Here is a 126,699-nt window from a genome sequence, read left to right as displayed (position 1 = left end):
TTGCTGTTCATGGGTGACATGCTGAATCCTTCAAGCTGGATCTTCACCTCCAGAGGCTTGTGAACCTGATTGTAAAGCGATATATGATAACTTAAACTATACAAGTCGGAACATTGGTTACACAGCAGTCTCGTTTCTTACTGACTGGATTCCGTCTTATTGCGCAACTTAGTACAATACCCAGTCGAGACATTTTGAGACCATTTCATTCAACTGGATAGATAAATACTAATCAGTATTATTTGTTACATCTAAACGCGGCGATCATTCTAATCCTTGCAAATACGTCGTATATCGTGCTCTGTCGTACAGCGACCTCTGACAAACAGAAATCGTGGAACTCTCAAGTTCTGGTACGGACTTAATGTTATATCAATCATTATCAGTTTACGACAAGCTGCATAACCTCGACATAAAAGGTTTTTATTAAACTTTAATTTGTAAACATCATTTTCTTATGAAACAAGGAATTGAAATTTAGTGTAACCATGGTTGTTTGTAGTTTCTCTTTTCACTTTCACAAGAGAAAGTTCGGGTCAGCTATAGGTCGTTGTCTAAACTGGTTAATGCGCCTCATGCTCCGGTTTGTCTTTAATGACATGGCACCCGTCACAGGAAGGGACTAACGGGTCCTCGGAGAGAGTGGTTGAGTCAGTGAGCATGAATTTAAGTCACTTTTAGCAATAATTCAACAACATGACGGCGGGGACGCCAGAAATGGGCTTCATACATTGTACCCATGTGGTTAATCGAACCTGGGTCTCCGGCGTGACGAGCGAACGCTTTAACCACAAGGCTACCCCACCGGTACTCCGGGTTGTGGTTGTGGACGAACAGATTTGTCCTAAATGGTTCACAGATCACCAAAGACAATGTATTGTAGGAATTCTGCTTCTCTCCTGGTTTCAAGCAAAATATTCCAGAGTATTCTTTGTGAAACTAAAAGATCAAACGGGCGACAGTATGTTTCCAAATCAATAGATTCACACCATTCACTGGACATTAACTGGGTTGGCACATGTATTTTTATAGACCCGTTCATGCAACTGATCACTGGATTGTCTCGATTGATTCGATTATTTCAAGATTGCCGCCAAATATATGGAGTGTTGCTGCGTGTGACGTTAAACAACACAACGACTTGGTAGTATTACTGCCTTGGCTATGCTTAATCTGGTTTGGATTTCAGAAAGAGCGTCAGTGATGCTTTGAAACCTCTTTGGAATATTACCGCCTGGTTTAGTGGTTAGAGCGTCCGACTGGAGAGTGGGAGGTTGATGATTCGACCCCCTACCGCATCGTACCAAAAATGCTAAAATATGGTACAGGTCCCTGCCTGTCGCTCGGCATTAATGGGTACAAGGACTGGTCGGCTCTAAGTCTCTATAGTGTGTCTCTGTGGGGTATTCATGCCGCGGCATGGTATCTCAGCGGGTTAGCATTTGAAAACAACGGCTTAGGTCAAGTACACTGGCATGCACGTTGTTATATTCGCTGGTTTCACATTAATTTTCAACTCGCTGTATTCATGCACAGAGTGTGTAAAATATCTGCTGGCGAGCTACCTCTTTGGTCGAATGCTTTACCGATAGTGTAAACACAATCTGAAGAAAACAAAACTCAAAACAAATATACAATTTTATGTTTAATTTATCTTAATTCTTTTATGCATCAAAGACCGGGAGAAGTGAAATGAATAGCTTAATTTATGTCAATACGTTCTTGCATATACACAGCTCGCCACCACCCTCCTTTCCGCACATCCCATTTTCACAACTAACAAAAAACATATTTCTGATGCAGCTGCAACCAAAGTAATACACGAATAATTGAAAAGCATATGCGAATCGATGTATTGAGTCAGCAATTTTAACTCACTGACCCACTCACTCACTCATTCACTCACTCACCACTCACCCACTCACCTACTCAAATAGTCTTCAAGGGAGAGTCGTCAGTCGCAAGACCACGTAATGAAGCGCCCGTAAAATAGTATTTTCGGACGTTTTAGGTCATTGATGTCAGAAGCTCTTGATATTAGGACAAGCAGCACAACTGCCGCTTACTGAGAGGGCTAACGGGTTTCTAAGAGCATTGTGAAAATATATAACTGTGCATATATTGCCTTTCAAAGAGTATGATGATTCTTTAACAGATAACCCTTGATCTTCAGTAGCCCATGCAAGTAGTAAGAGACGACTAACGGGATTGGGCTGTTAGGCTCGCTGACTTGTTTCATACACGCCATCGTATCATCTTAAACTCACTCACTCAACTTAACAGATTAGCAAACCGTTACATGATAGATACTCTTCAAAAAAGAAAGTTAAGCAAAATAGAAAAAAAAATGAAATATCTTACGGAGCTCATATAGGCAATAAACGCATTTAATACCAAAGGAAATATCAAGTGAAATCCAATGTACAAATATATTTCCTAGCGGTATATATAATCAACGTTCATGGAGTCGTGTTATGCACAAGAACGTCTCTTGCACTCATCCATTTCATTCCCCGTCATTTACCCTTCACATGGTTTAAACAATGCTCAAATGAGCGGAACGCCTCTGATATATTCAAATCATCCTTCAAATTACCTCTTGTCTGAAGAAGATTACCCCGGTGATGTTGTGGGGTGAGTCAGTTAGTGTTGGGTTCATGGCCATATCACAGCGAGCGTAGACGTAGACTGAAACACACTGCGTACTTTTTGAAAAGTCAATGCAATATACAACATAGCCTATCCTCGAGCAGCAATACCACTGGCATTACTCATGGGCTGGACACAGAGCACAATATTGTATAGTTTTCCTGAAAGTATCGAACACCAAGGTAATAATGGCTGATTCGTGAGAAAAGCTGGCAACTTTTTTAAAATGAATTTACTTTTATTTGGCCAGATTCTTTCCAGTCACATGGAACACAACCATCATGGTATACGATGCACACCTTCTAATTAATGCAGACCATTTATGGAGAAAAACTTTCTTTTTCATGCCGAGCTAATTCTTCCTCAATTCCTCCAAAAAAAAGCTCTGAAACGTCATGTATAGAATAAAAAAAGGTTATCCATAAAATGTGTTATGATTCATCCAACTTCTCAATGCCTTTCAAGAACTACCTTCTTGTTAGTAGTGAAAGAATATACTGCTGTGTGATTTACCAGGAAATCTGGATCAAGATAAGACCTACGAAGCCATCCCAAAGGTTTTCTGGTTACTTACGTTTAATCTTTACTTACTGTCGGGATCTAGATAATGTCCACGAAGAGGTTCATGATGATTTTCATGAAGTGCGGTACTATCATTGTGTCCATTTCGTCCTTGATGTTCCTCACTTTCGCTACTATCATGGCGTCTCCCATAACGACCTCGACGCTCTTCACTTTCGCTGCTATCATGGCGTCTCCCATAACGACCACGACGCTCTTCACTTTCGCTACTGTCATATTTTCTGCCATAACGACCACGTCGCTCTTCACTTTCGCTGCTATCATGGTGTCTGCCATAACGTCCACGACGCTCTTCACTTTCGCTACTGTCATATTTTCTGCCATAACGACCACGACGCTCTTCACTTTCGCTGCTATCATGACGTCTCCAATAACGACCACGACGCTCTTCACTTTCGCTACTGTCATATTTTCTGCCATAACGACCACGACGCTCTTCACTTTCGCTGCTATCATGACGTCTCCAATAACGACCACGACGCTCTTCACTTTCGCTACTGTCATATTTTCTGCCATAACGACCACGACGCTCTTCACTTTCGCTGCTATCGGTACGTCTCCAATAACGACCACGACGCTCTTCACTTTCGCTACTGTCATATTTTCTGCCATAACGACCACGACGCTCTTCACTTTCGCTGCTATCATGACGTCTCCAATAACGACCACGACGCTCTTCACTTTCGCTACTGTCATATTTTCTGCCATAACGACCACGACGCTCTTCACTTTCGCTGCTATCATGACGTCTCCAATAACGACCACGACGCTCTTCACTTTCGCTACTGTCATATTTTCTGCCATAACGACCACGACGCTCTTCACTTTCGCTACTGTCATATTTTCTGCCATAACGACCACGACGCTCTTCACTTTCGCTGCTATCATGACGTCTGTCATTACGACCACGACGCTCTTCACTTTCGCTACTGTCATATTTTCTGCCATAACGACCACGACGCTCTTCACTTTCGCTACTGTCATATTTTCTGCCATAACGACCACGACGCTCTTCACTTTCGCTACTATCATGATGTCTCCCATAACGACCACGACGCTCTTCACTTTCGCTACTGTCATATTTTCTGCCATAACGACCACGACGCTCTTCACTTTCGCTGCTATCATGACGTCTGTCATAACGACCACGTCGCTCTTCACTTTCACTACTGTCATATTTTCTGCCATAACGACCACGACGCTCTTCACTTTCGCCACTGTCATATTTTCTGCCATAACGACAATGGTGTCCTTCACGATCTCTGCTATCGTGGTGTCTACCCTGTCGACCATGATGTTCTTCACTTCCTCTGTTTCTGTAAATTTTGCTGTTGCTGTGGTGAGTGTCGGGACTCTCGTTACTACTGTTACTTTGATGTGCGTGGTCGTCGTGTCGATCTGAGAAAAAGGAACACAAAGTTATATGCTCAGTGTAAACTAAATCACATTTTGAGTAAGATTACTCTAACACGTTTTGCTTGGACCGTTGTCTCGCTGAGAAACTGAAATACACCCTAATGCGTTCTTATAGTGACAGCATCTGCTGACTGATGGCACGAAGACAGTCGAATCTCCACGAATGCATTATGACTCTGGCACATCTCCTCTCTCCCTCTCTCTCTCTCTCTCTCTCTCTCTCTCTGATTTTAGGGAACCCGTGCATGTCGTGATACATGTCATCGTATCCCATTTGCGTAAATCTATGTTCATACTGTTGATCACTGGATTGTCTGACCCAGCCTGGACTACTAGTAGTTAGAGACCGCCGACATATTGCTGAGTGCGGCGTAAAACTAATTTTACTCACTCAGAGAGAGATTGTAGGTGATTGGTAGTATTTGTAGACTCATTACATAAGATAATACGTTTTTCATTTGCATAGAATATTCTTTATTTTTTGTCCATTCTTGGTTTACGTCGAATTCCGTTACGTAAAGAACGCTTGGTCAACTTATTGTTTCAATCTGAGCACCGAATGCTCATGAAGATATGTTGATGTGTGTTTGTGTCTGATTCTATCACAATGTATTCTTAGTTATAGATAGGTTTGCTTTCTTCTGCAAATGTGATCATTTATACAGCAAACACAGCACTTGCTGGTGTCAGTTGTTATATAGTTTGCTTACACATTCATATTTTAATTCATTATAACAGCAGTTAAGTGTATGGCATCAAGAATATTAAACGACTAGTCTCATGTTTTAAACTCTTTCTGTAGTTTTTCACTCTGTGGTTGTAGATATCCTCTCTCCAGTGTTAAATCACAGAGAGCAAAAACAATCATTTATTCCCGTCAGTATATCTCTTATAAAATGAATCTTAAATATTCTGCTATCTGTTGTGTTAGGCCCCTAGGTATTGTCATAACTTATTATATCTAGCATAAATGTGTTATTGCTGTGGATGTACATATCATTCTTCATGTATTTATGTCATGTTTGTATCGGTATTTCTGTCATGTATCCCTGATGTACACAAAAATCCTTCGCAAGTAATATCTTACGTTATCTTATTACACATGTGTTCTGAATATCTAAATGAGATTATCTTATCTTATCTTATCTTATCTTATCTTATCTTATCTTATCTTATCTTATCTTATCTTATCTTATCTTATCTCGGAGCCCGTTGTATACCATCTGGTACCCATTTTCTGCTAGGTTTATTGATATATTATTGAAGCTTACTGACTTGTCTGCGTTCTATTCTACTGATTTACAGGGTACTCATAAGCCTCTCAGTAAACAAACACACTTGCTTAATGTGAGACCGTATGTATACCGTGTGCCTCGTTTTTTGGGACGTGGGGGAAGGACCGAAGTCATTTTAGAAGCTCTTACTAGACAAGCTGCCAAACACCGCCAACATCCAAGTACATTCCGTGGCCAACGTTGCTTAACTTCCACCGACTTCTGATTTGAGCTTTATGCACAGGACCACATACCACCTGATAGATCCTTAAGGTTCGTAACACACAGATTCGAGTAATTTTAGAAACAGTCGTATAAAACCAAGGGGCAGTTAGGCATTCTGCTCTCACTGTACCCAGGTTCTTGGGATTCGTCATAGAAACCCATCTTTCGTCATAGAAACCCATCTTTCGTCATAGAAACCCATCTTTCGTCACAGAAACCCATCCTAACGATTATTACCACCATGCACTGAATGCATGCTCCACATGTATCCAACAAAGAGGGAGGAGATATTTCCATGTATGAACAGTGCGAACAAGGGCGGACTTCCAATATGGAGGCGGATTAATTGAGGAAATAGCAGGAGATAAACATCGTATAATCTTGAAAACGAAGAAACAAAAAAGAACAAGAATATGCACATATATCAGTGTATTTTAGGTGCAGTCTTACATACAGGTGAATACAGCACGGTGGACACTTATACGTTTTTTGTGCGATATCTAATCATATGGCCATACAAATGACTTTTCCATTGAAATGCATGTGTAGTCTCCAAGCGACATATGTATGCATATATGCATATTGAAGGCCACAATTTTCTATATTATAATGGTATTAGTATAGCATAAGGGTACAGCATTGCAATGTAATTTCTAATATCGAGTTTAATACACAGTTAAAACGTTGTTCCGCAAAGCATTGACTACACGCCTATAAAAGCAAATAATACTTGTGATAACCATAATGTCGTCGACCAAGGTGTTCTTCACTTCCGCGGCTATCACGATTTCCGCGATGTCTGTCATATCGACCATGATTTTCCTCACTTTCCCTACGTCCGTGGTGTCTGTCATATCGACCATGATTTTCCTCACTTTCCCTACGTCCGTGGTGTCTGTCATATCGACCATGATTTTCCTCACTTTCCCTACGTCCGTGGTGTCTGTCATACCGACCGTGATTTTCCTCACTTTCCCTACGTCCGTGGTGTCTGTCATATCGACGATGACTACTATCACGGTGCCTGGAATATCGACCATGGTGTTCTTCACTACCGCTACCATAACGGTGCCTGCCCTGTCGACCATGACGCTCTTCACTTTCACTACGATCAGGGTGTCTGCCATAACGACTATAATGTTCTTCACTTTCGCTGCTATCTTGATGCCTGCCCTCTCGTCCACGATGCTCTTCACTTTCACTACTATCGGATTGTCTACCATATCGACCATGATGTTCTTCACTTTCACTGCTATCATGCTGCCTGCCCTGTCGACCATGATGTTCTTCACTTTCACTACTATCAGGGTGTCTGCCACGTCGACCATGATCCTCTTCACTTTCGCTGCTGTCCTGGTGTCTGCCACGTCGACCACGATACTCTTCACTTTCACTACTATCATGGTGCCTGCCCTGTCGACCATGATGTTCTTCACTTTCACTACTATCAGATTGACTACCCTGTCGTCCATGATATTCTTCACTTTCGCTGCTATCATCTCGTCTGTCCTGTCGACCACGATCCTCTTCACTTTCACTACTATCATGGTGTCTGCCACGTCGACCCTGATGCTCTTCACTTTCACTACTATCAGGGTGTCTGCCCTGTCGACCATGATGTTCTTCACTTTCACTACTATCAGATTCACTACCCTGTCGACCACGATCCTCTTCACTTTCACTACTATCATGGTGTCTGCCACGTCGACCATGATGTTCTTCACTTTCACTACTATCATGGTGCCTGCCCTGTCGACCATGATGTTCTTCACTTTCACTACTATCAGATTCACTACCCTGTCGTCCATGATATTCTTCACTTTCGCTGCTATCCTGGTGCCTGCCACGTCGACCCTGATGCTCTTCACTTTCACTACTATCAGATTGACTACCCTGTCGTCCATGATATTCTTCACTTTCGCTGCTATCATCTTGTCTGTCCTGTCGACCACGATCCTCTTCACTTTCACTACTATCATGGTGCCTGCCACGTCGACCCTGATGCTCTTCACTTTCACTACTATCATGGTGCCTACCCTGTCGACCATGGTTCTCTTCACTTTCACTACTATTGTGAATTTTGCTGGTGATGTTGTGACCATGATGGTCTTCACTTTCAGTACTTTGGTGGCTGCTATTTTGACCATGACCTCTGTGACCTTCACCGCTGCTGTGACGACCATGATCCTCTTCACTTTCGCTGCTATCCTGGTGTCTGCCACGTCGACCATGATCTTCTTCACTTTCACTACTATCAGGGTGCTTGTCCTTTCGACCGTGATACTCTTCACTTTCGCTGCTATCATGGTGTCTGCCACGTCGACCACGATCCTCTTCACTTTCGCTGCTATCCTGGTGTCTGCCACGTCGACCGCGATCCTCTTCACTTTCACTACTATCATGGTGCCTACCCTGTCGACCACGATCCTCTTCACTTTCACTACTATCATGGTGTCTGCCACGTCGACCCTGATCCTCCTCACTTTCACTACTATCATGGTGCCTGCCACGTCGACCATGATGTTCTTCACTTTCGCTGCTATCATGGTGCCTACCACGTCGACCCTGATGCTCTTCACTTTCACTACTAACAGGGTGTCTGCCATATCGACCACGATCCTCTTCACTTTCGCTGCTATCCTGGTGTCTGCCACGTCGACCACGATTCTCTTCACTTTCACTACTATCATGGTGCCTACCCTGTCGACCACGATCCTCTTCACTTTCACTACTATCATGGTGTCTGCCACGTCGACCCTGATCCTCCTCACTTTCACTACTATCATGGTGCCTGCCACGTCGACCATGATGTTCTTCACTTTCGCTGCTATCATGGTGTCTACCACGTCGACCCTGATGCTCTTCACTTTCACTACTAACAGGGTGTCTGCCATATCGACCATGATGTTCTTCACTTTCGCTGCTATCCTGGTGCCTGCCACGTCGACCCTGATGCTCTTCACTTTCACTACTAACAGGGTGTCTGCCATATCGACCATGATGTTCTTCACTTTCGCTGCTATCCTGGTGTCTGCCACGTCGACCATGATGCTCTTCACTTTCACTACTATCAGACTGCCTGCCCTGTCGACCACGATCCTCTTCACTTTCACTACTATCATGGTGTCTGCCACGTCGACCATGATGTTCTTCACTTTCACTACTATCATGGTGCCTGCCCTGTCGACCATGATGTTCTTCACTTTCACTACTATCATGGTGCCTACCCTGTCGACCACGATCCTCTTCACTTTCACTACTATCATGGTGTCTGCCACGTCGACCATGATGTTCTTCACTTTCGCTGCTATCCTGGTGTCTGCCACGTCGACCATGATGTTCTTCACTTTCACTACTATCATGGTGCCTACCCTGTCGACCACGATCCTCTTCACTTTCACTGCTATCATGGTGTCTGCCACGTTGACCATGATGTTCTTCACTTTCGCTGCTATCCTGGTGCCTGCCACGTCGACCCTGATGCTCTTCACTTTCACTACTAACAGAGTGTCTGCCATATCGATCATGATGTTCTTCACTTTCGCTGCTATCCTGGTGTCTGCCACGTCGACCCTGATGCTCTTCACTTTCACTACTAACAGGGTGTCTGCCATATCGACCATGATGTTCTTCACTTTCGCTGCTATCCTGGTGCCTGCCACGTCGACCCTGATGCTCTTCACTTTCACTACTAACAGGGTGTCTGCCATATCGACCATGATGTTCTTCACTTTCGCTGCTATCCTGGTGTCTGCCACGTCGACCCTGATGCTCTTCACTTTCACTACTATCATGGTGCTTGTCCTTTCGACCATGATCTTCTTCACTTTCACTACTATCATGGTGCTTGTCCTTTCGACCATGATGTTCTTCACTTTCACTACTGTCATTTTGTCTGCCCTGTCGACCATAATGTTTTTCACTTTCTTTGCTATTTCTACCATATCCATTATGATAATCTTCACTTTCGCTGCTATCGTCGTGCCTGTAATCTAGACCGTTATGTTCTTCACTTTCATTGCCTGAATGACCACCTCTGTTGCTGTGGTGATCAAAACTTTCAGTGTTGCTATGATTGCCATGGCTTTCGCTGCTTCCGTGATGACTTTTGTTATCATGAACATGGACGCCATGTCCATCCTTCAGTGATGCGTCAGTATCTGGGGAGAGCAAAGTTACATTTGCAAGATACATGTATCAAGTTCTTTATGAATCCTAAATGAAACAGTATTTACTCGATACGATTACTGTAAAATCAGTACTAGTTCCAACATTACAAATGCACCCATCATAACTTTCTTTCGGACCCAAGTCCGAATGGCATTAAGTTTCTAAAATTGTTAGAGGTAGTCGTTTTTAACATTTGCTTGTTTAACAACGATATTCAACTGTTAGTTTTTGGTATTTCCAAAAAGGAGGATGCCCTAAGTGCACAATCTGGTTAAGTGTTAGTACAACTTGAAGATGAAGGTTTTTAGTGAGGATCTGAAAGATGGCAAGGTGTGCGAATCTCTGGGGTTTGACAACCGGCGATCTTTTAGGATGATATATGTATGTCAAGGTAAGTTGACGTTTTTGGATCGTTATCGGTAATACACGATAACCGTGTACCGTTGCCAGTTGCGATTTGAGATTGGTCCCACTCCACTTATTGCCACTGGTGATTTGGCTCTACCCCATTATGACTACATCCAAACTAGACAACGGTAGAAATACACATCCTTATGATCTAATGGACTCGACCAACTGGTGACTATTGGCTTAATCAGTTACATTGTATAACCATATGTTTATACTAGAATTACGATAAACTGCTCACGGCAGAAAAGGTGTATGGGTGGCGATGACTTCGAAATAATAATTAACATTTTGTCTAAACGTAATTTCATTTACAGAGGAAGCTGCTCAAACCTGCATCTGTCCAATCGTGCAAGTTAGCAATAGTGGCATAAAATCTCAGCCCTGTCCTTGACTTGTACCGTTATTGCCAGCTCTACAATCCGGCACATTGTCCAAACCGGGTTATTTCTTCTGTCCCAAAGAGTGTCGGTTTAGACAGTTTCCATCGTATATAACTGTCTTCAAACAGTAGGTGGGTAGTAGTGCGGAGTATTTGGAAGATAGGTGCTTAGCTTCTTAGTTTTATTCAAAATTAAAACGAAACTAAAAAAGACAGAAATGAAAGTTTCCTAGTACAACCATGTCCAATGTTTGTGAGGTATCTGAGAGAGGAACCCAGCAGAAATTTGAATGCTGCGGTGGAGATGTGTGGCGACTGGGTATAGGTGAACATCACATCTCTATAATCAAGTCCATGGAATAATCAAAGAAAACAAACAACATTGTACCTAGAAAGAGGTAGTACACTGAGCGAGACACCAGCCTTAGAACCAGAAGACTCAGCTGCAGAACAGCCAGAAGACAGTCCAGTTCCTAGCAGTCCAGTCATCCTGGTATGATTCTGACTTAACCCACCACAAATTGGAACAGACATTATTTCAACTGTATTAAGACCCTGAGCCAAATACAAACTGTTAAGAGCTTACATTTGATATATAACATGACCCAACTGAGTAGAATCCCATAGAGTTTGGATTACCATCTACGATTTGAGGGTCGAATTTGACCTTATTGCACCACTAGATTTCCCGAGACTTTTAATGTGTTATAAGGAATAGTTCAGGGCTTCAAACAGTTGAATCATTTCTGTTGCAATTTTGGTGGGTATTCTCACATACTGACTGGACTAGAGAAGACGTTGAATGAGTTACCCATCAAAGTAATGCAAATCATGCTATCTTTAGTGTACTTTCACATTGCAATTATACAAGTCAGTAATTAAAGTAATGTACAAATAATTTGTTTCAGATACGTTAATATACAGATATTTGTATAAATGTATAATTAAGCTGCATATTAAAAGCAGGGATGTGCAAATGGAGAGTATATGTTTGCCATATTCAGTCTTGTTTGATGCCCTACTAAGTCCAAGGCTGTGGTACTACTGTAACTACACAGAGCATGGTATATTCTTCTTTTTAGTTTACTTGTATCTGAGAGAAGATAATGAATAAGCAGAAGAAAACATACGTTCAGTTCTCTTTAATGTTCAACACGTAATGCAAAAGTCATGATGGCAAGGGTTCCAAACTTCTAGGGCCGTTACAAGCGTCACATTGAAGGGGTGACAGCTTGAAATTGAAAATAATTCACCTATTCAATTTGTGTATTGTAGGAGTAGTCATACTGGGTCGTAGTCACAATAGGTAAACGCGGGGAAGTTCTGCGGCCTATGACTTTGACATGTTTCAGAGTCAACTTATAGATGCCATGAGTCATAATGTAACCTGGACAATGCGATCACAAAGAACATCCGACTTGAAATTCTACGAAACAGTTCATTGCAGTTCAACACACCTTGCAAACATGAGAACAAAAGGTGTCAGCATGCTGTCGCGATAGAGGAAAGGAGTGTCAAATGGCGCTCGTGTATTGCCCGGATGGTACCATCCAGCGGTAATCCCTGTCGTTCCTCTCAGTAAGTCGCGTCCGGAAATATGAACTTTGAGCTCTAAAATATTTTCAATAATCATAAGAAGTTTCTTCGAAAAACAGAAAAAAATCATCGCAAGGCTATTACTTTTAAATAGCAACACATCAGTGACACCCGAAGCAATTGAAAATGTATTTCTAAACTGTGATCAACTTACACATATTCAGGCAGAAAGTGCATTTACGGTGTCCAAATACCAAGACACGGCGTTTGGGGATTCGGGGGTTTTATGTGCTGTTTTGTTTTTTTTATTTGTTATGTTTTGTTTGTTTCGGCCCTTGTTGTTGTTGTTAGTGGTGGTGGTGTTTTGGGTTTTTGTTGTTGTTTTCCGACTGTATATTTTTCAGTTCTTTTTAAGATTGGGACTGTTTTTGTTTTGTTTTTGTTTTTTTAGCAGTTATTCTAATTGACTACCAAAACGCAATTCAATACACAAATACGTTCTAGAAGTTCTTTGTCCTTTTAATGTGATATGATGCAGCATTGTCTTAATCTCTTGGTCCCGTAACACAAGAACCAAGTGTTCCAGGCACAGGCGTTATATTACAAGCCCGTACGTGTCCATTCCGTGCGGTGTGTACATGTGTACTTACATGATGACATTGCCAGGACCGCGTTTCACGATCTCAGCATAGTGACAAGGGTCTCTACTTTGACCTGAATAAAGTCGTCAGCTTTTGACATGACTGACTTTTCCAGTGAGGTTTCTGGGCGGGATCGACTGATTGTTACCGTACTGTAGCATTATTCTAGCTATATGACGACGGTGTCTCGCGTCCTGTAGGGAACATCGTTAGTATCGTCCTAGTCAACTGGGAGACGATGACAGGCGTGAGCCAGGTCAAGGGGCACGTCCACTCTCTCATATTAGTCGCCTCCAACGACAAGCATAGGTAGCTGAAAGGCCAGTTCTAACCCGAGTCTTCATGAATGTCTGTACGAGAACTGCTAGAAGCAATTGACGGTAACGTGGACACCTTGTGCAAGATTCTGGCCACTTTCTTACACTCCATGGGATTTTTGTACGTAAGATTATCCTTCACTACAGTAGAATGTCAGTTAACTTTACTGAAAGTTTAGAAATCTCCGAACCAACACACTTCCCTAGACAATCAAGACACCCTAGACATATAATGACTCTCTTCTAACTCTAGCCGCGTTGTTTCTTCTCGTTGTGAGTGTCATAAGTTTCAATCGGGTGGCTTTTGTTTGATATGCCACCGTACCCGAACGACTATTTACTCATGTTATCATTCACTTGATTATCTGGTTCATTAATTCAGCAAAGGGGGCCACCCATATTACTTTGGAGCTGCTACATATACTATCCCAAAAAGAACGCATAGGCGACTGGTATTTTTAAAATCTATTAATTCACTGTTGTGTTCAAACAATCGTCAAAACAAGTAACAAAAGTGTTGATAACATGATTTTTCACAACTGCACAAGTAAAAAATCGATTTTACTTCTAAATGCTGCTTTTGATGAGATTTCTTACAAGGATTAGAAAAGCATCGGCACATCGCTACAGAAATCACCTTCCAGTTGAAATTGTGCAGCAAAGAGCATTCACTGTCTGACAATACAAATCCAGACTGCTTTCAGAAAGTGGCAGTCGTTTTGAAGGAGTTTCAAGGTCAAATCACTACGTCACGCCTTGACTCTGCGACATAGCCATTGAAAGAATGCACGCTGGATATTACCAGTCTTCTGTTGCCAGGCGTCTGAACTTTAGTCCGAGCAAGATATCATGGCTTGCAGCACGTTGTACCCAAACAGGTGTAACAACTGACCGTCCTCGGACAGGCAGACCTCGAGTTACCATTGCAGCCCACGATCGGAACATCTGAGTACTACACTTGCGTGATCGTACTGCCACGGGATTAGGGTGCCACAGAATTAGGGTGCCTGGATTTCAGAAGATATCCTGCACGGAACAGTTTGAAAGAGATTGGTCTGAGAGCCAGGGGGCGTGCTACGTCATCATCATTGCGCTCAACATCTCTGTTATCTAAAAGTATCCACTTGGTTGTATAGACATTACCTCTTCTAAACTGGTGTAAAAGTTCATTTACTAAAGTCTATTTGTGAACGAGTTATCCATGTTTGAAAACACAACATTATTGCAACAGATTTGTTGTCTGTGCGTTTTTCGGGGATAGTATATATCCTCTGGCGTCCAGTAAGAACAAATTAAACAGTGATAACTGAGTTCATCATTTGTCAAGATTTGCATTGTTTGCAATAAACATATATGTTATGTTACACGCACATAAGCCGTAAGCCTATCCGTTCTCACTATTTGGCTGAATAAAAGTTAGATTAAGGCCATCTGAACAAACAGTCTGTCTGAACAACGACATGAGGCTGAATGACCAGTGTCCAGTGATGGTTTACAATACTATTTACATCAACATTCTTGTGTCAAAGGAAACTAAAGGAAACCTCAGCCATGGATCATGAAAGATGTAACAGATTCGACATGTCTCATAATGAATATGAGTAATATGACAGCCATAGTTTTATTGGTTATTTATGCAGTCGTTTCTCTCGCATTCTACACGTCCCATTAGCATACCTGTACTTCAATAACTGAGGGTGCTTTCACATTACACGACATGAGAGAGGTGTATTTTGAGAATCGGGATTTCCTTGACATGCTCTGAGTAGAAACTGTTTGATGTGTTAAGTGTCCTGTGATTGTCTGTCCTGTAATTTGATGTGTTAAGTGTCCGTGTTATAACACACTGTAACCATTTTGCGGTTTTTTTGGTTTGTTTGCTTGTTCGTTTGTTTAGGGTATTTTTTACTTTTTGTTGTGTTTCTTGGGTTTTTTTTGTTTGTTTGTTTTTTGTAGGTTTTTTTATATTTTTGTTGTTGCTGCTTGTTTGTTTGTTGTGGCTTTTTTGGGTTTTTTGTTTTGTTATGGTTTGGTTTGGTTTGGTCTGTTTTTGTTTTTATTTTTTGTTTTTGTTTTTTGTATTTTTTTTGGGGGGAGGGAGGGTGCTGGTGTTGGTTTTCGGTTTCGGGTTGTTTTTTGGTTTTTTGTTCTTTTGCAATAATTCAGTGACCAATTGTGTTTGTGTTCAGTGTGGTCTGGTCAAAGAATTACAGAGTACAGTCAACAGCCCATTTCAATTAATCCATGAAACGCAGGTTGTATACTTCTATAACTTCGGCGTCTGTAACTGCCTCACCTGTTCGCTGTGTGCATGTATTAAGTTGTAGTGGGAGTGGATCAGGAACGTAGATTGGGTAGGTAAGATGTACATACATGCATACATACATACGTACAGACAGACACACACCTACCCCCCCCACACACACACACACATACACACACACACACACACACACACACACACACACACACACACATACATACATACATACATACATACATACATGTCAATTCATTTAAGAATTTCGTGTTATCTTGTGTTATAACAGGAAATATGATCGATTACAACATAATATTCTGTGTAGTGTGATGCAGTGACAATTTTGTTACGTGGTGAGTGAATCTGGTTTTCCGCATCTAGCAACAGTAATGAAGTCCTATAACAGCATGTCAGCTACATGTCGGAGAAAACACAATGTTACACCTGTCTAGTGAGTTCATCCTTGTGCTCATACCGAAGCGGGAGGCGGGGTAGCCTAGTGGATAAAGAAGACTCCGCACGTGGTACAGAAGACTCCGTTCGAGTCCCTCATGGACATAATATGTGAAGCTTATTTCAGATGTTCCCCGCCGTGATATTGCGGGAATATTGCTCAAGTGGCATAAAACCGTATTCACACACTGAGTTTACGGACGCGACGAAGGGACGGAACTCTTTCCCCTTAAAGATTTAAATTTTGCTGTCCATAAGAACCATGTATTAGATTTTCAATACCTTTTCATCAATAGTATTTCTTTTGGAAGATACGAAGAAACGCGATTACGAGTATCTCGGGCACAGTCCTAAGCGCTATCCTTTGTTTCATAGCTAGGGTCAATGAATCATTGCAACTATATACATGCTGAACTCTGTGTTTGTGTGCCTGTTTGCTTGTTACTTAACGCCACACGCAACAATATTCCAGTCATATAGCCATATAAATTTCTATCAGTGACCAACAGCATGAGTATCGATCTATTCAGTTTGGGGATCTATATGTTTGTACGTTTGTACACAAGTGCATTTATCTACACACATTGTAGAATTCTGCACTGACAAAATACCCAGTTACAGTTTTGAGTAGCAGATGGTGTTGTCTTTTCAAATGTACCAGCTATTGTGATATTTCCATATTTCCGTTGAATGATCAAGACATTTAGACATTTAATGGTGCGTTATTTGAGATAATGTGACACTGATTTTAGTACCGAAAATAACATACATATCTGCTTTACGAATAAAAAGTATTTCTATTCTAAAGATCGAGGTTTTGCCCGAAATACTCCTGAAACATGCATACGATTTACCGGAGATACATAACCTTACGTATACCTCAATTGTAAATACAGTGGAAGCTGTCTAAACCGGTACTCATTAGGACTGTAGAAATAGTCTGGTTTAGACAAAGTGCCGAAGTAAATCTGATGTTAAATGTACAAGCCACGGGCAGGACTGAGATTTTATGCCAGTGTTGACAACTTGCCGGATAGGACAGATTCCGGTCTTGACAGCTTTTACTATACGTAAATTCTGGTTTAGTGGAGTTTCGATTCATTTGAATGTACTCTGTTACAGCGGAGTGAAAATATGGGATATATATCCGCTATCATGGCACCATGCATGTTGAAATAAACTGAGCTCCTTACAACGAAACGACGTGGGTTTTTTACAGTAACACTGATTTTCTTGTACGCCATATCCAGAGCTCTCAAAGCAATATGGCGAGAAACGATAAATTCGTTGCAGCGTGTCAGTTAGGAAAGATTATTTGAGTTCCATTTTCCCGCGGTTATAGTAACGGTGCCCTCTTCCCTAACAGTGGCGATTGGGTAGCCTAGTGGTTAAAGCTTTCGCTCGCGTCACGCGGAAGACCCACGTTTGATTCCCGACATGGTAGCTATGTGTTAAGCCCATTTCTGCTGTGCCCGGCTGTGATATTGCTGGAATATTGAAAAACGCGGCGTAAAGCTACTGCTTCTCTCTCACTGTCACTCCCACATTAAGAACTGTTGCTAAGTGCGGCGCAAAACCAAACTCACTCAGATGAATGTTATAACAACATACCTGTATCATTATGATGTTTGTCTTCGTTTGCAGCTTCCCTCTTCATCCTTCTCTTCATCCTGTTGTAGAGGAAGAAGGAATCGGTCTCCAGCACCATCCCCAGGATCAAAATCAGACCGAGAACAGAGCATGTTCTCCACATCTTGTCACGGATCCAAGAACAAAGACCAAGAGAAAACTTTGGAACCTGATAACTCACCAGTGCAACGCCAGTGAGCAGTACCTTGTCCAAGATCCACAGACACCTTCGTGGGAAAGGTCTGACGACCACGTCCTGGAACTGAAGGTCAGTGGAACTCTATATACAACTGCTGTTATCTGGGACGGTGTCGGATGTCACTGCTGGAGATTAGTCTACTAAGACCGTAAAGACAATTACTCTGTATATCAATTGTGTGTTACACTTTCATTTTGACGACACAAAACCGTATGATAAAGCATATTCCTTAAGTACAATGACTTTCCACATTTGCAATTGTCGTTGTTACCAAGCATGCATTCGTCGATGATGTTCCTTCTGTCGATGCACAACACACGTGAAGATCCGGTTAAGGTCTTCAGTTTGTCGTAAAAGACGACTAACGGGATTGGGCTTGCTGACCATGTCATTGTATCCCAATTGGGGCGATGCTTAGGTATGCCTTTCACTGGATTATTTGACCCATATTGGATTATTTACGGACCACCGTCATTCAATTGAAATATTGCTGATTCCTGCGTTAAACAAAAAACCAAACATGAAATTATTGATGTCGTTGCACAACCAAAGAAATGATTAAATTAAACAGATCGTTTTTCTTTATTAACTGAACATATGGATTTGAGTTCTATAGTTGCTCTATAGATATATTCCGTCTATGGTCCATGCTTGGACAATGTAAAAGCCATGACGTGGAATCATGTGAATCTTTTGGTCACGGAAACAGTAGGGAATGGGCGATTCTACCTCCAGATTCAACAGATTCAACAAATTTCGTAAATGTAATAAAAGCGTCTATAGTCTAACCTCTAACACTGTCTATAGTCATAAGAAATCTCTATAGAGACGATTGTACGATTTCCACGATCCCAGCACTTACTAGAAATCACTATCATATATAGCGATGATTTTTGCCTAATGGTGAGTGTACTGTACCGGGGACACTCATCACAAACAGTTGAAAAACCAACTTAATTAGTCACACGAAAACATCACTGGACCATGTGCTACTAAACGGATATTAAAGAAATTCCAGTTTTATCACTCGTGCGGCTAAGTAAGTGTTCTCCAGCGTAAAATATGCTGTTTAAGTTTCAGTGCCACGTGTGTTGTAACCTTGATCAGTTACACAAAATGTAGAATTTGCAGACTCCCATTCAACTGTAACAACAATAGCGTGACGTCATAATCTGAAACACATTCCCCTGTAGCAAGAGGAGAATTGGCAAATAGTTTGTATTAGTATCAACTAGCCGACTCGGCTATCTGGTTGCACCTTGCCTAAATACAGACCAGGTGTCACCTATAACAATGTCAATAATATCACATCTCTATGGTCTATATACATTACATGGCATTTTCTGTTTGCTTTTGACAAGATGCTGTAGAGTTTGTCTTTGGGGGATCAAGTAGAAATATATTTTATGCATTATGTTCTGGTATTCAAATACAATGGATAAATATGCAAGAAACGGTATTCACAACCTATGTTTGTAATCGAACGGTCTCGCTGATTCGGTTTATGGATGTTACCATATACTAACTGCGCAGATCAATCAATCAATGGTTCTCTTGTCCAGTTACGTTTGTTTAAGGATAATAATGGCATAGCTAGAATAGTTTAGTAAACAACAAACAAACCAATATTTACCAAACTTCTTGTTGAGTGCTTTATGATTGTAAGCTATTCCCAAATTGGAACAAATAACAACGAATCTCCTTCTGTATAAAGCGTTGTTACATAACCATGAAACTATCTCTTATGAAATTTTCTAATATCAACATCCTCATTTAACATGGTGTTATATATACAGCAAAGTTGTAATTGTTTCACTACAGTTATAGGACAAAGAGAGTTAGGTCAATGTCCTATTAAAACATGTGCTAAAAGCGCTCTATGTCGCCTTCGTAAACACCGAGGACAGAGCCCTATGTAGACGCATGTTTGGAACTGTGTTAATACTACCATCGTAACATTAGTTCAAGGTAGGCCAAGGTGTTCGTTGTAAATATAATGTTGCTTTACTTAGGCGGAGTAACGACAAAAACCATCACATAAAGTGAGAAATATTTAAACAGGGTTCCGAACTCAACTGATGTGTTAAGAAAGAAAGTCACTTTAAGCATTCATGAGATTTGGTGAGTTTGTAATGTCAGTAGAAAAAGAGTACACATTTATTTCAGACATATTTACTTTGAAGTTTTAAAGAGCAAGCTTCGAGCCAATATTTGAAAGTGAACACGTGTATTCCTCTCTTCAAAGTAACTGTTCATTGGACAAACAGAGAAAAGAAGTTTAAAGGATGTTAGAAAGTGTCTTGGCTTCACTTTTTATATGAACAATAAGTTTCAAATACTGTAAGAAAGTGACATGATACATTAATGGCGAATAGGTAAACTTTTCAACTTGTTTTATTCGTTCTATCCGCGTTGAGTACATTTTGGAAAATTGAGGAAAATCTCTGATTATTAATTACAAAAACCAATGTCGATTATACGAATCCAACTCTGTTACAAGTATCTGTATGTTATGATCTGTTATATAATCATACTTCTAATGATGTCTTGCACCGGGTGTTTTAGAAACCTGGCTAGCTATTCTCGAAACGTTCGTAGCGCTACGAACTTCTTAAGCCCATTCTTAACACATTAGCTACGATCAAAGTTAAGAATTCTTAGGGCTACGAACGCTTCGAGAATAAGGGCCCTGAGTTTATCCTCCCCAACCGAATGCGTAAAATTTGTTATTATTATGCTAAGATTTGTATAGTGCCGATGTCCAATTCAACTGGCTCAAAGGTACTTTAAGTTATTCTTGATCAATGGATGTCCATCACAACGGCACATGGTATTTTCAATCTCAGCTCCCTGGGAATTATACAACTCTTGCCGTCTACTTGGCGCACCAAATTGATGTGGCTTTCCCATCCTTACGATTTTCCCATTCACATCTGGGTGAACTAGGACACAGTACATTGTCCAAGTTTACTGCACGGTGCTGTACCAGAAACTAGGACACAGTACATTGTCCAAGTTTACTGCACGCTGCTGTACCAGAAACTAGGACACAGTACATTGTCCAAGTTTACTGCACGCTGCTGTACCAGAAACTAGGACACAGTACATTGTCCAAGTTTACTGCACGCTGCTGTACCTGCAACTAGGTGACTGCGCGTATTCATGTGGCCACCATCTGGTCATCTACAAACAGATTCGTAGGTTCTTTGAAGTGCATAGGGTTGTGTGCTGTACACAATGGGTTGTGACAACACTGAAAGTTGATCCTGTCCCGACACCTCCAAGCTTGCTGGATCACTAGTCTGGCGCTTTAACCAGCTCGCCCACCACGCCCCCAAAGTGAGTAGATGAGCTGGTAAACGACTTAGCAATTAGGTGAGAAAGTGTGATTGAGCGAGAAGTTGAGTTACTACGAAACTATACGAATATGTGAGATAGCTGATGCCTAAGTGTGAAGATGAGTTATTAAGTGAGTTATTAGGCAGTTAATTAAATAGGTGAATAGGTGAGTTAATGGACGACTAAGTGACGAGGTGGTTTTCAGGTGACTAGGTATGTAAGTGAGACACTAACTGCCTTTTTTAAATATTCCTATTCATTTCAGTCAGGTATACTAAGATTAGGAGAGCACATTTCCGTGTTACATAAACAGAGTCTGGGTGTGCACAGTTCAAGCAGGTAACTACATGGGTTACTGGCACAATTTAAAGTTGGTTGTACAATTACAACAAAAAGTTACTGATGATTTCAAAAAGTAAGACATTGGTATACAAAGTCAGTGGGTGCAAAACTCCATCGACAAACTCTGAGAATTATCAAGGTGTCCGGTATAGTTATACCTCACAGCATAGAGTTATTTACAAAAGGTAAAAACATAAACATACAAGATCAACGAGTGCACTCCTGTAGCAACATACATTATGGGACAAAGGCGAGATTGGAGCTGGTCGTACCACTGCAGCAAAAAGTTGCTAATAACCTGAAAGATAAAAAGGTTGCCACGCCTAGTGATTTAGCAAAGACTTTGGCTAGTAGTAATAGTAATAGATAAGTGAGTAGGTGAGAGAATTATTTCTGAGTGGGTAGGTGAGTCTGCAAGTGAATATGATGAGTTGGTAAGTAGCAGGTATGTATGTGGAATGGTGAATGAGTTAACTAGCACCTTACATTTTCATTTTAATATTAGGGAATTTATATATACCCATACACATAAGAAACACAAGTTGTTTTACCCAAATAGGAAACAAACTCGGACCTAAATGGATACGGGTTTTTGGCATTGTAAAGCCTGATTGTGTAATCAATATATTTTGTTTTTGTTTTAATTTCTCGTGAAATCCAACAACGTGCACCAATTGTCACCATCATTAGTGTACATGAGACTGCACATACATTAGGTCTATTACACTTTGTTCAACAATGCCACGCTTAACTCAGATTTGAAAGAAACCAGGCTATCAGACGTTCGGAAGCTGGACTATATGCCCAAAAATGGTACCCGTCATTTCGACGTAAACAGAACCACGATTAACTGTCACCGGTATCGATACAACGCTTCCAAAGCCACAGATGACCTTCACTGGAGCGATCGTCCAGGGTCACAACCTCTCAAGCAGATCGGCACATTACCGGTCAACGCCAGCGAGATGTGTCCTTGTCAACCCTTTTACCATTCTTGGTAGACAATGAAATCTCTCACTCACCCTGACATTTCTTGACTTTAATATTAAAAATTACAAACATAACTGTTTTATACTTGACGTGCGTTACTTTGGTGTGTGAGTATATTTTTTTTCATTATAACCTGAGCATTTTCATGAGTTATTTTGATTATCCCGAAAAAAATATATATACATCAACTGCGTGTGTCATCACAGCGTATTCTGCTGTGGCCTGAGAATTTGATGTAATTCCAGTGAGTATCATATGTACTCCCGGTGCATTCTGGGCGTGATCTGTTGTCACCTCAATGTCTCTCAGTTTAATCTCATTGTGTATCAGGAATAAGCCAGTTTCTCATTCCCAAAATAACCCCACATACACACAATAGTTTGACAGTTTGTTTTATTACAAAAGTTTAACATACAATCTATTTACATCAATGCAGATTACATACAAGCTTCTGCGATTTAGCCGATGTAAGCTTACATAGTACAAAATTTACAAACAAGAGTGGCGTCTACAGACTGGAATGTGTTACATGAAAGTAATGGATTCCGGATTATCACAAATAATTTCTGATATGGCATATCCATGGTGATGGTAGACATTATATAAACGGATCACTGAAATACCCTTTGTGTATACGTGTAAACATGTCCAGTCTGAACCGGCAGGGAGGTCAAGTGTCCGGATAGACGAGGGTCTGCATGAATCAAGTTGAACTGATCATTTGAAATGTTTGTCTGCTTTCCCGACTCATCGAGTGGACTAATGAGAAAGGAATCGCAGGTCAATATGTTGAGAAAACATCAACTCCAGATTAACCTATCCAATGCAACACAGACGTGAACAAAGATTAACCGAACAACTGAAACAGGAAGTGTCTACATTCATAATGAAACTGGATAATGTGGTCAGTGGAGGTTACAACAATTGTTCCCAGCGTGACGGCTTTGGCATGATCATTCATGAACAGCGTCACCTTTAGGGGAGCCAGACCCTTAAAATAAGTATCAGTGCGTCCTTATATGTAAACAAAAGCGAAATTAATTACATCATCATGTCATGGACAGTTGTAATTCGTCACCGGCATGTGAGTCATAGTGTTGAGTCTCAAGCATTATAACAGTGGTTTCTGTGTGAATACACTATGTACTTGTGATCTGTTCTTATATTTTCATTTGTTCAATATAAAGTGTCAATTCCGTGATTGCAAGTTCAATTCCCTTACTGAAACTGGCACTGTTTGATTAAAAGTGCCATTGTGTGATTGTTGTGTCATTGTTTGATAAGAGTTGTGTCATTGCCTCATTTAAGCTATTGATGCTTGATCTGAGGTGTGATTGGTTAATTAATAGTGTAACTGCTTGACTGGATTCGACATAACGTGATTAGAAGTGTCACTGCTTAATTGTAATTATCATTGATCAGAGTTGTCTTTGCTTCATTACAGATTTTATTGCTCGATCAGCAGTAAAGATGTCACCAAGGATATGACAAGTCCTAAGCATACTGCAACAGACTCTCCAGCGTTAGTTATCTTCTCGTCATCTGCATCATCATCCGAATGACGTCTTGATTTCATTCCCACCTTCAGCCCCAGCTTCTCATCATCCTTCAAGAATGGTGGCAGAGTTTTGAGGATCTGTTCAGGGACTTTGTCCCCAGAGAGTTCAGGAACCTTGTCTTTTGGTTCGCGTGTGGTGTCCACAGATGATTTGGCCGTAGCTGTGTAAGATGGGGAGTGTTTTTGGTATGGTGACACGCCCAGCAAGGTGGCCGTTTCCTCTGATGTTCGAAGAGGTCTGTTTGTGGTGACATCTCCTGTAGATGTTATTGAGGAGTTGCTGTCTGAGCATGTGTTGGGCACAAATGACAGGATGAAATCGGCGTGGAGGTTGGCTTGTTGCTCGCCACAGTTCTCCTTCACGGACGTCCGTTGACACTCAGCAAGGATGTTGAAGAACCTGTCAGACACACAAAAAAGCTTAGCATATAGGTGAGGATGTTGAAATGTAAGAAATCAATACACTTAATGTTTGACAAGGTTTCATTTAAGGTATGTTGTATCCATTCCATTCAAACCAAAGACCACATGTCATTTCGAAAAGGCATTAAATAATCAACAACAACATTCTGCACGAACTGCCGGTTGGAAACTTCATTTTCTCATCACAACGGGTACAATGTGGGAATCCCACTTCCGGTGTCCCCTGCCGTGATAAAAAGGGAGAAAAAACAGATTCCTTCATGCTTTAGTAAGACAGATCTTTAATCCATAATTGCACTATTTAACTATTTTGCTTCACATGTGAATTTTAGAGCAAACTGTAGTATGTTCCTGTTATCGGTTGACTATTCAGCACCCTTTTCTTGGTGACATTGTTGTATACTGATGCCTTTGTGATGTATAGGCTACACGCACCTGCACTGCACAATGAACAAGGCGGAGACATTACGGGGAGTCTCGGCCATCCCTTTCTTTATCATCTCCTTGGCTGAGTTCTTGCAGTTGGAGTCCCTCGTCATCTCTCTGTTCAGGCAATCTGCAGACCCTTCAATTACTAAAACAAAGACGATTGAAGATTAATGCGTCTTTCTTTAATCCTTTTGTTTATTCCTAAAAAAATCCTGGTTAGAAGTGGTCTAATATAACCACACCAGAAAGCCTGGGTACCGATCCCGTAATCGCCTTTAATTCATATACAATGGGCATTTAAGAAAACCAGGGCACTCATCTTCCACCTCGCCCTTACAATGTAAGCAAACTCTCTCACTTAAAACAGTACCATCATACCGGCCAGTCTTAACTCGAATCGGAGCGACACCAGATATATAATTACCTATAGCGGATCCTGTATCTAATTATAAGGTAGGTAACTTGTTGCCGCGCGTTTGGACAACCGAACCACCCAAGAGGTGCTCGTATGGTTATCTGTTGACTGACTGGGCCCTAGTAATATACCTACATAATGTAATGATATTGCATAACCGCCCCGTATGACAATCATCGCTTCTTGAAGGCCTCTTCTGACCGCGTTTTCGCGGAGTATGTCTTACATGCACTAATGAAATAAGGATATGTATATCTTGTGTCAGTTTGTTATTGAAAATATATTTCATTAAAATATCATCTAGTAATAAAATGGTTGATAATCCGTTGACCAAATGACAGATATACGTACAATCAATATTTCCACATAGATTTGGGACACTTGTGCGCACGCGTTCAGGATTGATGATCTGAAGTAACACTTCCGCTTCCTGTGCGTTTTCACATTGTCGCTGCAGATTGTCAATGCATGAAAGGAAACGGGTCATGTGACCTCCCCTGAAATACAGAAGAGCGATGGGGTTACAAAGACGGACAGACAGACAGACAGATTGTCTATTTAAGTTTCATCTCAAAATAAAAATGGATTCAGTAAAAAAAGTGATAAAAGTTAAGCGAGTCCTATATGGGGTAACATGGACACATGGATAAATATATTGTATAGAACGATGTTGGATATGTTACATGAACATGCACAGCTAATCGTTCAGACCAGTCTCAAATAAAGCTGAATTAGGTACCACATGCCTACGCCTTTGCTTACATATAAGATGTACGCTTAGAGAGGATAAAATGGCAGATGTGGGTAGTAACATAGCATAACGTAGGGATGGATATGATATGTCTTTTAATTCCACCTGTATCTTTACGATAGAAACAAACTCTCTCATTAAAAAACAAAACCATCGTACCGGCCAGTCTCAACCCGAATCGGAGCGACACCAGATCTAAAATTAGCTATAGGGGATCCTGCATCTAATTATAAGGTAGGTAACTGTGCGTTTTGCAGTAGGGAAACAAATAGGGAAAATTGATTTTTAGTTTACGATTGAAACAAGTGGGAGATATATGGATATGTGGATATGAGAATGAATCTTTTGATAATGCATCATTACTTGTACCTCCTTATGACACAGTTGTTTGTACAGTAATCCCGCCTGAAACATTATTAGTGTATGACGTAAATTTTATATGTGTTCGAGATTCATGTTCAAACAAAACAAACGACTAGAAACAAACACTAACAACTGTGTAATGCAAATAATAGTCAAAATTAACGGTATGTAGTGATTACCGACGTTCTTTACAACTTTCAAACTCAAGAATGACACCCCATGCACGTGTTGGGGGATGTCTGCCTTTGAAGAGTTTATTCACGCACATAATTCCTAACTAAATTAAAAGTTAAGGTTCCCCTCCGTTGCCAAAGAGTATATATAAAATGTGTTTGGAGAGTCAACGCCAGACAAACAATAATATTGCGAAATTACATGTCACTCCGTATCATTGACAGGTTCATTAAAATGATAGATTACTATAGTCCACAGGTTCACATTGAAGATATATTGATTGCAAATAGGTCGTCAAGAGACACAGATAAGTTTAAAAACTCAAAATATCAACAAAACACCCTTAAATATAAAAAGCAGCATTAATCAATCACTTTAGGCTATTTGCGAACACTGTGCATCATGACATACTGTCATATATGATGGATCGGATTCTTATATTGTACTCTAATGATTTACAAAAGTTTGTTACTGCCGCTATTATTAATATAAAAAATGTCCTGTTGCAGTGAGAGAGAATGAATTCGGATGGTATGGAAAAGACATTTAGACCGGCAACATTCTCTGGTCATGTAAACTATTCAGACTGGCTTACTCTAGGCAATATTCTCTGATCATGTAAACATATTTTGACCGGCTTACTCTTGGCAATATTCTCTGATCATATGATAGTCCAAAGGCATGGATCTTGCAAACTGAGCGGGCTGACCCTTAGTGACCCCTGATGCCAAGTCCGAGAAACATCCCATAGCCTTTTTAATGATATCCTTTGGGCATTCGCTTGTAGAATCACTCGCCGGTTGAGACAGTGCACCTGGAAGACACAATATTCAATAACCTTTAGTCTCTTCTTAAAAAAATACATCTCCAACAATTAGATTCATTTCGACATGTGACATGTATAATTAGGTGTATAAGTACATACAGAAAATCGATTGTACTGTGATCATGATCTATTAGGCGAATGCCATGGGGGAACATCACTTTTTTGTACTTTCTCACTTGATATTAAACAGGTGCCTTGAGACTAACCGCATGATGTTCAATATCTGAATTCTCTTCTAGGTCCAGTTCGACTCATAATTAGTACATTTTAGTTTACACAGATCGACACTAGACTCCTGACGGGGAAATGTAACACTGAAATACATCAGACCATGAGGTACCCGTAAGCTCTGTTCGGTTTCAATCACATTACACATACCAATATCAAATATAATACCAATACACCGGCCCTCTTTATTAGCGTATATCGATGTTCGTGCAGTTGATCACGGGATTGGCAGGTCCAGTCTCGATTATTTACAGACCGACGCCATATAGATAGAATAATGTTGAGTGCTGGCATAAAACTAAATTCACTCACACACTATATTAATATCAAATTGGTTTTCATGTGTGTAGCCACTGTAATGTGTTGAGTGCCAATACGGTTGTCTCCTGTCTTAATGGAGGCAGAAGTGTTTCAAGTCCGGGAAGACATTGGTATGTCATGCAGACAACGATGGCAAACACGGATACGTATGACCAGTATGCCCAATCATGGTCATGTCAAATCTGTCAACCAGACAGGAAGTGAAGAGTCCCTCTTTTCTCTCATGAGACGGAAATGACAGTTTCCAGCGACAGTTGTTTTTGAAAATACAGTATTTCTCAAAAACGTGTGATTTTTCCCTCTCTTTCTTGCCCAGATGTGAACGAAGCTCCTCAGCGGTTTGGTAACTGTTTGCCCAGGAATCAATATGCCACCTCTTCAAATAATCATGAAAAAATCAAATATTGTTACCTTAAACATAGAATATGAAGAGAGCGTGAGAGTCTCGCCTGTTTCTAAGAGTGACGTCATACCTGAATACAGCTACAGCAATGACCAAACAGGTACCCCATGTAATGTATTACGAAACAAAATAAATGTACATGATGAAGGCCGAGAGACCGAAAGCCCGAGACCATGTATATTTATATGATCATTTGAAATCCCCTGTGAAAATACTCATGCATAATATCAGGGTTACTCAAAAGAAGTATTTTTATTCAGTAGAACCGATATTGTTAGTGTCAAGATACTTGCATTTCCAATGCATTAAATGAATGTATAATCAAAACACTGAAATGCAAGATAAAGATCAATCATCTCCTGGATTATACTCTTATGTCTCCAAGAATATACAATGTCATGAAACTTGCGTGTATATTACGTGGTATGTAAGATTTCGACATTGTATTTATATGTTTTCGTACATGGATCTCACATGGTATCTGTGAAACAGTGGCTTTAATGACATTTAGTTCACACATATGTTTGACAACACGCGAAGCTCTGTGAACATAATATTAAAAAATAGAAAGAATTAAATATGTTGGCTTAAACTAAGAGAGCAATACCTTCAGCCGGATATTAGGCGAGCTTCGAATGTTATCTGTGGGATATGTGTGTGATTTGTTACAGGAGTGTTTGCTGTCAATACTAAGATATTACATTGTGAATACCATAGGAAATAGGGTGAGAATATTGATGTTTGTTCTCCTTTGTTCTGCATATTCATCATAGTTGAATCTTCTGAAGCAAACAGGTACTCACAATACGCGGCACAACATTTGGTGCATGCCATTTCCCTTGAGAATAACTAACAGGTTTAAACGCGATGTATTTGTTACCAATCGTAGTCATCTCTCATACACACAATCACAAAGGAAGCGTCATCCACTATTTTTGTGATCTGCTACTTTGGTAGCTATCATAACGAGATCTATGCCTGTCATTGACATCATTGGTTTGATTATGTTTGGCAACTAAACGGGTGATGACGTTGTAAGGACGACCCATTGGCCTTGCAATGGCCCTGCATGACATGCCCGCATTTTTCATGCCTATCACCTGCCATCTCTCAGCGGTAGTTATCTTTCTCCTCACCATGACTGATTTTCTAACTCTAGAGTGAAAGGAGAATGTCACAACAGACCGGTGAAACCAAGTGTGTGAAACTTGATTTTCAAGATTCATGTGGTAGGGAAATGGAGTTGCACATGCAGAACGTTTTCCTTGTCATATCTTGACAATCTTAGATTCAAGAATCTATGTCAGGCTAATTCAGTCATAAACATTTATAGTTTGGATTTCTGATCTTCAGTGGTGAAATCAAGACACTATGAAAATAGTGGCGCTTAACTTTTGTGCATATGTATATTTATCTCAACTCATCACCAATATTTTCAGGTCTTGAAATATACCTGAATATTACCTTACAAGTACATTGTACAGATGTTTGACATCATTAACTGACATAGTAATTTTGTATTGTCAGTTATCAAAAGCAACTCATGAGTGCTTACATGACACCCGCACAACTCTATACAGTATGTGAAATGTATCTCTGGAGGAATGTTTTTACAAATGTCTTATACATATCTGGCGTCTAGAATAGCCTTATTTTGCTCTTGTTGTTGTTATTGTTGAACGATGCTTAATTAATCTGATAAAAATATTTATACGTTTGGGACCCTGACACCTATTCAAAGTGTAAAGATTGAATAAAAGGTTTAAATAAACCTTGACCGCACCCAACCATCCCCACTTTGAAAGGAACAGTGAAACTAATGTGTCCACTTCCACCGAAATGTGTAGTCAAAGATTTACATAGGGCTTAAAGTAATGGCTGGAACTGACATAAATATCGAGACATCCATATCGAGATAAAAACATATTTCCACATAATGTACAATATATCTATCAAGGTCGTCGCTGCTTCAATTTGAACATATTGTGTTCATATGTATATATGTACATGTATGTATACCAATATTCAACTGTTTTGACATTTTAGCCATGAATACTGTCATACACATTGTCATCAAGACATGTGGATCAAGTTCTACATGACGGATATTTCGGTATGGTCATACAGTGTCAAAACATCGGGTGTTCAGAATATTTGCATTGTTCCAAGTGTAACGTCATTTTCGTACATGACGTCAAGTGTGTTAGGCCATCTTGACGTTATCTCTGACTAACTTCAACAACGACGTTGAACCCTTGCGTTTGCATCATCATGAACTCAAATTGGCACTACCTTCCAACAAACAACAGAACGATTCACACGTTGTTTACGTCTTAGCGGTGCTAACGTGATAAGTAAACACACATCATTCCATGAATAAACATCATTGGTAGTTTTCTCATAGCATGTTAATTGTCAGTGGCCGACGGAAATATACACGTATATTCATTTTTATCGTAGTCATGGTACCTTGTGCATTTGAATCTCGAGAGAAATATTTTCAAAAACGACTATTCTCAAATTACTTTCGAAGAGCCAGAGCCGTCTTGTAAACAAAATTTCTGTGAAGGGAATCCACTTATGTCTACAGCTAAATCCTTTGTACTGTAAGACAATGCAAGAGTTATTTGTATAAGCTACATACATTGATTTGCTATACGATCTACTACGCAGAGCGTCCCTTTAATCCAAGACCTTCTTCAGACTCTTTGCTGAACCCAAGAAATTATGACAGTCACGTCGGAGCCGATTTGTGGTGTTTGAAGACCGTGTTGACTGTTTGGTCAGCTCAGTTAATATTGACATTGTTTGTCAACAAGCGGCGTGTCTAACTGCCCTCTAGCAACTACAATGGGGTCTTGAGGACGTGAGGGACGAACAATTAACGCAAGGTCATTGTCAACGTAATGATGAGAAACACAGCGGTGACCTTGGACGAAATTGGTCAAGTTCCGAGGACTCGTATCACGATAGCAAACACGGGTCTTTACTAGTTTTGTGTAATCGTTAATAGCACTGAGTTGTCCAGAACATCAGCAGCGTATATGAAGTATGATCAAGAGATAGCGGAGAAGTGTTTATAGTTGAGGGCGATATTTGGAGTTTGTACAGCTATTTTCGTCTGATGGTCTGCGTACACCGTATGTTAGCAGACTTTATATTTGATCAGCATGCGTAGGTATCATTTGTCATAACATTCATAATTAGGACAGACGCAATCAAGATGCTAAACGAAACTTTTCTGGCATACATAGGACGTTATTATTGGTATGTAATTCAAAATAGAATCGTTTATGTGACAAGCATATTTAGATGAATGCAATACATGTTCACAGGACGTACTTTACCTTTGTATGCGCTGTGATGTGCCATTAAGGCAGGATATGCTATAGACGGAATCTAACCATTTTCTCTGATTTTTGTAGTGATTTCTTATGATTGAGTAAACAGTATTTTATTTTAAATCAGATGGCTCTATTGGTGCAGTGGACGGAATCTGTCAGTCGTGAGGAATGTGGGTAGTTCGAATCTCGGGGAAAATATGTTTTTTCAAGTCATGACTTTTGGGAAACAAGGAAAGGATCGTTTGCTGTGTCTGTATTCTGTGCCTTCGGCAGGTGTTGAGCATGTAATAGGCAAAAGTAAAACGCAACTGCAGACACATACACGTGCATTCACATGCAATGTAAGTGTTATAATTTTATTAAGCTCACTTCACTTCGCCTCGCCTCACCTCACCTCACCTCACCTCACCTCACCTCACCTCACATCACCTCACATCACCTCACCTCACATCACCTCACATCACATCACATCAACTCAACTCAACTCACATCAACTCACATCAACTCACATCAACTCACCTCACCTCACCTCACCTCACCTCACCTCACCTCAACTCAACTCAACTCAACTCAACTCAACTCAACTCAACTCAACTCAACTCAACTCAACTCAACTCAACTCACCTCAACTCAACTCAACTCAACTCAACTTAACTCAACTCAACTTAGCTCAATACAACTAACATGTCATCACCTCACCTTACCTCAAACGTCATCATATCACGTCGAATTGTTACCAGAACAGAATCTAGCTTTCCAAGATGCATGTATGATCAGAATCAACGTTTTGGTGTCAATGATGCAATGTTACGATATTTCTATCGGCTCCCTACTATATGATAAGTTCAAATTTAGCAGTGTTTAGACTGTGGTTCTAGTTTCATTTATGCATTGGTGTAGCTTCAAAAATCAAAGAAACACACATTACACATTTTAATGGGTAGCAAGGTCAATGACGTTCAATTTTGTGTTTGTTTTCTTTTGTTTTTGTTAGAGTTTCACCCTTTGCAAATTTAATTCTAACTCTATCTTCATGGAACAACATATTTTCGTACCAAATTAGCTAACCACAATTGCAAACTGTTGCTGGAATGAGTGAGCAATAAGTAAAATCCAATTTAACAATAGTTTTTTTTTTCAAATTGAAATTACATAAAATATACATTTTTATATACTTTCTGCTGCATTTCTCTGATGGGGTTAACAAGCCTTGTTGTGTAATTTTAGTGAATACTTCATTTTGGCGTTCCATTCCTGAATCTGAGTCAATCCAAGCCATATGTTTCATGACAATTGTTTCACTTGACACCATCAGTCAAATTATATACTACTCAATAAATGTTTTGACTCATGTACGATATATAAATGTTGCAAAATATATCGTACTGTTTAATAGTACTGTTTACTTGGGGGAACCAACTGCAAACATTTTTGCAGATGAATTTCTGGTGGATCATGCATCAAATTGCTGGAAAACATGTGCAAATATCATGCTTGTGAACAGTTGCGTTTTGGTGTAAAGTTTTCTTAGGAATTCGCCAATGTTCACTAATTGTTATCATTTATAAAACTCATAACAAATAATACTCTTCTCAACGTCGTGACTTTGTTTTATACATCAGTTCATGTGTAAACACTACCATTAATCAGTATGAAATATATTGCAGCATTTAGTTGAGAACACTTGCCACAAGTAGTATATGTTAAATCTGTGTATGTACAATGTTGCGGACTATCGCCCTTAACATACAGCAACACAACAGAGGGGACATATCGCTTACCGTGTGTGCCCAATAAATACTGCAGACACAGTGATAGATAACCCATGTTATCAGTGCAGCATTAACTCTTGAACAACTCTGACCTATGTGCACGTTATTAATATGAACCAAATTGCAAAGTGTATATTAAGTTTGGGGCATATCTGAATTATATCAGATTTCACGATCCTTAAAGGGATTTGCTGATGAGGCTCTCTGAAGTCCATGATTGAAGCATGTCATCACATCCTAACCTCAAAGACTGGTCACGATGTCAGGTTGTCTGGTTCAAACTTGATTATTTACATACCGACGTCATAAAACTGTAATGCTGAGTGCGGTGTTAAGCAGCCAACAAACAAACAAACAATATTTTTATACAAAAATGCACTCTCGGTTGCTCGTTGAAGTGTCGTAGACTGCGCTAAGTGTAAACAAATAAATCTTTCTCTTGCAGCTAAGTACAACCCTTAATCCAACCAAACACAAATACACATTGTATCTAAACAGTGACATATAAAGGCATGGCATGAACTTTGATGACGAGTGACTTGGCCTTGCAAATATACCCAACCACGCAAAGGTTCGTCATTTTGAATTTCAAAAACTCGATCAGCTGGAATCCCTAACGGTCGCACATACGACAAATAATCGCAGTGCCCTGGGGTATCGACGTTACATTTTGAAATCAACAGGCAAGCGTCCCAAAGGCAGTAGTGAATTCAAATTTGAATCTCATGACTAGGATAACATTCGAAGCAACAAAAACTGAAATATTCAGCGTTGTGTGGAAATATTAAACCGATTACGCACGTATGAAATATTTCGTGGGCATGTACAGGACACGTGGCTTTAAAGATTGAGAAACACAGTCCGAACCCATTCACCTTGCTTGCTTTAGGTTGTTTCGTTATTTCTCACAGTGATTTCCATAGTTTAACAGAGTTGGTATCGAACTATACAAGGCAAGCCATTTATATAAGCATATATTTTCTACATTCATAAACGCATGGTTATGGTATAGCGAGAATTGTACGACGGACTACTTAGAGTTGACATTTCTGCTAACAGGACATGGTTTCATTGTTTATTATTTGAACAAACGTAATGTCCAGCATTCAGAAGTGAACATAAAAATAGTAACTGGTTCGTTCTTATCAATGAAGTAAAATGCTTGAGATTTTTTTTCACTTCAGGTGAAGAAACACTTAAAAAGGGTATAGATTTTTCTGCCTTATGAAATGAAATAAGTTTGAGTATCCACATAGAATTTCCCCCATATTATGTTTGTCCTAAATTCCTTTACTCAGTTTAAGGTGCGTGAAAGATGTGGGTTTCATGGCGTTTTTAGCAATATTGAAGCAATATCACTGCAAGAGGGGACATCAGAAATGGACTCTAACATTGTACCCATGTGTGGAATCAAAATTGGATCTTCGGCTTGACGAGCGAACGCTTTAACAATTAGGCTGTCCGACTTCCCGTAGCATTTAATAATAAACATATGACATTAGATCGCATTGATAAGTCAAATTTAAAAAACAACCAACAAAATGGCAGAAAAATACATATATGAGACCATATCAAGAAATGGTTTCCGTTGATAAATTTTTTCATGTATTGTAAGAATGGTCTTTAGTTGTTATCACCATGTTGGAATCAAACCCACGTTTTCACAGCTTTTTGTCCTTTACACCAAACTGCATTCTTTAGTGAGGATAGTAAAGATATTATTTTGCAGTGGTGTTCTTAATCTAAATTCAACATACCTTACCACTGTTCACTTACATTCCCTTTTTTAAGCCAAATCTAAACTGTTTGCTTCCGTGATGGCATCAGTGATCTTGTTTATCCATTCGTTACATCCGGGCAGACAGGCTTGTCTGATCCCAGCAAAGGCTAGGCATGCATATAGTGACATGTTAGACAATACGAGACTTGTTGTCTAACAAAGAAGACAACCAATAGATGCCAATTGTTTGACTGCTTCTTTTTTATTTTTGTGGCATAATTCTAAACAACATAAGCTTTATGTGTTTTACAGTTCACGTTTTAGGTTGAACAAATTTCTCTGTCGAAGTTGGAAACGTTCTACTTTAATGTAGCAAATCATGAGATCAACTGTTTTGCAAATCCTTGTTGTTTGTATGGTATCAGACTATTCTCGGCATGGGTACATCCTTGTGACGTGGGCATATTTATATGTTAAATATTCTGTTTTTATGTTTTATATTTATTTTATATTTTCTTCGGTTTTGTTAATGCCGTGCTTGTTCAAGTCCGTAAATACTTGTGTCAGGAACAAACAACACGGTGACTGACATGTTGAAGATCTGTCTACACAGAAGGGATGACAAACTGAAACGTTAGTTCGTAGTGATCACGAAACCGGTTGGCTGTCGGGTTCCAGGGAGCAGTAGACTGACGTGTACAAGGCACTTATAGATTACCGTGTTCTGGAAATGGTATATTGCCAAGTTCAAGGCAAGACAAAGCAGAAGCCGTTTGGTTATGTTATCTGCAGATGTTCGTCACTGGATTGTCTGATCCAAACACCATAGTTTACGGTACGTCGTCCTGTGAGACTATTGCTCTGGGGCGTTAGGCAACAGAAACTTACCTTTTCATAAATATTTACCCAAGCTGGCGATGATACCTTCAGAACATGTCACGTTTACGTGAACAATGGGTGTCATCAATATTCGAGTTCCATCACACTTTTACCGTTTACTCCCTACAGGATCTGTTTTCACAGAGGTTTACGTTTTGATATCATGGTGGGCATGGTCGGCGAGCTGGCTAAGGCGCCAGACTAGTGATTCAGCAAGGTTGAGGTTTCGGGATGGAGCCCACCTGTGACCGGGTGTAAAAACCTTGGAGTCAACTTTGTGTGCAGACTCTTTCAATTTTGTCACAACCCCTAGTGTACAGTACACAACCCTGTGCACTTTAAAGAACCCACGAATCCGTTGGTACATCACCAGATTGTGATCACCAGATTCACATGAACACGTGCATACACCTAGTTGCGGGTACAGCAACCTGTGCCGTGACTATGTGTCTCAGTCCACCCAGCTGTCATCTGAGTGCCTCGTTAGGTTGAGAGAGCCACAATAAACTCGGAGCGTCTAGTGGCAGCAAGAGTTTTATACTCCCCAAGGAGTTGAGATTGACATATGATGTGCTGTTGAGATTGACATCCAGTGATCGAGGGGAAAATACCAGCGCCTTGAGCATGCAGTAGTGCGTGGATATGTGCGCTACATAAATATCCTATCTATCTATCTATCTATCTATCTATCTATCTATCTATCTATCTATCTATATCAGTCCACAAGTTTTATACTTACATATTTCCTCTTTAGTCAAACATATATCATATACCAGTTGATGAAAGAGTCCAAAGTGATATAGACCGAGCAGGGTAGTTATCAAGAATCACCATTATAGCTTTTACTACATTCGAGCCTTTATTCCTGGAATACTCATCTGTACAGTAAAACCTTTCCAAATTCAAAATACGTACAAATTTAATTATGTAGCCATAACACTCTTCTTGGTTGTCATATTCTGTCAAATCACCCTTCTTTCGATCAAACACTAAATGGTTTGAAGAAATCCACAGTATCTTGGAAAGTGGACGTTAAATCTCCAAATCAGCATCGTTATCACCATCGTCGTCGTCATCATCACGTCATTAAAACTTTGCTTCAGTACTGATCACTGATGCATATTCAACAATCTGTTTGATTGACATTTTTTAGGTTGGTAATAACACTGATAGGGAACTTGGTTACAGTGAGAACGGAGTCTGTGTGATTTTTGCGACGGAAACTTTGCGATATGTCAGAGTCTTTGATAAATAATCGTGTTATTGTGACAGCTGATTCCATCAAAAATGTAAAAGCAATACAAAGTGTTCAAATGAGGGTTTATCCCCTTTCTTCATAAAGCATGTGCTGTTTTATCTGCGAAAAGAACCGTACGTATCAGTTTCCATGAATTGGTCAAATGTCACAGAAACTATTACGAAATTGATGTAACGGTAAATTCATTCATTGTCACAGATAATTCCAACTCCTCAAATATAGCTGAAGGGGTATGATTCGTCCAGTCTGGTCAATGTGTCGGATTTGGACCTAATGTTAGTAAATGTTAATTCAACTCTCGTAATGTTGATTTTCTAGGAGCACATGCCAATTATTACCTTGCCCTTCCCTTGCTGATACTAAAATTATATGGCAAAGTTCCTGTTGCAAACATCACGACGACTCTGTGACATATCGCAAAGTTCGTGTTGCAAAAGTCACAAAGACTCTGTGACATATCGCAAAGTTCGTGTTGCAAAAGTCACAAAGACTCTGTGACATATCGCAAAGTTCCTGTTGCAAAAGTCACAAAGACTCTGTGACATATCGCAAAGTTCCTGTTGCAAAAATCACAATACTCTGTGACATATCGAAAGTTCCTGTTACAAAATACACGACGACTCCACTCCCACCGTAACCAAGTTCCCCACCAGTGAATAAGAATGACTCTCTCTAGACAACGGTATAAATATCTATACCGTACCGCCGCATCATAATATGATAAAGAAGTTATCATCCAGAAGGTATCTTACTTTCTTATTATGTTTGGAGTTCATTCCAGCTATCTTAACTTTCGAGTCCCCGTTTTATACATGAATATGTGGGACATTTATATGAAGTGCTGATCAGATTTTTAAAAAACTGTTATACACGGCGACACTAGAAAGGTAATGTCAGTTTCTTCTTAAAACTGAATACATCCTGACTGCTGGGGTCAATAAAGCTTGTCACACCGATGACACACTTTTCAACGATAGGTTTTCATAATAATTGGTGGTCATTGGCGTGCACCTGTCGCCTTACTGCAAATGACGTGAAACCAATATTTCCCAAACCAGCGTGCAAAATGTCATATGGCAGATATGGAGTCAGACATTTGCGAATACATCTAAATCAGTGAGATTAGAAGTAATTTCCGATTTTCACCATAGAACACTCGCCCTGCCTTTTCACTTGTTTAGGAGAATTGTTATACCTCATGGCATGTGAAAACTTGCGGGCATAATACAGCACGGAGTAGGTTGAGTTATACATTGAAATAAAACTCCTTATCTTACAAAGATGCATGTTTGATATTCAACATATTATTTTCAAAACTATAGTCACAAACATGAATAATGTGTTCATCAAGATGTCCAATAAAGTGACGTCAACATAGACTATAAATATATAGAAATAATTATAGCATATATATTTCAAGGAAATACGTAATCCTCTTTTCACCATACACAAAACATCACCCCTCCATATAAATGAATAAAAGCGAGAAACCCATTTCTACAATCATGAAATCTCAGCTGAAAGCAGATCCCATTTGTACGATTCCAGTTATAGCCTAAATATGTGTTAAGAATCCATCATCAAAAAGTGCAGATAGCTGGTGGTTGAGAGAGGTATGTATCCTTCCCAACCGACTGCACCTGTTGAAAAAAAACATCATATCAATTTTACCTGTAATCAGCGCAATAGAGAAGGTAAGCCATGCTGTAGGGTCCATGTCTGAGAGATGTGGGTGGGGATGACTGAGTCCTGTCTTGGTTTGATGCCGTCTGTTGGGTCACCAGCTCTTTGTCTCCACGCAGTTCTTGTGTTTGCCTGGCGCGACCAGGAAGGTGTTTACAATGGAACGATGGGATCAACATTGAGCGCATGCCTTCGGGAGGGGATGGAGGGGGACAGAGAGATGCCATTTGGACACGCAAACTGAGGCTGCTTACATCATTTTTTTTCAATTCTGAGACACCTCATCTTTCAGGGATGATGGTTTTCCTTTTGACGTCTTTCTAATTGTTTAAGAGTAGGTCGCCATGCGTTGGGACATATGAAAGTGATAATGTATATGGATGTCATTAATGATGCTGCTACTATTAGAGTAATACATTAACGTTTTACTGTCACGTTATCTTCACAATTATGTATAATACCAATACCTTGTTAATGAATAATTTGTTTGATTCTTCACAACCATGTATATTAGATCAATAATACATCATTTATCTGCCAATCATGTAATATGCCATGACAATCAGGTACATTAACAATACATCGTTTGACTAACTTCACAGTGATCTGTAGTATCGATTCATGGATAAGGCGTCATTTATCAGGCCTTTTGCAAGCATCCGTAATACCAATACATTAGTAATATATAATCTATTTGACCTTTCACAATCATCTATAATACCAATACATTAGTAATATATAATCTATTTGACCTTTCACAATCATCTATAATACCAATACATTAGTAATATATAATTTATTTGACCTTTCACAATCATCTATAATACCAATACATTAGTAATATATAATTTATTTGACCTTTCGCTATCATCTATAATACAAATGCATCATTTATCTGACCTTTCACAATCAATCAACACACATGCAATATGTCAGATTCTCCCAACTTCAGATTGATACGCGTATATAAATTCCAATACAGGCATTCAGTTTGAGACCTGCAAGCCTTGGGGTTTTAATCTCACAGTAATCCGTGAACATCCGGGTTAGAACTGATCTTCAGCAATCCGTGGTTGTCGTAGGAGGCGAGTGAGGGGATCGGGTGGTCAGATGACCACATGGTTGACACATGTCATCGTGTCCCAGTAGCGATGTTCGTGCTGTTGATCACTGGATTGTCTGGTCTTGACTCGATTATTTACAGACCGCCGTTAATAGATTTATCATACATATAAGCTGGAATATTGCTGAGTGCGACGTAAAACAAACAACCAACCACACACAGTTATGTAACTCAAATGTTGTTTATAGCGTCATGAAAGCAAACTCACTCACTCAGACCAATGCTTTACTCTTCAGATACTGTTATAATGTGAGATGTAAATTATACACAGTCCCAAAACGACTAAAACGTTAGTAAACTCCAGCAATACCCCAGCAACATCACGACAGGGGACATTAGAATTGGGCTTGTAGCCATGGCAGGGATCTGACCTAGGTCTTTGTTATGAGGAGTTTACGCTGTCCTACCCCAACTATAGAATCCATTGTACCTTCTCAGCATCAAAAGTTAGATCCATTAAAGTCATCTACAATTACCACTGAACTGACAACACATCATTAGTTAGATCCATCAACCCATATGGAAAAAGAACTGAATTTAACATGGCAATTCAAAGCCATGTACATTTATCATTGAATTAATATTACTTCAATAGTTAGATCATGCAAACGGATGCGCAATTATCACCGGATTTACTGTGCATGAATAGTGAGATCCATCTAAGTCATGTGCAATTACAAATGAACACATCAATAGATAGACCATCAAAACGCAAGCATGATGATCAATGGATTCATCACACATTAATGGTTAAATCCATCAAAACCCATATTTAATTATCGTCAATCTACATTTTATTGTCCTCAGTAGTTAAACTGTTTTAGATTTAATTACTAGTTTTAAAGATGGTTTTTCTGTCCTTCGCTGACAGGTGTTTCTAACTGAATTTTTATTTTTTATAAATCTATAGCTTGTTTTAGTCACAATATGGCTGAAATGTTACCGAGGTAACTTAAAATCTTAACCCATTCAAGCATCCATGAATAATTTCAATGCTGATACGATACATGCAGATCCTTGTCGCAGCACATAACAGTTCACTTATCAGTATACATAATTATGTCAACTTCTTCTAAATTCCTCATATTCACCCACCTTGTGCTAAGGCTTGCATATCTTGTGTTTTACGTCTTCATTCCAAATACACAAACATTAAATCCAACCAGGGCTTAAACGACATACATCGCTATTGTCTAGGTCTTCAATACTTTTTTAGATGTATTTACCTTTCCGTTGGAAGAGTTTGCAGTATCTGTTTACCAAACAATACAAATTTGAATTCGACAGATATAAGCCCCATTCTTCCTGTTATTCGACAGATATAAGCCCCATTCTTCCTGTTTCTTATGATGGTATTTTTCCAAATGTTCAGTTGCTGGTATGAGAATACATTCTGGTTGGCACTGTGTCGTAGTCGTGTTTGGGCGTCTTCATCCGAGATAGTCGTTGTTTACATCCTTCATCCCATGCTGTATTGGTTATAGTTTGTGTCAACTATCATTCAGCATATTATTACTGTATAAAACATTCAGGTATGATGACATGGTTGGATGTATGCGAATAAAGGGGTTAACTGCTGATGGTGGTTCGAGGACACCGGTGTATATTTGTCTGTACTGATGCTGTCGTAAACACACTGTGTGAAATTGTTTGTTTGGGAGGAAACACTCGGTTTTCCACGAACACCTGGCACAATCACCAACGGTAGTGATTTGTAAACTACCATGATGACGACATGATCTTAGGGATTTTATTAATTGATTATGAGCCAAGAACTCACTTGGCCTAACGTGCATTTTAACACGTAAAACCCACACAACTATTGCTCAAAGGTCATTGTATAACGTATCTAACAATGCACTTGAATTATTTTCAGAAGGTACAGATACAGGTGAATAAGTATGACGGGACACCCGAAGTGATGCTTGGTACTAGCATACCAATTATCTTGTTGCAATGTTGAGTTTATCTTTAATTAGTTGCCACGACGGCAATATAATGGTAAATCTAAGGGACGTAATTCCGTATATTGTACGGTTTAGATCATTGCTTTCACCGTGTTCCACTGCGCATGCGCAAATGAAATTATTTTGAGTGCCTCCATATCCTAAAATGCACTCTACGTGTCAGTCTTTAAATGTTCAAACCACCTTATACTGCATCAGGGGATTCGTGCGTGTGTGTGTGTGTGTGTGTGTGTGTGTGTGTGTGTGTGTGTGTGTGTGTCTGCGTGTGTGTCTGTGTGTGTGTCTGTGTGTGTGTCTGTGTGTGTCTGTGTCTGTGTGTGTACTGCAAGATGAGGTTCTCCCCACGTTTCGCTTAGCAAGGGAGTGTGTGTTGGAGGACGAATGTACAGAGGTATCTCAAGGTGAGTCTTTCTGATCATCCTAGACTGCACTATATCTAGCTAATATTCTGTCCTTTGATCTGTTCTCTCAAGCTGTGTTCGCCTCCTTTGTTTGCAAACATAATCCACGTTATGAGATCCCATTGTGCTCCAAGGCAGTACAACATACAAAGTCATTCTACAATTAGAGTGCTGTGGCCCATGATAATCTCAACTGGAGTTCTAAAATATTCATCACACCATCACACCACACAGACAGACTTGTATAAAGGATAAGGTCAGAGTGTCTAGCTACACAAATAGTAATAGACACCAGTATATGTGCTTACACATCAGTGTTAATAACGCCTTATGGCGTACCTATTGTCATGCCAGAAACATATTGAATAACACGTTTATCCAAGATCGTATGTCCAGAATGAACTTTTGAACGCAATAATTATTCATTTATGAAAAAACATAAATATGCAGTTTACTTCAATTGAAAAACGTTCAGGACCAATTAATATTTTCACGTTTCATACAAAGGTACAAGGACAAGAGAGCCATTAGTATTCTGTGAATGTGTTTGGTACAGTGTAGGTTTCAGATATGCATGGCCCGTCTACATTTACTTTCATCATGTTGCCCTCCTTCACGTCTAGATTACGAGAAACCTCGCCAGACAGCCTTCTTCTTTGTCCACAACACAACCATGATTGTTCTCGAAGAGGAACATTTTACCTATCCGTTACATCAGGATCCCGTTATGTGGACAACGCCAGACACCTTTCCACACAAATGGTTCTGTGAATTGTTTTCCCGGAGGTGACTTATCAGAATGAATAAACATTCGAACCTCTGAATATTTAGCTGGGTTCTTCACAAACAGAGTTCATTGGTTAGAGGTGGTGGTGTGGGTTTCTTTCACTGTTTTCTCGACTGGTTGTTTATCAGACTGAATAAACAAGGTCCAAATCGTTGAATATTGCTTCTCTTAAACATAGATTATTAGTTAAAAGGGATGATCTTCATTTCCTTTTATTTCGGTTGCTGTATATTTTATGTTTGGTTTGTTGTTAGGTGGAAAGGAATGTGTCGGGATGATGACTGTTATCTATACTCTAGACAATTTTTGTTTCACTGAGAACACTAACTGCAAATTACGTGGACATGACTTATGCTTTCTTTGTGCAACTCCAGTTCGGTTTTAGAACGTTTGAAGCATTAAAAAAAAGATTTATAAAACTTTGCAAGTGCCTTTCTTTCAATATGAAAAATAGGACGACATGCAGGTTAGCGGACACGTGGCATTATTTCTGTTGATAGTGATTTTGTTACATATTTTGATTCAGTATTATACAATCGACTCTGCATTTGGCAGAGTTGTCGTATAAATGTGAAAAGGTTAGAACTTCTCTTGCTTGTATTGGCATCACGATAAAAGTTCGTTCAATAATTCATACAACTGATGTCATCAGTCTTCTAAGACTGCTGCTTCCAAACTGCCCCTTAAATGTCCCTGATAACGTTAACAATACCAAATGTTTTCCAGTAGATAGTGACATTATATGTTCATAAAAATAGCAAAGCAGTTAACCCATTAGTACACATATAAATGCCCAGTACACGGCCTTAACACTGCGATAAACATACATTTTGGCAAGGTTAACTAAACATTGTTCCGAGTACAGGAAGTTGACCATACCAACGCAGTTCGCAAAATAGCATAAGTCATGGTGTTAAAAAAGGCACTTAACATTTTAAAAAGTGATCGGTTTTATTTACTGAATGGATGCACATTTACAAAACATACAAATCTTCCACAAGATGCACCAGTCACAACTGTCAGATGCCTCAGTCTGCACACTCACTGTGCCGATGGAGATGCTGGTAGTTATCAGCATCAAACATGGCTGCAGGTAGATCGTTTGGCGATTAGTTCCCTCGAAATAGTCTTCCACGTGTGTACATTCAAAATCATTTAGAACCCCAAGAAAACTTTGATGGTGAAAATAATTTGAATGCTCTAAACTTGCTCATTATTGTTTACGTGTTGAAGAATATGCATTTTTTAAATCGCTCGAGGATATTGGTAACGGTGAGGGATCTTGGTAACATAATCTATTGTGCAATGAGTGATGCTAGTAAATTTGAATACATACACGTGGAAGACTGATAATAAGGAAATAATCGACAAACGGTCTTGCCTTGCCGCCATTTTGGGATACTGGAAAGACACGATACCAGCATCACCTTAGGTATGGTGACACTGAAAGCACTGAAGATCTGATTTCGTATAGTATATCATTAAAGCAGTTGTTCCATACGTGTCATCACGAGAGTCTAAGGTCTTGATAGTGTTGGGCTGTGACTTGTGCTGACTCCAGCAGAGTTATCCCTAACTCAATAATTCACACCAGACAATCAGTTACAGCGTCAACAATAATGCATAATGCAACATACGGGCGATCTGTCACCAATGACGTCATATGTGGATATGAAATAGCTAGTTTCGAATAAACCATTGAAAATCAACAACGATTATTAGTGTCGTGAATGCAGGGCACACTGACTTTTGGTAAGTTTCTTTTTCTGTCTGTCTGTCTGTGTCTTTGTCGGTATTTTTGTAGCTACGGCTATATCGAACTCTGATTCGAAATAAACATAGTTCGTCATGCACTTTGGCTAAAATATGCAGAAAGTGACGCGACGAAAACAACGTTATATGGGCGTCCGTGTACAAAGTAATGTAAGGTGACCCTAACTTCCATGCCTTAACATACTACCTGTGCTGAAGCTGTTTTGCGCAACAGCACCCTAATCGTTATAATCATGCTGGTTAAAAACATGTTCGTTATAAACGTAGTGTACTGTATATCATTAGAATAAAGTAATTCACAATAATTATTGTAATGTTTTACTTCTTTATAGCAAGTTTTAAGTCACAGTATGGCTGAAATATTACTGACTTGACCATAAATCTTAACTCACTAACTCACTCACTCACTCATGTCTGAATAGCATACATTAATGTGTTTTAAGCTCATAATCATCTGTGTGGTATATCATATATCCACAATGTTCTCTGTGGTGACACAGCCTGTTATTCACCTCTGTGTTAATCAGGGACAAGGGTTAAGGACCTGTTTACAATGACGTATCAAGCACTCGCTAATCTACCTATCGGTTACCTGTTTACGACAATTCCAAGCCACGATCCATTGCCAGAAAGGGTTACAATGGTAATGAAGCAAAACAGAACATCTGTTTCATTCACGCTTCAGATGCTTGGATTTCAGTCTATTCCAGTTATCAAATTTTGAATATAAATATCATCATCAACACCATTTCAATAATACAAACTGGGCCTCCTCAGTTAGAACGTTGTTATTTCAAAACGGTTTTGCATATGTATGGATCCACTAAACAGCTGGAGATCCTAATATGTTATTAAAGCTATTCAAACAACGCAGTAGGAATATATATTACCGAGAATGGTCATCCCATAGTGCAAGCTCTAAGTATTTGAATGCATATTCATTGTCATGACATAGTCTATGGAACATACCTAGAAATAGTATCCGCTCTCCAACTCTGTAGATCTCTCACAACATTTAGATTTGACTTTAGTAAACTGAATGTTCTAACCTACAGAACACCCAAAGATGACGACACCCGTTCTGCCATATGCGCCCATTGTGTAGATATTGTCCAGGACGTGTAACATGTTCTATTAAAATTATTCTGATTTACGCATCATATATATACCCCAATATTATTGCATAAATCTGAACATACAGAAGTTTGTGATTTTACTTAATATCCAAAATGCAAATGTTATTTTACGCTTAGCCATATTTGTATAGAAAATCCAAAACGTTTTACGATGTCCATGAATACCAGTGTACTTTCCACGCCAGTGCTCTAGAGGAAATAATGTAAACTATGTCACTGTACCTTTGGCCTCATGTCCACTCACGAAATAAATCTGTCTGTCTGTCTGTCTGTCTGTCAATTTCAATAATCATAAAGCGCCTCTGGTAAGAGTAGAGTCCATTATACGAATCTGTCTATGTCATAAACAGACGTTTATGAATCACTTTCGATGTCATGATTCCTGTTCGTAAGAGTAATGCCATTAAAAACAGGGGTGAGAGAGTGCATGTTTTTCATCAAATAAACATGTTCCAGAAAGATTTTTGCAGCATCCTAAAAATGAGAAGGAAAGCAATGTATGTGTGTGACTTTTCCTAGTTTACCGCTTTGACAGGGACATTTCGGTTGGTCAATCAAGAGGTCAAGAACAATATAATGCACTGAAGATGATTTTTGTCAACCTTTTAAAGTTTCATTGGAACAGTACGTCATTAGAGAAAACCCTTTCCTCTGTACTGTTCATTATAGGTCGTTTGACCCATAACCAAACCAGAAAGTACAAGATCTCACAAAAATATATTTTGTTTATCATATATTTCTTTCCTATCTTTATCAATCTAGTCTGCATTATCATTCTTCCTTATGATTAATTATGCTGGTCAACAGGACATGTTTCCTTAATGCACATATATGTACTGCGCTAACTGCTCTGTATTGCATAGAGCGTCTGTCGAGAGAAACGACGTTCGAGGTTCGCTCCCCGGCCGTGTCATTCGAAAACACTTTAAAATATGACACTTGTCGTTGTCCTGCCTAAATTATAGGGATGAAAGAATTACGTATCGGTTCGGGGTCAGTATACTGTGTCTGTGGGGAATATCTACGTTAAACTGCAGCTTGGTAACTCATCGCCAGTCCCGACAGGCAGATCTCTGAAGATCCGGGTAAGAATTGGTCTTCAGCAACCCATGCTTGTCATAGGAAACGTATCGCGTGGTTAGGCTCGCTGACCCGGTTGACACATGGCATCGTATTCCAGTTGCGTATATAGATGCTCATGTTGTAGATCACTGGTTGTCTGGTTCAGACTCCATTGTGTTCAGATCGTTATCATATGCGGCGTTAAACAACAACCAACCCGACAACCAGGAGTCGCAAAATTCTGTCACCTCAGTCAGCGTATATTCTGATGTCAACGCTAACATACATCCACATCAATCAAAACAGTGCGTTTTTGATCCAGCCGATTCGTCGAGTTGGGATGCACAAAAAATATAGCATTACTTTTTTTATTTAAAAGTATTTTTGTTTTGAACAATTACATTACGCCAACGCTAAAAAAACATATACATTCTGTTTTAGAAAGGGATCCTACTTAGCGTTAAGAAAACGTGTTGAAATTATATGAAGAAATCACTGACAACAGACAGAAGAATAAGCATGTCATTACTAACACCCAGCTGCACCACCCATCATCTGCGTTATTTGCATCTTGGCGTTTGAACAGACCAAGATGGGCCATAAATCCAGTGACGATATCACATCTAGGGAGACACACAAAAAATATGTTTTTTTCTGAAGATATAAGAAATGTGATTGTTTCGTGTTTTCTTTTATACTAGTTTTAACATTTTATTAGAAATTACTTATTTTAATTTTCTTGATGTAGTTTTTACTGTGTGTTGAATTACATACGACTGAACATTTTCGTTTTTTTATGACTCACCCGTCGGTTAGCCTTGTGGAGTTGGCTCATCAACAATTAAGCTCTGCGTTCGATTTCATGAAAATGAATATCAGTAATATTTGCGCTCTGCTATGACCTAGTTGCTAAAAGCGGCGTAAAATTACTCTCATTCACTGGTGTTCTACCAGTCTAATTAGGCATGTAATGATGTGGTTGATGTTCTGCACACGATTCACTTCGAGATAAAAGGATTTCGCAGGTCGAAACCGTTGTTTGTGTGTTGCTTCGTTAACACATATTTTGTAATTTGAATCAGTGTCGAGCCAAAGAAAAACTATCTTTAATTAACTTCTAGATCGTTTGTTTGTACAATTTGTGGAGGTGATTTTGTATTACGTCGCCGAAAAAGTCTTTCAGTTGTGAATTTTACGATGCATGAAAGTTCAAAACTGGGATTAACGTCTCAACAAGTGCTGTTCACCACTTTACTAAAACCCATGGTAACCAGTATGATATAACAACCGTAGAAACACGATCAGGTTAACACTGGATTCGAACCCACGATAAGGATTCTGGTAAGCGCATCAAAACACATCGCTTCAGACCGCTAGGCGCCGATGGAGACTTTCCTTGGGGACCGCGCCGTTCACTGCCCTTTCACACACATTAATCCGTTCACCTCTGCTGCTCTTCTACGAGACTTATTGTCATATTCAATCAAAATTGCGCATTGATAGACAAGTAGAGCTTAGTCAACGAAAGCACCGTCATGCTGCATGCTTGAGTGAGGCCAGGTTAATAAGACGATCAATTTGTATACTCCTGGCTGTGAATGGTTTACAACTATCATATGAAAAAAGGGACAGTGTGTAATTGATATATAGATACATGCCAGGAAATTGTTATTAAGTGAATGGCTAGTCCATGTTCTCCCGGAGTGGAAATGCCAACGTGACGGAACAGATATCTCACATTTTATGCAAATCGTAAACAAATTCGTTGACCTGTGTTTCTCGAAGACCTCCTAAGTAGCTTAGTTTCTAGAATGTTTGCGCATAGCGAAGGTCACGTCTACGTGACAGCGTCAAATTATAGGACGTTAAAAGGCAGTTGTTGTTACCCTGCCTGCGTTTGGCGTTGAATGAATGGAACAAGGACTGGTCGGTTCATAGTCTATAGTGTGTAGCGAGACTAAATGGAATCCACATTAAAGTGCAGCATATTAAAAACCGACATGTGTCGACCAAATCAGCGAACATCCAATTCTAGTCACCTCTAACAACAATCTGAAGACCAATGTTTACTCCGATATTCACTGGTGCCAATATGGAAAGCCATTTTTAGGCTCAAAAATGTGGCATAAAAAGATACTCGTTCATTTTTATGCTAAACATCATCAACGTCAAACACATAACGTTTAAATAAAAGCGATGCAATGTAATAAGTGAAAAATATCATCATAACATTAATGATATCAACGGGTAAAGATCCTCCAAATTATGACAGCTTTAACATACATGTTAAACTTCATGACTGATCTTCGCGTGGTAACCCTTCCCCAGGAATAAAATCCATATTGACAAAAGATCCCCCTGTTCACTGAGCTGAATATAATAACAATGTGTTATTGTAAGCCAACACCACACAAGAGGAACATGGGAAGCCTTATCTATGTAATCACAGTGCAAACATGTACAGGGCCACTGTTGGGTTGTCAAGCTGTCAAAATCATGTGCCCGACGCTAGGGTGACGTCAAGCGTTTTGGCTCGTTACAAACGGTGTTCATTTTCAACAGTATGGTTAAACGTTGATATTATCGCTCAGGCGTTTTTCACACAAGGGTCGCTCCTCCCGCCTCACACAATGAAATCACAAGGCCATGATAGCTGCCAATTAACAATCTTATGAGCACAGATTTGAACAACTGATCAGCTGGGTGTTATATTGGATTTCATTGTTTGACATGAGGATACATTCCTCAAATTTCTGAGTAATTACATGTATACCCCGCCTGAAATAGTAGTGTGTTTCAAGCATTATCTGTTTATAATTAAACTTATACGTATTTGAACATTTAAACTTGATTTCGTTGACATAATGCAAGCAGATATCTTGATCCGAAAGAATTAAATTCAACAAGATTAACATCAAATTAGCAACATCATCAACATCAAATCAGCAACACCATCAACATCAAATCAGCAACATCAGCAACATCAAATCAGCAACACCGGCAACAAGGCACTATTCAGCTTCATGTGAAGATTCACTATCAAACTTCACTGCACAAAATAAATTCCGAATATTATGTTCTACTATAGCCATGACATATAGCAATATGAAACAAATGGAGGTCTTTTAATCTGAGCTCGTGGACGATAGTGTTGCACCTAAACAAAAAGGTTGTCTTTCTATAAGAACCTGTTCATCATACCAATCTTACGTCACCCAAACTGTGGCCTGTGAAGATCCGGGGTAGAATAGGTCTTCACCAACCCATGCTTTGCTGCAAAAAGCCTCTATACCTGTTGTAAGTGGCGACTAACGGCATCGGCTGATCAGGCTCGATGACCTACTTGATACATGTCATGGGTTCCCAATTGCGCAGATCGATGATCGTGCTGTTGATCACAGAATTGTCTGGTCCAGACCTGATTGTTTACAAATCGCCACCATATAGCTGGAATATTGCTGAGTGCAGCGTAAAACTAAACTCACACACTCCTGATACTTCCGACAGCGGGCTGTCTCACGATAAATACACGATTATCGACAATGTGCAATGATATACAGTGGAAGCTGTCTCAACCGGCACTCTTTGGGACTGAAGAAATAATCCGGTTCTGGCAATGTGCCGGATTGTAGAGCTGATGATAAATGCACAAGCCAAAGACGGGACTGAGATTTTATGCCAGTGTTGACAACTTGCCGGATTGGATAGATGCCGGTTAAGACAGCTTCCACTCTATGTTGAATAGTGTGACATTCAACTACATTCACTACCTGTTATTCTGCATTGTATATCACAGTAACTATATGTGAATTATGTAAACTTCCTGCAAGTGGCATACCAATATTGACTATAAGAGGGTGTTTGGGTTTGTTTTGTTTTGTTTTGTTTGGGGTTTGTTTCTTGTTTGTTTGTTTTTTTGTTTTTGGTTTTTTTAGGGGTGTGTGTTTTGGGGTGGTTTTTTTTACGGCGGCGGGGTGTGTCAAAAATACCATTCCAAGTACACGCTTTCTTTTTACCTATTTAGACAATCTGCATGTTGACTGTATTAATACATAGTGTACAGAGAGACAACGTAACGTGTACAGTCACTACAAGGTAAATGAGGACATAAAGTGACAGGCAGTGAGTTACGAGTTAAATACAGCGAGCGAGAGGAAAGGGGAGGGGAAATATGCCTATTTCAGGTTGCCCTTTGGTATTTTAAAATCGTCTTATAATGGCCAGTTCTGAATGCCGAGACCCCAATGAGCAAGTATTTGGAAATACGTGGTTGGCGCAGATATATTCGTGTACACTTCCCCTTTAACACAACCCGTGATTTACACAGTCTGACTCTATCAGATTAGCCCAGGCTGACGGATTAGCGATTATAACGCGCTCGTGGACGCATTGAAGCAATGCAATACAACTTAACATTGTCAAGGTGGAAGAAGGGCGACTCGCGTCTCTTGCACTCACAAGTTCGCGCTAGTATTTACAGCATGCTTTATGTAGGTAACACAGCCACTACTAACGTATATCACTCGCTGCTTAATTCGAAATCAGTCATGAGCCTGTAGACTGTGCCAAGTTATGTCAGGTCCTTTTGTGGCGCGTTTCATGCGCTGATAATACCCTCTCGCGGCCTACAGGGCTTACACAAAACAACTTGGTAACGTCCACACCCGTTCCGATCCAGTGAGGAAAAATCCATAGGGTACAAAAGGCTATCAAACGGATCTAAAAAAATCAATGAGGCCCATAGCCACCCCGTAACTGTGAGATTTGTCCATTTGTTAGTGGGACAGTGTTGAGAAAGCTTGGCTTGTGCTGGGTGACTCGATCTTCAGGATTCGGGTAGATTTCAAACACGGATTTAAACCAAAGCAGGGAGAGTTTCATGATTTACCGAAGAACATTACACGTAAGACTCTGGATACCTTAAGATATTGGATTAATTGGATTCAAACAGGTTCGGGGTACTCTGATCTGGGATTGACTAAAGGTGGATGTGTGTGTCTGGGACTTTCTGGAGTGTCTTAAGACACGGTGTACACACGTGTATGAACTTGAACAGCGGACTGTTAATGGTTTCAGGAACCGCATCAGAATCTGGATACTCTCAGACAGAGATGACAATGCAAATCATCATCAGTCGATAGGTGTAACATTGGTGTCCCTGGGCCAAAACAGGTAGCGGAATGAGTGGTGTTACCCTACCCCCCATCCCCGGTGCTGCCCCGGCCCCCATTCCAGCTGAGTCGCGACCCAGCAGCAGCCGGAGCAGCACATGCAGCACCTCCATGACCATCGTCCCCCACGTGTACTACACAGGTGAGTCGGCAACGTCGCACAATGACGCCGCTAAGAGATATTATTTCTTCAGAGTGTTGAGCTTTCTCATTAGCCATATGGCCTTGTATCAGAAAATACATCGTGGACTTGGTTATCAACTGTGATTAGTCATAGCGATTCTTGAGCATACCGGGCGGTGCGATAGCCTAGTGGTTAAAGCGTTCGCTCGTGGTGGTTTGGAGTTCGATCCTCAACGTGCAATCAGTAGAGCCCATTTTTGGTGTCCCCTGTCGTGATACTGCTAAAAGCAGGGCAAATTTACTCACCTCGATGTAAGATGAGATCAAGGTACATATTTTCATTCAAGTTGACGATATTCTACCCCGGCTTTACCTGAGGCAGCTCTCTACTATTTGTTCTTGGGTTTATACCTTTATATTTCCGATCAGTACCTCGTAAAGTCAAAATGAAGTATGCATAGCTTAACCAAATTATTAAGTGCCACTTGAAAAAATGTCAGTACTTTTCAAATTGTTAGCACATAGTAAGTTCATTATAAGCGGAATGGTAAATAATATAAAACTGTGCCAGCACACACAGGGACAAACGCGTGTAAACGCACAATCCTTTAATCTATTACAGATTACAAAGAATATGTTATGAATGTCGATAAATTCACTCCTAAGTGATATTGGAAATTTAACCTCTTGGTGATATCTACGAGAAATAACATAGAAACAAATATATATCATATCAATATTTTTCCGGAACTTGAGCAATAATTAAGGAGTTGAAATATTAATGGTGTTAATGTAAATTCAAGCAGCAATAGAGCTATAAATAAACTCCTTCTACAGGTCATTGAAATGATGTATACAACTCAGAATAAATATATTAAAATTATATTGGCGATGTATGATTTGGCTCAATGCACACGTTTCATATACCGTTTTGGTGATGTATTGACAACCAGATTTCTCACTGCCGTGTCGGCAATCTGAAGACAACGTACTATATATCCTGAGCAAGTAATGGCATAGGCTTCCATTCGTTTTATTACCTTTCCATAGCATGAGATTCTTTTATGGTCACACTTGTACTCGTTTAGCTTTGAATTACCTTTAATCCTTGTCTGTCCTGATTGAATAGACGAGTAGAGGTTGAAAGTGTGCAGGAATTTCGCCTGTTATACCGTTACAGATGTATTCATGTAACCCCAAACGCACAATACTATACGTCTCTCTCAAAATAAAAGTTGGGTTTTTAAAAACATGTATGTATGCATGTATGTATGTGCGCCTGCGTGTGTGTGGAAGGATGGGTGGATATTGACGTTCTCAAAATACAAGATGTGTCATTAGGTCAAATACCACATATTATTATTTTTAAAAATAACAGTTTCAAGTAAAATATAGTATAAATAATTCTTAACTGAATTGACGTTTTTGTTCTTTTGAATGTTAATGAGAATAGCCGAAGAGAAAACTGCTATAGAGACCGTGTGTCGTTAAGCACTAATCGTTAATGCACGTGAATAGCGAAATCAATATCGATCTCAGATGTATTAGCGCTGGTCCATTGTATCAGGATATGTGCAATGTAGTTAATCCCTTAATAGCTTTAACTATTACATGTTGGAGGTATACAGACTACTAGCTGTATCGTTAATATAATATATATTAGGAAAAACAAATTGATTGTGCGAGACTGTAGCTAGGCTAGATGAAATATTGGTAAAGTATCATTTTTGAAAACATTGATGTTTAAAGTGCATAATTTATTAATGAAGAGGTGTGTTAGAAGTCGGATATTCTTACATTGTTTGAATGGGCCAAGTATTTTACCATTACAAACGAAGAGCTTTAGCATTTTGTGCAAATGGAGTGCTACACCATTTAGTGCATATAAATTGATTTGCATTTCAGTGCAAATGAAGTGAATTACCATTCAGTGCAAAATGAAGTGTTTTACCATTTAATGCAAAATGAACTGATTTACCATTCAGTGCAAAATGAAGTGTTTTACCATTCAGTGCAAAATGAACTGCTTCACCATTCAGTGCAATTAAAGCGCAACCATGCCTCTCATCCTGAACAGAAACTAACATCGGTGTATGTCTTGATAAGTAATCAATGCAACTCGCTTTCTAAACTTTTAAGAAAGAGTCCATTCCAAGGTGACTTAAGCTGATATTTACTGGATAATGGTACGCAAACTACCAGACTTGATTATATCTTCCATGACACAACCCGTTACAGAGTACAAGGTTTAACATTTTTAAGTACTTACCCTAAATTTATATTTTAAGAATTTTTCATGGGAGGATGGTATTCAGTGTACAGATTCTATATACCGAATTTATTATGCAAAAAAGAAAGGACACTGTTCATCTAAACTGAACTGAATTTCAATTAATGATGCGTTATGAACTAGTGGTCACTCTGCTTTGAACAAGCGACTCAACAGCAGATGAACACCAGAAACAGGCTTCCAACGTTGTACCGTCTCATGTAGAGAATAGATCCCATAGATCCCATGACTTCGGAGTGACGAACGAACACCTTTCCACTGAGCTACCTAACTACAGTCGTCCCTAATCATGTCATAATGCGGATTTTCAGGCATAATATTTTGAAACAATGCCCATTGTCGTCTTTTCCCGCAGCAAATCATGGATCTTTAAATACAATTCAATATAACTAAGTTTGAATTACTGTTATGTGAATCCCTGTGTGTTGACAGATCCAACTGTACAATTACTTGCAACCTATTGATTTGTTCTTCAACAGTTACTGGTATGTATTGCTTTTTCGTCACAAAATTACTTCAAGCTCATTGCACGGGGAACAAAACTGCCCCTCGCGTTCTAAACTTTATATGATTGCAAGTTATTGCAAAAAAATCAATCAGCAATCAATGTTTCTATATCAATCGGTCTGGTGTTCGGCAAATATCTTTATCAGACTGTAATAAATCTACAAGCCCTATGACGTGGGTTATCAGATTCAGGCGATGACTTCCAGTAATAACACTAAGGTGAAACTAACAGGATTTTATCAACAGTTCCCACCGAGACAAGTAATCAAGATTGGTTGGGTATTAGCTTTATCAGACTCCTGTTCACAGCCTGGGCAATGTGTTTTGAACGAGCATTCAGAGGCTGACAGCCGGGATTAAAGTCTGATCCTTAATCCATCGTCAGACGTATCATAATCTGAAGGGATTAAGTTGATAATTCACCTACCTTGCAAGAAGTGAATGCAGAATTAAAAGTCTACTTTAATACTCTTTGTTGATGTGATATTATTACATAGAAACCTTTAAACCTAGACTGTGTATGTCGGCCATCCTACAGGACCAAGAGAAGGATATTTAATAATCGTTGTTTTCGAAAACGACACCAAAGGCTATTGCAACTACAGTTTCCAAAACATCATCTTTGATGGAGTGAACTTTTTGCATTTGGATTTATTGAGTGAAGGTAATTTTGTTGGAATTATACTAAGGATGCACTATTATAATTGGTGGGTTTTATTCACGGTTCAACGACGGACTCAGCAATAACAATGTGTCGGTGGTCTGCAAATATTCGAGCCTTGACCTGAGCATTTATCCTCTTGGATGCAATGACAAGCTTCAACGTAGTTACGAGTCCAACAAACACTTAAGACAAGCATGAATCTCTGATGACAAGTGCTAATCCGGTTCATCAAGAGTCCATTGTGTTGACAGGAAGACGGAATTATTAAAGAAGTACCCGAAAAACAGTTCATGCCAGGTTTCACAACAAAACTGTCTGGTGAAGATTCTAGGTGTCCTTGATAATATGGGTTATCCACCCTCCTTTCACAGAAAACAACCGTCATGAAAAATATTCAGTTCGTAACAAAAAGCTACGATGTCAGGCCAACATATTATTAGCCATGTCTTTTACTGCTTATTATTCCGTAATGTGATAGCAATATTACATTGGGGCACATAAGATGGGTGTCACACTTCATGGAAAGTTGAGCCTAGGGCCTAGATTTTCTAAGCTGTCTTAGCGGTAGGAGGGTCGTAAGTTAATGTTAATGTATGGCACTTGTCTTAGCGCTAAGAGAGCTTCGAAAATCTAGGCCCAGGTCTTTGGCAAATTCTTCAACCACTGATCAGTCCCACCACCACGGACAATTCATATATAATATATAATGTTCAAGCCTCATGCCATCAATGCAAGTCAATGTTTATGAATGGTGAATCCATTCTTGTTATATTTCGGATTGTAGACCCCGCCCCAAGTCCAATACATGTAAACTGGATACAGCTTTGATGTAATTAAAACAAGTTACAAGAGTATATCTGCAATTATTAATAAATATATTATGATAGTTAGTGACTAAATTTACCTGCCTATTTACAAGATTTACAATGATGAATTATGTGTTATGAATTATGCCATTCTCACGTGGCCTCGAGCTCAGGGTGTCGCATATTTCTTGAATACAGGATCTATTCTACCTCATTACTATACAAGGTTGAGTTGGGGTAAAGTTTCATTGTCGCTTTTACTGGTTTCAGTTTCCCTCGTAAGTTAGAGCAGCGAGTAACATTTATTTAATATCCATGAATTTAACATATATACCAATTTCACTTAATTTTACATTACATGCAACTCAGCTTCATGTAACAGACTTAATATTTCAGGTGTATTGCGACATTTGACTGTAGTGTGTCTGGAAAATACCCCTGTAGTGACGTTTAAGGTTGTTATTTCACCTAAAACAGTTTATGTAGGATTTTGTTGACTTTTACACGTTACGGGCATGTTAATAGAATTATACCATTTACACCCTTTTAAATTCACACTTCCAAAATGTACATTTTACGATAAATTCAGCCGAATCGCATTACACAACTCTGGTTGAAGCATACCTCTAGTCGGCAGCGTTTGTGCTATTTCCCGGCATTAACAACCCAGTTGTAAAAAGCGTTGTTTACAATATGCGCCTTGTATGACTCCAGTCAACAAGCAAAACATTCGCAACAAGGAAAACCACGCCAAGTCTGTACAAACAAATTACTGGATTAAAATACTCAGATCCTTGTGTCCGATACTAAGATACTGGGGAGTAGTATCTTATCTGCTCCTTCAGATATCACTCTCACGGCAAACACAACCTTTGAACACGACTAGAACGTGTACATACAATTATCATTGCTGTTGGTAGTATTGTGGCGGCTTTATAGAAGGGTTCGTGATCCCCAATATTTTCATTGTTAGGGGGTACTTGTTAAGTCTATCGATCTTGACTCTGTGCGTATGCATAGTTGATTTATAGTCTTCTATTATTCATGATTTTCCCTTATTACCTTTAAGCTAATTTAGTATTGATTTTTTTTTTGGCTTAGTTGTTGTTACATGCCGCACTTAACAATATTCCAACTGTTTAGCCGTAGCCTGTAAAATAATCGAAGACGGGCCAGAAAATCGATTTCTTTATATTATGAATACAGGTATCGATGAGTGATGACACGTAATCAATTGCAAGCAGCGACTGTTATTTTAAGTTACCAGTGTAGGCATTATGTAATCACAATATAGGCTGTTATGGGCCTATTCGACCCCGAACTATTGATCTCGACTTGAGGACGATTACGGGAAATAAATTTAGAATTCATTAAAGAATTTGACAATTTAAATGAACACTATCATTATCGTAATCATTATCGTAATCATTATCGTAATCATTACCGTAATCATTATCGTAATCCTGTGTTGATGCATATTGATGTACATAGAATAATGATACCGCGGAATAATCCTTTCATCATTTAACTAAGGTTATTAAAGAAGACTTTGCATAGACACCCGTCTTTACATGTCTATTCGATCCCTTTAAAACACCAAGTTTTGAATAAATACTTGGCTAAGCAGTTTCCCACATGTTATGAGAGTGCAAAAAGCGTCCTTCGTTCTCAAACATGTTCGGCAAACGGCTCCTCGTATGACGTAAGAGGCCAGTGACTGAACATGATCTGAGAGAATCATTTTTTTAATAACACGTTCCAATGGCTGTGGTGTCACGTCGTGCACGTTGTCTGTAGTCAATGATCAGTCAGTCAAGGAAAATTATAAGGTTCCAGTGGAGTTAGCGGTGATGGTGATTGTTAGGTTTAGTTAGTCATAAATATGCCTGCATTTGCAGAACTCGTTGTCCAAAGTTGTCATGTTTATCTAAGTCAAGCATTAGGTTGTTTTAAAGCCTTGAAGCAATGACTCTCATCAATCACCTATTCAGTTAACCGGTGTATATTTTAATTAAAGTAAAAGAAACAGCTGATATTCTCAAAAAGTCAAAACGTGTCGTATCGCCGTTACCAAATGGTATGCAATGCAGATATACATTTCTTATCGAGTGCAACACGTGTTTACCTAGATCCGTCAGTCAGCATTCCTGTAGAGACTGTGATACTGTGATTAACACAGGTAATAAGAAGATAACACTGCTCCTATTCTTGTTATCGGTAGATATGACATACAGCACACGTAAACGTTATAAACGTCCACGCTGTTGCATATTCCTGACACAACGTAGACAACACCAGTCCAATATTCACAAACCCGATTCAGACACAGGCACAAATGTCCAATCCAAGGCAACATTTGAGAGATATTTCAAGTAACTATGTGTAAAAGTTCCACTTATCAATACTATCATCGTGAACACCCGGTGTCATCACTGATCATCAGTGATTCAATCATACATTTTGTTCCACTATGTTGAGTTTAATGCCCAGTGGAAACCGTGACATGTATTCGAAGAATATTGTTGTCTGGCGTTGAGTGAAGAGATGTTACAGAAGACGTTATGCTTGCTGAATAGTGAGTCAAAGAGTTTAGCAACATTCCAGTAGTATAACTACTGGAGTCACTAGAAAAGGGCTTAACACCTTGTACCCATGTGGGAAATCGAAGCCGGGACTAAGACCGAACGCTAACCACTAGGCTACCCTATCTCGCTTGTAAAATAAAGAAACGGTCGTGATCAATGCCTTGATTCACTACGTTGGAACGAAACGTTCTGTTACAAATTGAATTAATCACTGGATTGTGTGGTCGGACACAAAGCTGGTTTAAGCCTGAACAATTAGAACACCTGTAATCGAAAACCTTCAGTCTTTTGATGTCAGCCTCACAAAATCGAACCGTCGACATGTCGTTTGGAACGAAGGACAAGTTATCGTTGTCGCCGCGATCATCGAGGATACTGTCCATGTTTTGAAACCATGGTACTTAAATCTTACAAGTCACAATAAAGGTTATCGTTAAGGTCATCGTAAAGGTTATACTGGTAAAATCATTATTTCTCAGATCCACATGTTCATGATAAATCCGTCCGATTTCTTGATCTGTTGTCTATATGGAACGATTGTCGTCGCTTTTAATGACATCAAAGAGTATCAAATTCAAGTGTGTAGCATACCCATGGCTAATGTTACCCTACCACTTCACAGCACTGTCACCGCCCATTAAACTGATTTATATTGATCTGATGTATGTCTTACGGAATACGGTCAATATCGAGCTGACCATGGTCATTCGGAACCTTTATGGTGAATCTATAATTCCCTGCGCGTTGATTAAGCCAAACAGTTAGAGGTCAGATGTAAGACGATTCATCTAGCGCGTTATCACATTATATGTGTTTGTAGATTTGAAGGTCAACACCATAGTGATATGGACAAACAACTTAAGGAACCATCTTCACAAAGCAGACAAATCACGGCATTAAAACAAACACCCGATGTCATCACTGATTATGTATGTGTGTATGTATGTATGTATGTATGTATGTATGGATGGATGTATGTATGTATGTATGTATGTATGTATGTATGTATGTATGTATGTATGTATGTATGTATGTATGTATGTATGTATGTATGTATGTATGTATGTATGTATGTATGTATGTAATTGTATCGACACATTAGATTCGACTGATCAGCTGATAAATGATGAACAGATGTGAAAGAATTCGACGGAACCTGGCACTAGCGAAAATTCGGAACATCAGAATCATATTTACGCGTGCTCAAAATCATCAGTCGAATGCAATTCAGACTAACACGTCTCTATACATCGCGGGTGCGCATACGTGTTTCAGAGCGATAGCTTTACGTATATCTACCTTGGCAGATGTCGGCTTCCTGGTGATTCGGAACGCCTAGTTAATACAATGGTCAGATCTCTGTTCTGGACAGTTGATTAGCAGTGTGCAAGCTTGGCACTGTGATGGAAGGGAATAAATCTAGGTAAGACATGTTTAATGACTGATCACCAATGGTCATTTGAAACGCGATTCTGTTATTGAGGCATGTCCAAATCTACCAAAACAACGGTCAGCGTGGTTTGAGGTCTCCTTACAGGCGATGAACACGAAATAGGGGCCACCACGTCCGCAGTCTGGACACTTGGTCACTTTTGCTGACCGCAATGTGCTAGTATTGAAATTAGTGGTAGTGGGTAGTGGGGTTGGGAGTGGTGTTGGTTGCCGCGATATTTATTTAAGGCTTGTTAATTATTCTTATTTTTCTCATTTCTGTCTGTGTGTGTCTGTCTCTCTGTGTGTGCGTGCGCGCGCGCGTGTGTGTGTGTCTGGATGGCTGTGTTTCTGTCTCTGTGTGTGTCTGTGTCTGTGTGTGTCTGTGTGTGTGTCTGTGTGTCTGTGTTGTTGCGCGAGTCGACTAAAGTGACAATCGGGTGTTACACTATGGTTCTGAGGTTATAATCGAACCTCCAAGGCTCGATCGTTACTCAAGCTGTTAAAAACATGTTTGGCTGTTCCAGATTCGATTACTTTAAGGGGCCGCCAGTAAACATCCGCGCTAAAGAAAGTAGATTTTAATGGAAATGTCATTTCTGTTTATCTTTATCTAAGTACAAGTCTCTTGTTTATGTGTATGTCGCCTTTATGTAATATATTTAATATTCACGACTCTCGTATCAGGTACATCGTAAATGAATGTCCATTTCTTGTTTCTGTTAGCCATTGTCCTACTTGGGTGTGAATTTTCTTTTGTAACTGAAATATTGCTAACTGCGGAATGAAACAACATTCAGCTTCTTTCGAAACACCATTGTTTTATGTTCGTGTCAAGACAACTGGTATATGTAGACGCTATAACACTGTGGTTGCTTCAGTACTAAACAAGTCCACTTTATGAAAGTCGGACATTCCTTCAAGAACGTCAAAAGCTGGTTGCACAATCCAGGCTAGGCGCATGTAATCGCTGGATCAATCCAATACTGAACCAATGTATGCATTAGACGTTGATGCACATTTTGGCAAACGGTTCTTGATCCTGAGCCGGTGGTTTGATCAGTGTGTCAATCCCCAGCTGTGTCACTAGACATTTGACAGGTTCATGTTATCCCTGGATCAGAGGAACATCTCCTGGAATGCGGATCTGGACTGTCGGCGTGGTGGCGATGTCACGTCCACTGCGGAGGACGGGGGAGTCGGAACCCCAGAGATGTTACTGTGACGACGTCCAGTAACAACAAAATGAGAAACGTTGCCGACATGAGACGTTGTCTATGTGGGCCGACCTGGACGTAACGAACTGTTTAAACATGTTCATTGGACGATTAACACTTATTACCTCAGCTCAAACTGATACCTTATTTTGACATATGTGCATTTTACTCCAACGCATTTTACTATCGGCAACCATTTTGAATGTAAAATGACGAGTTCAGGTTTTCATAGGACTGTTCGAAGTTCCCATCTGCGACTGGATTAAATATTTGCATCTTAACCTCATTCAAACATTCCTAATGAGTAATGTTACCTCAGGTGTAATGTTACCTCAGGTCTAATGTTACTTCAGTGTGCTGAAAGATGGAGACTGGAGAGCTGGAGTAAACGTGTATATGAGTTTGACAACCCAGTGTGCGACTAACATTTGGCAGATGTCGGCTTCCTGGTGATTCGGAACGCCTAGTTAATACAATGGTCAGATCTCTGTTCTGGACAGTTGATTAGCAGTGTGCAAGCTTGGCACTGTGATGGAAGGGAATAAATCTAGGTAAGACATGTTTAATGACTGATCACCAATGGTCATTTGAAACGCGATTCTGTTATTGAGGCATGTCCAAATCTACCAAAACAACGGTCAGCGTGGTTTGAGGTCTCCTTACAGGCGATGAACACGAAATAGGGGCCACCACGTCCGCAGTCTGGACACTTGGTCACTTTTGCTGACCGCAATGTGCTAGTATTGAAATTAGTGGTAGTGGGTAGTGGGGTTGGGAGTGGTGTTGGTTGCCGCGATATTTATTTAAGGCTTGTTAATTATTCTTATTTTTCTCATTTCTGTCTGTGTGTGTCTGTCTCTCTGTGTGTGCGTGCGCGCGCGCGTGTGTGTGTGTCTGGATGGCTGTGTTTCTGTCTCTGTGTGTGTCTGTGTCTGTGTGTGTCTGTGTGTGTGTCTGTGTGTGTCTGTGTGTCTGTGTTGTTGCGCGAGTCGACTAAAGTGACAATCGGGTGTTACACTATGGTTCTGAGGTTATAATCGAACCTCCAAGGCTCGATCGTTACTCAAGCTGTTAAAAACATGTTTGGCTGTTCCAGATTCGATTACTTTAAGGGGCCGCCAGTAAACATCCGCGCTAAAGAAAGTAGATTTTAATGGAAATGTCATTTCTGTTTATCTTTATCTAAGTACAAGTCTCTTGTTTATGTGTATGTCGCCTTTATGTAATATATTTAATATTCACGACTCTCGTATCAGGTACATCGTAAATGAATGTCCATTTCTTGTTTCTGTTAGCCATTGTCCTACTTGGGTGTGAATTTTCTTTTGTAACTGAAATATTGCTAACTGCGGAATGAAACAACATTCAGCTTCTTTCGAAACACCATTGTTTTATGTTCGTGTCAAGACAACTGGTATATGTAGACGCTATAACACTGTGGTTGCTTCAGTACTAAACAAGTCCACTTTATGAAAGTCGGACATTCCTTCAAGAACGTCAAAAGCTGGTTGCACAATCCAGGCTAGGCGCATGTAATCGCTGGATCAATCCAATACTGAACCAATGTATGCATTAGACGTTGATGCACATTTTGGCAAACGGTTCTTGATCCTGAGCCGGTGGTTTGATCAGTGTGTCAATCCCCAGCTGTGTCACTAGACATTTGACAGGTTCATGTTATCCCTGGATCAGAGGAACATCTCCTGGAATGCGGATCTGGACTGTCGGCGTGGTGGCGATGTCACGTCCACTGCGGAGGACGGGGGAGTCGGAACCCCAGAGATGTTACTGTGACGACGTCCAGTAACAACAAAATGAGAAACGTTGCCGACATGAGACGTTGTCTATGTGGGCCGACCTGGACGTAACGAACTGTTTAAACATGTTCATTGGACGATTAACACTTATTACCTCAGCTCAAACTGATACCTTATTTTGACATATGTGCATTTTACTCCAACGCATTTTACTATCGGCAACCATTTTGAATGTAAAATGACGAGTTCAGGTTTTCATAGGACTGTTCGAAGTTCCCATCTGCGACTGGATTAAATATTTGCATCTTAACCTCATTCAAACATTCCTAATGAGTAATGTTACCTCAGGTGTAATGTTACCTCAGGTCTAATGTTACTTCAGTGTGCTGAAAGATGGAGACTGGAGAGCTGGCGTAAACGTGTATATGAGTTTGACAACCCAGTGTGCGACTAACATTTCCCGTCTACATTTAAATTTCGGATTAGTGAATTATTTTACAGGCTAGTAACTTTCAGGCATAGCTGAAACTAGTTCGCGAGAGTGCTAACAGTCAAACCGTAAAAAAACATGATTCTACTGGAATTACACCATCGAGAGGGGCGTTGAACTCACTCACTCACTCACTCAAGACACGGCATCAAAGGAAGAAACATCAATTAATTTATAATTTATAAATGTGCCATGCTCACAGCATGCCTTTGAAATATCGTAGAGATTGTTTTTTTGTTTGTTTATGTGTTTGTTTGTGTTTAACGCTGCACTCAGCAAATAATCTGGAACATGGCGGCGGGTTGTAAATAATTGAGTCTGGACCAGGCAATATGGTGGTCAGCAGCATGAGCCTCGATCAACAGCACCATTTGTCTACCACAGACAAATACTTTTGATAGCTTGATTATGTGGGCACCAAAGGCCAGTATGAATTGTATAAAAATATGCCTGAATAATGAAGCATCAAACAAGCAAACGTGATGGCATGCTTTTTCAATATGGTCGCTTGTCTTTCCACTCAGCCAAAAAAATGCATTATGAATTTTAAGAACTTTGCAAATACTTAAAGCAAGCTGTTTGTCCGGTGACAATTTGCCTCTCCTCACGTTCCTTTCAACCAACAGATGTCAAGTGTTGGACGCCTTGCCCATATCATTATCATTGATTCCACTCTCTGATAACATACCCGTAGTACGTCTATCTCCTGTCTCAGTTACCAATCTCGTGTGTCTCCCAAACCCAACAGAATACATTAAAACACATCTAACTTATGAATAGAGGGAAATTGGAAAGTGTCAAATAGAAGGTGAGCAAATAATCAACGACAACTAGACAGACAATAACGATAGGCTTCTTTATTGATTTCTCTTTGTTAATACCGTGCATTGTGTATCACTTCCTTCATAACATTGTTAGCATCTACACCGAAATTGGAACATAAGAACCTGTTCTCCATACCAGCTGTACTTCACCCATTAATTTAATTAAGTAAGTAATTTAAGTCAAATTCAAGTGTCTCCAGCACCCCTGAGTGATATACGAGATATATACCAATATACATATATATATGTTGTGTGTGTGTATATATATATATATGTGTGTGTGCGCGCGTGTGTGTGTGTGTGTGCGCGCACGTGTGTGTGTGTGTGTGTGTGTGTATTATTTTATTCGTTTATTCCCAAAGTTCACCTAAGGCGTCACATCTTCCCCTTAGCCCAACCCCACCACTTCACCCACCTACTACCCCCCACCCCCCCCCCCCCCCCACCCCTCCACCGTGTGTGTCGTGTCCTCTCCTTGAGAGACGATGACATTTGTTGTTATATTTCCAACTGAGATAAATCCCTCTCGTGGTGTGTCTACCTCCTCGTGGTGCGTCTTAGCAACTCCGACATGAGCTTACCATAAGGGTAAAGTCCCTCCTATTGGTCCGTATCAAGGGCTTATGGATTAACTCATTGACAGTTTCCGATCGATTTTCGTCGGTGTTAAAACAGACACTAAGAAATAAGTATCTATAGACCTGCCATAGTTCCGTCATAATACCTTGCAATGTATATACCTCACGACTCTGTTTATCTTTAATCGATAGTCTATGAAATATTCAACAGAAATACCTTCCACACTAACCACGTAATCACACCACCTACCACAAATTTAATAACGTGTCAAACTTACCCAGACGAATGTCTTTGTAATCTGACGGACAAAAAAGTTAGAATGGTTTCTTTTCTATCAAACTAACTTCCTTAAGGGCTAAGTCAATCATCAGATTGTTTCACTCCATATATAATGACGGATTAAAGAAAGTATACAACATGGTTGGTGGTAGCTGAAGCTGAAACAAACAAAAAATGGTTATTCGACGGGAATGAGCGGACGTGGGGTAGCCTGGTGGTTAAAACGTTCGCTCGTCACGTTTACGACCCGGGTTCTAATCCCCACATGGGTGCAATGTGTGAAAACACCAGAAATGGGCTTCACTAATTGTATCCAGGTGGGGAATCGAACACGGGTCGTCGGCGTGACGGGCCAATGCTTTAACCACTAGGCGAACCGACAGCCCCAATACGTTTAAGACGCTTGCAGAATTTCGGCGACACTTTGCAGATAAGGTTTGTAATCTTTGCTTCTTATTTTTTGGGTTCCTATTTTTGACAAATTGGTCAATACAATTAAGTTTTTAGATCTGTTGTCTCAAGACAGTTTGCAACATAATAAAAAAAAACACTATTACCCCAGTAAACAGTTCACTTTTTCTTACCAGAAGCCAAATCTTTGCGTATGCTGTAATTGTTTGTTTTTCTTGGTAATATAAATTCAACATGGTAGCTATTATTTATCAAAAATATGACACGGCAAAAAATGTGTGTGTCCCACATGTGTCATGCACAGTATACAGTTACCCCATAATAGGACGCCATACCTGCAGGCTATCAGTTTACCTGATCTACCAGTGGCTAATCAATCACCAAGGCACCGGTCCTTTGCACGCCGGATAGGTAAGAACTACTGGTGTTGAGTATTACCTATTAAATCCGGTGGATGCCACATCAGGCGTATCAAACACTTCAATTCACACCTTGTGTTGCTGGATACACTTACACCAACAATAAATCAGCGTTGCACAACTGTAGAATGAACTGGTGGATAGCGCACTGACCTTATGACAGAACTACGGAATACTTTAGGGGCTATTTTTGAGATTTGTATTATTTCCCTCTTGAAATTCATGTCGTAGCGGTGGGGTAGCCTAGCTCGTCGAAGGTTCGATTCGCGACATGGGTACAACTTGTGAAGCCCATTTTTGGTGTCCCCATGATGTTGCATGCATTTTGTTAAAAGCGGCGTAAAACGAAAGTTTGTCATCCTTGAAATGTTAAGATACGAAGTGGAAATTTTCAATATAATAGGTTCCAATGTCAAGATAATACGTTGAAATGTATTTCAACTTAGTATCTTGAAAAATATATGAAACGAATAGCCGTGAAAAGGTTTCCTTGTCGAACGGCATGCTTAATAGCCTATAAATCTAGTGTGTATTGGGGAAGTCTTACACCGCCCTGGAGGTATGGTCTGTTTGCGTGTATGCACGTGGTTGTGTTAGGTGCTTAACGCTCACTCAGTAATAATCCGTAACAGCGGTCTGTAATAACCGAGTCTGGACCAGACAATCCAGTGATCAAAGGCACGAGCATCGATCTATGTAATCGGAATACGATGGCAAGTGTCAACAAACAACAAAGGACACACACACACACACACACACACACACACACACACCAAAAACAAACAAATACTCCTGCTCATAACTAATTATGCAGGAAGGGCTGCGTTATGACGGCGAATGGAATGCGCCATTATCGTTGTATCGTCCATCGCTTTCATGAGGCATTGGTAAAACATACTGCCGCAAAGTGGTTGATAGTTCTGGTCTGTACATCATTAGCGCAAACGTTATGATTTAATACTAATATTTAATTATTTTTTCCTTTCATTTACAGACCACTGTGTGTTCAAGACCCCTCGCTCCAACGGCGTTCCCAGAGCTTACGGCAAGCTCCCTTCCCTCCGAAACAACGGGAAAAGACTTGTGAGTAGGCATTTACAATTTCATGGGAGAATTCAATTTGAACTGTTTTATCTACTTGTGACCGTATCTCCCAATCTGCATATACTGTCTATAGCACGTTGATTAGATCGTCGGTACAGACCATCATAGAACCTCGTCACGAACTGTTCAGTTGAAATTACTGTTTTTGCAGCCAGTTTCGACGGTGTAGGACCAATACCAATGATACAACTGTAAGGTTTTTTTGTGAAAGAACTCGACTGGGGTTTCATTTTTTGCAACTGTGTTTGTTTTTACTTGATCAATACAAGTAGGTCGCGATGACACTCTGTGATTTAATCACACAGACACGACAACCTTCGAGTGAAGAAAAGCAATGTTTTAGCTTGAACCAAACAACGGGAGATTCCGCAGCTTCACATGTACGTTATTGATGGTGGGAAATAGTTGTCGAGAGGCATCTTTTTTGCTACATTTTCAACCTGACGGTGCATATTTTACCTGAATACAATAAAACTTCATCGTGTCGAGATTTCTGTCTCTCTCTTTCGCTCCTTCTCTCACTAATTTTCCCCACGGTTTCTCTCTCTGAAAACAGTCCAACGTCATTTTCTCTCTTCCCTCTCTCTCTCTCACTCTCACTCTCTCTCTCTCTATGCATACACACCTCATTCTCTCTCTATCTTTCTATCTTTCTCTATTTCTCTCTCGCTATCTATCTCCCACTCTCTGTAAGTCAAAATTTATTGTGTCAAACGCTTCTTCCCCATTCTCTATCCTACCCCAACTCTCTCACTCTTCTCCCTTTATTTCGGCTGTTTAGTTGTCCATTCTTGCCCATTAAAATTTATAACACTTCTCCCGTTTATACTTACCACTAGAATATACAAACATCACAGCATTGCAAACTGTCGTCTTTTTTCATCTCTAAATATTTTACACATCCCAACCTTAAAAAACTAAAACTACAGTCTAAAAATACAAGCATGTTAGCGGAGACGTGTTTACTCGCCCTTCTTAAATTCATGGCATGGTCTCACGAGATGAACCTCTACCGAAATCGTTTAATGGAACGATTTTACTAAATAGCCTCTTAAACGGCCGCTTTGATGCTATTTAAACGAAGATTACTAGGTCAAGCATTGGACAGGGCTTTGCTTTCAGACATTTCTTTCACAACAGGTATCACATAACGGCCAGACATAAAGCGACAGATCCTACCAATTGGTGAAAAGTCTTTATCAGAGAACGGGTCCCATCTATCTGACAAACAAAAAAATATATGGTAAATTGATTTTATGTCTTGAGTGTTGACGAAGGTCTGTAACCCATGGCTCTGTCTGTGAGGAAAACAAATTCTTGTGTTTGATCAGACGAACAAGCTAACCCAGGACGTCAATATTTGTTATTTCTATGCTGGGAAATCATATTTTTTCACTGATTTCACAATGTCTAACTATAATTTTATCACAATTTCAATGTTTTCAGTTTTCTTGCGCAACATTTTCCATTTCAAATTTCTGCGTTAATAGTTTCTAAATATTCATTTTATCAAGTTAATATTAAATATATATGGAATCCTCTTTTGTATTGATTACTCTCATATTTCCAGTTTTGCAAGCAACATATTCGTGCTTGCTAAAATGGTAATACGTGCATTTGAGAGAATGTCACTCAAGTGTCTACTGATATTAAATATAACTCAAGCTGATAAAGTAACACATTTTTACCTTTATGAACGTGTGTTGATATAGCTGATATCAGCAGACATGAGGGTGAGATTCTATTTATGACCCAAAATCATTCTTCATTAGTTATCAATAAAAACTGTAATCTCTGAACACAACACTGTCATAGCATTGTGACGTCATCAAGTTTATGACGCCATAGCATTGTCAGGGCATTGTGCAATCTACTTTCAAAACAATATCTCTCAGGATGTATCGTCTGATCTCACACAAACGATATCTCATGTGGAACAGTTTTGGATGATAAATGGCTTTAACTTTCATCACCTCTAAATTTCCTGACGTGTCAAGCTGAGATGTTGTTAAACTGAGTCACTCGGTGAAACAAAATGATAGTATGCTTTTAGGTTATATACAAAACCAGATGTTTTCCTTGAACTTCTAACGTGAAATCATATTGTTTGTTTCATGTGCTTTTCGTGTAGGGGCTGAGGATTTTTACGCATTAAAATTTACATCTGTGTACATGGGCCGAGTGGTTGTCCAGTGGTTAAAGTGTTCGCTCGTCACGCCTAAGGCCCGCGTTCCGTTCTCCACATAAGTAAAATGTGTGAAGCCCATTTCTGGTGATATTGCTGGAACATTGCTAGCGGCGTAAAAAACTAAACTCACTCACTCTCTCACGTGTATGTTCATGTGACTTTAATATAACAAAAAACAATTGACTTACCTGACCAGTTTAATATCCGGGTACAGGACGCTGAACACAACACCTCCATTCCGTAGCAAATGTCACCCCCTGAAAATATAAGTAATCGTCAATTGCTTGGCAAGTCTCAACCAAGTCAGCGAGACTGACCATCCGATTACTGTTACGACAAAGATGGGTAAGTGCAGATCAGTTCTAAACAGGATCTTCACGGATTTTATATTCTATGAACAAAATTAGGACAGGTTTATTAACAGTATGGTCATTTCGGAGACTAGACGTTAGTACATGAAGAAACTTTACGAAAATCCTGTCTAACGACTGGGGGTGGTAAGTTAGCCTAAAGGTTAAAGCGTTCGCTCGTCATGCCGAAGACCCAGGTTCGATTTCTCAGATGAGAACATTGACAGAAGCCAATTTGAGGTGTCGCCAGCCGTTTGCTGGAATATTGCTGGAATATTGCTAAAGCGACTTAAAACTATACACACTCACTGCCTCTAACGACGGATTCGGACTTGGCGTAAAGAACCTCCAGACAATTTGTATGTGAGATTTTACGTACGCATCTTTCAACTTGTACGGATAATGTGAACGGAGTTATTTCCCTGAGATCAGTTTCTCGGTTCACTGTCAACAAGCAATTAGCCTTCTCAGTGCACGACCCGACCAGTGTACTTAAACATAAATCAAATTCTTTAACAATCATATGTCATAAAAATGGCTCGATATTGCAGTAAGTGTCGCACACTGAGAAAGGAAACATTTATATCAATATAAACTGACTATTTTGATGACGTGATTGTTGAGAATATTGAATTTTTTTCCGCATCAACCCACATATTTAATGTTCATTTATGTTATTATGAACCCGGAGACGAAAAAATAATTTTTTGTGACCATCACGTGTAAAGAGACATTTGGAATTATTGTTTTGGTTTGACAAATGGGTTCTATACACAAGGCATTATTTCAAATAGACTAGCAGGAGACGTGAGTTTATATTACCCCAATCCTGCTCTTACAGAAATATTCTTTATAGCGTCATGACTAATTTAATCACACGACGCTGATACATAAACATGTTTACGTTAGGGAAAGCAAACTACAAGATTTTATCTTTATGCAAATGATAATGAGTTATTTACGTGTTTATCTGTGATAATTCAAACGCTTCGATACTTCTGACACCCTTTGTGTCTCCAAGTAACACACGTTCAAGGTTTTATGTATGCTCAGGAAGCGCCACCTAGCGGCTTCAGTTCTAATTTCAGAGATGCTTGGTATCAACCAACAATCTTTACTTTCCCTTGATATCCATAAATATCGATCTGCCCGTGCTGATCGAAAGATTAAGCTTATTCATCGATACTACGGGCGCTGGAACGTACTTGCCCCCTCTCTGCGAGCGATATTGATTAGAAAATAGTTAGGTTTAATTACTATTAATGACCCCACAGCTCTTGAACCAATACCAATTACTCTACACGGACTTCTCGTGGTTTTGAGGTCGCATACGTCATTTGGACAAATATCACATTTGCCCTTTTATGGCCGAGAATAATATTGGTTTCACAACGCAAATGAACGTCGCTCTATTGCTAACCACGGGCTTTTAGTTGGGTAAATACAGAGTAGTTTAGCACAGCCTTGAACATCACTCACATAGATTAGAAAAGAATTGTTTCAGCGCATCTTGGTGTTCTGTTTGAAGAAGGGGCAATGAAATTAATGAACTTCAGTTTTTCAAGAAATAATCTCAATCTGTTAAGTTGATGTTTCGACATTTCGTAATTATTTTCCTGTGCATGATATATGATCATATTGAGTTTGGTTTTCAAATATTCTCGTTTCCTTGCAATTGCAAACCTCTCTTACGCATGTTGAAGAATGGTACGGGTTCCGCTGTGTATATGGCCTGTCGACCTGACACTCATCTTGTCATAGCATTATGTGTGGCAGAGACATTCTGTCAGTAGCAGGAACATATTGTGTCAGTAGCAGGAACATATTGTGTCAGTAGCAGGAACATATTCTGTCAGTAGCAGGAACATATTGTGTCAGTAGCAGGAACATATTGTGTCAGTAGCAGGAACATATTGTGTCAGTATTTCTAGAATCAGGTAGTACATTTCGGAGCCTTTGTTTCTGTGCAAGGAACATTGGGTTGCTGGTAGGAACTTTGTGTAGATGACAGGATCGTAGTTTCAGTGGTAGACATATTATGTCAGTAACAGGAACATTGTTTCAGTAACAGGAACATTGTGTCAGTGATGGGAACATTGTGTCAGCGACAGGAACGTTGTCTGTGTGGTTAAGGACATTTTGACAGTCATGGGAAATTTGTGTCCGTGGTAGAAGCATTGTGTTGGTTATGGGAATGTTGTGTCAGTGATACGAACATTGTGTTAGTGAAAGGGACATTGTGCCAGGAACATTGTCAGTGAGGGGAACAAGGGGTTTGTGATGGGTGCATTTTGTCTTCGACGGGGACACTGTGCCAGTGATAGGAGCATTGTGTATTTGACAAGAACATTGCGTCAGTGATATGCTCATCGTGTCTTTGACGGGAACATTGTTTAAGGGATAGAAACATTGCGAAAGGAATGAGGGTTACACGGAAAACGCCGAGACAATAGGATTTGACTTAAATGATATATGTACAGCGAGTCAATTGCGTTTTCTCAAAAAGTCAAAGGGTTTATATCACGTTATATATCGCGTTATATATCGCGTTATACAGCCCTATACTTTTTCAGGACACGGCTTTAGCAGCAATCACTCAGTCTGGTCTTAGCTCTTACAACCTACACTGATGCTGACATCTGCTCTAACGTTCTATACGCCTTCTAGTCACAGCTCTAACGTTCCATGCCCTGCTCCTTCTACTCACAGCTCCAACGTTCTGTGCTCCGCTCCCTCTACTCACAGTTCCAACGTTCTGTGCTCCGCTCCCTCTACTCACAGTTCCAACGTTCTATGCTCCGCTCCCTCTACTCACAGCTCCAACGTTCTATGCCCTGCTTCTTCTACTCACAGCTCCAACGTTCTATGCTCCGCTCCCTCTACTCACAGTTCCAACGTTCTATGCTCTGCTCCCTCTAGTCACCGCTCCAACGTTCTATGCTCCGCTCCTTCTAGTCACAGCTCCAACATTCTATGCTCCGCTCCCTCTAGTCACAGCTCCAACGTTCTATGCTCCGCACCTTCTAGTCACAGTTCCAACGTTCTATGCCCTGCTCCTTCTAGTCATAGCTCCAACGTTCTATGCTCCGCTCCCTCTACTCACAGCTCCAACGTTCTATGCCCTGCTCCTTCAAGTCAAAGCACCAACGTTCTATGCTCTGCTCCTTCTAGTTACAGCTCCAACGTTCTATGCTCCGCTCCTTCTAGTCACAGCTCCAACGTTCTATGCTCCGCTCCCTCTAGTCACAGCTCCAACGTTCTATGCTCCGCTCCTTCTAGTCACAGTTCCAACGTTCTATGCCCTGCTCCTTCTAGTCACAGTTCCAATGTTCTATGCCCTGCTCCTTCTAGTCACAGCTCCAACGTTCTATGCTCCGCTCCCTCTACTCACAGCTCCAATGTTCTATGCCCTGCTCCTTCTAGTCACCGCTCCAACGTTCTATGCCCTGCTCCTTCTAGTCACAGTTCCAATGTTCTATGCTACGCTCCCTCTAGTCACAGCTCCAACGTTCTATGCCCTGCTCCTTCTGCTCACAGTTCCAACGTTCTATGCCCTGCTCCTTCTAGTCACAGCTCCAAAGTTCTATGCTCCGCTCCCTCTACTCACAGCTCCAACGTTCTATGCCCTGCTCCTTCTAATCCCAGCTCCAACGTTCTATGCCCTGCTCCCTCTAGTCACAAGTCCAACGTTCTATGCTCCGCTCCCTCTACTCACAACTTCAACGTTCTATGCCCTGCTCCTTCTAGTCACAGCTTCAACGTTCAATGCTCCGCTCCCTCTACTCACAGCTCCAACGTTCTATGCCCTGCTCCTTCTAATCACAGCTCCAACGTTCTATGCCCTGCTCCCTCTAGTCACAGCTCCAACGTTCTATGCTCCGCTCCCTCTACTCACAGCTTCAACGTTCTATGCCCTGCTCCTTCTAGTCACAGCTCCAACGTTCTATGCTCCGCTCCTTCTACTCACAGTTCCAACGTTCTATGCCCTGCTCCCTCTACTCACAGCTCCAACGTTCTATGCCCTGCTCCTTCTACTCACAGCTCCAACGTTCTATGCTCCGCTCCCTCTACTCACAGCTCCAACGTTCTATGCCCTGCTCCTTCTAGTCACAGTTCCAATGTTCTATGCTCCGCTCCTTCTAGTCACAGCTCCAACGTTCTATGCTCCGCTCCCTCTACTCACAGCTCCAACGTTCTATGCTCCGCTCCCTCTACTCACAGTTCCAACGTTCTATGCTCCGCTCCCTCTACTCACAGTTCCAACGTTCTATGCTCCGCTCCTTCTACTCACAGCTCTAACGTTCTATGCTCCGCTCCCGTTCTATGCTCCGCTCCCTCTACTCACAGTTCCAACGTTCTATGCTCCGCTCCCTCTACTCACAGCTCCAACGTTCTATGCTCCGCTCCTTCTACTCACAGCTCCAACGTTCTATGCTCCGCTTCCTCTACTCACAGTTCCAACGTTCTATGCCCTGCTCCCTCTACTCACAGCTCCAACGTTCTATGCCCTGCTCCTTCTACTCACAGCTCTAACGTTCTATGCCCTGCTCCTTCTACTCACAGCTCCAACGTTCTATGCTCCGCTCCCGTTCTATGCTCCGCTCCCTCTACTCACAGTTCCAACGTTCTATGCTCCGCTCCCTCTACTCACAGCTCCAACGTTCTATGCCCTGCTCCTTCTACTCACAGCTCCAACGTTCTATGCCCTGCTCCTTCTACTCACAGCTCCAACGTTCTATGCCCTGCTCCTTCTACTCACAGCTCCAACGTTCTATGCTCCGCTCCCTCTACTCACAGTTCCAACGTTCTATGCTTCGCTAACTCTACTCACAGTTCCAACGTTCTACGCTCCGCTCCCTCTAGTCACAGCTCCAACGTTCTATGCTCCGCTCCCTCTACTCACAGCTCCAACGTTCTATGCCCTGCTCCTTCTAGTCACAGCTCCAACGTTCTATGCCCTGCTCCTTCTAGTCACAGCTCCAACGTTCTATGCTCCGCTCCCTCTACTCACAGTTCCAACGTTCTATGCTTCGCTAACTCTACTCACAGTTCCAACGTTCTACGCTCCGCTCCCTCTAGTCACAGCTTCAACGTTCTATGCTCCGCTCCCTCTACTCACAGCTCCAACGTTCTATGCCCTGCTCCTTCTAGTCACAGCTCCAACGTTCTATGCCCTGCTCCCTCTACTCACAGTTCCAACGTTCTATGCTCCGCTCCCTCTAGTCACAGCTCCAACGTTCTATGCTCCGCTCCCTCTACTCACAGCTCCAACGTTCTATGCTCCGCTCCCTCTACTCACAGCTCCAACGTTCTATGCTCCGCTCCTTCTACTCACAGCTCCAACGTTCTATACTCCTTCTACAAACAGCTCTAGAACTAAGTTTCTGTGCTCATTTTAATCAGTTTTAGCGTTCTATAAGCCCCGAAATGAAGAGAATTCAATTTCCCGAATACTCAATGATTGTCTAGGATATATACATAACTGTATTTCAGGAAGATTATGTTCGTCAAGTGATGAAGCAAAATATGTAGGATAACCAGTATCACAACCTCTTTAAAATGTAAAATGAAGAGTATTGTAATCTGATAACAGGAAACAGAACATTCCAACATTCGTGTACGTGCGTTACTGACATCAGTCATGTTGTAGAAATATTTATCAATGTCTCATTTGCGAATAATTATCGACGTCAGCTCAAACACTGGGCAATGTAGAACACACGATAGAATTTACCATCTATGAGTTTAATGTGCGTGGTGCGAAGGTCAGTTCCTCATAGACACAAAAACGTGTATCAGGGTTGAAGAAGATATTACTAGATAAAACACTGCCAAAGAACTACTCACAAAGTGGCTCTGTGTCTACCCCAAATATTGACAATGGCCTTTTATAGCAGAGTAATCCTTGATACATAGCGTTGGGTCTAGCCATGCATATTGACGTTATGCGGGTCACGAACAAGGGGATTTGTCAACATCTTATTGCGATACAAATTGGTTTGTTGTTACACAATACGTTCAACTGCCGTAATGTATGTGACATCACACATCAGAAAAACAATTGCTCTGTAACGTTTTTCTTTTATATGTTCTTCCGTGTGTCTGTCCGTGGGCGATGGGGTAGCCTAATGGTTAAAGAGTTCTCTCGTCAGGCTTTAGAACCGGGTTCGATTCCCCGCGTTGGTACAATGTGTGAAACACATTTCTGGTGTTCCCCGCCGTGATATTGCTGGAATGTTGCAAAAGCGTAAAACAATACTCACTCACTCATTCGTCCGTCCATTGTTTCTTCATTCATTCATCTATTTATTCCGCCCTTCCTTTATGAGTGAGGGAGCGATGAGTTTAATGTTGTTTTCTTGTTTTCTCGACTGATGAATCTTGATGAATTTGGCGCATTGACGAAACCTACGCCAGGTATCAAATGAAACACAGGATAAATGGGACCTACCTTGGTTTGGAGCAACCGCTCATCGAATCCTGGTACCCATGGGGACGCAACTCTTCGCGATATTACCCTTACGTCGAAGTTATTACCCGTCACAATCCTTATAGGTTTACGTTTAAATATTGTCAATCCGCTTTCACGAAGTTCGAGTAACTCGATATTACATAACGGAATATGAAATAAACATGTCAAATAATTTGGGGTATTTCTTCTCATAAAATCTACAGTAAATATTTACCGTATATATCAACGTTAACACAACCCGAAGTTTAGACACAATCAGTTCCAAATATTTTGAAATATCTCTCATATCTAATTGATCTCGTGTCCTCAAAATCTGCCTGCCGAGATTAGGCTAATACGATTTACCTGTACACAGCTGGCGCGTTCAGCACGTCAGGTAGCACCCTGTCTACTTGGCTTAGTGTCTATTACGGTTCGTGACCAGGTACAATGAGCGCTACACTCAAAGTCGTACACAGAATACTGTAGATCACTTCGACTACAGCGTGGTGCAAACATGGTGAAGACATGTCGGTGGGCGGAATGAAGGCTGTAGGAAGGATAGATGGACGGAAGAAGGGCAACAGAAGACGAATACATGGAAATACTGTTGCTCCTGTTCTGAGAGATTTCAATCATGAACATTTATTAAAATGTGCTGAGGAGATTCTAGGAGCTCAACATGAGGTATTGGAAAAGGTAGGCTAAGGTGTTGTATAGGTGACTGGCTCGCTTAGGATAATCACTGGTTCCAGGATAATAACAGGTTATGGGGCGTAACTGGTAATGATAATACAGTTAAACCGTTGTGTCGAAGTTGAAGGAGCTTATGTGAATACCTCGATTTATCAGAGGTCCGACATAGCCACAAATAATAACTTTATTGAGAAATCACAGGATGAAGCTTTTATTCGAGACAATCATATGTTCGACACATGAAAGGTAGAACTTCTATCTATATCAAATGACGTGCCTTAAACAAATAAGTGGGATTCCCACTCATGAAAATATCAGCTTGATCATCTTGTCTCGCAGTGCCATAAACCCATGATTATCATCATCATCATCACATTATTATCATCATCATCATCACATTATTATTATCATCACCATTATATCAGAAACTTACATGAGGTAACTCTAATACACAAATGAGTATCCGTTGCCTTTAGCATACGTCAGGATTTAGAACATGTCACTGCAGGGAATTTTCATGACCATATTAAGTAAGTGTTAAAGGTAAATCGAACCGCGTTGTGTCGAATTACGATGTGTCTACCGGTCGTCACGAACTCATTTTCCTGTCCCTGTGACTTCCTTCTACATTTGTCAATGTCTAAATTCGGACATGTCAAATACGAACACATAACAGTGTGAAGAACATAAACTTCCATCTTATGTTATATCGGCTAATCGAGTATGAAGATCTTTGTATTAAAACAGGTCCCTGGACGTTACGTCATAATGTTTGTGAAGTTCTGGCAAATACTGGCATGGAACTTACCAGTATGTTACAGTAACGTTGTATATTATTCTGACCCACATACAGTAGCTGCCTAGCATATCAATTTACGCATAAATCACTTGGTAGCCATGTGTGGAAGATACAGGAGTAAGACTCAGAAAGTCAGGACAGAAAAAGTTTCTCTTTCCCCAAATTGTCTGAGTACATACCTACCCTTGTCGCGAACACCTGGTGTCATCGCTAACTTTAGTCCAAACTTCATTCATATACTTTGAATACTGTTTGCGTTTTTGACCAATGTTTCATTTTCTCAATCGGAATAACGTACAGGTTTTTGTACTTTACTCAGAATGGGTAACCCTATCTGTAACGCCTTGACAACTCGACCGCTTTCTTTTTGTCATTGTGTCGGGTGATATCTATCAACTGTCAATGTCAATACATCAATGTTAATGGTGTATTGTCTTTCACCGACACCGGTGTCATGCCTATCATACATTTTGATGTCAACAGCGTTCATGATATATTGTTTTCAAACAAAACCAGAACCCGTGAAGATACGACGCGGGTTACAACTGATCTTCAGACTAAGAGAAGCTAGGAGGATCGGGTGATCACATTCGCAGACTTGGTTGACATGGCACCGTGTCCCAAATGTCTATGTCGATGCTCATCTTATTGATCACTGGATTTTCTGGTCCAGCCTGAATTATTTACAGATATAGATGGACAAGCTAACCTACTGACACTCACTCATGCCCACATTATACTGACATCAGCAGGTTACCTACCAACAACCAGTCATAAATGTTAAAGGTGAACGTTCTTATAGCAACGTCAGAAGCTCTCCTTGCAATCTCTAATCATCAATTGTGTTTACCCTTATTTAAATAAATCCAACTAAATGCACCACATTCCCCACCCCTTTTAGACATTACTGCTCAAAAACAGGGTAGGAACTTCAAGAAATATCTGCAAAGTAAGTTACCCCACACATGCACAATTAGTTTTGTGTCTTCAACAGTACATCTACATAGTTTCTACAGATCATGACATCGGAACCCGAAAATGTTTATTCAACATATATTTTTTTTCTTTTTGACATAACAAACATGTCACCGTATATTTGGTCTCTAAGGGCAAAGGACTTTGGTATTCATGGAGATATTATGAGTTTCCTTGAGATGCACAATGTTAGAAGCCTATTGATGCAACAAAACAAATCATACATGACAATGACCCTAACTGCATGAACACTGTATCATACAAGGGTGTTATATGAAGCACACATGTACTGTTTTTTAACGTTTTGCCAGGTTGTCAGTTCTCGTGATAGAACAGGGACCCCGATGACACCTGATAATTCCTCCAAGACATGTTTGTGTTTTTTTTCTCAGCATTTACTTGTTAACCTGTCAGGAGAGATATGCTAGAAGCAATGAATACATGAATGTAATGCCCAGGATCTCATTGATGGTGTGACGTTAGCCAACAGAGACTAAATCATTTGACTAGCAATGAACAGCTATTTACATAGACTATATATAGAAATCTCACCCTCGTGTCTTGACATTACACATATCTACAGGAGTCTCTACATATGAAACAGGCTTACTGCGTGGTTTTGAACTGGCATCACTCCAAATATGATAGATATCACACGGTATTTCTACAGATCGTCCAACACAATTTTTAAAGCCTTTATTTTGAAAACAGTGATTTGAAGTTTTAAGTTTTGAAATTATGACACATGAAGCAACTTATGCTCAGCAACTCATATTTGCGGTAAGAGGAATCTAACCGTCGATTGGCCAGACTTGGTTGACACATATCGAATCCCTGTTGTGCAAGTCGATGCTCATGATGTTGATCACTTGATTGTGTAGAGTAGATTCGAAAATTACTGAATGTTTCGTTAACAACAAGAAGTAAACAAACTTTACAAATATGGCTACCAAACTGTGAAAAAAGAGCATTGTCAAGGTAGCGTTGTTGCGCAGTTTTAGGGATGTCACCTAAACGATATCAATGGATTTCAGTGATGATAGATAGTACTATTTGGTAGTAAACAACACTACATAAATGCTAAACGTATATCACATGTTTATTCAATCAAACACGGATATCTTGAAGTTGCTGAGATTTGATTACTTCGAGTTATCCACAGCTCGACACAACCACGAAATCATGCCAATTGAGGAAACGTAGATCCGAGCTTTTCCTTCGAGATAACTGAAAGGTCGACACATAAACGTTCTTCGGTGTTTCATGGTATTTTTTATAATGGTATGGTATTTTAGAATTAATGTAGTACTGTTGAATAAATGTGGATATATAACATCAACGCAAGAGTGGGTGAGTGTGGTTTTGCGTCACTTACAGCAATATTTCATCAATATCAAGGCGGTGGGCACCAGAAATGGACTACACACGTTGAGAGCATGTGGGGAATGGAACCCGGCTCGTCAGCGTGATGAGCGAACGGTTGAACCAATAGGCTACCACACCGCCCCTTACGGCCAGAAAATTCTCATTTGGGTGTAAAAGGCAGATAGCGGTAAATGAATTAATCGGTCACAGGTGTCGGCGAGTGTTGTGTCGCGTTGAATACTAAATAATTGTGTTTTCTGGCCCGTTTATTTTAATCATTACGTTTCATTTAATAGAATATGAAACATACTTTCATGTGGCAAATATGTTTATCTCGCTTAATGAATATTTCAACTATCATGCGTGAAGTCTTAATCAAGCTAACCAAATCCAAATTTCCTCAACTCCCCCGGGATATTACACTGATAACGAACTGATCGAGCACTTTGCGATTTATATCTGTTGTACGGTTAGATACACGTCTGTAATCATCTTAATGGGCTGATCGCACCGATTGAAACTGCTTATATCAGGACCCGTAGATCAATGCTTATGATATACAATCTGACACACATATGACTTAAAGTTGTCAATCAGCATCGATTCTCTCCCGATTCTACACACTTGCATGTACCTTTTGGAGTTTCTCATGTATAGTTATCCTTGACATACTTAAGAGTACGTATGTATACATCACGAAGTAATCACCGCTCCATTTACCCCTTCTCACCTCTTACAGCATCTATTCACCACCACTGTTAGCTATATAGTTCCCATAAGTCTAGGTAAATGAATTTACAATTGGAAATTTTACCATCTACGTGATATTGTAATGTTTTAGTCTTAGGATATGTGTAGAAGAGGAAAATTTACCATTTACATAACATTATTTCGATAACTAAATGTTAATCAGCAAATATGTGTGAAAGAGGAAGATTTACCTTCTACGTGACACTATTTCGGTAACTATTTGTTAGTCTGTAAAATGTAAAAGGGATACCTCACCATTTACATAACATTTTTTAAACTATATGTTAATCTAGGAAATGTAAAAGAGGAAAATGCATCGTTTACATGAAAGTTGAACATGTTTTTTTCTCCCGCAACATAACAATATTTCGGTAGCTAACTGTTAGTCTAGAAAAGTGTAAAAGGATTGAAAAAATGTTCCATTTACATAACATTATTCTCATAGATAAATGTTAGTCTTCGAAAATATGCCACAGAAGATTCATTAGATATATTAGTCTATAAAATGTAAAAGGGAAAAATTTACCTTCAACATAACACTATTTCGGCAACAAACTGCTAGTCTAGAAAAGTGTGTAAAAGACGAAAATTTATTTCTCTGCTTCATACTTAACTTGATGTTGGTAACCAACCGTCAGACTAGAAAAATGTTTCACAAAAAAGCACTGATTGCATTGCCACGTGAGTCTTTGTTCCAAGTCCTTTCCATGGGCTTAGATTGATTGACAAAGTACATGTAAACAGGAGTCCTTTGGGCTTAAGACATGTATTTTCGACAAGTAATCAGTTATGTGAGAATGGTGTGGGAGTTGCTATTTATTGCCCATTATTAGACGGGAAGTGCAGAAAGTTTTAACACGCCGGTTTGACGCCTGTATGCCTTTGGTTTACACGACCATCATTCACAGACTGACAGTAGATACGAGCATGATAATATGTTTACTGATTAAAATAGAAAAGTATTGTTCAGTTGTGCATGTTGCTTTAATGAGGGATTATACAATGGCAGTACAACAAGGAGATGAAGCATAAATGGTAATTAATATTTTTTCTGTTTGAAAGAAATGATGGATATGGATATGTTTAGCCAATGAGGCTGTCACGTGACCATCATGCTCTTGGATTACCCGTGATTCATTTCGGTTGCATCCGGGGTATATAGCTTGTATATTTCATGACTTGTCTAGCTGGACAATGCTTATGCTTCCTAGCTACGTTTCACTCACTTACTCACTCACTCACTCACCCATGAAGAGCTGGATTAGAACTGATGTTCAAAATCCACGTTTGTTGTAAGAGACAACTAACGGGATCGTGTGGTCAATCTCGCTAATTTGATTGACATATGTCACCGTATCCCAGTTGCACCGATTGATGGTGATGATGTCAGTCACGAGATTGTCTGGTCCGGATTCGATTATTACAGACCTTAGTAACTTCCATCTCAAAATTGCTCTTTCCCAGCGTTTGTTACTATCAAGAAACATATGTATTTTCTGAGACTAACCATCTTTAGTCGGTTTCCCAGACCCTAGGGAATAAATCTAAAATATACTACTCATCAAAAGTTGAGACTCACTAGTGTAAATCTAGTCACTTACTTCAGTCAACTGTTCTAAACTAGATTGTGTAAGACATTGCCCATACTGTTTAGTATAGGTTCTGGCTACATATGAACTGATGTAAAACAAATTCGTAATTCGTAAAGATTATTGTCATGAGTTCAATAATTGATGAAACTCGGTGAAAAGTTTCGAATTTGTAACAAATATACCAGAACACAACTGTTCACATGCACGAATATTTGCATATGCTTTTAAAGAATTTGGTATATGATTCTCGTACAGTTCATCTGTATGAAGTTTGCACTTGATTCCCACAAGTTAGTGGAGAAATTCGTTTTGATGTAACCATATAGAGTTTGTATTAAGTGAATCTAAAATTTTGATGCGTAGTATAGATTTTTATTCAAGTCGAGATTAATTAGTCAAGTCTACATTGAATCAGCTCTGGGTCTGAATGGTTCATGAATCTTTGTGTGTTTCAATGATTGCTTTTGTAGGTATCTATTTTTAAATAGGGGAACTTAATTTCTGGGTGTAAATGTCACCCCGAAGCGTCTGTTAGCAGGAGACTCTAACCTGCTCCGCTACCACCCGTTGTGCCAGACCTAGCGGGTGTGGGTACCCTGTAACCCAGTCAAGGGAGACGTATGTTATCACTCATATCTTTGTGCTCATGTACACCTAATTTCACGGCTGGGGACTCCATATAATGGACTCCCGGTGAAGAAGGATATATAACGTTGCTATGGTCATCTCCTCGTGTACTATTTCCACGCAGACAAATCAAGAACATGCAAAGTGTTTGTCATTTGGAGGTCAAGTTTATCTATAACTGAACGGCTTACTGTGAGGAATGTGACTTGACGCCATGTTGGTGTGGTCGAAGATCGGGTTTTATGTTTGTGGTAGGTTATAAATATGTTTCCAGATTAAAACTGATCAGTCTGGATTACATACAGATCTTCATACTAACTGTACATCGTGATTCTTGATCTTTTGAAACCTTCCATTCAAAGAAACAGTTAATGTAAACTGAAGGACAAAAGAAAGTATGCCCCTATGTACATGTATTGAAGGCGTCTGATTAAGCCTGAAACATTAAAATTGGTTATTCGATGGTGTTACATTTGATGCGAATATGAGACATATATTTCGGTCTTTTAGTCTGCAATGCATCGGCGATTGATTGGTATAACCAACCGTGTGATGAAAAGTATCGCAATTCCACCTTAAGAGTTGTCTCCCTTCTCTGAGACAGAATCTGACTATCGTGTGACTTTGATTCTCTGGTTTGCAGCGCCATATCCATGTTTCTAGCTGTAAACCCCTAATACATGTATCTGTATTATGCATGGATATATAAATATCCTATAATCCCATAATAATCATATCATCCTGTTCTAACCTCACATAACAAAACTACTGCTTAAATCGACACTGAACTCAAGTCACTCACTCATGCGAGGAGAAAGTTCCTGTCAAGTCGACAAGTTGTTTCAACATTGTCTGACGGTAAGACATAGTTTCCAAATATGGACGCCGAATGGCCTCGCTTTCTTTTTTAGGTAAATGGTGATACGTATATATAATGTATCACTTTATTTTCAACCGTCTAAAATCATTTCTTATGAAATAATTGGGCCTGGACGAGACAGTCAGCATGAGCATAAACTACTCTCTTTGGGAGAGTGGCGTGTGTCAACGAAGACAGCGAGCCTGACCACCCGTTAGTCGTCTCTTACGACAAGCATTGGTTTGCTAAAGACCAATCCTAACTCGGATCTATAGGATACTTTCTTTATTGATACAAAGAAAATAATGATAGGGAATGGAGCAGTATGTAAATCTAAATTTCCAGTTTGATTTGAAATTTTTTCACGTTTCAGAATCGACAGTCATCGGATGTTAGTGCCAGATATTCCGCGAAGTACAGACAAACACCTCGCTCCGGTTCTGTTGTCAGTGCCAATTCTCCGTATTTGCCTCAGGTAAGGGAGGTAACCCAAACGAAGACAAACAACTCTTAGTTGAAATGTAATTAAGACCGCCCACGATGAAAGGTTTAAAGAAACACAGGCCTTTTAACATATCAAATATCAGATTTTGTGTAACATGCAATCAAGTTCAAAAGGTTAGGATAAATCAAATCAGACGACATATTTTTATATTTAAATCTTTGTAATCTTACCCGATACATGCACACTCGAGAAAATCGATCTCTGTTTACCGTTTCCTGTGCTGGAACAAATGGTAATTCAGATGAAAATAGGAAGTTAACTTCTTTACCATGAAAGCAGAACTATGTTCCCGTGTCTCAGTGACCATCTCATGGTTGTTTCCAGCTGGGACAATTTAACTAATATGTATGTATTAAATCTTCATGGAATTCTTTGTTTCAGAGTACTTCTGATGAGTGCCTGAAATGCCTGCTCAGAGTCCCGCACAAGAAATGCGAATCGGTATGTTATTGAATTTACTTCTCAAAAGCCAAATGACTTTCACAATTGCAGTCATTACAGAATCTTTTGTGATTAAATGCCACAGCTCATGAATTCAGAGCGGACCTAACTGAAAAAAATCGTTGAACTTATTCCCACACAAACGGATTTCGTTTCTTTAACCAAATTAAATCTGATGATATTTGGGGATTAGGCACACAGACGTGTACGATGGGTAACTGAAGTTGTTTTAAGTATGACAAAATTTGCATTCTGTCCACCTCGAAAGCAAATAAGAAAACATGAAGCCCTTAATTGTTACAGTTGAAGAGATTAACAATTTGTGACTTGTTTTGGGGACTCTCTGTCTGCTGCAAGAAGAAAATACTTCAAAGATACCATGTATTTGATCAGAATTAGCGCGACCTTGAGAATACCCTATTGGCCTTCGCTTCTGTTATGTTGGAGTGAACGCGTGTGGGTTTTTTCTTTGTTGCTAAATGTTCTCTTGTGCAACGCGGGGCTTTCTGGTCTCGTTAATGTTCTTTCTTGGTCAACGAGGGGTGACGGCGTTTTATCGACTTCCGGCTTCTTCATCAGTTTGTAAATACTGGCTTACGTCTTATGTCAATATTTCTGGAAGAGCACAGAGAGCTGCTAACACTCTGTCCGTGTAATATTGAGTATTTTAGAGTTCATGTTTGCCATGGAAATTACAGAATCAATTTTCTCAGTTTGAAGCATTTGATAATGAAAATCAAATTTAAATGTAATGTCAGGTAATGACAATCTTAAATCTTGGTCAACAAATTTTGCTTTCCTCTTTTCAAGCCAAATTGGACATTTTCGACTTTATTTTTGTAAAATCTGGAATTCGTTTACGACTTCAAAAAACAATCCTTTATACGACACTTTTTAATTAAAACACATATGAAACATTTGTTTGCCCAGTGCAAGCATTAAATGAGAGGCCGATATTCAACAATATTTTTGTCCGCCAACGTAATTTTGGCAATAATTATTCTCCGGATTCACAGAAATGTGTTAGAGCAATCATTGTTTAGCTTGGTATGGCACGTCTGTGAATGGGATAGGCTAGCGATTTGATCAGATAAAACGATTTCATTGTTGCTGTAGATAATACCAGTATTTAAATATACCTTGGTCTCGCTATCTTTTCAAAATCTTTCCTTTCATTTATTTCATATGACGATACTTTTTTATGTTCCAGCACAAATACATCCGAGTAGGTGGAGGCTATCGTCATGGTTACTGGTATATCAAATGCCTTCTGGAAGAGCTGGAGATGCAGGTAAAATTATCACAATCATCACTATCATCTCCAACAGCATCACGCTTACATCACCACCACCATCACTCTATTACTTCACGGCAGTTATATCCATCAACGCATCACCACAATCATCACCCCGTCGTTGTTATCATCATCATCATCACCTTCACATCATCCCATCATCATCACCACCATCATCACCATGACCATCACACCTCCACATCAACACAATCATATCAACACTATCAGCACACCACCACCACACCATCACATCACCTCAATCATCACCACCATCAGCACACTATCACATCATCACCATCACGTGATTACATCAGCAACAGCAACAGATTACACTTACATTACCTCATTCCTCCGTCTCATCAGATATCACGATATGTTTACCAATACACCCAGAACACCTCATACAGGTACGGATGTTCCACCTGTGCTGATCATAAATGAAGCGAACACTGCTTATATAACCCACAGAGTTTCACTATAGGCATGTTTACTTACAACATAATGTCCCTCAGTGAGTCAGTAGCTATACGTTTCAATGTATTGGTCTGGCGACTTCCAGCGACATTTTGAAAATCAATATCAACTCTACAACAAGGGTTCTAGTCGTCTCCAGTATTTCAAGGACTTTGATCGGGAAAACATATTTAAGGCATCAGCAAGATCAATAACCTCCCCATGCCTTTCTCTGTTATCTACGTGACTTGCTCAAGAAACCTTATTTTGACGAACGAAAATCATATGGAATCTATCGTAACTATCTCAAAGTAGCGCACGCATACAATTCTTACTTGTACGTATGGTCACATCCACTGATTCGCTTCGTTTAGTAAGGGAGTACGTTTAGTTATGTTTTGCAAAGTATTCTAGTTATGTCACGGTATGATGAGAAAAGATCAGAGTGATTTACCGTTACGATGAAATCCGCGACCAATCTGTGGTACTTACACTCCCATAACCACAATAAGAGGGGATATAGCATTCGAACCCACAAGCACTGTATGCCTGCACGCATAAAAATGGGCTATTGTTAACGAAGCTCTCAGCAATATTCCAGCAATATGGCGGCGGTCTGAAACCCATCGAATCCAGTGATCAACAACATGAGCATATATCTATGTAATTGGCAAACGATATGTCAACAGAGCCTGAGCACCTGATCCCATTTGTCGCCTCGATGACAAGCATGGGTAGATGAAGACAAATTGTAATCCGGATCTTCGCGGTCTGCACGATAAGGGTCTAACATGGTCTGAGTCATAACACACTAAACAGCAAAAGAAACGGAAGTTTCGAAAAAAATGAAAACTCATAAAACATAGCGTTCATGTTTATGTATGTCTTCTATATTTAAAAAAAGTCAACATAAAGCCAGAGTTGCGTTTCTTTTGTTGGCAGTATACATAATAACATTTCATTATTTACTGAATACACGCATGTCAATTCATTTCACTACCCCATTACTCTATTATTTATATTTCAGAGACAACGTGAGTTGCTGAGGCAACAACGCCTGGAGGCGATCAAAGAAAGTAGTAAGTGATGAATAAAAGATCTTACACACTTATCTTTCGTAAAAGTATCAGATTCAAGTGGCACTTGCGTCTTATCACAGAAGCTAATGAGTGAATGAAAGAATGAACAAACGAATTAATGAAAGTATGATTCAATGAATACACGAACAAACGAATGAATGAATGAAAGAATACATAAACAAATAAATGAATGAATTGTCCAACACTGCCGTTAGCTGTGCTGTTGACTCTCGAATGTTTTAACATGATATAGTCCGGACAAAGCAAACAATGGGCCTCAGCTTCAGCAACCATGATGATACAATCAGTCAGGTCATACATTGTGACTAATTCATCGCTAAATACACCTCCTCTTCCGACACATGAGAATGAAACCCATTCTTACATTTATCTCCTAACCCAGGCAAGCAAGCAAGTAAAAATCTTGATTCCCTGTTTTAGATGTGAAGGCAATCAAGACATACATACGCACCAAGAGTGGACGGTTGGTAGAGCGTATCGTATTTCTAAACGAGGAAGACTACGAGGCCTTCAAACAGGGCAAAAATGTACAGGACATCCTCAAGCGATACCTCAACAAAGATGAAGCAGCAGGACTGGAGTCTTGGGACAAGGAAGAAGTGAAGGCTATAAAGACATTAGTGAGAACCAAGAGTGGTCGTCTCATAGAGAAGCTTGTGTATGTGTCGAAGAAGGACTTCGAGGACATCAAGGCGGGGAAAGTAGACGCCAAGAATGTCCTCAAGAAGTACGTGAAGACCGAGGACGGTGAGCAGATAGAAGGATGGGGAGAAGCCAAGATGAAGACAGTGAAGACGTATGTGAGGACAAAGAGTGGACGGTTGATTGAGAAGGTGATAATGATATCACAGGACGATTATGATGCTATGATAAGGGATGGCAAGGACCCAAGTGAGATAATCAAGAAGTATCTTCCTCTGGAGGAGGGTCAGACGCTGGAGTCCTGGCAGAGCGCGGAGCCTATGAAGGCTATCAAGACGAAGGTACGGACCAAGAGCGGTCGCATCATAGAGAAAACGATCTACGTCAGCGCTGATGACTACGACAAGATGACAAGGGGAGGTGGAGATCCGAACGATATTTTAAAGAAGTACCTCAAGCCAGAAGACGGAGACACTATAGAATCATGGGAGAAGGCTCCTGACGGGCAGCCAATGAAGGTAAGGCTACCTTGTCAACAACAACCATAAACACAATTGTATCATGATAAACCTCTCTCGCTCTTCCGCTAGTTAATAATGGTATCAAGAATGGTTTGATTAACGTAGAGGCGCCTAATGGTAGAATGTTATTATCTACTTCTGCACTCGTGTCTGTATGTGATGATCCTCTTGTGAAGCCTGTCAAGCTTTATGTTGGAAACACGGCATTGTGAGGTTTCTCTATAGAGCCAATGTCTAAGTGTTGATGTTGATTTTAATGACTGTTCTGTACCGCTTGACAGAAAATCTGTCACCAAAGCGAGTTTTTCACGTTCTGTTTTTCAAGGGAAAGGTCTGTGGCAGACCACCGCAGTGAGCGTATGTTTTGAGAAGTTGAGGAAGTTATTTTGCATGATACTGACTGACTTGAAAAGGGAAACGACATACCTCCTCTTTGTTGTTCAGTCACTTTTCATATGAAACCGTCAGAGTGTAATTAGAATTATAGAATTATTAGAATTTTCAGTGGTTCTCACTAACAATATTTGAAGCGACAGGATGTATTCATGTTCGTCCAACTTCTAAATGCCTTTCAAAAAGGACAGTAGGGGAATTTGATTCCAGGAACACATCTCTCCTGACAAAAAAGCTTGCAGTGCCAGGGTCTCCACGTGTGCATAACAAAATTACTGGAGTCATGGGTTCAGCAAGACAGTGCTTCCTCGGAGAATTCCCATTCGATATCTGGCTGCGTGTAGAGGGAGCATGAGAACTGTAAACTGTAATAGAAATAAGAATGACATAACTACCACAACTAATCCTACTTTTACTACAACCATTGATGATGATGATGAGGAGGAGGGTGAGGAGGAGGAGGGTGAGAATGATATGTATCCGGATGGAAGTAATAATAAGGCAATTTAAATCAGTTAATATCCATCATATTTGTGAAACGTCGAAATACCCTCTGCATTCCCAGGTGGTTAAGACCTATATCAGGACAAAGAGCGGGCGGCTGATTGAGAAGCAGGTACTTCTGACCGAGGATGAGTTCAGGGCGTTCCAGGAATCTGGAGGAGATCCAGAGTTTCTTAAGAAGTTCATCAAGCTGGATAAAGGGGAGATAATCGAGGACTGGGAGAAGGCGTCAACTGTGTACTCTGCCACAGATGAACCTGAAGTCCAGGCTGGTAAGGACCCCTCTGTCTCTAACACACTGGAGAATACGTTCAAAAGTGAATCCAACAGTTAATCCACAATAGAATGATGAGTCTAGACTGCTTCTTGGCTTCAATGGTTTTCTTATGTTGCAGATGTAAATATTTCAGAATAGGAACCTTTATTCGTGGGACCACAGCAGGTGTATGCTGAAATCAGTGACCAGCAACAGTGTCATTACCATGCGACATATGTTACTATTGGGAACGCAGTAGTCATTTAGGTCATTTGTCTATTTTCAGCAAAACCCGGAACCCGCCTGGTGGGTAAAGACGGCGTCGTCTATGAGGTTGTTGTCGACCCCGTCACAGGGAAGAAGTACAAAAAGTAGGTATCTTGTCAGCTTATACGTGCATAATATGAAGCATGCTTAACGCTTGTTCGTTATGTATAAAGTGATTTTAATCTAGAATCCTTAATTACCACCCCGCTCAAAAATAAAGAATAAATAGTAAATGAATAGTCCGCTTGAATGAAATATGTCATAAATAAATCCTGAGGCACCACCAAAGAATTCATCTTCAGTAACCCATGCTTGCCATAAGAGGTGACAGTTGAGATCGCGTATTCAGGCCTCACCGTATAACAATATCCCGATGCTCATGATGTCAGTCACTGGATTGTCTGGTCCAGATTTGATTACTTATATACTGCTATTATACACCTGGAACACTGGCTGAGTTGAGTGTAAAACAACAAAATATAAACAAATAAAAACCCACAAGAAATAATCCGAGTTGGTTGGGTGAGGAGATTTTTGACGAAGTAACTCAACATTCTTTTTCTCCCTGGTTTACTTGGCGTCCTCTTATGGTTTCAATGAATCGTTTTATTGGCACATGCTCTTTCGTAAAAAGACGTTTGAGAATGGCAACTCTTCATGACACTGTGCAGTGTGTTTTAACAGTCAGCTGCGCTAATAGAGAGGCGGTTAATACTGGTCTAAACTGACCAGATTTAACGACGTTGTGAATACAAATGCATTATCTGTTTGTAAGCACACCGAGAATTTCTCAACAATTCATGCATTTTATTGTAAAGTGCCATTTCAACAAAATTCAATACATATTTCTTACGACAGACTTAAATCAGGATGGGAATTAGTGAATACTTTGTCAACTTAGTCACCCCATCGTCCTTAGAAGAATGGTCGCCATATAGCTGGAATATTGCTAAGTGCGACGTAAAACTAAACTCACTCACTCACTTAGAAGAATGAACTTTGGATCCAACATGCCAGTGATAGGTTTCAGTGAATTCCTCCAATATATATTGGTTGATCTGATGTTTTAAACCAATATTTGAGTTAGATTAAGACGGTCTGTAAGTATTTTAGTTTGAAACAGTCAAAGGGTAGCCTAGAGGTTAAAGCGTTCGCTCGTTCCGCCGAAAATCCGGGTCGAATGCTCATGAGTATAATCTGTGAAGACCATTTCTGGTTGGCCCGTGGTAATATTGCTGGACTATTGCTAAAGCGGCATAAGAATATACTCACTCACTAATGGAAAGAAACCAGTGGTTGATATCAGCAACATCGTTGGGGTGCAACCAAGTCATCAAGCCTGACAGTTCGATCTATGTAGACGACGACTCGTATGACACAAATAAGTTCTTGGGGATGTATGCAGACCCTGAATACCTGGGGCTTTATACATTGGTAGACACGCAGATCGATGTCGCTGTTTACTCCCACATGTTTAAAGGTATAACGATTTTACGTCTTTCAGAAAAATTGGACAACAAGAATCTGACGTCGACAGCGGCATTGCGTCCATGACTCGGGGTAAAGGGGGGAAGCGAAGGGGCGGTAAGGGAGGGGGGATTGATGAAGAGGAGACGCCGGAGGAACGACAAAGACGGAAACTTGGGCGGAGGGACGCTGACAGCGACAGCGACTACAGTTACAAAAGTCACCGAAGCGCCGGCGGCACACGTCACGTTACACGACGGCGGAAAAGGGCGGATGGCACTTACAGCGACGGTGAGTAAGAGTGACCTTTCTGGATCTTGCGTTTGACAACATCTTATTAACACGACCGGAGAACGCCACTTTTAGTTCATTACAGGGCATCTGGTCAAGGCGAAACTTTGTATTGGAGAACAAATGGAAATGCTGTTAAACAGACCGGAATCATTACGGTATCGAGACTATTCTTGGTGAAATCTGGGGTTTTTTTGTCCCCTGTTTCTAGAAATTTTGTAAAATCATGAAAGGCGCAGCAAGACTGAACAAAAAAACCACGCAATTCCGCTTTTTGTCAAGTTGTTTTTAAATAGAAGACATAAACAAGCCTACTTCTATGAGATTTCATTTGAATTTGCGCGTCTTTTGCTGTTCAGTATCTTTTGTTGGACTAGATGACCTGGTTGGCAACTGTCATTGCATCCTGACAACTTTGGATGATGCTCAGGATATCAATCACTGGTTTGCCGGATTCAGTCATGACTAGTTCAATGCTGAAATACACACTGACATTTAGGATTATACTTTCTCAAAGTTTTGGGAGGTGGGATCCGTGCCAGGTCAAACCTGTCCAGTTGTCCGGACTTCCATTCACGGAAGCCGTGACTGCTGGTGAATCACATTACTCTCTGTACTGGAGATCAGCTCGAATCCCAGATTGGTCTCAACCCAACAGAAAGTACTAGAGTCTGTGTTTTATCGAGAATGTGTAGTAACAAATACTACGTGGTATAGTAGCTGCATTCAATTATTAACTTTAACATGAAGTCACATTGCCAAATTCACGTTATCTCATCCAATGTAATACTTTCCAACAGCTGAATCGTACCACAGCAGTCAAGATGAGGATGGTCAAGCACGTCGACGACGTCGACGACGAGAGCGGAAACACGGTCCAGATAGCGCGCATAGTTACTACAGCGTCGTCAGTGCTGGGGGCACGCGTCACGTCAAACGACGTCGTAAACGCGCTGACGGTACATATTCAGCAAGTGAGTCCTACCACAGCTCTGACAGTGATAAACCTGGCGGAGGAAGAGCAAAGAACCGGAAGAAGAAGAAGGAACGGCGTCAACATGGCAGCGACAGTGACCACAGCTACTACAGCGACGTGAGCGCAGGCGGTACACATCACAGGAAGAGGAGAAAGAGAATACGAGACGAGCATGGCAACGTCATCGGCCATGGCAAGGTCGAGGACTACACCAGTCCTGGTAAGTGTAGCTTTCACTATAACTTGATGGGACTGTGTATCTCTTTTTCATGTGGGTGCCTTTTAAGGTAGCCTAGTGGTTAAACTTCAGGTTCGATTCCCAACATGGTACGTGGGGAATCGAACCCTGGTCAACACTTTAGCCACTGGGCTACCACAGGGACTGCACAAGCCAGCACAATATATAAAACCGGTGTGCGTGTTTAAGGCTTCATAAACGACAAAATCTTGAATGCCACATTAATAGCCACGTTTACCTCAACTCTTTTATTGTATCAGAAATAAACATTGTTCCAACAAAATTGTAAAGAAGTGTAATGTTATTTGTAATTATCTCTTTGTGCTTACATCACGTAACCATAATTTTGATGGATGTTTATTCGTCTTCGACGTTGTTGTTATTTGAGAATTTGCAACATTATTTATTTGAAACGGTTATTTCTTAAACTGTCCAACGTATGAAACTATAATCAACTTGATACGTGACAAATGTGATCCATTTGACATTTCAGTTCATTAATATTTTACACTTTTTCCAGAAAATTCCGACGATGAAAGGTATGATTTCAATCTGAATTATTGTTTAGTATTTGAAATTCGTCTCCTTTTTCATTACTAATGTACAATGTAAGTTTCGATTATGCCTTAGTTTTTTAGATGTATTGTTTTCTACTAACGTGGATTATCGGACATGGTTTAAGTATTCATTTGTTTCAAATACTGAAGGGCAAAAGCAACTATACCGAGTTCGGAATTTGGAATTGAAAATCAAAATATGATTATGTTTAATTATTCATCAATCAAAAGTTATAATCTATAGATGAGTTTCATGGTGTAAGCAATATTTTGGTTCAATGACGATTGTTGAAAAAAATTTGCAACCCAACAATCCTGAGCAAGTGTACATTTTCGTAAAGAAGCAAAGATACTTATTGCAGTGATAGATGCCAGTAGTGTTTTATCGGAATATCTACTTTTTTAAGTTTCGGAAAGTCTTAAAAATAAAATCATGTTGAAGTATTCTGGGAACAATCATTAAGTGCCAGTTTCGTTTTGTTTTGATATCGCTGACTAAAGGTGTTTTATTTGAAAATCAAATGTCATAAAATAAACCGAGAGGTAAACATTCTTTTGCTCTTTAGTTCGGGTAACATTGTCGCCCAATTTTATTGTACACCCTTAGGTGTTGTCAGTCAACTAACAATGGTGTTAGCATTGACATGGATATCTCTGGGGTCTTTCTGTTCTGGTGTAGATGTGGGTAGATGTGTAGGTTGATTGTAATGGATACAGGGTTTCAAACATTGTGTTAAGATGTCAGTCATTGTTGTACATAACCAGTTATAACATTTACTTCATTTATGGAAACGTGTCATTTTCTTCTTCAAACGAGAACTGCACTTTAGCCTGTATCTGAACTTAGTTTACACACGAGCTTTCTGTTATATCAAGGCATTGTTTCATACCTGACATACGCATCTAGCCATTTGTACGTAGATGACACGAATTTTCAGTTATATCTGACAATTTTAATGTAGATGATATACGAACGTTCAGCTATATCTAGCCAAATTGTCTTAGCTGGAATAGGCAGGTGCAGTTATATCTGTATGCAACAGATGTACAAACTTTCTGTTATATCTACCTTTTTCACGCAGTCGACATACGAACATAATATTATTTCATAACTAGCCATTTGTTCGCAACCGAAACACGAACGTTCCGTTATATCTAGCCGTTTTTACGTTGCTGACATACATCCAATGATCATTTAGCCATTTGACAATATCTAGCCATGACATGTGTGACAATCCCTCAGTGTCTACACCACGGTATCGGATGGTAAAGGCGGCAAAATCCGCGTGAAGAAGGAGAAACCTGGGAAAGGTGGGAAAGGCGGCAAAGGCGGGAAAGGTGGGAAAAAGGGCCGGAATTACACCGGCGTTTTCAGCGACGAATCTAGCGACGATGACGACGTTGATTTGTCGAACATGACAGAGGAAGAGAAAAAGAAATATTTCGCAGAGAAAGCAAAGAGGAAGGCGGAACGAGAGAAGAGAAGAAGAGAGAAATACGGCGACAAATATGACGAGATGCTTGCCAAACATGAAAAGTTCGTAAAGACGTATATCAGCTTGCGTGGAATGTTTGACACATCTTTGATATCTCTCTGGCGTAACACGTGCCTCAGCGTTGCACACGTATATCTCAAATTTGCACTGCTTCTCATAACAAACCTCTTTCCATAATGCATAAAAAGAATTGAGTCCGTGATTTTAACACATCTCTGTCCATAATTCATATACAAATTCAGTGTGTGATTTTAACACATCTCTTTACATAATGCATATGGACAATTCCATCTCTGATACTAACACACCGCCGCCATATAGCCGGAATATTGCGGCGTAAAACTAAACTCATTCACTCACTCGAACATACCTCTTCCAAAATGTATACAAACATTCCATCACTGATTTCAACATACCTCTTTCGATAATGCATATAAACAATTCTATTTGTGATTTCAACATAGTTCCTTCCCTGATGCATGTAAACAACTCTATATGCCTCTTGCAAATATTCTTGATATCATAACAGTTAAAAAACGGCAATGGTTGCACGAGCTGTTGTTTGGCACCTCATTCTAACACCCTTTGCAGTTGTCGTGTTATCCTGTCTATATTCGTAGTCTATGGCGATGCAGGCTGAACTATTTCTGCTAATGCACGCTGATCTGATACCTTTTATCAGCTTATCTTTTTAAACTGAACGTTTGAAATTCGACATTTTAGTGAAGGTTTGTCTGAAACGTCTATCGAAATTTCGTTTCAACTTTGTTTTGTAACCACTGATCAGGTTCAGCGTCATGCCTTCCACAATGCAATGCCTTCCCTCAGATAATTGTTCTCCTGAACTTTAGACAGGTTCACAAAGTCGTGTTATGGAATGATGCCGATCTTTTAATTAACATACCATAAGGTGGTTAACATTCTTATTATATTCCAATGGGCTTGAAAAATATTTACATAACATAGTGCATAAATGATTCAAGGCACGAGAGACTATCTTCCTTATAAACTAACTGTTGTTATCGATGTATTATATGGTGAGGGTCCAATGGCATCACTGTTTCGATGCTCCTTACCCTCTTGTTCTCCAGCAATGTAGACATATTTATCTAGATCGGACATAATCTATCAGTGTCATACGCACAGACATCATCACTCATAAGACTCTATCTCTCAGACTGAAGAAGGCATGGAGCAAACCCGTCTTCAGCGACGAATCTAGCGACGATGACGACGTTGATTTGTCGAACATGACAGAGGAAGAGAAGAAGAAATATTTCGCAGAGAAGGCAAAGAGGAAGGCAGAACGGGAGAAGAGAAGACGGGAGAAATACGGCGACAAATATGACGAAATGTTGGCAGAGCATGAAAAGTTCGTAAAGTGCACCTACTGTTGCATGCGTTGTGCAGTGATTTACCGTCCCATATATACATTGTAATCCCAAACACCCATCTATAGCATAACCTTCATCCTCAATATATAACATCCATATGTATAACTGTACTTTCTCTAATCTTGCTGTGAATGAATATTAACAACCACGACTACCTTCCTGCACGTGACTTACTGCTTATCAGAGGTTGTGGGTTCATCGAAAGGTTTCTTCCAATTGCTTTACTCGTAATCTCGCCTCTTGGCGATATGCGGCAGTGTTTGCATTTAAACCATTATCGTGCATGATTTCAAATACTGGTTTGGGTGCTATTGCTCAGCAACGAGTCTTTTTAAACGCCTCTTTCAAAGTCCATTATATTTCTAACAGGGATAATCACGTATTTGCTATCTTGGTGGTGGTGTCATTCTTAACAAAATCGAGTAAAATATCTCACAGCTTTATTGATAGCGCGTGTACAGTACAGCGTGTATACGTTTCTTTTGCTGTAGGCGACATGTGTAGCCCAGAACATTAAGCCTCCAGCGTCCATTGAGTTGAAGTTGAGAAACTCATGGTCATGGGTTCGAATCTGGTCCTGACTACTTGTCAGCCCCGGGGCGGTGGGGTAGCATAGTGGTTAAAGCGTTCGTTCGTCACGCTGAAGACCCGGGTTCGATTCCCCACATGGGCACAATGAGCGATGTCCCCTGCCGTGATATTGCTGAAATATTGCTAAAAAGTGGCTTAAAACCCAACTCACTCACTCATATCCGCTAAAGTTCTAAATGTCTTTGATCTGTATCATCTGGATGTTTCTCCCACTTGATGCTGACATGTCGTGATGTGACTGAAATACCGTTAAAACGGCTTTAAACTCAACTCACTCAGTCTTCAAACTGCGGCGTTGGGGTAGCCGGTGGTTAAAGCTTTTGTTCGTTGTCATCCTTAGACCCAGGTTTGATTCCCCGCATGGGTAGATTATGTTAAACTCATTGATGGTGTCCCCTGTCGTGACGTTGCTGGAATATTGCTAAAAGGGGCGTAAAACCATACTCACTCTAGTAGCTGTCTAGGTGGTATGGACATTATTCAGTCTTACTTCGCCATAACTTGATATTTTGTATCATTTGTTGTTTTTATGAATATACATTTCATCCTATATTTTCATGCAATTCTCCCCTTTGTACAATCGAATAATATCAGGGAGTGACATTTTGGTTTCTGTAGAACAAAATCATTAATCTCGGGCCGTTGGGACGAAGACCTCGCTCAGCAAGACGAGTGTAATGGATTAGCCGTGATCAACATGGAGGCATTTGTCAGTATCACGTAACATTTTATCTTCCATCAGGGGATATATTCTGTCTACGAAGGAATGTGTGGGACATGGGATAGTATAATTGTGGCACAGTTTCCTCTAGTAATTCTCCGCGACCCCCAGCGAGGCCCAGTAACCGCGACATGAAACCCCTTACCAACCGACAAGTGTTAACATGCCATACTTTCATTAAATGTAACTATGCCCAGTTCGTCTACCGGATTATCTCCCTTGATCTTCACCTCCACCCGCAATGGCTTCGCGTCACGTGACCCGGGTTGTATCCGTCCCACTTTGTCCGAAACCTGTGTGCTTATGGTTGCCTTGTCACGCAACCTAGGGTGACATCTTAATATATACACACAAATCTCTTATCTTAAGATACTGACATGGTATCAACCGTTGTCTAGCAGTAGTGCACCAGAAAGCGTTTGCAAGTTATATGGCGCTCACCCATTTCAGGCTTAAGGCGTTCAGGCTTAATATCACGGTTACTTTAAAGAGTGTATTTTTCCATTAAAACCAAGACTGGTTTTGAGTCAGAATACGAGTGGACTTTGATTCTTGTTCGTCGTTTCAAACGGAGGGATTGACATTCTCGGACTGTTAATTCTGCCAGCACACAGAGTCTGTAGGTTTGCTGAATTCATTGTAGCCACATCTCTCGATCGTGTAGGTACAGATCCCATTAACGATGAGTACGAATGTGAGTTTCTCAGCCCCTTTGTCCTCCAATCTTAGACGTAAGAAAGAAATACGGCGTGAGGAACGTCGTCGTCTCGGCCTCGACAGCGCCTCCTCGTCTGAATACGACGAACTCGGCAACAAGAAACCCAAAACCAAAGGGCCCAGGAAGGATGGTCTAAGTGATGAAGAGTATGGTCCTGATGGGTGAGTCAGGCGGTTGCTGTGACGCTAGTCCGAACCCTATTTGCGTGAATCCCAATGTTGTGTGCTGTGCTAAGGGTTCGAGCCTCATATACTGTGAATGTCATTTTCTTTTCAGATTATTCGCTTTGCAGGAAATGTATTATTTTTAGGTTGTGGGCAAGAAGATACTATAGCTGCATCTGGTGTATTTATTGGCTTAGTAACAGTTTGACCACCTTAAATGCATATATTGAAAGTTTAACATATTTAGTTTTACATATGTATTCAATTCAATTTTAAATATTTCAGTCGTTATAATTGAACACATATGATTTGTACAACCTTAATTGAAATTTATCGATCTTCTCTATAGTCACTTTTAATACATGCTTCCATAAGAAGATCAAAGGCCTCGTAACACTCCTAGTTCTTAATGTTCTTACCTTGAGAAAGCAGCATAATGTCATTACAGCATGGGGCGTGGTCTACTGTATGTCATCTTACCAAATCTAATTGGACCGTTGCTCATACTATCATCCACTGGTTTGTCGGTCCTACCTTATTATTGATTTATCAGCGTGATGCAGTTGTAATAGCTCACTATGAAACAACATTTACGAGCTGAAGACACAAAGATCTACATATCCGAGGACTGCTTATTGGTGTTGGGAATAACAAATGCATGTTGCATGTTGCTTGTTTTAGTACTAATTTCAAGACTAGGGTTAAATATGATCAACACAATCCTCCTTATGGCTTGCCCGTGTGTGGTGTTATATATTGTTTCCAGTTTGTAGTTTGTTTCAGTGTAGTTAGGTCGTTGGTTTCTACATACAGTAGAGCAAGGCAGTATAGTTTTGCATGTTCAACATCATGCAGAATAAAAAATGTTCCATTTTTGTTTTCTTTGTTTCAGCTGAATACCATTAAAAGGCTACGAATATTTCCACAATATCAGCATTTTAAATGTTTAAATTTTATTTACTCTGTTTAAATTACATTGAAATACTAATAATTCATTTCAACACTATTAGAATCTTAAGGTAATCGAACTTCTGTATCAAGTAACAACCTCGTTAATGTTTTTAAATGGTTTTCAATTTTGAACTGGAAGTTTCTGTTTTTCAGGAGGAAGAAGGGTCGCAGGAATAAAGACGGCAACGAGGGTGATGATGAAAGTGACGACAGTAAGTATTGTGTGAATCACGTGACACGGTTGCCAAGCGATACACATACACAACACATGTTTAACATACATCCAGTAGTTGCATTATTAACGTTGATTTCAAATTATTTGATTATTTGTTTCAATGAAGATACACTCGTACCCACGTCCTGATTCTAATAACGGATTCATTTTTCAAGCAAAACCGCGTCCAGTATTCGCGTCGGACATTTTTTTTCTCTTTGATTTGAATAAAGAGAATACACTGCGGTTGTGAAGTCATTTTTACCTACAAAATAATGAAGATATCCTGGTTCGTACCACCCCAAATTATTTTTCTTGCACAAATATTACCCACATGCATGAGTTATAACAACGTGAGGTTGGTACCATAGTTTTACTTACATACACCCTCGCACGTTTGAAGAATGCAACGATTTCATTTCCTGGGTTCTTTATGTGGTTTAAAGATAATTAAAAGTAAACACAATTATAAACTGTTTAAAAAAGTTTATAAATACATTAAAATATTCTTTAATTTATTCAAGAGAAAATTGAAATTAAACTTGAAACTAACACCCACACACGTTCACCTTACAATCTGAAGGTACACACACTGTTAAAGCCTTGTATCCGACACATGGTTCTTCAAAACAGTTTACAGGCGCAATTATTAATTTTCTTCCCATTTTGAGCTTTTTGGATAGTGTGTTACCTTTAGGAACTACTGGATGTGTTAACGTCACTGGTGCCCACGTTTTCCGTCACCTTGTTTGATTGGCACCCTTCTAACAACGAATGTGATGTATTTGAAGGAAGCTTTTGTCTTGAAATGTCCTACCAATTTTGCACAGATTATGACTTGACTGGCCGGAGAAAGAAGAAGGGAGGTCACAGGCCTGGGTCAGGGGATGGCTATGAATATGTAAGTATGTACTGAAGTTTAGCGTCGTTGTCAAGGAGTATTGCACGTGATGAGATATCCGGTTAATATCACTGTCAACATATGGATGAGGTGTCAAGATGATATCGATGTGAGTGTAGTAGGCGAGATATCACGAATCATTGTCCATGTAGTTATCCATTCTGGTCATATGACTTTTCGTGACGAGATATTCAGGTGATATCTTTGTCATATCTCAGTACTGAGTGATAACAGTAGTGTTGATATAACTGTGAGTGTAGTAAGGCATCCGTCGCATATCACTGCCCTTGTTGTGGTGAGGTGCGGTATTCAAGTGATATCACTGTCCATGTTGTGGTGAGGTGCGGTATTCAAGTGATATCACTGTCCATGTTGTGGTGAGGTGCGGTATTCAAGTGATATCACTGTCCATGTTGTGGTGAGGTGCGGTACTCAAGTGATATCACTGTCCATGTTGTGGTGAGGTGCGGTACTCAAGTGATATCACTGTCCATGTTGTGGTGAGGTGCGGTATTCAAGTGATATCACTGCCCATGTTGTGGTGAGGTGCGGTATTCAAGTGATATCACTGCCCATGTTGTGGTGAGGTGCGGTATTCAAGTGATATCACTGCCCATGTTGTGGTGAGGTGCGGTACTCAAGTGATATCACTGTCCATGATGTGGTATCCGACTGATACCAGTGTCAGAATAGTAAATGTGATTGTGACTGTAGAAGGTGAGATATCGCATATCGGTGTCCATGTAACGGTGAGATGTTCAGGTGATATCACTGTCCGCGCAGATGATATATCTTTTTGATATCACTCTCAGTCTAGTGGATGATATTAGTGTGATTGTAATCGGCGAAATATTCATCGCATATCATTGTCCGTGTATTGGCGAGATATTATTCAGGTGACGTCACTCTCGATGTAGTGTGTAGTGGGTGCGGAGGATGTATCACTTTGATGCATTGAATGAAATACCCGGATGTTCGTTCCTGCATTTTTTCATCGTCATTCCTTTTCACCTCTCTTACAGAAATGATACTTACCATTTTCAAACTAATTTCAAAACCACTACTCCTTTATTCCACGTAACAGTTTTTTAGTATTACAAACATGCTTTTGGTTACAGAAATACGATGACAAGGGAAGAATCATCTCCAAGAAACGAATTAAAAAGGTAAGAAAACGTTATTTAAGTTGAGTTCCAGCATACAAATTACAATCATTTGGAGTAAACTTTTATAAAGTTAACACAACACAAACACGGCATCATGAACAGTATTGTTTGTTTCAGGATGGTGAGAGCAGCGGATCAGAATATGAATATGAATATGGTAAGATAATAGTTTTATCGAAGTAAAGTGAGTGAGTGAGTTGAGTTTACGCCGCACTCAGCAATATTCCAGCTACATGGCGGCGTTCTGTAAATAATCGAGTCTGGACTAGATAATCCAGTGATCAACAAAATGATCCCGTTAGTTGCCTCTTACGACAAGCGTAGTCTCCTTTTATGGCAAGCATGGGTCGCTGAAGGCCTACACCACCCCGGACCTTCACGGGTCTGAAGTATGGTAGTGGTAGTGGTAGTGGTAGTGGTAGTGGTAGTGGTAGTAACACTACTAATACTAGACGTCGTAGCAACAGTAGCAGTAGTGATAGTAATTTGTAGTTGTAGCATCCCTTTTTTTCGTTTATGTGTAACGCTTGCATTACGCACATCCGATTTGCTGGCAGGAGTTCAAGTTCCAGAGATAAAATATATCGGCAAAATGTGTCCACTGGTTACGATTGCTTCAGTTATTACTGCGAATAAAAACGCCACTGACTAATAACATAAACGTATTTGTATAGTTAGATTAGTACTGTAAGTATGGTACTTTCCACCCACAGATGCTGATGGAAACGTTAAAGCCGTCAAGAAGAAACGTAAAGGAAGTGAGTACTGAAAACACCCAGTCACATTTAATTAGAATAATGTTAAAAACCATAGAAAGAAGAATGATTGCAACTTGTTTGGATAATAGACTTAATAATTTATTAAAACAAATTCAATTTCCTAATACATAGCTAGGATTTGGCTCTGTCCAGCTGGCATGGCTCGTTGCTTGGGGCGTGCTTTTTCTATCTGGTTTCGATGTTTTACGTCCTGCCTAAATGTCGCTGGTTGTTTTGTGACCTAAACGGCTTTGCTAAGTGGCTTAGTGACACAGGTGAGCAATCTGATGTGGAAAATGAGTTAGGATGGTCGTTGTTGTTGCAGGTGCGGAGTCAGACGGGGACTACTTTGAGGTGGATGAGAAGGGTCAGATTAAACTGAAGGAGGGCAAGAAGAAGATTGACCTCAGTAAACTGACTGCAGATGACCTCCGGAAACTCGGTATTGACCCCAATCTCTCCAAGCACGAGATTGCCCGGCTCCTAAAGGTACTAGTTCAGAACTGATCAAAGAGTATACCTACTGCTGTAGGTGTATCAATATGTCCATCGAGTATTGTGTGGTACTTTCATAGGGGTGTATGTGTAATACAGAGGGAGGCCGTGGTGTGTGAGTGTGTTATATAGGGGTAAGCAATGGTATGTGTGTGTGTGTGCGTACGTGCGTGCGTGAGTGTGTGTTTTGTGTTGGGTTAAACAGTGCTGTGTATGAAATGTAGTGGTAAGCACAGTTGTGTGTGTAGTATAGTTTAAACAGTGTTGTGTGTGTATTATAGGGGTAAGCAGTGTTGTATGTCTGATATAGGGTGAGCAGTGTTGTGTGTGTAATTTAGGGGTAAGCAGTGTTGTATGTCTGATATAGGGTGAGCAGTGTTGTGTGTGTAATTTAGGGGTAAGCAGTGTTGTATGTCTGATATAGGGTGAGCAGTGTTGTGTGTGTAATTTAGGGGTAAGCAGTGTTGTGTGTGTAATTATAGGGGTAAGCAGTGTTGTGTGTCTTATATAGGGTTGAGCAGTGTTGTGTGTCTTATATAGGGGTAAGCAGTGTTGTATGTCTGATATAGGGTAAGCAGTCTTGTGTGTCTAATATGGAGTAAAGAGTTGTGTATGTCTTATATAGAGGTAAGCAGTGCTGTGTGTGTAATTTAGGGGTACGCAGTGTTGTGTGTCTAATATAGAATAAGCAGTTGTGTATGTCTGATATAGAGGTAAGCAGTGTTGTGTAACTAATATAAGGTTAAGCACTGTTGTGTGTCTTACATAGGTGTAAGCAGTGCTGTGTGTCTACTATAGGGTAAGCAGTGTTGTGTGTCTAACACAGAGGTAAGCAGTGTTGTGTGTGGTATATAGGGTAAGCAGTGTTGTGTGTGGTATATAGGGTAAGCAGTGTTGTGTGTCTAACACAGAGGTAAGCAGTGTTGTGTGTGGGATATAGGGTAAGCAGTGTTGTGTATCTAATATTGGAATGGACTGGTACATTGTATGGGGCAATGGTTTCGTAAATATGTGCGTGTTTGTGTGTAGCATCCGTTTTCGAACCCAGACAACGCTTTAGCCACAAAGGTTGTTGATTTTAAATACACCACATACGTTATTGATAGTTGGAATTGAACAATATTACTTACGTCTGTGCAGCCATTAATTACACTTTCAATGAGCTCGCATTTCAACAAGAATGTCGTCGTCGAGTAAATAATACGTAACAGACTTATATACCACCATCATAATAACAATGTCGGTAGTATTAAAACTTTTTCCTCAGCACGAAAGTTGAAATTAATTTCTAGACTGTTCAATTTACCTATATAGATACTTCTGTAATTCGCTACTAAAGGTCATTTTTATTTTCCCATTTTGTGAACAAAATCTCATATATCGGACATTATTTCTACTGTTTGTGAAACCTACGTGACGCCTTGGACGCCATTTTACGCCAGACATACGAGTCCTCACTTTAAGAAGAGCTATAAACAAACACAAAAAACATCCTGACGCTAATCAGTTTGTGAGGCCATACACGCATAACGCTACACAACATCGTAAAAACTACATGTCAACCGTCTATGACATTAAAGTGACTCTACATCCCCAGAGTTATGGGATTTCAGCATGATAGTATGTACACGACGTTCAGCCATGTAGTGTTTTAGTGTATCTTCACGAAAGCCGTATAACCACATAAACACCTTTTTGCGTGCTGAATGTGAAAATTGAGTTTTTTAGACTTGGTGATATGAAAATTAGGTGTTGCTATCGTGTGCCAACCCCACGTCTTCGGCGTCTCCAACGTTGTTATCAAGTTAACGCACGACATCGTCTATTTTATGTTATACGTGTCTTAATATTGAAACCGCAGACTAGAGGGTCGACTATGCAAATATGGAATTATTGTTTAAAGGTGTTGGAGATCAATATTTCTTTGTTAATGTATCTGTCTGTTAATGGATTAGTGGCAGAAATTGATAATATTTTGACATTTTATCACTTTTCAGTCTTTTTGTGAAAGCAAATTTATTTTAAAGTTATTTCAGCTGAATAATTCGTACCTTTAATGGATGCACCTCTTGGGCGTTGATGGCCGTTTAGGGCCAGTTATGTTGTTTTGGCACGTACAGTTTCGCGACGCGACTCGACTGGGATTTATATGGAGACAAAGTTCGAGACAGTTTTATGAATTTGCATAATCATTTTACAAATCTAAGTCTCATTACCAACCTGGAGAGAGAAAATGAATATGCGTGAATAATTCATTTACTTTTGGTCTGGTAGTTGTTCAACGCCGCACGCAACAATATTTCAGCTATATGGCGGGGTCTGTGAATAATCCGGATCAGACAATCCAGTGATCAACAGTGAGAGCATAGATCTACGCAATTTGGATACGATGACAAGTGCCAACCACGTCAGCGAGCCTGACCACAAGATCCCGTTAGTCGCTTCTTAAGATAAGCTTGGGTTACCGAAGATCAATTCCAACCTGGATCTTATCGGGTTCGTTTAGACATTTAGACATTTGTGCCACATGTACATGAATATCGGGGAAGGTTATTGTATCGAAAGCGCCCCAAACTGAGCAAAGACACACTTCGTTTGTTATCATGTACAAGGTCTATGAAGAAAGGAAATGAACATGTGACCGTGACTCGTAGCACTGAGAGTGATATATCGAAACGACCCTTACCTCTAAAACCTTAATGGTTTCGCCCTCTCTCTGAAGAGGTGAAAAGAAAAGTTCGATATTATGGCACATTGTGTGTGTGTGTGTGTGTGAGAGAGAGAGAGAGAGAGAGAGAGAGAGAGGGAGAGATTTGGGGAATCTGTCATTGATAGAATAGCCTGTTCCGTAAACGGAAACTCTCAACTGTTCCCCGATTTAAACGAGGTCTGAATCGGATTCTACAAGGCTTTACACTAATTTTTCATGTCATTCCCCGAAATGTGAATGAGTACTTTTTTACGACGCTTTCAGCAATATCTCAACTCACATACTCACCCTGTAGCGCAGGACATAATAACAATGATGTTGACAATAATAAAACATCTAAATGACGAATAAAACATATTTTCACAGGAGAAGTTTGGTGGAGCGATTCAGATTGTGGACAAGAAGAAAACAATTGGCACAAAAAAGCTGGAAGAATACGACAGCGACGTCAATACTGACGACCTCGCCAACGACAGTGACCTGGATGTTTCCACATGTGAGTTGGATTGTCCTTATCGCTGTCTACTTCACATGCAAGGGTGACGCAAATGACAACAGAATTCTTATTAAAGGAATATATTGAGCTGTTATTGATTGTATGGAACAAAACTGATGGTTCGTGGTGTCGGATCACAGATTCGTGATATCCGATATCCCTTAAATACTTTTATAAGTGGCGCGCCTTATGGATAGGTAAAAGACATTTGATAATTTATTTTCTAAATCAGCCACTGGGAGACATTTCTGAACTCTGCAGTCATAACATAGTAGAAATCAGTTTCAAATTTTGGCATGATTACGAACAGTATAACAGGGCAATCTTAGCACTACGATAATCTTAAGACTATGTTAAAGAATGGGGGTTACGCTCATTGTAGCACTAAGATCGCTTCTTGCAAGTGGACCCAGATCGTCATTTGGAGCAGTCAAGCAGGTAAATCAGCCAGTAAAGCAGCACACTGTGTATACGGACGCGTTAATTTGGAACTGACGGATGATGTGAACTGTCACAGCCTCTTGCAGTATGTTATGGTCGAAAATAAGAAAGATAAGAAACTACGATAATAACGAACTAAAATTTGCAGTTCCTTTTAGTTCATTATCACAGCAGTTCTCCGTTTCCAGATACAAGTGGTCAACAGTAGGCGTTTTAAGCATATATATGTATACCACTCTAAAAAGTAGGGGATATTAGATTTAAAATGCAAATGATAAAGACAGAGAAGAAACAGATGATGATGAGAAAGTAAGGGAAAATGTGAATATGCACAATTCCTTTGGAAATGTTTCATCTGAATGGATATATATATTTTTCTCATATGCATTGGCATTGGCTAATGGTATGCTCGCAAAATTCCCTACCTTTTTGGATTGGTAGATGATAATTTTAGTTAAGGATGTTAAAAAGTGTTTGATAACTTACACGCCATACTCTCTCCACAGTGCGCGGTCCCCGTCGCGTGAACGTGTTGATGAGGAGGGGTGGGCAGGCTATCCTTGACCACATCAAGAAGGTGATGGACCAGTCCAACCTTGGGGAAGACTACGCCAAGGATCTGGATGAGAAGGGTCAGTCAGTCTCACAGAATATACAGATATTCATAAGGTTGAGTTGGGTTGGGTTCTACGTCCGCCCCATTGAAATTATTCCATCCTTATAGTGACAAGATCAAGTCTGTATTCACAAAGTCCAAAGTCCAAATGAGTTTTTATTTTAAAAAGATATATATTTTCTGAAGGGTATTTAGGCTCTGGCTCCAAAGTCACGTCTTTCCCAGTGCAGAGTTGCTTCCCTTGGTTGTGCAAGAATGCGATGATATAGGGTATGACTCTCTCTGATTTATTGCGACTCCTTGTTTGTTAGTTCCACCATGGTAGTGGATTCAAAAGCTTTCATTCCATAATTACAGGTGATGCAATTGAAATAGTGAAAAAGGGCATACGGGGAAAGATTAGGTACACCGAATTGCCACTCCACAAAATAATAGGTCTTCAAAAATCGAAACTATTTAAATGTTTTGAAATAAATGAAATTAGATTTATACGTTATTTTGGAGCTGGGCATTAATGTTAAGGGGGCGGAGCCATGAAAGAGTTACAATGAGAACCCAAGACCTTGTGCGCGACCACACTGGATTGTCATATTTGAGCGGTAAAATTCTATTATGCGACCTTGACCTTGTAGGTGACATTGACTTCTTGTCTCACTACCGCCTGGTCGATCCGAAGAAGTTGGAAGCGTACGCAAAATGCTTCGCGGTGGAAGACGAGGATTATGATACCGTCATTAACGCAGGGGTATGTATTTTTCAGTGTCATGTCTGGGAGGGGTATGGGTGACCGAGCGATCCGCTGCGTAGCAATTCGCTTTGCAGAGTTGCGTCCCTTGCGAACGCCAGCAAGCCATGAATATGGGCTCGATGCCAGGTCGTAGTTTGTAAAGTTTTCAGCACCATTTTCGTGTGGGGTTCACTAAACTAAAATTCACTAAAGCGTCACTTTCGTCTCTACGCCTGGATATGACGCCCACTCCTTGATATTTGAGGGGCGGTGGACTAGTTACGTTGTATAAGCGGTTGCTCGAAACGTCGAAGGATAGGGTTCGAGCGCCCCCGTCATATCTCTGAAATAGAATACCCGATTCAGTCAGTCTGGCAGCCATTCTAGACATTTCGTGTATTCAGAGTCTGTTCAGATGCTACATGTTATTTATCAGCTTCTTCGGTATTATTTGACATAACATGTCTCTTTTTGTTGCTAGGAGACCCGGATCGCCCTCGATGGTGTCCCCACTATACAACAGATGACCCCTAAACAAATGGAATACGTCCTCAAGGTGAGGTCAACTCACAGTTGTACTTCGTGATGACCACAACGTGTTTCAATTTTAAACTGTAATCACAGTTGGGTCATATGGCGAGATGAGTAAAAGGTGGGGTGAAAATGGTTTAACGTCATGTTAATTAAGATGGCGATCATACAGTGACGTGCATGCACGTGTGTGTGATGCGTGTTGTGACCATCTTACATGTTTATTGACTCATTTCGTGTGTAGATGCTGCCCACCATCCCTCGATTTAGCATGGATATCACACTCAGATAAATTTTAGGATATCAGTCTCAGACACATTGACGACAGCCCCATATATCCCACTCAGGAACATTGGAGGATATCCCACTCATACTGATGGATATCGCACGACCCGTACAGTCTGTATTATCCCCTTGTTGCCGAGCAACAGGCAAGGCAACCATAATTACCACTGTGCCCGAGCAACATGCCATTTAGGGCTTTCAAGGCACGTCACTCACCCAGATACAGCCGAAATACTGTTCCACGTATAAAACTTACTCGTCCACAGTTAACCTTCGCCTTAATAACACTAAAATGTTCTAGTCTAACACTTCCCTTGGTCCAGTGGACAAAACCTGTACCCAGATAGCAGGAAGGGGAGTTCGGTCCCCACCGACATGCCAAACGACGTTAAAAGGTGGTACTTGCTGTTACACCGCCTGCGTGGTCATCAAGGAGATCGCTCGCAGTCATCCAGATCTGTATCCATGACAACCTTCGGCATGGTATCTCAATGGGCTACTGCTATAAACCTTGCACCAGTCCGGACTAATACAGGCGGCCGCAAGCGCACAAACACACACGCGCTAGTTTCTATATGAATGTCATTACCATGAGCGCGATGTTAAACCCCATTTCACGGCGGAGGAGCCTGGTGGTTAAAGCGTTCTCTCGTCACGCTGAAGACCCGGGTTCAATTCCCCACATGGGTGCAATGTGTGAAGCCCATTTCTGTTAAGGCTGGAATACTGCCTAAAGCCGCTTAAAACTAAACCCACTCACTCCCTAACCTTGTTTCATCTCATTCTTGAAATTCATGCAATGAAATGGTGCTGAAACCACATTTATGTGTGCTTCAGTCACTTTCAGCTTCCCTCGATTTGATACTGGTATGTGAACCTAATGACTTACAGTCCCAAGAGCAGAAGTACAGCTGACTAATACCTCAATTTGGCGTACAATGACGTCGAACTGGTGTACTGTCTATATATAAACAGTTTCACAAGCGTATTAACGTAATATTATGTCAAACAATTATTCGTTCATGCTAAAAAAGGAAATAGTGGTTTTAAAAATCTTTTTGAACTGGTTCGACCATCCACGCTGAAATTGCCTTCATAAAATAACACGCTGGTGAAAAAAACTTCTCTAATAGGTAACTATCCCGAATGGTTTCTTGGTGGAGAGATCGCATCTGCGTAGACAATTCCGATATTTTCTCGATGCAATCACTCTGGCGCCTCGCTTAACTCCCTGTGCGCTCATCTATATCTGTTTTCTATGTTAATCTTTGCAAAACAACGCTGTCGCGAGCCCATGGGGACTTTAACTCGCTGCACGAGAATTAAGGAAATCACACAGATCCGTGCCACGCTGTAATCTAGAGCCGTACACCACTATTCCGCATATATTTTATTCACATTTATAATCAAAATTGGTTGTTTTTATGTGAATTCACAAAAGTGCATTTCCATGGTCGTCATTTGATTTATGAAATTGAATTTTAAGAGAAAAATTCGCTCTATTCGTGCGTTACACGTAATCGTGATTTAAATTTAAACCAATTTAAATTTCTTCCTTAGAACTTAGTTTTGCATGGCATTTACACATTGGCGTAATAATGAAATAATGCGGTGTTAATGGTATCGATGACCTTGTAATTAATGGATTAAGTAGAACGCGGAGTGATACAGCGGTTAGTTGTGAGCAATCCATCACCGCGGATGAGCTTTGGATTCGGATTGAGTGTTAGCGTGTCATAGTCCCATCTGGTGGCTCCGATTAGCGAAAAACGGCCCGATGTCCGAGCCAACGACGATCGTATTATTTGCTTTAATGAAGGAGACCCGTGGTCGCGCTGGTCATAAAAACGTCGAAGCAGGGAGTAGAGGCAACGTTGAGCTTTCTCCGATAAGATAGGTTGCAGTGATACATGCGACTTGACAAATGCTTCATTGAACCGGGGATCAGCGACGATCCTTGTCAGGAATATGTCGGAGTTAGTACGCAAGCTTGTGCAAATGTGAGATGAAAGGCTTTCAAACCGCGGAGTCACGGTGGCCGCGACTTTTCACACTGTTGTCAATTTGTTAACATTAAATTTTGAAAAATTATAGCTGAGTCAGGTTCGTAATTTTGCAATTAAAACTTTATGTCCTTTTCTTTAAGATTGAATTTGTAACTCAGAATTTGATTAGGTGAACGTCCCTTACGGCGCGTGAGCATCTTGTTCCAAGGTTAACTGATTTACAGAAATGTGTGTCCTTGTCCGATGAGGTGTCTAAGAAAAGCCCATGTAATTTTCAATCCCTCAAATCTCTGTAACACGAACGGCCTGAGAAGCCAAGATCATACACACCAACACCTTTCACAAACCCGTGAAGATCCGGGTTGAGTGGGGTCTTCAGCAATCACTTCTTGCCGTAACAGGCGAATAGTGGATCGGGTTGGTCAAGTTAACACATGACATTGTATCCCGTTGCTCAGATCGATGACCCTGCTGTTCATCACTGGATTGTCTAGTCTAGACGGATCATTTACAAACTACCGCCATATAGCTGGATTTTCTCTGGAATATTGCTGAGTGCAGCGTTAAGGAGCGCCCGCACATTCACACAAGACCGTATAACCTTACACTACTTCCGATTTTTGGTGTCTCGAAGAAGGTTGACTCGAATGGTGGTGACCTGACGCAGCTGTGACTCGTTATGAATGTAATTAACGACTTTACGCTCTACTAACATACAGGGTTACGTTGTATGAAACCATGGTGTATCAAACTTCCTGCAGTCTCGAAGTTTCAACTTCGGCTTCGACACAGCGGTGTGTTGACCACAGACACTACATGTGACAGAAAACTGAAGAATTTGTCGATAATTAAATTGTGCAGGAGTATAGCCATTCTCTCACAAACACAAAGATAGCCATCACGTGCATGAATGTATTGCTCAAGACTGTTAGAGCGCTAGTAATCTGTATCTTTTCCCAATTGGGTAAAATCGATCCATCTTTTTATTGGAGTGAAGAAGGTCACTCTCCAGATACGAATCTGTATGCTGGAAGCACGATGTTCTGAACGACTTGACTACTGCACGAGTCGCAGTTTAGAGGCAGACCCAGTCATCTAGGTCGCTGTAGAGTTGCACCTTGTGTTGACCAAGTATCGTGTGGTCGAGTGTTCGGATCCCTTTTCGTTCAGACCATGTTTCTTGGTTCGTCAGCACTATTCATTTTTGTTTCTGCAGTTGACCGTAACACCTGAGTTGTTTGAGTAAGCTTTTTTTTACACCTCTTTTATCAATATTCCTGCAATATCACGGCTGGGACACCAGAAATGGGCTTCACGCATAGTACCCTTGTGGGAAAATCGAAGAACCCAGGTATTCGGCGTGATGGACGGGCGCTTAAACCACTACGCTACCCAACAACCCTCGTAACAGGATTTGCACCCCTTACCTCATCAGACGGGACGCAGGGGTAGGCTCGTACTATAATATAAGTAGAATAGCCAAGCACTGAAAGTGTTATATATCACTTCCTGATGAGCTCCGGGGCGGTGGGATAGCATGGTGGTTGACGCGTTCGCTCGTAACGCAGAAGGCCCGAGTTCGATTCCCCACATGGGTACAATGTGTGAAACCCATTTCTTGGAATCCCCATCGTGGTATTGCTAGAAAATTGCTAAAGGTGGCGTAAACTAAACTCACTCACTCCAGATGAGCTCATTCTAAAATTGATTTTCTGCAAAACGATTATTATCGATTACTTCTAATCACTGATGTTTGTTTGTTCAGGTGTTGAAGATCGATGACGCCAGCCAGGTCACATTCAGGATGTTTGCAGTCATCTCAGCTCTCTCGGAAAGGGTCACGATGATGGAGTGAGTTGGAATGGCAGTTTTTATTCGAAAGAATTATAAACACTCAAAAAACTTCAGCTAGCTGTATGGCAACGTTCGGGCAATCTGGCCCTCTTAGAATATTGATCAGTTCTGTGCTTGACGCCTTCATCCATACCCGAGACACTCGATCCACACTGAATTTGGTTTAATAGATAAGATTCGCGTCAAAAAATAGCTGGATAATATTGATTAATAATTACAAATCTCACATTACGAAACATCGACTCCAGCAAAGTAAATTAATTCCGTATCTGTTCTAATTAACGCCTCTAGTCCTGCGAGTAATGAATTCGGTCGAACAATTGAGTGAGGGCCCCTCGAATTTCGTGACATCAGGAGTTGAACGTACATCATTCTACTGTGACGAATATCAGCCAACGCTATGAGCCCTGGTGCTAGATAGCCTTATGGTTAAAGTGTCATCTTGTCGCGCCAATGGCCAATGTTCAATTCCCATCATGGTTTCAGTAAGGATCATGTAAACAAGCGTACTCATGTGTGAAAGTAAGTTAGGTGAACCTTCTTTTTTCCATTTCATCCAACTGTGTTCTGTGTGTTCAGCGCCACATATGTACCCTTTAAATTCACAAAAAAATACTTAAACGTTTCAATAAGAGTGCGAGACACCTCAATCTCCAGGGTATACCACCCGATAAGTCTCCACTCGACATCCTCAGGGTATACCACCCGATAACTGTCCACTCGATATCTCAAGGGTATACCGTCCGATAAGTCTTCACTCGATACCTCCTGGGTATACCCTCCGATAAGTCTCCACTATACCCGGATGTATCTACGGATCAGCCAGATGAATTTATTACCCACTTTGGCTGGCTTTTTACCCAATCAGATGTCTACGTTGGGAAGTTGAGCGTAGCAGTCACAACTCACATTCGCTTTTTAAATTATTTAACGGATTAAACCTGTCAACACAAACCATGCAGAGGTTCTCTGAAAAAGTAGGAATTTTTCTATATTTTCTTTCCAAAGTTTCGGACCTCTCAGTTTGTATGATTGCCCCCAAATCTGAGTCGCACTGCAAACAAATCTTCCAAGTTGCGACTGCTTCCTTTGCTGACACTGGCAGGCTCGGTTGTAAAGGCGGCTTATGTGATTGGCTATTACAATAATACAATATTAAGATTAATAAGATAATAAGATTATCGGCCCGACCCGTAGATGCACCCAGGGTATAATGGAGGCTTATCGGAATGTAAACCCTGAAGATATCGAGGATGCGTCAATAACCATGATGAAACATAATTATTTTACAATTGTGACAGTATCTGTTTTAAGAATAAGCATCTGTTACTGTCAAGCGCTGCTGACACTTGGTGTTCAAGAATACGATACAAACACAGGCAAAGGCTAGGCAGTTGTTCAGCTAAAAAATTAAATCGACACCTTCTAAATCGCTCTGGGCTTTCCGGTCATGTTTAACATAACTCAAGTACTTATCCAGAGGTCAGAAATACTCACTCACTTCAGCAATGGTTCGAACCTCACTCACTCACTCACTCTGTCGTTCCAGTCCCGTGTCCAAGCACCTGATCGAGATATGTGACCTACTGGACATACAGCGTAAAATGGACCTTTACAAAGCCATGTTCTACTGCAACGTCAACTCCGACAGAAACTCCAACTTCATTAAGGCAGACTCCCTCCGTATTGAACTCATCGCCGGCGGCCTGAACTGGAAACAGCAGCAGTACATCATGGAACGACTCCAACCCAACTACTTCAACGAGGTTTGAGTCTTCTTTTTCTTTTTATTTATTTCTTTTTTCTTATTTAGGTTTGTCTTCTATTTTGGGCTTAGTTTTTTGCTGTAGTTTTATTCCAGTTTTTCCTGGTTTTCTTGGGGAGCGGCATCCCAGAAGTTGAAGCGGGGTATGCCCGACACCCGCTTCGATTCCCCGCGATGGTGCAAATATGTGAAACTTATGTCTGGTATTGCCCGTCTTAGTGGAATCATGCCAAAAGTGACGTTAAACTACACTCACACTCACGCTCACGCTCACACTCACACTCACACTCACACTCACACTCACACTCACACTCACACTCACACTATGGGAGTTGGTGTTGGGCGAGTTGGGTTCCATGATGTACTACTATTGTTTGTAATTAATCGAGTCTCAACGAAACCGTCTAGTGATTGACATCACGAGCATCGATCCATGCAGATGGGATACCACTGACAGAGATGTGTTCATGTTGGAGTCCGTTAGGTTATTCTTGGTTGTCAAGGATATAGATCCCTTCTTTAACGGTAAATACCCTCGAGGATGTCTTCGCAACCACAGCTCCGTTCGATCAGAATTGGGCGACATTTTAAAAAATGCCGTTAACTCTAATTGCACCCTTGAGCTAGAGAATTTGCATGACAGGCTTACTGATAGAAGTGTTGGAGAATGTGAGGTGACTGCATGAACGATGTCACGGTGACGAACGGGACAGGGTATTAATCATAAAGCATGGATATACGATACCGTATAATCGAGAAGGAAACACGCCTAGTTGCACAATGTTGTATTATGAAGCCTATATGACAAAAAATATGGATAACAACTTCTTTGTTTCGTGAGATTCCAGAACCGATGTCAAGCAGGACAGAAGCATTTGCATCGAAATGTCGAACTCACGAAATATAGAAGTCGTTATCCATAAAGTTAACCTATATTGTACTTCCCAACTTCTACATGCCACTCAAAGAAAAGTCTCGGGTTTGGTTTGGGTTTTTCGCTGGTTATGGGGCGACGTGGGCCAATAAGACCCCTATTTGCGCCCAGGGCATTGACTTGACAATAAAACGTCATAGGTAATTCCCTCGCCAAAAGGAACTGTTCAGTTAACAATGAAAAAGCAATAAACTATTAATATTCATTTGGATAAACTATACATGTATCGAATAACCTCAGCTTCGTGTAAAGGATTAAAAAGCTTAAGTGATCACTCCCATTTCTGAGACATGAAATATTTATTCATTAAAAAGCAGTAGGTTAAGATGACTGAGTGTTGAAATGATTTAAAATCACAGAACTAAATCTGCCCAAGCCAGTTGAGAGCCTAGCTAGATTATATATACACTGGGTATTTGTAAAGCGCCATTGTCCACCCGCTCATTCATATGCTCATTATATTATATTGTCCAGTTGACTAGACAAAGAAGAGTCTGTATTAGCCCCAGAGAGTAATTTCCCTTTATTGTGTTATGGTCCGGTGCTGTTAGGTTTAATCTACCGTCATTTTCATGATTGTGGGTGTTATCAAACTACAAAATTTATAATCAGTGCAAGTTAATATGTTCATTCCCATGTTCACGTCCCATACCGCTTTGAAGGAGGAGGAAATCCCGAAGTAATGCAGGTTTGAGACGCTCATTTCATTGACAAAAAAACTAGTACGGGTATAGTGATTCGAACCTATCCACAGCTGTGAGTGAGTCAGCATATTTTACGTCATGTTTTCAATACCTAATCAATAACACAACAGTGACACCAGAAATTCTCAATCAATACAATTCAGTATGGAAATTCTTGTTTACATGGTTTTCCTAAACAAATGTACATTTTCCATAAAGGATGGTTCCGATTTAAAGCATCCAAAAATCGCAATTCTATTCACAGACTGTGAGTGCAGACAATCTAATGGTAGATTACCGAGGTCTCACTGACTTAGTATCAGACTGGTCTTGTTGAGGATTCGGAAGTAGAATACAGGCGGGGTAATTTGAAAATCGATCCAAGCCAGAATTAAACGAAACATGGACCACATAGACCTTCGAGTGTGTTAATATATCCCCCAACGACCCGGCAATAAACCTCAACAAGATCTTTATTGTCACACGAGAATTGATTTTTCTCACTTCCATTCCAAACCGACAACGCAACGGTCTGGGCATCGGAGCTCGTTTCTGCACATGTCCATTGTCTCAGGGCTATTAGTAGACATGATTGCAATGGTGAATTTGCATGGTGTGGAGTAATACAATCCTAGCATTCACACTCTCTGTAGACTCCCTGTAATGTTCTTTAGAAATACGATTCCTCGAATCAGACAGGCCACTTTGCCATGAGAAGTCTCAGACACTACGGTATTGCTTTTGCGATGAAGATCCTTTCAGCATCGCTATCATGATGGCGTCGTCTGTAAACTGTTGTGCTTCATTTCACACATCACTTCCCTCCTAAATATCACTAATTGATCACGATTTCCCTTTTTCTAAAAATGCAATCTTTTGACCTCATAATTGTCCATTTGTTCAATTCCCGTTCCCAGAAACATATTTCCTAAACACAATTAACTAGAAAATGTCATGGCGGTTACCGGGAATCTTCTATACGCCTTTCCTAACAACTAACTACCGTGAGACGGCAGAACACATCCGTCAGCCGTGTTTCCATGAAAAGCCCTCTCAGTCCAACACTTCCAAAGAGGTCTGTCTCCTCAAAGTGCTCTTTTAACACAGATGAGTCTAGACTCTAATAGTGTTTTGATGAAATCATATCCATAAATAAGTACATTTCCTGAGTTAATGACAACAGGCAAGTAGTCTTTCTGTCACTTACGGCCAGTTTAGAATACATATAAGCGTAATATTGGCGTTGCAAAGAGTATCACCCTTGAGAACTCGCTATTAGGAGTTCACTGTAAGTGATTTACATTTAGTCAAAGCGGCTTCTGAAGGAATGCCTGTCGTTAATGGCCCATTAAGTCTTGTTTCCAGGAATCAGAGGCGATACTGTCATCTTTTTTAATTTACTCCTATCACAAAAGAACGTACGTTTCAATCGATGAAGTGAGGGCCTGCTGGTTTACTCAATTAGTATATCGGATTCCTGCTAAGTATCTTATATCCTGATAATACAGTTGTAGAAAGCATCTCCAAATATCAAGATTCCACCTTTTTTTATTTTAGGGTACCTACCATTTAATCATTGATCATTATTCTTGTTCATGATCATAAAGCTACTGCATTATGGTGATCATGAGTGAGTGAGTTATGCTTTAAGCCGCTTTTAGCAATATCCCAGTAATATCACAAGGGACATGAGAAATGGACTTCACATATTCTACTCAAGTGGAGAATCGAACCAGGGCCTGAGGCGTGACGGGCGAATTCTTTAACCACTAGGCTATTTCATCGCTCCGTCTGAATATAAAGGCTCTGAGGATGAAGTAAGCACGTTTAAGCGGGCTGTCATAATTACTTATGTAGTATATTTAAAGTTTATCCGTACGTGTGGTATTAGCAAAGAAATCGCACGATCAGCTCCGTCTTGCAGCGTTCATCGCATATTTAATCCATTAACGTGCCACCACTAGCGTTGATATTACCAAATCATAGAAATACTTGATTGGGTATTCGTTTCATTTTGCCATTAAATAATTACTAGTCGTAATTTTGACGAAAGTTTGTTGACTCGGACATGATATGTGAGGATTTCGTTTTCGTCGAGTGTTGTTTCCAGGATATACGTAATACATTTAAGGTATTGGCAATTTGGCAGTCTATTGCCTTCAAAGTGCAGTCTTTGCAATCGGTATCAGTTATAAGAACTGGCTATTGTTGTTTCTATCTTTTCAGTATAATTCTCTCAGGTATTGCGTAGATAGATGCTCATGCTGTTGATCACTGGATTGTCTGGTCCAATCTTGCTTAAATACACACCTCCGCCATATATCAGGAATATTTCTTAGATCGGCGTAAAACTAAATTCATTCACTCACTTATTCCAGGTCAACATGGTGTTGAGTTTGAATCTTTCAAAACAATACTTGTCATGTGTTAATCATGTCGGTGAAGATCATTTCATTCCGTATATCTAAATGATAAATTTGATGTTTTACATGGCTCTGTTGATGAAAAGCGTACTGATGAGATGAATTAATTCAAAACTTCAACACCAGGGAATAATCAGTCCCGAATATCTGTCCAATCTGATTCTGATAGGGGTAAAGTTAAAAACTGTGAAAGGAAGGCTTTAAATCGATCGTCGGAAAACATGATCATATCAGACTTAAATGTAAGCTTGTCCTTGTCCTTGTCCTTGTCCTTTCCTCTCACAATTTTTATTATCCAGTGTTTATTGCCTTAGCGTGGGACATCAGGTGAAGTGCTGTATTCAGTTTCTCTGAGACCCGTGAAGGTCTACCCCGGGTAGAATAGGCCTTCAGCAACCCATGCCTGCCATAAAAGGCAACTATGCTTGTTTTAAGAGGCAACTAACAGGACTGAGTGGTCAGGCTCGCTGACTTGCTTGTCACATGTCATCGGTCCCCAATTGCGGAGATCGATGCTCATGCTGTTAATCACTGGATTGTCTGGTCCAGGCTCGATTATTTACAGACCGCCGCCATATAGCTGGGACATTGCTGAGTGCGGCGTAAAACTAAACTCACTCACTCAGTTTCTCTGAATATCTACCATCCATTTCTGGACATCACGAGGCGTGCGTGTCTTTGAATGGTATTTAGAATTTATACGTATGAGGAGAGATTTCATGAGTGTCAACATTTTTTTCTTATGAGGAACACAACGTTTCGGAGTATATACTTACTCCTTCATCAAGTGAACACTTACTCCTTCATCAAGTGAACACTTACTCCTTCATCAAGTGAATACTTACTGCTTCATCAAGTGAATACCTACTCTTTCATCAACTGAATACTTACTCTTTCATCAGGTGAACACTTACTCCTTCATCAAGTGAATACTTACTCTTTCATCAAATGAACGCTTACTCTTTCATCAGGTGAACACTTACTCCTTCATCAAGTGAATACTTACTCCTTCATCAAGTGAATACTTACTACTTCATCAAGTGAATACTTACTCCTTCATCAAGTGAACACTTACTACTTCATCAAGTGAACACTTACTACTTCATCAAGTCAATACTTACTCCTTCATCAAGTGAATGAAGGGTATAAGACAGAGATAATATATATGTACATAAAGGACGACAAAAGTAATATGACAACAAAGATGCAGGCTAAACAGATATTAAGGACTCTCCGAGTATTCTTCATAATAACTAATTTCACATCCATAAATACATCTCTTCATCAGTCTTTTGTGGGTGAAACATTGATTACAAAGGTTATCTTTAAGTCAAATTGATTTTGATTTAGCTTAGATAGAAAGATACACGTACAACTAAACAACTGAAAATGCCGACGCGTTCACATAAAGTAGAAATTCAAGACCAGAAAATCAAAATCGCCTCTTCTCGGTACAGACGTGGAGATCATTTTCCATGCACAGAATATAAAACACTGGATATGATCTTACAGTTATTATACATTTCAAACTCTGATGTGAAGTGACAAAAACCGTTTATCTAGTTGGAACAATATACGAGGATCGTTTTGCAGTTCTTTTTATAAAGACAACACGCTAGGGATGCTAGAAATGACGAGATCGTGTATGGGTCTGGTTGTCTGGACAAGATGAGCCTGGCTCATGCATCAGGTCGATGATATTGTCTACGATAATGACGTTATTCATGGTTGAAGGGATTGACTGTGTGAGGTATGTTTTTTCACAAACTTTGATATGGCTGTATGTATTACATTCCAGATCTCCTTCCTCGACTACATTTGCTACATACCGCTCTTCCTCTCCATGCACGACAACATCGTCGACAACCCCTTGGACATGTCGGATGACAAGTACGACTCCATGCTCCGCATGCCTTCAGGAGGTCATCGCCAGAGGGACGTCAACCCCCTTGGTCAGCCGCTGGACAAGAAGTCTTCATATCAGTTACGGCAGCAGGCGTTGGATCTGCTTGAAGGTCGCATCAACATCGACGACGTGAAGAAAGAAGACCGAGAGATGCTGCAGAAATACACGACGTGAGATTTCATACAGTTTAGGTTTTAGTGTTATGGTTCAGTTCCGATGGTTAAACAATGCAGTTGTTAACTAGGCGGCAAATTATATGCATGTATTGCAAAACGACAAACCACCAGTGATTTGAATTTGTTATCGTTTCTTTAGCCAGTTATTTTGGTTTCCAGGATAATTGTCCACAGATCCTTTCTGCTTATTGATAATTCGCAAATGCCATACCAAAAGCAGATCATTTTCAACTCCCTAGGGACTATGCAAAAATGTCGTCTCTGAGGAACTGAAAAAACTAGCAGTTTCGTTGCCATCTATTCCTACCGGGTACCCATCACTGGCGGTTGAGGTGTAAACTCACGAATGATATGATCTGATGATCTGGCAGGATACGTTCGGTTGTTGCCCCAACGTGGTTTGTATTGAAATCTAGCATTTTCCATGTGCGTTGTCATTGGTAGGGGAAATGGTATTTTTACGTGCCTTTTGTCCGTGCATGAGGTCATATTTCACTTAAGTACAGACTTTTATGCTTTAAGTTTGCATGCACCATTATTCAACAGTTGTATGATTCTTGCGGATAACTTTCACCCTTGAATTTTATCAATCACATTTATTGTCCAGCTCTGATGTCAATCATTTTGTAAATAGAGACAGTCACAGCCATGCTGGTAGAAATATATTTGGCAGGTCCGTCCTGTTAGCGGCTATTTTCGAGAAACGTTGTATTTAAGACTCCATCTGCTCATAAATATGTCATTCTACAATGGAATTTACAAGGAGACCCAGTGCGCGTTTGTGTGAATGGGATACAGACATGAAAAGGGGTTCGTGAAATATTCGCTGTCGCCATCGCCGACCATCGTAAAAGATTTAGTATTTGCCTGTCTTAATTATAGTTTAAATAATCGTGGACATTCCGTGACCACCGGGTGCCATGTCTGACTTTCAGCGATCCATTTATAAAATTCCGCCAATATTTTTTTCTTTCAAACCCGACATTCTGTATTGGTGAGCGAAAAAATGAATAAAATATTATGGTTACATTAGCATAGCATGGCATGTATGCCAGGTCGTTGTAGTGATATGCATCATCGCGCTGAAATCTATTTGAAACGAACACACGCATAACGTACAGCAACTTAGAACTAATACTCTTTGTAAAGGCGAAACAATCATCGTTGTTACATCGTATACCTTCAAAACATCTTTGTCTTAAGAGTTTTTAAAAGTATGTTTCACAGAATTTGTGAAGTTGTTTGAAAGCGATGGGTTCAGGCTGATTTAGATTCCATAGCCCTGGCTGTTCATGTGTTTGTTTTACTGTGGCATACTGAGTTTCTAAACTATAAGTCTATGGTCGGTCAGAGTGGAGAAGGAAGTCTTTCTGGAGTAGATGTGTAATATATGTGATCCTGTTTCGGAAATGCGTACCGTTATATTATCAGATGTGTAATATGACGTTGACGTAAGTAAATAATGCAGGGTGGCGATCGTTTTGTACGATCAAAATTTTCAGTTGTCCCTTCTTAAGTGAGGAGGCCCTTTAATGAAATGTCGCGTCAGATCAGGGCACGTGTCTGTATTGCTTCACCAAATAAAGGTTTCGTGTTCTTTGATCACGTACAGGATCCGGGTTGTGTTTCGAAAAGGAACAAACAGTTTAACCCGGAAATCGGTTCGCTGTGAGCTGGATCATGAAATTAGTAAATGACCTCTACCGAGCAATGAATGATCATTGACCATCAAATGATCAATGGCGATACGACGGATCAAATAGCTGCAATAAGTAATAGACTGCGTAACAGACACAAGTGCCTGCCGAATGATTAGAAATAGGTTTCCGTTCTGGTGTCCAAAATGGCATTCAGAGGTTTCACTATATATATGATATTTTTTTGTTTCCAAACAAGTATCTGTAACACATATATGTCAGCTCGCCGAAACGTCTCTTGTCACTCTTACAAGCTACAGGTAGACTTCTAGAGACTGTCCCATCCAGAAACTTCTCCAACAATTAAGACTACAATGGTCATGTGGACATCAAAGGGAGATAATACAGTCCTCTCTGTAGGACCTGGTCGATTGCTTTTGCCTTTAGTAGTTCAAGAATATTCAGCCACTAACAATGACTAAATATATATCTACAAACGTTTCTACCGACCAAAATGTAGCCTGCTCATAATAGTTGTTTGATCAGGGTCCCAAGGCCACTTATGTTTACGTTTTTACTCTTATTTCAAAGGATGTTCATTCGCCTAACCTGTAGTCTCTGCAATTAGGTTATTTTACGGAAAAAACGGTTTCTAAATTGTGTCCCTAAAACATGATAATAAGTGAGACACGCGATTTCATTTTATGAATTCTGGACCTGCATATTCTCTAGACTTGCACTGGCTGCTATTGGTATATATGTTTCAGGGTCTGTATGGCACTATATAGCTGTTCAGGTTCTACATGGTTTCATGCGTCTATCTACCATTAGGCCATGAGATTAATCAGACTACTTGGGCTTATTCTTCCCTCATGTTGTAATATGTCAAATGAACACGCATGACATCGTGATTTTTCAGGTTTGATTATTTTTATTTAGTTTAACTAATCATTCAAACAAACATGAACGTTAACACCATCATGAGCATGACCTTGACCTTTGTCCTTTCAGATTACCCAAGATCCTCGAGTCCGCTCCTCCAACGCCCAGATCGACATCAAGCCTTGGATGACAAGAGCCAGTGATCCAATTATACCGATAAAACCAGCATGTGAAAACTGAAAAAAAAAGAAAGAAAGAAGCAAGATAAACGAAAATTATAAATACAGACTTTGGGAATGCAATTCAATTAAGACCGTTCATTTAATCTTGGTTGTTTTTAAGGTCATAATTGTCAGAAAACGATCAATTCCTCTGATTTAGCGAAAATGGACTCACATAAAAGAAACAACCTCCTCTGGTACAGAGAGAAACCTCAAAATGTTTGGACATCTTTAATCTGGACACCTCGCGTACCGGACAATGAATAATGAAAGTCCACATGCTGATAATATATTTCATTGCTAGATGAATCAATACGAGCCCATAAAATCAAAACCACGTGACTTGCCACTAAATATAATTGTGATAAAAAGAATATCGCTTTAAGATCAAATTTCAGCAAACTACAAGTAAATGAAATGTTAAAACTCCAGAGGCTTGACAAATTAATTCTTTTAACCGTTTCTTTCAGTTTCTAATCATTCCTAGTAATTAACCAAAAGCTATTTTGTCCGGAAAAAAGGGGATTATTCTTTTATTTCATACGCTAAAATAGTAATCTTCTTGAGTGTTTACGTGTGTATTTCGTTTCTCTACAGTTAACAGTTTTGTATATAAACCTATAGTGTCTAATTTATTTTCTTAAATGTGTGAAACAGTATACAATGGTGCTAATACTCTACCGCTAGACATCGTACCGTGTTGATTGTGAGAGAGTAACATATCTTTGTGTGTCAATCATGATATTTTTTATTGTTGTATTATATACTGAACTTCCGTCCTGTGTGAAATATCTGATTGCAAACCGAGTGTTTGCCATGCATCTTAAAGTGCTCCTTTGTATCCCTGACCACACTAATTCGTTTTGAAATGTAATAATATTACGCGAGTTATGAGTGGGAATGTTCTCAAGTGACAGGTCTTAACTGTTTCTGTAGTCATTAAAATCTTAATAACTGGATACACTGCTATTCCCTTTCATTTACGACTTTGCTTAAGACAATTAATGTCAATTTTCTTTGGTTTCATTGTTTCACAATTTACCGTTATACAGGTAATGCTGTTCTAATGTCATATAAACATTATGCTTTCATGTTTGGTTTGACCTTTCTCGTCAGATGTTTCATAATATTTTCATAACAAAAGCCAAAGGTTAACTAACAATGAAAATTCAGCTCTTCAAATGAGCTCGCCTAGCGTTATTCTTCAATGTATAATTTATTAACCATTCACCTGATAACTTAAATGTCAAGTTAAGAATACAAGGTTTTCTATTAAATGTGTTGAAAACACACCAAGAAGAAAATACACTGTCTTTCCATAAACCAAGTAATAAAACATCCTCAGTTGTTTGTTGATTAATCGGCCACAGGTAAATATGTGTGTTTATTTTAACTAACCTTTAACCTTCTAACGAATACACCGTCATGGCCACGCCGCCATATTGTTTTAATCTCCAAGCTAAAGAGCTGTGATAGCAAGTTTGATACCCCGTTTGGTACTTATCTGTCCTGTTCCAATGTGCCAATATTTGTTTATGTTCATAATGTTTGTAAGAGTGATTTGAATAAACATGAACAACTCAGTGGAGTCTTTTGTGTTTAACAACCATGAATTACAATCATGTGTTTTGCAATTGTTCTACAAGCATTCACCAAGCACTTGCATGGCCTGATGGTACATAGATGATACAACAGGGTAAGATTTTGCTGATCTGTTACCGCACGATAGCATTGTAGTGAGATGTTATTGCACGATCTGATGGTACTGAACCGCCATCGCAAACCTGATAGCACTTTCTTTAATCGCACGACCTGATGTTACTTTGCTATTTTCGCATGAAATTGTGTTACTTAACTGTTCTCGCATGACCCGGTGTTACTGAACTGTTCTCGCATGACCTGAAGTTGAAGTTGTTATCGCATGAGTTGATGATGTTGAGCTGTAAACGCATCTCCTGATTTTCACTGGGCTGCCATGACACTTTGCTGTTTTCGCGCATCTTGATGTTATTCTG

General features: G+C 40.1%; 4 protein-coding genes across 4 annotated transcripts; 1 reads left to right on the top strand and 3 right to left on the bottom strand.

The window, feature by feature from the left end:
• Positions 1-3,249: 3,249 nt before the first annotated feature.
• On the bottom strand, positions 3,250-6,328 carry LOC137296526 (A-kinase anchor protein 5-like). The gene is made up of 2 exons (XM_067828327.1): positions 6,272-6,328; positions 3,250-4,629 (listed from the first exon to the last, which is right to left on the bottom strand). The coding sequence occupies exons 1-2, from the start codon at positions 6,326-6,328 to the stop codon at positions 3,250-3,252; spliced, it is 1,437 nt and encodes a 478-aa protein (XP_067684428.1).
• A 232-nt stretch (positions 6,329-6,560) lies between these two features.
• On the bottom strand, positions 6,561-18,200 carry LOC137295943 (titin homolog). The gene is made up of 2 exons (XM_067827539.1): positions 17,925-18,200; positions 6,561-10,306 (listed from the first exon to the last, which is right to left on the bottom strand). Exon 2 carries the CDS (start codon positions 10,094-10,096, stop codon positions 6,812-6,814), a length of 3,285 nt encoding a protein of 1,094 aa, XP_067683640.1. The 5' UTR covers positions 10,097-10,306; positions 17,925-18,200; the 3' UTR covers positions 6,561-6,811.
• Positions 18,201-24,259: 6,059 nt separating this feature from the next.
• Positions 24,260-32,075, bottom strand: LOC137296523 (uncharacterized). Its single transcript, XM_067828324.1, has 5 exons — positions 32,051-32,075; positions 27,568-27,739; positions 25,989-26,134; positions 25,229-25,367; positions 24,260-24,770 (listed from the first exon to the last, which is right to left on the bottom strand). The coding sequence occupies exons 1-5, from the start codon at positions 32,073-32,075 to the stop codon at positions 24,260-24,262; spliced, it is 993 nt and encodes a 330-aa protein (XP_067684425.1).
• A 20,049-nt stretch (positions 32,076-52,124) lies between these two features.
• Positions 52,125-126,264, top strand: LOC137296159 (ankyrin repeat domain-containing protein 11-like). Its single transcript, XM_067827860.1, has 29 exons — positions 52,125-52,921; positions 68,156-68,244; positions 85,291-85,392; positions 85,804-85,863; positions 87,074-87,154; positions 88,638-88,689; positions 89,131-89,870; positions 90,832-91,042; positions 91,313-91,397; positions 92,798-93,051; positions 93,852-94,247; positions 94,786-94,804; positions 96,066-96,359; positions 97,496-97,690; positions 99,754-99,903; positions 101,011-101,069; positions 101,902-101,972; positions 103,091-103,138; positions 103,256-103,295; positions 103,852-103,896; positions 104,222-104,385; positions 107,468-107,597; positions 108,545-108,670; positions 109,287-109,399; positions 109,863-109,937; positions 113,969-114,054; positions 115,607-115,823; positions 121,661-121,938; positions 124,593-126,264. Exons 1-29 carry the CDS (start codon positions 52,789-52,791, stop codon positions 124,651-124,653), a joined length of 4,374 nt encoding a protein of 1,457 aa, XP_067683961.1. The 5' UTR covers positions 52,125-52,788; the 3' UTR covers positions 124,654-126,264.
• The last annotated feature ends 435 nt before the right edge of the window (positions 126,265-126,699 follow it).

The sequence above is a fragment of the Haliotis asinina genome, chromosome 9, assembly GCF_037392515.1.
Source record: "Haliotis asinina isolate JCU_RB_2024 chromosome 9, JCU_Hal_asi_v2, whole genome shotgun sequence".
Taxonomy (NCBI): Eukaryota; Metazoa; Mollusca; class Gastropoda; order Lepetellida; family Haliotidae; genus Haliotis; species Haliotis asinina.
This window is presented reverse-complemented; position numbering and strand designations above follow the sequence as displayed.

Coding starts and splice junctions, on each gene's coding strand:
- LOC137296526 (XM_067828327.1), bottom strand. CDS start 6,328: ATGGGTTTCTATGACGAAAGATGGGTTTCTATGACGAATCCCAAGAAC. Junction 4,630..6,271: donor ATCCCAAGAACCTGGGTACA/GTGAGAGCAGAA, acceptor CCTTTTTCTCAG/ATCGACACGACGACCACGCA.
- LOC137295943 (XM_067827539.1), bottom strand. CDS start 10,096: ATGGATATGGTAGAAATAGCAAAGAAAGTGAAAAACATTATGGTCGAC.
- LOC137296523 (XM_067828324.1), bottom strand. CDS start 32,075: ATGGCACATCACAGCGCATACAAAG. Junction 27,740..32,050: donor ACATCACAGCGCATACAAAG/GTAAAGTACGTC, acceptor TGTGTCTTCCAG/GTGCACTGTCTCAACCGGCG. Junction 25,368..25,988: donor TCTATGTGGAAATATTGATT/GTACGTATATCT, acceptor TCTTTGTTTTAG/TAATTGAAGGGTCTGCAGAT.
- LOC137296159 (XM_067827860.1), top strand. CDS start 52,789: ATGAGTGGTGTTACCCTACCCCCCATCCCCGGTGCTGCCCCGGCCCCC. Junction 91,043..91,312: donor TGAACCTGAAGTCCAGGCTG/GTAAGGACCCCT, acceptor GTCTATTTTCAG/CAAAACCCGGAACCCGCCTG. Junction 115,824..121,660: donor AACCCAACTACTTCAACGAG/GTTTGAGTCTTC, acceptor ATTACATTCCAG/ATCTCCTTCCTCGACTACAT.